Source organism: Carassius auratus, unplaced genomic scaffold, assembly GCF_003368295.1.
Source record: "Carassius auratus strain Wakin unplaced genomic scaffold, ASM336829v1 scaf_tig00011242, whole genome shotgun sequence".
NCBI classification, from domain to species: domain Eukaryota; kingdom Metazoa; phylum Chordata; class Actinopteri; order Cypriniformes; family Cyprinidae; genus Carassius; species Carassius auratus.
The window spans coordinates 2,784-138,192 of NW_020524184.1; the positions used below are offsets into that span (position 1 = coordinate 2,784).

General features: G+C 38.5%; 3 protein-coding genes and 2 long non-coding RNA genes across 7 annotated transcripts; 2 read left to right on the plus strand and 3 right to left on the minus strand.

Annotated features, from left to right (window-relative positions):
* Positions 1-576: 576 nt before the first annotated feature.
* Positions 577-111,942, minus strand: LOC113072999 (deleted in malignant brain tumors 1 protein-like; the record flags this gene model as incomplete). The annotated part of the gene is made up of 13 exons (XM_026245878.1): positions 111,845-111,942; positions 23,275-23,429; positions 22,802-23,116; positions 21,404-21,706; positions 20,973-21,287; positions 20,197-20,493; positions 19,198-19,515; positions 4,074-4,376; positions 3,633-3,935; positions 3,102-3,398; positions 2,514-2,825; positions 1,941-2,267; positions 577-794 (listed from the first exon to the last, which is right to left on the minus strand). Coding segments are annotated over exons 1-13 (3,474 nt in total), but the record flags the coding sequence as incomplete, so codon positions are not given.
* Positions 35,822-36,520, plus strand: LOC113073018 (uncharacterized). Its single transcript, XR_003280432.1, has 2 exons — positions 35,822-36,095; positions 36,184-36,520. It is a non-coding gene; the product is annotated as an uncharacterized LOC113073018 (long non-coding RNA).
* Positions 43,586-46,258, minus strand: LOC113073011 (uncharacterized). 3 transcript variants are annotated; one of them, XM_026245892.1, is made up of 8 exons: positions 45,869-46,258; positions 45,623-45,693; positions 45,373-45,552; positions 45,142-45,200; positions 44,981-45,055; positions 44,845-44,907; positions 44,615-44,762; positions 43,586-44,421 (listed from the first exon to the last, which is right to left on the minus strand). In XM_026245892.1, exons 1-7 carry the CDS (start codon positions 46,084-46,086, stop codon positions 44,658-44,660), a joined length of 771 nt encoding a protein of 256 aa, XP_026101677.1. In that variant the 5' UTR covers positions 46,087-46,258; the 3' UTR covers positions 43,586-44,421; positions 44,615-44,657. The 3 variants fall into 3 exon arrangements, with proteins under 3 accessions (XP_026101677.1, XP_026101678.1, XP_026101679.1); XM_026245893.1 differs by lacking the exon at positions 44,615-44,762 and having other exon boundaries at positions 43,587-44,421; XM_026245894.1 differs by lacking the exons at positions 43,586-44,421; positions 44,615-44,762 and having other exon boundaries at positions 44,769-44,907; positions 45,380-45,552.
* LOC113073004 (uncharacterized) lies at positions 46,882-48,644 on the plus strand. The gene is made up of 2 exons (XM_026245885.1): positions 46,882-47,448; positions 47,749-48,644. Exons 1-2 carry the CDS (start codon positions 47,324-47,326, stop codon positions 48,539-48,541), a joined length of 918 nt encoding a protein of 305 aa, XP_026101670.1. The 5' UTR covers positions 46,882-47,323; the 3' UTR covers positions 48,542-48,644.
* On the minus strand, positions 65,648-67,621 carry LOC113073019 (uncharacterized). The gene is made up of 3 exons (XR_003280433.1): positions 67,485-67,621; positions 66,082-66,144; positions 65,648-65,953 (listed from the first exon to the last, which is right to left on the minus strand). It is a non-coding gene; the product is annotated as an uncharacterized LOC113073019 (long non-coding RNA).
* Positions 111,943-135,409: the final 23,467 nt, after the last annotated feature.

Genomic DNA, 135,409 nt, shown 5'->3' on the forward strand with positions numbered 1-135,409 from the left:
TCACAAACAACTGAAGAATCTGCCCAGATGTTGTTCTTCTCACCGATGCAGGTGATTGACAGATGTTCTGTGGAGCTGCAGTTGAGAGTTTGTGGAGAGCTGCAGTTCCCCAGATGAGCTTCACTCCCAGAGCACTGGAAGCCCGTCACACACTCATGACTGTGTTCAGGACTGGATGAAGAGGAGCCGGAGAAGTTCAGCACAGAGCCACAGCCCAGCTGTCTGCAGACCACAGAGGATTCAGAGAGACTCCAGGAGTCCAGCAGAACTCTCCTCCAGACCTGATGGATGAAAACTTCCACCTCCCCCTCACACTGTCTCTCTCCAGACAACCGCACCAGACCCTCATGAAGAGCCAGAGAGGAATCTGAAGAGAGGATCTGATATTTTACCAAGATGTTGCTTTTTTGAAAATATGCTTTACATCAATAATAATTTGTACATAATAGATAAAGGTAGAAATAAATTAAAGGACTCACTAGAGCAGATGACTCCAACATCTCGTCTATGAGAACATTCAGCTCGACTCCATGAAGAGATCGAACATTCTGAGAGTTTTGTTTCATTCCCGTCACAATCAAACACATCAGCCCAGATTTCACCACTTCCCTCTCCAAACCAGTCTGATCCCACAACAGACACAGCAATCCCACAATTCAGCTGTCCACAGAGGACACTGGCGGCTCTCATATCCCAGCATGCATCGCACGCTGTGCCCCATTTACTGAGGAACTGAAGCTCTACTCTTCCAGAACAAGAGTCTGAACTGTTTACCAGCCTGAGATCTGTGTATCCTGGAGCAAAGAACACCGTCTTAATGAAACATAATAGAAGAGTTTATAGGAAAGATAACAATATGAGTAATTAATAATTAAAAATTCTTCAGTTAGTTCAGTTTAATAAAGTCAAAGCAGGGCTTCACATTATCTTTTTCATTTACCTGCCACTATAGGTAGTGCTTTTTCCAAAGTTATTAGTCACTCAGCATTTCACTGACTGGCCACAACTTTGTTGTTGGGAAATTTCATTTTATATTATTGACTTTGACTATGCTGTTCTAAAATTTACTTCAACTAGATTTACAACTACTTTAAATGTAAATGTCATGATTCTTTGCTGGATCATACACCATGTGACGAGCGCTCCCAGAGGAATCAGCGTCGCCCTGGCAACCAACAGAAAGCACCTGCACGTCCTTGGCACCGGCTGATCGGTCACAGCTGCTCCCCATCAGCCTACACGCTCTTAAGCAGCACAAGCTGCTCTCGAACCGAATGCAACGCTGGTCTAATCCCTGTCTCAGTCTTTAAACCATGTTTTTAAAAAGAGTCAAGTCAAAAGTATCAGATATGAATATAAAACATCTATCTTCCTGTCTTTATTGTGTAGATATTTTGAAGGCATATTAGGGAATTTTAGTCTGAAAAAAAAAAAAAGAGCAGAGAGGCTTTTTGAAAATGCTAATTCATTCTACCAGTAGGTTTTGGAGCAGCAAAATATAGTGGCTTCCATTCTACTTTATCAGGCATTTTAGTTCAGATGAAAGGAAAATGCCATCAAAACTTTTCTGAAGATGCAGCTTTCTTTAGAGAAACGCACACCTGCCATGATTTGACTTTTGAAGTGTGCAGCACTCATATTTATTCAAATCATGGCATTTTAAAGTTTAATCGTCACACTAATCCATAGCGATTCATGTCTTTCCCTTCCCAAGTTTTAGACCTCTTGAAGTGAAAATACATTTTTTTAAAATAATTTTAGACACTTTATATGAACTTACATTTGAAAAAACAAAATGTAAGAGATTTTAAGGACCGCTGAAACAAAGCCAATGAGTTTGTTACACACCACTACTGACATCAGGCGTTTGAACAATTGTTAATGTCAAGCCCGTTACAATTTTAATCTATTTAGCAATTGGATTTGTTTAAACATTTTACCAGAACATATCAGTCCCAAGTGATTGTCATGGGTACAATTTATATTATTTGAAGCTGATGATGGGCAGTTTTGAATGTGTGATTCATATCCTCTGCACTGAATCTCTTGTGTCCACATCTGAGTGTCTCCTTTGCCAAAAGCAGCTGCTCCCAGCACCTGTACAGGAGCCCCACAGTCCAGCGATTTACACACAACATCTGCATCCTGCTGGTCAAAGACAGCATCACACACTGACATCCACGTCTGATTATGAAGGATCTCTAACCTCCCAGAGCACAGGTGAGGTCCATCAGAAAGTCTTGTAAATCGTCCATAGTTTATGGTTCCTGATTACACAACACACAAGACCCTCTGTCACCATGATTATGATACAGACACAAAACAACGGCCTAAGTCCTTTAATTAATAAAAAAGTAAAGTTTAGAGTATAAAATATACTAACTATCAGTTGATTGTTTATGAATTTATTTGCAATCAAATCACACTCCAATTATTTTAAATAGCATAATGATGTTTATGAATGAAAGTCTGATCAGTGACGCATTAACAGGCGGATATATGGAGCAGCTCACCTGAGCAAATGACTCCAGCATCATATTGATGATTGCAGTAATGAACATCCCATCCACTTGATCTACAGTTTTTCAGTGTGGACTCTGATCCAATACAGGCCACTTGACTCAAGACTGGTCCTGAACCTTGTCCAAAACTAGCTCTATTCCAAGCCTCTAAAGGATCTCCACAGCCCATCTCTCTACACACCACTGCAGCATCAGCCATATCCCAGTTCCAACCACACACTGTTCCCCACTGACCATCATGATGAACCTCCACTCTTCCACTGCAGGGACTGTTACCTCCAACCAACCTAACGGTCTCAAAATCTGTACATGCAAGAGAGATAAAAGAATTTAACCACAGTTGCAGAACAGAAGTTGGTAACTACAAATATTTATATATTTTGAACTAAAATACAGCTGGACAAGATTACAAATAAATTACAAATAAAATGTTCATCATTAAATTCAAGAAAAAAAAAAGTATATTATTTTATTGCTGTTGTAGGTTTACTTTTTTTTCTCTTTTTTCTAAACTCTACACAAACAAAAAAGTTGACTAATAAGTCATTTTAAATTAAAGGTTAAACATAGACATTTTACCAGAACATATTAGTCCCACATTGTTTTCTTGAGAGCACTGTATGTCATGTGAAGTTGGACACAGTCGAATGAATGATTCATTTCCTCTGCACTGAATCTCTTGTGTCCACATCTGAGTGTCTCCTTTGCCAAAAGCAGCTGCTCCCAGCACCTGTACAGGAGCCCCACAGTCCAGCTCTCTACACACAACCTCAGCATCCTGCTGGTCAAAGACAGCGTCACACACTGACATCCACGTCTGATTATGAAGGATCTCTAACCTCCCAGAGCAGTGAGAACCTCCAACAAGTCTGACACCTGAACAAAAAAAGAAAACGCTCTGTTTACTAAAGTAACATCAGTTCCCTGAGATAAGATGTTTGCATCGCTGACGCATGTGGGGAAACTCCTGTTTACTTTGAACACTTTGTAATCATTAATTTATCCTCTTCATTTACATTAAATGCCCTATTTCAATAAGAGGTGTGGTTGTACGGCGTGACTGTTCAATGAATTTGTTCCAAAAATGTTTTGCAGATCAATCTCATTCACCTGAACAAATGACTCCAACATCTTTATTATGATCACAGCCATGTTTACCCCATCCTGATGACCCACAATTCTTCAGTGTAGACTCTGTTCCTGTACATAATAAAGTACTCATCCAGATTGGTCCTGATCCTCGTCCAAATTGAGCATCTACAGGTTCTCCACAGTCCAGCTCTCTACACACCACTGCAGCATCAGTCATATCCCAGCCATCATCACACACTGTTCCCCACTGACCTCTATGAAGAACCTCCACTCGACCAGCACAGCGACTGTGACCACCAACCAACCTCACATTCACACGGTCTATATAATGAACAGAGAAATGCAAGGCAGAGAGTAAGAAAAGTTGAGTTCCAAAAGGCTCACTGATCAAAAAAAAAAACATAAAAAAAAATATATATATATATATATATTTTACAAAAAAAAAAATTAAATCCCAACCTGTACATATAAGACCAACATCACTGTCATGTGAACAGTTGTTTTCATGTGATGGTGATGTTGGACAGAGGTGAATCTGAGACTCATTTCCTCTGCACTGAATCTCTTGTGTCCACATCTGAGCGTCTCCTTTGTCAAAAGCAGCTGCTCCCAGCACCTGTACAGGAGCCCCACAGTCCAGCTCTCTACACACAACCTCTGCATCCTGCTGGTCAAAGACAGCATCACACACTGACAACCACGTCTGATTATGAAGGATCTCTAACCTCCCAGAGCAGCGAGAACCTCCAACCAGCCGGACTCCTGAAAAAAAGGAAACATTGGTAACACATTATAATAAGGTTTAATTTGTTAAATTAATGTAATGCATTAGTTATCACAACTTAATAATGAAAAACATTATTATTATTATTATTATTATTATTATTATTATTATTATCTAATTAGGCCTAATGTTAATTCATAAGTATATTGTTCATTTCAGTTCATGCTTGTTCATCATAATAATTAATGCTAATTTATGCAAACTAATATGTTGAAATTGTAAATTTATAAAAACACTGACCTTGATTAATAAATGTTGTATACATTTTATAGTTTTATTTATTATTGGTTCATGAAACCTGATTGTATGTGTTATCAGATATTGAATATAAAGGCTGATGCTTATTTTAGACCTGGAAAAAGTTTGTTAAAAACAAATAATTAATACTTGTCATTGTTGATCAAACATTAAGCATTATTTATTAATATTAAAAGAAGAACAATGAAATATTTTTTTAAATAAACGGTTAATGGTTAAAAAAAAAATTTTGTTTTATGAGAGGTTGATTTAAGGCAGGTTGTTCATTACTGTAAGGTACAGTCTTCGTGAGGAGGCGGGGCTGACAGTCTATTGAAGACTGTGATTGTCTGGTTTTCTAGAAGTATCTTAAGGCAGAACACTAGGCATCTAGATGTGGTGAAGACGACTTGCTAAAGTTCAGACCGAGCATCAGAATGAGGAAGAAAGGGGATTTAAGTGATTTTTAACTAGGGGTGTAAGAAAATATCGATACACCTGAGTATTGCAATATTTTGTTATTTGGCAATACTGGATCGATTCTCAAAAACTGAATATTGATATAAAAAAAACCATACAAGATGCATGGCAGTTATTTCAGTTTGAGTTTACATCCCGACCGCTAGATGCCAGTCTTCATCTATGCACAACGTTGAGAGTAACAGGAAATACTTGCTATATATACACACTCCAGAGGTGTAAAGTAACGAATTACATTTACTCGCGTTACTGTAATTGAGTAACTTTTTTGTGTACCTCTACTCTTTAAAGTAATTTTTTTAATCTGTAATTTTACTTTTACTTAAGTATATTTTGTTTGAAGTATTGTACTTCGCTACATTTTAAAACACATTAATTACTCAGTAAAACAAAATGAATAAATCGCTCCCTGGAAACTATTGCAATAAATAAATAATGGGCAGGAGGGCAAACTGGCGCTAAAATCATAAGAAAGATGCAGACGAACAAAACAGGCGTTAGTGGTGTAGACACCACTGAAAACAAAACCCCGTCATATTCTGAAGTTGAACTCGAAGGAAATGAAGTGAACTCCTGGCCATATTTATGCTTTATTATGCAGTGTAAACTGTGCTTGTCATGATCCTGTCTCTTTCTCTGTCTCCCTCTGCTGGTCACTCACACACTCTATTCCCCTATCACTCTCGGTTCCCTTCTCGAGGCGGTTAACTCAACATTACGTCAGCTTAGATGCTGACAGGTCAGCGGGCAGTATAAAATGCATGGGCACGGAAATTACGTCAGAATCTTTCTTCACGCTAGAAGTCTTATCTAAGTCATCGTGGAAGTTAAAAATAGAGGACTACTCGCCCTGTTTTTCCTCTCTGCATCTGATGGCTGCTACTGCTAGACTTGGACCTTTACCAGTTCTGTGTGACCTGCCTGAGCCTCACACATACCACACGTGCGCCCACTGTGCTGAGCTGCCAGTGCGTGCCCTCAGAGCCAGAATTGCTCGGACAACAGCGGGAATGAGGCCCACCGCCGCCAGCGAGATGACATCGGCTTGGTGGACGATAGCTTCCGCCCCGCGAACTTCGTCCTCTTCGGAGCTGGCAAGGAAGACAACTCCATGTCGCTTTTGACATCAGAAAAGTGTTTGGGCTTCTCAATTGGACCGCTCCGACCAAGAGGCTCTGCAGACCTCCAGGAGGAGCTTGTCAGGGTCTTTGGCAAGACCGTAACGGAGCTGGGTCTCGCTTGCAACGCACCTGACGAGTCTGTTAAAAGTAACAGGACTCATGGCTCCTCCAGTCGAGCCACTGCCAGACGGCATTGAGGCATGCAAGAGCTCGTGGTGAAGTCATGGGCTGGACCCCAATCGGCGCGCAGCCACTCTGCCACGCAGGCCATGTTCACGGTTGAGGAGACTGTTACCACGCACCTGTGCCGGTCTCCCTCTGCATTGGGCCCATAGGCAGACGGCGGCATAGTAGGGCTGACGTCATCAGGGATCTGCATGCGGCAGCTGATCTTGCGCTGATGGCTACTGATGGCTCTGCTCAGCCGTTTCATGGGGCTCATGGTCGTCCTTACAGGCACCTATGGCACCCTCGCTGACCTGAAAGGCCCGGACCATAGGACGCTCCTAAACCTTCCAGTTACTCCCTCCGGCCTCCGCCATGGAGTCGGTCACGGAGCGTTCCTCCTAGACGCAGAAAGCGCGCCAAGGCGGTGAGCCATGTGATGCCCCGTCGCTCACTCCAGTCATTATCTGCGAGTTTCCACTCTTCTGCACCTTGTCAGGCTCTAAGACCGGATAGACAGCCTGCCGTGGCACCCCACTCCAAACCGGACGCTCGTTTCGGCCGAAACCAGCAGTGGTAAGAGCCTGGGAGGAATCATCTGGGTAAGTTGAAGACCCCGCATCGCGAGAGAGCTAGTGCACCATCCTTGGCCACTGAGCCGTCTGCTATGTGTGTTTAAATGCTGTTTGAGTTTCACAATAGAAGCATGTATACTATCAACAAAAGAGCTTTTCTTCCTCTTACACCCAACACTGTGTCACTCGCCCTTGATTATAATGGCCTCTCGAGGGCGCAAGAGTGCCACACCATACAATGGCCGCCATGAACTGCCCTCCCACCAGTGCTTCTAGCCTCGCAGGGGCAGGGGCGGGGCCCTGGTCAAAACAAGCCATCAGTTACCGTAGAGCTAACGCGTCCACTGTGTCATTTCATGGACGCTAGGAGGGCTATCCCAGGCGTTTCACCATGGATACTGGGAATAATTCACCACGGATATTCTCTCCAGTTCAAACGCAGACCTCCCCGCTTCAATGGCGTGGTCCCTTCACTGACTTTGCCCCAAAAACTTCCTGTTCTGCGACAGGAAGTTTTCAGTCTGCTCGAGAGGGAGCAATAGAGCGAAATCTCTCAAGAGATGTGCTAATCAGTCACGTGGAAACAATGCTTCGTCATTTGTATACGTTGGGACTGCGTGTGAATATGCAGAAGAGCGTGTTTTTACTGAGTCAGACTATAACATATTCAGGAATATGTTTGGACTCTCTCTAGAGCAATTCCATCGACTCTGCGCTGTTTCAAACCGGTCAGGTCGTTTTCCCTGAGGGAATTTCAGAGGCTTCTGGGACTGATGGCGGCGGCTTCTTCATTGTGCCATCTGGGTCTGCTGCATATGCGGCAGCTACATTTTGGCTGTAACTCAAGTTCTGCTGAGGGCGTGGTCTTTGGTCCACAAGAGAATTACGGTCATTCACAGTTGCTTCAGCACTCCGAAATCCTGGAGCAGCCCGGATATTTTCAGCCCAGGAGTTCTTTTCTTGACGAACACGTCTACTTTAGGCTGGGGAGCAGTGCGCCTGGGCCTACCTGCCTCAGGCCTGTGGTCGGAGTCACAGAGAAGGTGGCACATAAACCGTTTGGAATTGGAAGCGGTGTCCTTAGCCCTGCAAGCCTTTCAGACGAAATTGGAGTGGCAACATGTAATGATTCAAACCGACAACACGTCTGTGGTCCCGTCCATAAATCGCCAGGGCACCGTGCACTCCAGAGCTCTATTCAAACAGGCAGCGAGTCTCCTGTTGTGGGCGGACCGACAGTTTCTCTCCATAAGAGCGGCACACATCCCCGGTATTCTGAACCATGAAGTGAACATGCTTTCGAGGAACGGGATTCCTCAAGGAGATGGAGGCTTCACCCAGAATCAGATCAAATGAATTGGGATCGATTTGGGAGGGCGGAAGTGGATTTGTTTGCCTTGAGCTAGAACACGAACTGTAAGACGTTCTCCTCGCTATCTCACTCCCCGCAGTGCCGGGAGAGGCACTGACAGTGTGTTGGCCGGAAGCCAGGCTTTACGCGTTCCCTCCGGTGAAGATTCTGCCTATAGTGTTGTGCAAAATCAGGGAGGAGAGAGCATCAGTTATCCTTGTGCCCCCGAACTGGTCGAATCAGCCCTGGTTCGCAGACTTGAAAGAGTTAGTGATGGCTCCCCCAGGGTGATTCCCCCTCAGGAAGGACCTGCTGTCTCAGGCGAATGGCATGATATGGCACCACAGCCCGGAGCTGTGGAACCTTCATGTGTGGCCGCTGAAGGGAACCCTAATGAGCGGGACACTCTGCACTCACGAGTGCTGAACACACTTACGGAGACACGCACCTTCTACCATGCGTTGTTACACTCTGAAGTGTGGAGTTTTCACAAAATGGTGCGAAGACATTTATATTGACCCGGGACCTGTTCCGTGTTGGATGTTTAGTGCTTTCTACAGCACAGTATGAATCGCGGGAGTCTGCCATCCACGCTGAAGGTGTATGTGACAGCTATTGCCGCTTTTCGTTCCCCGGTTGATGGGCAAATGATCGATAAGCACGCTCTGGTAATCTGTTTTCTCAGAGGAGCAAGGAGATTGTGTCCTTCACGGCCACCATCTGTGCCGCCGTGGGATTTAGCTCTAGTTTGAGGGCTCTATCTCTACCACCGTTCGAGCCCTTAGCTTTGATTGCAGTTAAGGAGCTTCCCTGAAGACTGCCTTGCCTTCGCCTCGGGGAAGCACATTGGAGACTTTCATGAGTTTTTGGTGAACGATATAGCATCTGTTTCAGACCTGGCGACTGTAATGTCACTCACCGGCTGAGACCGGGTTACGTTCCGAAGTCACTCAATACACGGTTTGGAGCACAGGTTGTGTCCCTGCCTACCTTGTCTGCTGAGCCGTCAGGCTCGCGTGACGCTGATGCTCAGAGCGCCGGGACCCTGTTAGGGTTTTATGGATGTATATGGATTGCTCGGTCTCCTTTCGTCAGTCGGACCAGGTGTTAGTGTGCTTGGTGGATGTAATAAGGGACGTGCTGTTTCTAAACAGAGACCTTCTCACTGGATTGTGGATGCTATCGAATGCTAATAAATGCCAGGGGAAGGATTGTCCCCTCAACATCAGAGCTCATTCTGCAAGTATAATATAAATGCTTCCTCATGGGCCTGGTCTAGAGGTATGTCTATCCAGTATTTATGTTTTGCTGCTGGCTGGTCTTCCCAGAACACATTCGCCAGGTTTTACAAACTGGATGTTCCCTCTGTCGCGTCACATGTACTTTCGGGAGTTAAGTTTTATTCATGTGTTGTAAACTGTTAACCAGTAGTTGCCATGACTGCTAAGTCTGTGTTATGGTTTATATGATTTATCCAGTTGTCACCGCAAACACTGTCAACTCTGTGTTTAACTCTCATGCTTGAGTGTTTATTGCATTGTGTCTGCCCTGTTCAGTGCAGCCTTTGAGTTATTGCATGAAGATATGCCAATTTTGTTAGGGTCGGAGCAGATGTCTCATTGGTCTAGTTCCGCCTATCAGATGGGAGCACTCTTAGTGACATGGCCATTGGCTAGAACTGTCTTGCTTATGTGTGAGGGTGATTGATTCCATTCAGGGCTTATCTTCACTGCTCTCACGGTGGGATTTTATACAGTTCCCATATACGTCCTAGCTGATGTAATGTCAAGTAACCGCCTCGAGAAGGGAACGTTTCCGGTTACTATCATAACCTAGGTTCCCTGAGAGGCGGGAATGAGATATTACGTTAGCCGCCGTGGTGGCTGTTTGATCAGCTGTGCTAGCGTTCAGTCGTGATTTTGACGTAATTTTCGCGCCCATGCATTTTATACTGCCCGCTGGTCGCGTCAATTGGCCAGCTGTCCCCAGCTGGCGTTAGCCCATAAGATTTCAGCGAAAGTGGAGAAGGGAGGAGTTCCCTTCTCCTCGCCAGTCCTCTGGTCACCCCTGCCACAGGGGAGCTTTGTGTTCAAGTTTTATTACCCAGTCTACGGGTTTCTTCAGTTGGTAATTTTCTCTTATTTCTGTTTGGATTACCTGTGGTCAGACTTTGTAGCTATTAAAGAACTGTAATCGCCACACTCGCATTTGAGTCCTCTCTACTCCACCACAGTGCTTGCCTAGGGAGACCAAACTAGCAGCTTATAAAATCTCAACAAGACATCAACCCTTCGCAAGCATGTAGATGTAACCTAAATAATTGCATCGTTGCTTTGGTGGTTAAAATGAAGCTTTGACAAATTAGCCAATTTTAATGATGTGCGTGCGCATTTATAGTGCGTTCTTTCACTGTGTGATTCAGTCTTGTAAAATGCATTTAGAATGATCACAAAATTGAAGAAATGGGGGCAGAAAATTTACATATTTATATAATTTAATATAGTAAATCAAAACCACACAAAGAATGCCGTCTTTTCCTCCAAAAAATCACCATGATTAAATATATATTTAGCCTACAACAGGTCAGTAAACAAGTTAATTAGTTTTAGTTTTAGACACCATATTGCCTGATTTTACTGTATTTCTACAACAAAAAATAATAATTCCAAACAGCCACCAAAGCACAGTTTTGCTTCTCTGAGCAACATGACAGCAGGCACGTGCAGAGAGGGGGGCGTTGTGTGTTCGAGCACCTGCCCCTTTGCCCCTTGGTGCCCAAAGTCCCCTTTTGTCAAAGCAAATTTTCCTAATTTTTTTTTTTTTTGTAATAACATGCCCTTTTGTGAATGTCTGCCCATGCCCAATCTAAATATTAGTAAAATTTATTAATGATAATTTAGCCGTGAAAAAAATGACACACATGATGACCTTTCACCTAATGATGACGACCTCCTCCGAGCAAGACGATTCCTCTCAAGTTGCACGCGCATTTTTTAATTGCTAGAGGATATTATTAACACCGCGGCAGCTGGTAAGTGGCGTTTCATTCTCAGAGAAGTGATTTTGATGTTTATTTACTTATTATTATTTTACAAGAACGATGTGATGTGAGAACATGCAGATATGTTGTTTATATTCCTGTGTGTAGTCTGTAGAGTAACGTTAGCTTGCTGTTTGAGGGAGAAAAGTTTCACAGGCATCGAGGGGGTATGGTCTTTTTTATGTTATTTGACTAAACTAGTATTATATTACAGTATTTATTTATTATATTATAGATATTTATTATATATAGCTATTATTATAAAAAAAAATTTTTTTTTTTGACATCTGACACCTGACATCAAAGTGCAGTGTGAAGGATATGAATAACAAATGTAGCCTGTCATTTTTTACAGGGGCGTAGATTACACGGGGGACGCGTCCCTCTCACTTTTAGTATCACAGAAATTCGTCCCCCTAACTTTTCGGGCAAGTGTGTTCATATAGAGGCTTTCAAGAGCTGGTGTGAATAAATAAAGATTTACACAAAAAAAGACAGGATAGTCTGCGCATGACCTGATGTTTTTTTTCGGACCTAGAAGGCGAAATGAACATAACCGAGCGCTAAACTCTCGTGCAGTGTGTTTCATTCGTACTCGAAGCCGGAGGGCGCTCTCGCGCAGAAAATGTCATAACAGGAAATTCCTAATATGGGCAACAGCAACCAGCTATCTGTGTGTGAAAACAGTTGTTTTCGGTTTTGTTTTTTTTCCAAGTCCGAAAAAATCTCCACCAGGTGATAAATAAAGTATATGAACAATGCAGTGCTAATTGACATAGCATTTATTACAGTACAGAAACTATTCTGCCTTATTATGTGATAAAAAGTGTTCGTAGTATATAAATAAATCATTATTATTTGTTATTGTCCAGCAGTTATAGATTTCTAAGCCAAAAAAAGAAAAGAAAAGCTAGAAATTAGAGAACAAATTGTTGCCTTTAGTATCCACTACCAGTCAAAAGTTTTTTATATATATATATAAAGGACAAGATCCCGGATACAGGCGGCCGAAATTAGCTTTCTCCGTCGGGTGGCTGTGCGCTCCCTTAGAGATAGGGTGAGAAGCTCAGTCACTCGGGAGGAGCTCAGAGTAGAGCTGTTGCTCCTCCACATCGAGAGGAGCCAGCTGAGGTGGCTCGGGCATCTATTTCGGATAACTCCTGGACGCCTTCCCAGGGGTGTTCCAGGCACGTCTCACCGGGAGGAGGCCCCGGGGAAGACCTAGGACACACTGGAGGGACTATGTCTCCCGACTGGCCTGGGAACGCCTCGGGGTCCCCCCGGAAGAGCTGGAAGAAGTGGCTAGGGAGAGGGAAGTCTGGTCGGAAGATGATGGATGGATGGATGGATATATATTCACATATATATGAATATATAAACACTGATCTATGGATCCTTCTATTCATCAAAGAATGCTGAAGAAAATACTCATCTGTTTTAAATACTGATAATCAGCAAATCAGCATATTAAGAATGATTTCTAATTAATGTGACACTGAAGACTGGAGGAATGGTGCAGAAAATTCATCTTTGATCACAGGAATACATTTCATTTAAAATATACTAAGATAGAAACAGTTATTTTAAATAGTACAGTATAAATATTTTACAATATTACTGCTTTTGCTGAACTTTGGATCAAATAAAGGCAGACTTGGTTGAGCAGAAGAGACTTCTTTCAAAATATTAAAAATCTTACTGTTAAAAAACTGTTGACTATTAGGTTATATAGATTATAGAAATGTTATATTGTAATGAAATTACACACACACACACACACACAGACACATATATATATATATATATATATATATATATATATATATATATATATATATATATATATATATATATATATATATATGTGTGTGTGTGTGTGTGTGTGTGTGTGTCTGTGTGTGTGTGTGTGTGTGTGTGTTTGTGCAGGCCTCTCAAGTTTTGAACTGAGTTCAGAGTGAGATTTTGGCGGCGGCAGCGATGGCGGCAGGCGGTTGATGGGGACAGGTGTCTGATTTCATAAATGACACATATTCTTACAAATAAAATAATATTTAATTTAGCATTTGTGTGTGTGTGTGTGTGTGTGTGTGTGTGTGTGTGTGTGTGTGTGTGAGAGAGAGAGAGAAAATAATCTGTTGTTTATTGTAGGTGTTGGTACTTGGTAGCTGGTCTGGAGGCCAGGGGTTGGTGGCTCCCATTTGAAGCACTGTGGTTCCAGGCCAGCCATGTTTACTATCATGATGGATGACAAGGTTCCATCAACTGCTAAACTGTTCCTGGATTTGGTCTTGTTTAATCCCACCATGAAGAAAACCCTCTCAGCATAGGCATTTGAATGAGGGAGCACTAACACCAATGCAGCTTTTTAGAAATCCTCCCTGCTTATGTCCCTCACACCTTGATGGACACAGGAGTTCTCTTGTCTGCAGACTAAGCACCAGTAAAAAGAGCTAGTGGTTCCCTTTGTGATGAATGGCCATCGGGTTGACCACTCCTTCTTAAAGGAACACCTATAGGTGGCTGCTCTACTTAACCCTCTCTTTTTCCCTGTTTCCAGTGGGTTCTCCACTGTTTCCTCAGTCTCTTCCATGGACCCATCCTCTACTGGCACCCTAATTGCCTCCTCCACTGTCTTCTCCACAGTCTCCTCCTCTGACCTAGCCCCCTTTTTAGGGAGCTGATCTTAGAGCAAAGCATGAAAGAATGCTCCTTTGCCTCTTCCCTGACATCTTTGAAATAGACGAATGCAATAATCAATATTATACAATGGATAAAATATAATGAAATAGCTTAGGCAAAACGTTTTCAAAATGGGGACCAGGAAGTTGTGCAGTAAAAATAAAAGGAAAGAAAAAACTAAAAATAATTCAAACTACTGCCATACAAGTATTATGGATAGCCCTATTATAGAAGTCTCTTATATAAAACTGTCAGAGTAGCCCCGCATCCTCTTCAACGTATAAAAATAATAGTGGGCTAATAATAAGCGCAAAAGCTACGGCCGACCACGTACGATGGCCAAAATTGCGTGGGGGTTGGGGTCATAATAACCATCAGACCACATCAGGGTCACACATATATTCCCCAGCAATGGTGAGATGACTTACTGTACTCATAGGATGCTTACTGTCCTCTTCTGTAACCGTTACGTTACCTACTTCAGCGAGAGTCTGAATCTGTTTTGCGCACGAGCCTGTGAAAATCCTACCCAGATACAGTAATGCTATTTTCTGATTGGCTGATCAGTAGCTATATTTTTTTATTTGATTAGCTGGTGCGTGTAAGGGCCTTCGGGAAACTCACTTGATTCCTCTACCGGTTTCGCGGTTTAAAAAATAGCGCCGCAACTTGGTGGGCATTATTATCCTCGTAATGTCTCTGCGTGAGAAATACAAGGTGTGGCGTGTGAGCGTGTGAACGAGTTGAAATGCGTGGGTCTCATGACCAATGCGTGAGACTTGAGAGCCCTGTGTGTGTATGTGTGATTTCTGTCCCCCTCACTTCTGAAAAGATGGCTACGCCCCTGTTTGTTTACATTGCAAAGGTGTTCATTTTTAGACAAGAACAACTGCAACAGTAATAATAATATTAATCACTATATTCCAGTGTATCAGTTGTTTAATGTTTTGTATAAATTTTTTTTAGATGGACTTATTAATTAGGTGCAAGAGTAGACAGTAGTAATGGTTAAAATAATAGATTAATGCTGAAATAGTAAATTATGCCTTGTTTCTAAATGGACAGAGAGTTGAAAGTAATAGAGCTGGGGACCGTTTCACTAAGGAGGTTCAACCAACTCTGAGTTTAAACTTGAACTCTGAGTTGACTTACCATGAGATGGGAAACTCTGAGTTTTCGGTTACAGAACAGCTGAAATGAGTTGGTTTAATCAACTCTAAATTGACTGACTCTGAGTTAAGCGCGTGCACCACTACTATAAAAAGCCAGTATCAATGGAGCGCCGATATTACGATACACCATGGCAACAGCTCCCACCAAAAATCCATCTGCATACTTCAGACTCGATACAAATGTAACTCTTATCAGTGTTATAATAATCAAAGGTGAAAACTGGCAGAACATTAGATTAATGAATTAATAGCTAATCATTTTATTGTATCTCATGGGCAAAATAAAAGATAATCAAATTAATAATAATATTTTAAGTGTATTTTTTTATTTTACAAATGATCTGCCAATAGAGTAATAAAAATACGGCAGTGGCTATTTACACTAAGTGGAATTAACATACTTTATTAGCGATAGATCCTATTTACAGTAGGCTAAGTGTAAGTTGCTCTAGATGCTATTTACAGAAAAAAATGTACAGTGAAAATCGTGATATATTCTATTTACCATGTAAAAGTAGCAGTCCTTTGCAACAGGCTAAGTGTAAATAATAATTAGATGCTAGTTATACTTTATACTGGCAGATACATTTGCACCACAGTATTGTTATACATTAACAGGATGTATTTATTACAATTTTAAATAGTTGGATAATTATTAAATACTCGTTAGGCACTTTACTTCCACTTTTAGAAAATTTTGTTCATTTTTATTGAAAATAAATTCTAATATGACATGTGATGGGAAAAGTGAGAAGAATTAGCTCGGCAAAAGCCGGACTCTAACCAAATCAATCATGTTACAAGCTAGTTTCCGTGCCAAAAACATTACTGCCTAGTGGCTACATCACTGAAGCCGTTATTCACATGTCATATTTAACCTTGTGCGTCGATGGAGGGCGGAGCTACAGTAGATTTGCACTTAGTAATAGACACTCAGAACAAGGTTTACATTTTGCATTAAGATTATTTTTATTACCACACTGGCATATAATTTTGCGAATTTTTTATATATATTATTTTTTTTTTTGAGTAAAATGCACTTAATTTAGACCCCCCCCCCCCAGGAAACAAGACAAAATTTCTTATATAATTTTCTTATAAAGAAAATCAATCTTTATTTTTTTATTTTTCGTTAATATATTTGTACTTGGGCAAAAAAAAAAAAAAACTTAGTAAGAAGAGCATTTTTCCAGTGTGCATTAATGAAGTGTTTAAAAAGGGCGAGGAGACCGAAATAAACTCTGGGTTTATAGAAGAAAACCTGCTCCCAACCAGGTTATGTTCATAGTGTAAGTTACCATGGTAACTGACTCTGAGTATAAGTTACCTCTCTTTCAGAAATGGGCTTGACTTACCCTGCTTTCTCAGGTTTGACAAACCACATATTCTGAAACAGAAAACCTAGAGTTTACCTCATTTCAGGTTAAACAAACTCAGAGTTTTCACTTAACCTCCTTTGTGAAACGGGCCCCAGATGAGGAGATGGAGACAGAGGAAGAAAAAGAGGGAAATGTAGAGGCATGAGTGACAGAAAGGGAGCAGGGAACAGCAAGCCAGGAGACAGAGGCTGGTGAGAAAGAGGAAAATGTAGAGGCACAAGCGTTTTCTATAGTTTTTACTATAACAGCTGGTCTTAATTATTCTGTAGAACAGAGAAGAAAAAGCCATCAGGTTGGGACAACTTAAGACATTTCAGTTTTTGATCCCAGAGCTATTATTAGGTAAAGAAAAGATAAAAAAGAAAATATTTTTTTTAACTTTTAAACTTAAATTTGTCTTTTCTATTTTTTCTTTTTCAAAACTGCATCAGAGCATTTGCTGCCGTATCAATACATAATCATCAATATCGATACGCGAATCAGCAAGGAATGCATCACAATATATTGCTGTATTGATATTTTGAACAGTGCCATTTAAAGCCTTGTTCCATGTCCCCCTTTTATACTCTGAGCACCTGCCCCTCCAAAGGTCTCTGCATGGCCCTGCATGACAGTGTTTAGTTCCTGAATGAATCAACTGTTTAAATTATTTGGTTCAATCGCAATGACTCACTTATTAACAGTGACTTGCTGACTTACTATTAAGATATAGATATTTTAATTTCACATGTAAAGTATCTTTTTGTATATATCTTTTTTTATATAATTAATTTCTTATTTCAAATGAGTATTCAACATTTTATGTCTTGTATATCAAAATATTATTCATGCATTTGTAACTGCAGGTTAAATGCAGTCTTGTCCTGCACTAAACAGTGTGTATATACATCTAAATGCCACTTCCGATTAAGCTCCTGCATTTCGTCTACACTGAAAAGATTAGTTTGTTGATACTGATTTGCCTGGTAATAGCCCAAATGTCTTATTATTAATTTAATTGTTATTAATTAAAAACAACTAGTTTGAGATTAATAGACCTATCCCTGGGGTGTCAAACTCAGTTACTGGAGGGCCATAGCCCTGCAGAGTTTAGTTCTAACCCTGCTCCAGCACACATATCATGTAGTTTTCAAATAATCCTAAATGATTAAATTTGCTGGATAAGGTGTGTTTAATTAGGGTTATATCTAAACTGTGCAGGACTGTGGTCCTGCAGGAACTGAGTTCGACACCCTTGGCCTGTCCCATTTTTGCCTCCCTCCCACTGTTAAAGGGGGGGTGAAATGCTATTTCATCCATACTAAGTTTTTTACACTGTTAAAGAGTTGGATTCCCATGCTAAACATGGACAAAGTTTAAAAAATTAAGTTGTACATTTGAAGGAGTATTTTTGTTCCAAAAAAAACTCTTCCGGTTTGTCACAAGTTTCGGAAAGTTTTTTTTCGAGTATGGCTCTGTGTGACGTTAGATGGAGCGGAATTTCCTTATATGGGTCCTAAGTGCGTGCTCTTCTACCGGAAGAGCGCGCGCTCCAGTATAGCAGAGCACTGAGAGAGGCTGAGCACAGCCTGATCAGAGCGAGAGCATCGCGAAAAGTCACAAAAGAAGTGTGTTTTTGGTTGCCAGGGCAAGACAACCCTGCACAGATTACCAAAAGAGAAACCGCATTAAGGGACCAGTGGATGGAGTTTATTTTTACAGAGCATCAACGGAGTTGTGCAATTGTTTTTGTTTGTTCCCTGCATTTCGAATTGCACATCGTTTATTTCTTAAGGATAATGCAGTCCCAACGGAAAAGGGTCACGATTGTGTGTTGGAACCACATGCGGTGAGTAAAACTGCTTCAAATATCTCTGTGTTGTTAACTTAGCTATCAGCGCATAAGCACATCAAGTAAACAACATGCGATGTTGTCATCAAACTGCACTTTCCACATGTAACGTTACAGCTTAAAAAAAAAAAAAAAAGACGACATAAAGTGGAACTTAGTCATTTTCCAAAACCGCTAAGCAAATATATACAGTTTCAGTACATACCACATAGCATACCGCCTTTGCTGATGCTGCTCTTGTTAAATTTCAGCCTCTGGATCTGTGTCACAGCTTCCACATGCTCTCAACTCAAAAGCCTACTGGCGCTCGTGATTCTTTAGCTCTGCCCACACGTCACGCCTCTAGGCGCTCGTGTTTTTCCGGGAAAAATCGGTACAGACTATCTTTCTCTTATAAATATAATAAAAATAAAGACTTTTTGGAGTTATGAAGGATGCAGTACTACTCTATATGTACTCAAGATTAACAGGATATTGAGTGAAAACGAGCATTTCACCCCCCCTTTAAATATGATACAACTAAATGCGGAAACCAAGCGGCCCATGTGGCTAATGACGTCATACATGCCACTATAAAACTATCCGTTAATTAATAAAAATGGATTCAAGTAATAAAGTATAGACCATAAAATATATCAGTTATCAATTAATTGGTTATGAATGGCTTTGAAATCAAACCACATAAATTATTTTAAAATTGAATGTTCAAGTTTATGTATGAAAGTCTGATCAGACATGCATTAACAGGGTGATGTATGGAGCAGCTCACCTGAGCAAATGACTCCAGCATCACTGTGATGATAACAGCCGCCATGAACACCCCATCCTTTTGTTCTACAATCCTTCAGTGTAGACTCTGATCCACTACAGTCCACATAACTCATCCAGATTGGTCCTGATCCTGGTCCAAAATGAGCAGCAAACAGAGCATCTAGAGGTTCTCCACATCCCAGCTCTCTACACACCACTGCAGCATCAGTCTCATCCCAATCATTACCACACACTGTTCCCCACTGACCATGATGATGAACCTCCACTCTTCCACTGCAGGGACTGTTACCACCAACCAACCTTACAGTCTCAAAATCTGTATATGAAATAGAGAGAAATGGATTTAACAGTAGTATAACAGAAGTTGGTAACTACAAAATGTATACATTAAGGGAAGTCGTGGCCTAGTGGTTAGAGAGTTTGACTCCTAACCATAGGGTTGTGGGTTTGAGTCTCGGGCTGGCAATATCACGACTGAGGTGCCCTTGAGCAAGCCACTGAACCACAACTACTCCACGGGTACCGCAGCATAAATGTCTGCCCACTGCTCTGTGTGTGTGCGCACTTTGGATGGGTCAAATGCAGAGCACGAATTCTGAGTATGGGTCACGATACTTGGCTGTATGTCACTTTCACTCACTAATAATAAAAAATAAAAAAATCATTGTTGCTATAGTATTACAGTTTTTGACAGTTGTTTATGCATTTAAACTCTAAACTCTGCACACGAAACCCCAAAAGACAGACAAACAAACTTTCAAAACAGCACACATCTCCTACAATAACAAACCTTAATTTCCAAACTATTTTTAAATCTTCTCAACTGTTTTTGCATCATAACTATACAAAAAAAAAAAAAAAAAAAATCAAATGATTCGCTCTAACACACGGAAACTACACATGGATGTGAAAATTGGATGTGAATATCTTGTGATTTGAGTAATTAATGTTGAGTGATAAATTTATTTTAATTAAAGGTTAAACATTGACATTTTACCAGAACATATCAGTCCAAGGCTGTTTTCTTGAGAGCACTGTATGTCATGTATAGTTGGACACAATCGAATCTGAGATTCATTTCCTCTGCACTGAATCTCTTGTGTCCACATCTGAGCATCTCCTTTCTCAAAAGCAGCTGCTCCCAGCACCTGTACAGGAGCCCCACAGTCCAGCTCTCTACACACAACCTCTGCGTCCTGCTGGTCAAAGACAGCATCACACACTGACATCCACGTCTGATTATGAAGGATCTCTAACCTCCCAGAACAGCGAGAATCTCCAACCAGCCTGACACCTGAACAAAGAAAAAAAAAATTGGTAACATTGCTTTAAAAATTTTGTCTTTTGTATAAAGATCAGAAAGCAATAAGACTAGAACATAAGTAGGTTAAGGTTTCAAGTAATATTGACACAATACAGATGACAATCTGTCACTAGGATCATGATATAGACAAATTAACATCCAGTCAGTGTTAAAAAATTGTTACATTAACAAAAATAAAATTAGAAAAACTTTTATATGAACATTAATCTACCCTCTTCATTTAATTTACATGCCCTATTTAGATATAAAGGAGGTGTGTTTGTGTGAGAAAGAATGACAATCACCTGATTTAATTTCTCAAGAAAAAGTGCTTGACAATAAATGTCCCTATTTAAATTAGTTTTCGAATGGTCAGTAAATGAGACTGAGTTTTTTTGTACTGATAGCAAGTGTGGCATGACGGTTTAGTGAATTTGCTTTAAAATGTTTTGAAGATAAATCTTATTCACCTGAACAAATGACTCCAACATCTTCACTATGATCACAGTAATGTTTACCCCATCCTGATGACCCACAATTCTTCAGTGTAGACTCTGTTCCTGTACATAATAAAGTACTCATCCAGACTCGTCCTGATCCTGATCCAAAATGAGCAGCACTCAGAGCATCTACAGGTTCTCCACAGTCCAGCTCTCTACACACCACTGCAGCATCAGCCATATCCCAGCTATCATCACACACTGTTCCCCACTGACCTCTGTGAAGAACCTCCACTCGACCAGCACAGTGCCTGTGACCACCAATCAACCTCACATTCACACGCTCTATGAACAGAGAATTAAAGAAATATTGCGATTTCAGTTCCAAAAGGCTCAGTGACAAAAAATACTACATTTTAAAAATGTAACATTCACTCAATTAAAGGAAATTAAATTCCAACCTGCACACACCAGACCAACATCACTGTTATGAGAACAATTGTTTTCATGTGATGGAGATGTTGGACAGAGGTGAATCTGAGACTCATTTCCTCTGCACTGAATCTCTTGTGTCCACATCTGAGCGTCTCCTTTGTCAAAAGCAGCTGCTCCCAGCACCTGTACAGGAGCCCCACAGTCCAGCTCTCTACACACAACCTCTGCATCTTGCTGGTCAAAGACAGCATCACACACCGACATCCACGTCTGATTATGAAGGATCTCTAACCTCCCAGAACAGCGAGAACCTCCAACCAGCTTGACTCCTGAAAGAACACAAATCATTTTTAAATAGTTTTTGTTATTACAGTTTTAGTAGAGCGCAGTCTCGTGGCTACCCCCGGTCTGCGATGGGCGATGGGGGTATGCTGAGTGGGGCGGGGCCGAGAGCCATGGGATCAGGAGCAATGCCAGTGGAGTGATTGAAAATGAGCCACACCTGCTCGACCCACCGGTCTCGAGTCCCACGGAGGAGATGGAAGGATATAAAACTGGAGCGACGACAGTGAAGGACGAGAGAGGACCAGGCCTGGGTTTTAGTTGTGTTTGGCTTTTATTTGTGCGCGTCAGTCGTCCGTGAGGGGTTGACGCGCTGTTTTGTGTTTATTTTGTTATTAAAATATAATTTGATTGTCCGCCGGTTCCCGCCTCCTTCTTCCCAATGATTATGAAGTTTGTACGTTGTTACAATGTGTTAATGTTTTGAATAATAATTTGATTTTGTGTATTGTGTTAGTTTATTACTGTATTTTGAAAATTTGTTTTGGGGTTTAGTTTACAATGTGTGATTTTGAGCATGAAATTAACCGTTTTGCCAGTTGTGTGTTTTAGGTGAATTGGTGCGTTAAGAGTTTAGGAAACTCTTTAAATGTATTTGAAAAAACTGTCGATTATAAAAAAGACTGTAATAATAATAGCTGTAGCAGAGACACAGTAAAGAAAACTGTGAAAGGGGTGCATTAATGATTGTAAGTACTCATGGAAATGATGTGCTATTAGATCAGGGGTGTTAAACTCAATTCCTGGAGGGCTGGAGCCCTGGAGCCCTGCAGAGTTTTGTTTCAAACCTGCTCCAACACACATACCATTTAGTTTTCAAATAAGCCTGAAGGACTTGATTAGTTTGAGGACTAGGTGTGTTTAACTATGGTTGAATCTAAAGTCTGCAGGGCTCCGGCACTCCAGTAATTGAGTTTGACACCCCTGTATTAAATGTTTCTAAAACAGGGCTGGGTGTCCTTACTTCCAAGCCCTGTTGTAGAAGATATAGATTTTGTGTGTCCGTCTGTTTGTGTGTGTATTTAGTTTATGTTAGTGAAATGTGAAAAATGTTCAGTGATAAAATAATTTTGATGGCTCACCTGAGCAGATGACTCCAGCATCTTTATTGTGACCACAGTAATGTTTACCCCATCCTCCTGACCCACAGTTCTTCAGTTTAGATTCTGATCCAGTACACCTGACATAACTCATCCAGATTGGTCCTGATCCTGGTCCAAAATGAGCATCACCCAGAGCATCTACAGGTTCTCCACAGTCCAGCTCTCTACACACCACTGCAGCATCAGCCATATCCCAGAAATCATCACACACTGTTCCCCACTGACCTCTGTGAAGAACCTCCACTCGACCAGCACAGCGACTGTGACCATCAACCAACCTCATATTTACAAGATCTGTTAGTGCAACAGACAAGAGACCAAGAGAAAGAGAAGTGGAATCAAAAAGATAAATAACAGTTTTAATAAATAGATTACCGCATAACTGCAGCATATTACTATTACATATATATGTTTGATTTATTATTTTATTCTCAATTGAAACATAAACCTACCAGAGGTGATGAGTTGTCCCATATAGCACAGAAATATGAGCATCAGACAGCTCCCCATCATTTTCTGCTCTAAAATTTTCATCAGCTCAAAACACAGCACAAGTCTCTCCTCTGCTCCCTCAAACACACTGGAGAAACTGGCTCCTGTCAGCCCCCTAAAGAGAGAGAGAGACTCACAGCTGCCAATGACACTCACTGTTACCTTATTTGACACAACAGAGGAAATCATCAAACACAATCAGTGACAAATCAGAGGAGACATTTCTAAATCTCACCATATATATCAAAAGAACGTCAGCGCTGAACAGGACTCCTCCTCCTCCATACAGAGACTCTTCAGTGAAGATGTGCACACACACCTGCCAGAGGCAAAAATAGACACGCATCATACAGGAGACATTAAAGATTTCAGAGAGAGGAAGCACTCCGGGATATTTACAGCATCAACACCTGCTGAGATACAGAGACAGATAAAGGCTTACTTTAAACATATATTTCCCTCATACAATAAATAAATTAAAATTCCTTTAAAAAATGATATCCAGCAAATAACAATTTACAGAGTGGCAGAAAAACAAATAATCTTATTTAGTTTTCTCAATTTATAGTGTTACTTGCAATCATTAAGCTGAACCCTGTTAAACAAATAATAAAAAAGATGAATATACATCTTCAAAAATAACTACAACATATAACTCCCAAATTTAACAAATTTGCAACCCTGTTACCTATTCTGACATTATTATTATTATTATTATTATTATTATTATTATATTTTATAATATAAGAATTTTCATTCAAAAAATGGTCTAACTGTAAAAGAACTGCTTTCTTTCACTAGCCAGTATTAAAGTGCATGTACTTGTGCATTTAATGTAGCAATAATAGCCCCGTTTCTACTGGCGAGCTTAAACCGGGCGTGCTAGTGCGTGCCAGGGCCTGTTGCGTTTCCACTGTCACTTCCAGGGCTTGATCGTGCCTCGCTGGGGCTTCCTCGGGGCCAACGGCCAGGGTTTTTTGGCCCGACGAAATCCTTGGGCCAAAGCGGGCCAGCTGGGGCTAGAGGAGGGGTTATGAACAAAGGCGGAGTTTTTTCGAGTCTAGAGTCTGCTCTGCTGATCATTTCAGAGATAACAGCTTTAACACCGGTATTAAACGGGGGGTGAAATGCTCGTTTTCTATGGAGTGAGAATCATGCCAAAACCTCACACACACACACAAAATGCACAAACTCAGTGTGGTTTGCAAATACAAAACATCACTCACAAACTAATGCATTTTGTTCTGCAAATAAAAAACGTAGCTATCAAACAAATACAGTACGTTTTACATGAACAAAGAAACGTATGTCTTCAACGACAAAAATATCTTCCAAGTACAAACTAAAATCCTTCAAGTACAAAACAATTCTACAAGTACGAAAAACTGTCACGTGACTTTTGGCACAAATTTTCCGCCTTGCTGATCCACACGCAAATGCCTTTAAAGCCCACAAACAATAAGACAGTCAAGTCAAGATTATTTATAGTTCAAGGCAATTGTCTTTCCCTTTGTTGTGTTTTTGAAGTGCTATCATGCAAGAGAAGAAGAAACGCTAGCGTGAAGGACGTTTTGAACACGATGAGCGGCCAACAGGTGAGTTTCCAGTCATTGCTGGAAACGACTGTATAGAAATTAATATTTTACAGGCCTTGGTTTTGGGACCCAAATATAATATAGAAAAACTCTTCATCTGAGATGTTGGTGCAACCACTTTCCTGGATTCTGACTGATTTGACATGGAATAAAGCCTCTATATTCTATTAGACACTAGCAGGAGAAGACCAGGGTTGATTTGGAGGTCTAAACACACCTTTGCCATGAAAAAACAGACCGTTGATATGGACGCGGAACGGACTATTTTCTTTAGCGGAAGCAATACAATAGTTTTTAAAATCAATACATTTTGTCAAATTATTTATTTATTTTGTAGGTAGCAATGTAATAAGTGGGATCATGTATAGCGAGGCGGTTGTTATAGCGAATAACAACCCCTTCAGACTGATTTTTCACCAGCAATGACTGGAAACTCACCTGCTGGCCGCTCATCGTGTTCAAAACATCCCTCACGCTAGCGTTTCTTCTTCTCTCCTGTTTCCATGTCGGTGACGGCGCCAAGCAAGTCGCTAACAGCGCCACCTGCTGTTGTGGAGTTACATGACATGACATGACAGTGGCGAATTACATGACAGTTTACTAGCATGTGTGTGGATCTGAAGGCATTTGCGTGTAGATCAGCAAGGCGAAAAATTTGTATGGAACGCGCACGGGCCAATATTATGGAGTGAGAATCATGCCAAAACCTCACACACACACAAAATGTGTTTTACCCACACCCAACGATTCACAAACAAACTCAGTGTGGTTTGCAAATACAAAACATCACTCACAAACTAATGCATTTTGTTCTGCAAATAAAAAACGTAGCTATCAAACAAATACAGTACGTTTTGCATATACAAAGAAACGTATGTCTTCCATAGCTGTCAACTCTCCCGTTTTTTCCGGGTTTCTCACGTATTTTAGGTCTTTTCCCGCTGTCTTCCCGTTTTAGTATTTTCCCGTAAAATATCCCGTAATTTTACACTATGTGTTAACTCAGAACACGCATCTATCTGTGTCTGTGAAGTGGCTTGCACTTGGGTTGCTTGACCTCCAGTACAGCAGGTGGCAGTAGCTTAGGCTACCATCGAAGAAGAAGACAGTTGCAGCGGCGCCAGCAGGCGGGAGGAAGAGGGAAAAAGTAGCGGGAAGTGAACTTCGAGAGAGTAGATGAGTGTGATGTGCGATGATGGATTAGGACGCCGAATGCCAAAATCACTGAATTAATCACCAACCAAAATTATGCCGATATTTGAGTAAATGGGAGTCCACCTTCCACTACCTGACAAGTAGCCATGTAGGTCCAAATTATGCCTACTGCAAAATTTGTCGTTGTCAGGAAAAACGACGTTTCTCAGCACGAAATTATTATTAATATTAAATTATTATTAATATTACCTTGTTCATAAATAAATAACTTTTAACATATCAATTGGTCTGTCATTCTTTAATATATATTGTTTAGTTAAACTCTTTAGACTGTTAATGATTAGTGCTTTTTTTTTAAGTTTGTGGATAAGAATTGTGTAAAAAAAAAAAAAAAAATCCCTTATTTTGGGGATGGATTCCGGGAAATGTCCCTTATTTTCAATGTTCAATGTTGACAGCTATGATGTCTTCAATGACAAAAATATCTTCCAAGTACAAACTTAAATCTTTCAAATACAAAACAAAATCCTTCAAGTACAAAACAAAACCCTTCAAGTACAAAACAAAATTCTACAAGTACGAAAAACTTTCACGTGACTTTTGGCACAAATTTTCCGCCTTGCTGATCCACACGCAAATGCCTTCAGATCCACACACATGCTAGTAAACTGTCATGTAATTCGCACTCCACAACAGCAGGTGGCGCTGTTGGCGACATGCTCGGCGCCACCACCGACATGGAAACAGGAGAGAAGAAGAAACGCTAGCGTGAGGGACGTTTTCAACACGATGAGCGGCCAACAGGTGAGCTTCCAGAAGTCATTGCTGGTGAAAAATCAGCCTGAAGGGGTTGTTATTCGCTATAACAACCGCCTAGCTATACACGATCCCACTTATTACATTGCTACCTACAAAATAAATAAATAATTTGACAAAATTTATTGATTTTAAAAACGATTGTATTGCTTCCGCTAAAGAAAATAGTCCGTTCCGCGTCTGTCCAACGGTCTGTTTTTCATGGCAAGGGTGTGTTTAGACCTCCAAATCAACCCTGGTCTTCTCCTGCTAGTGTCTAATAGAATATAGAGGCTTTATTCCATGTCAAATCAGTCAGAATCCAGGAAAGTGGTTGCAGCAACATCTCAGATGAAGAGTTTTTTCTATATTATATTTGGGTCCCAAAACCAAGGCCTGTAAAAATATTCATATTTTTTGTCAGTCCTTGAGATTGTCATTTTTATAGCATCAAAAACACTATCAGAGAACCATGTTTGGGTATTAATATCTTAAAGTGTTATTCATAGCCTCACCAAACTTTGCAGGATGGAGGACAAACATGTTCTTAGAAGGGATGCACCGAAATGAAAATTCTTGGCCGAAAACGAAAAAGAGAAAACCAAGGCCGAAAACCGAAACCCCGAAAGAAATTATGACAATTATTAGTACCATTGCATTTATTGCTATGACCGTGTACTAACTTTACTAAAATTAAGACATTGCAATTGCATAAATTAATATTAAAGTTTCAAAGATAATTACAATTACATAACTTATTTAAAAAAAAAAAACATAAAAATACATAATTACAAATGATGCAAATATTTATTAAGCACATTGCAACAATGCACAGTATAAAATAAAATTCAAACTAAAAATTTATCCCACTCATGTGTATATTTAATAATAATGTACAGGCCTACTGGCCTGCAGAAAGGTTTTAAAATGAACAGTTCTCTCATAAAAACAAAGTGCATTTAGGTGAAGTGCATTTGAAATTTTTCTATGTAGGACTAGAAAGTGCATTACTTCTCCAGTAGGCAAGACTGTTATCACTTCTGGGGATGAGGACTTCAGACAGTTAACCATCTAGCTGTTGAGCAGTTGAGCTTGTCATCTGCCTGACATTTGAGAAATATTTGAGAGAGTGTATTTAAATAGGGCCAGGGCATAAATAAACATTTTTATCAAATTAAAGCAGAAATCTAGCAGAAAATCTAGCATAAATATAGCTACAATCTGATATTATGTATGTATATATGTTTGTGTGTGTGTATAAGAACAAAATAGCCAACATATTATTATCATTTGAGGCACTTTCTTGCAGAATTCCACTGAACATATCAGACAACGATGGTGCATGCCACTCATCTGGTGTAGAGACGAGTCTTTTTTTCTGCGCTCTGATCTGTCTCCTGCGCTTGGCGCTTCTCCGTCTCCACGCGGGTTCTCCGCATCCAGCGTATGGCTATGGGGTTAGAATTGTTGCATTATTCCAAATAAATAGATTATTATCCATAAATAAATGTAACGAGATTCACAAAAATATATCAAATTCACAAATAAATGTAAAGAGTTTCGCAAAAAAATATAAAACTCACAAATAAATAAAATGAGATTTGCAAATAAAAAAATATATATTTACAAATGTGTTTAATGTCACAAACACAACTCTACCTGGCATTTATTTGTGAACCGCTGTCTGTGCATTTGTAAATTACTGCACGCATTTGTGGATCGCTTCCTGTGCATTTGTGGATTTGAAACACTTCTAGCGTCGACGTGCAGATAAATCCACAAATAAGTGGACTCCACCCACCGTCTACTTAACCCAATCAGACAACGCCCATGTTGCACTGACCAATCGCAGCACGCTCTCTCTCCAACCAATCACGTTTTGCCTAACAACCAGGGCGGGATCAGACACATGAACGCGAGTCACTCGCTACAGTCTCTTCAACATGGCCGATCGAGAGGAGTAAAGACAGGTGAGTGATGCTAACACAGTAATTAACTGAAGTTTTACCAGGTTCTTGATATGTCATCATTTGTCATAACTAGTGAGGTAGTTTGACAATTTACACCATGATTTAATAAGTTATTATTTGCTCTCAAGCACCATTTCGAAGACTGTCGCATTTGTCTGCCACATACATCAAGGGTGTCTTAATTCTAAAATGGACCATTATTCATTGTGAGGTGTAAATTGTTGTAATTTCTTTACTTTTGAATTTCTTTACTTGTGGCCTACAAAATGCAACCTCCTTGAGAAAGCAGCCATCGAAACAGTCAGCGGATTTATTTTACATTTAGAATTACTGAATTAGTTTATTAGATTAAATAAACTATTACTTAATATTGAGTGCAAGATGAAGAATATGTGAAGCTGCGGGTAGATTCGATGTGCGCCTGTAGTAAGGTTGCCAACTGCCCCAATTATACAGATATACGTTTGGGGTAAGATCTTCCACTGCATATTACATGAGACTCGGTTTTATTCCCCCTTGTCACCCCCCGCAGTGGCATCGTCTCAGATACTACGAGTATGTGTGAACTGAGGGTCATAAGCTGTTGTTACGTTACCTGTAATGCATGACATGTTAATTGAAATTAACTGTCGAAAAGAACCAGTTTTCGAAAAAAGAACCTGACTTCCCATCACTAGTGAAAAGTTGGCTTTCCTCATTATTATGTTCCCTTGTATATAACTGGTGTGGAAGATTTTATTAGTAAGATTTTGATCAATCAAGAATAATCAATGTGAATCTAGCCATTTTTGTTGCTAGTTGTTTTTCCATTATAATCCAATAGGAAATGGATAGAAAGGAATATGCTTACGTGCAGGAATGTACAGGGCTAATGAATAACATATGGTTAGACATACATTAAGGACCTCCCCTCCCTAGGGACTTAGGTAAAGTGTAATCTAAAGGAAAAGTTTTACCATGTGGAACCGCCCCATATAGGGTATATAATGAGATGCAACCTAGCATTTCGACAGAACTTCTTGCAACAAGCTCTCGACTTTGTTTTGCTTAAAATAAAGTCTTTTCTTCTGAGAGAAAAATCCCTGACTGAGTTTGATCCTTGGGAGAACCGGCAAAATACACCACAGATTTGGCACCCCAGATGGGACTGGAAAGGAGCAGAGTGGACGACTGCTTTTGAGCTGACTGATGAGCAACACACACACAGTGGTGGCCACCATAGAATAAGGTAAGCATTTTTGCTTATATAATTAGTGTGTGTTGTTGACTGGTCAGCTCTGAGTGGTAAGGACACTTAAAATCTGCTCTTCCAAATTTAGAAAAATAATATGATATCTAAATTGAAAAAGGGGTTTTACTCCAGAAGAAATAACTGCATGCACATATTTGGGTTATTAATGGGAAGGCCTTGAAAGGCAACCTCGATTTAAGACAAATATGGTGTAGGCAGAAAGACATGGCATGCTGTGGTCTGTGTTTATTGGATAGCTGTGCTAGGTAGGACAGTGATAAACGGATAAGCAGATTAAGGAATCGCGAGGAAAAGTCCCACGGATACCGCTTTGAGAATGTATAAGTGAAATTTTCGAAGGTCAGAATAGGTGGGCCCTTAAGGAGCTCTAGGTGAGCTGTGTTTTGTTGTGTGGATGTCTCTGTGTCCGGACGAATGAATGTGTAAACAAATAAATTCTGTGTTGGGTGGGTAAAAGTTGCGCACCATTTTTGGACTGTCACTTCAGGGTGGCTGGGTGGAGTTGGACGCAACTAGTATCCACTTGAGAGGGATGAATGTATTATGAGCCTTGATAATAAAAGGACAATTAATGTGTGATTATCCCTTAAATAAAGGGAAAAAGTATGCAAGAATAAGCACTCTGGCTCAATAAAGAGTGCAGAAAGTGTGAATGAGGTTAGGAAATTAGCATCAATAAAGTTTGAACCAAGATCTATAATAGATTTTTGCATTTAGGATGTCTGGGTGAAAGGGGAGAAAATTTTCTGAGCCCAGTGTAGTGGGAGTGAGAACAAAGGAGGACGTTTCCACAGTAAAGTTGTATTACATGGGGGGAGCAAGAGGTGCTCTCCCCTCCTGGACCATCACTTGGGAGTGATCAGGTTACAGAGACTGGTGTTGAGAAAGGAATGCAGGAGCCCTAAAACAATAAAGTCAACTGTATGAAGGTTGTTTTAGAGAAAAATAAATACAAATGTTCCAAGAAATGGACTAATATAGAAATGGCAGATATGGTGGAATATAGAAATAATAATAAATTAATTAAAATAAGATATGCATTTATTATTGAATAACTTTTATTAATAGATGAATTTAAAAGATGCACGTGCTTAAAACTTTATATCTAATATGTGAAGACATCTAAAATTTGTTTCTTGTTATCCCTGGGACAGTATGAAAGTTAATCCATTACAGAGTTTCAGAGATTGGGCTTGTTTAAATGTAAAAATAAAAGAAATAACTTGTGCAATGTGGAATGAAAGCAAGATTGGGTGACCAAGTTAATAGACATTTTGATTCAAAAGCTATAGGCATTTTACAATAGGAAGGGAACTAGTTGCTTAGAGAATTAGATTTAATTATTTTATTTACAATAATAGGAATTATTTTATGTTGGTTAGGAAACATTAATTCACAAATACCAGATTATTCTGAATCATGTATGCAAATTTAGAAGAAAAATGATGATTGAAGTTCTTATTTTACCATATGCATGTCATGCTGTTATAAAAAAAGGTTTATTTTATTTTATTGCAGAATATTTAGATAATAAAGGTAGCTGATTTCTGCATTTTGCAAAGAAGAAAAATGCTTGCTATTTTCCTGCAATGAAGAACTTGCTTAACTAACAAAGAATAAGAGAACTGCTGTTTTCAACCAGATGATTTAGTTTTTATTAAGGGACCACTGAAAGAAGAGGTTGAAAAGTGAAAATTAGAAAAAGAGCTGACTGCTCAGAAACAATTTGGTCAGAAGTTACATAGGTACATTTGATTAATGCAGTCTCTGAGTGTTCAACTTTCAGATGATTTCTGGAACAGTGCCTTGACAAAGGAAAGCAATGAAATGGAGTCTGTCGAGGAATGGCAAAGCAGCAAACACAGCTGCAGAGAGAAGAAGAGGGAGGGGCTGATGGATGTTCCCCTCCCCTCTTGAAAGAGAAGAACACACTTCAGCAAGGAGAAGACTGAATCAAAGCAGGAAAAGGTGAATCTTTCACTTGAGACTTTTCCTGAGGTTGAAAAGAACATTATGAAATGCAAAACTCTGGCAGAAAGCAACCAGAAGCCAGACTGAGAAGAAGCAGAAAAACAACGGAGACTGTACGCCACGACATCAGGTCTTTGAGTGCCATCACAGACTGACGACCCAGTACAACAGCCCAGGCTGATGATCTGACCAGATGAACTTCCATCCCTTCAGTGCACAGGTCCTGCAGATTCAATGAACACACAGAGACTGCTTCAAATTTAAATTATTTTATTTCATTATTTTATTTACTATGTTTTAATCTTGATTATTCACTGGTCTCACAGCACTTCCTTAAATTCTGTGTTTTAACTAACTTTCTCAATCTGCTTTTCAATAGGTACCAGTCCAGCCTCATGTCTTAAAGAAAAAATAATTTTGACAGACAGAAGTGAGTACTTGACTCACCAATCAGATAAACATGGAGCTGGATTTGGCATAGTAAGACAGTTTCATTAAACAACTAGGGGGAAATGCACAACTGAATACTTGACAACAATGCTGAGTGCTTTGGGAAAGAAGAGAATAAATAAATAAATAAAAAAGGGTATCCTGATGAACAATAGGAAAAATATATATGGTTGAAAAAATAGAAATATTGGTCACTCCATTTTGTTTTAAGGTAATTTTCTAAGATAAAACTGAATAAAATAATATTGAATAAAAAATTATTCCAGAGATCCAAAATCATGAAATCACATATACGGTCATCACTGGGGATAACAAGATGGAAATGTAGATGGTCATGGATCCAAGATTTACAGAGATCTCCAATCCTCTTCTCAGAGTCGCTCATGAGCAATAACAAAAAAGTATTTGACTAAACTTTAAATTAGACAAACACATGACATTTGAGAAATGATAATTGGCTCTCTCAAATGCCCAATGCCTAGGCCTAATATTCTAAACAAATTAATCTAGGAGATTTTGGAAAAAGGAAGGAAAGAAAGAAAAGAAAAGTTTTGGCAAAAAAAAAAAAAAAAAAAAAAAAAAAAAAAGGGGGAGTCAAAGTGTGTGAAAAAGTATGAATGATGGTGTTGTATGGCATGAAAGAGAGTGTCTGACGAGACACTGAGGCAATTCAATCAATTTGCCCAAACAGCTGTATACAAATTTGAATGTGGGCCCACAGGGCAAACTTATGCCCAGAAAAATAATGACCATGGATGTATTTGGTTAAGTTTCCTGGTCAGTACCTAGGTCTTTGTTGTGGCAGAAAGAAAAACAGTGCCACACATGCGCAGCGTATAACATGGGAAGGCAGAGCGAAGCAAGCTTGCTCTGTCCACCCCACATCTAACTTCCTTTTCAGCATATCATGATGGAGCTGATTGTGTCAAAAGGATGAAATATTATCTTTCTGACTGTTAAAATAAATACAGTGGGTTGAGTGTTTTCCAGGTCAAAAGGCCTATGCTACTGAGCAACATAGACCTAGATAAATTATCCAGTGATATAGTGAAACTCAGTTTTCAAAACAAAGAGATAACTGAATAAGCAAATTGTTGAGAATAAAATTGAAAGGAATTAAAAAATAGTAAAGACAGCACTGGAATTGTGAAAACTCAAAAAGGGGCCAAGACAGCCCTCAACCCACATTACATTTCCACAGGTCACACCAAGAAGGACGACTGGCAAAATGAACAAATTAGCATGCTTGATAACACTAACAAAAAATTCTTAAGTTTTCCATTTACAGGTGACAGCAGTTCCAGTAAGACCAAGGAATGCTTCGCTCCATCAAAGAGAACCAGTGAGGGTGCAGTTATGATCTCAAGAGAGCCTTGCATGAATCAGCAAAACAGTTACAGAGTGACACCTGAGTTCACATCTCTAACCTTAAAATACGCCAACCAGCTTCAACAACTCCACACAGCATGAAGTGAGGGATGAAGGGCGTGCTAGTAACGACCCACCCTTGCCAACGAGGGAAAGACAATTGCAACGACTCGCAAAGTCTCCCTGGTGAAGATAGAATGAGAGAGTGATGGGACTGCTAATGAGATCAAAATACTTGGGTGCAGATATGAGCCAACAAATAGAAAAGAAAAAATGGAAAGAGAATCTTAAGTAATGGTAGATGAAGAATTTGAAGGTTATGAGAAGGGAAATATGGATGTAGGAAGATTTGAAGGGAAAATAGAGCAATTGGATGCAACAAATAGAATGAAAAGAGCAAAATAGAAAAGCTCAAGATTTGTGAATTGAAGAAGGAAAAGTATGTGTTATGTTTGGGAAAAATGCTGTATTTATAGAAGGGAACATTTAATGAAGAACTGATCAAATTGAAAAGGCTAAGAATGATAGATAAAGAAAATGTTGGAAAAGATAATAAAATGTAAGACTGGTTTGATTTACAGTTAGGAGCATGTGGAGCATAGTTTATAATTAAATAGGGAAAGTTTTTAGGAATGGCATTAATGACAGGATATTTACTATTTTACTGTATACTTCCTATATTGAGGTCACTAGTCAAAGCCACAGCTAAGCAAATTAAATTCAAAGATGTCAAGATAATGGGAAATTGATACATAAGGTATCTAAGCTGAAGATCAACTCTTATAATCTTGTGATATTCAATGTGTGATGTGATTTGTATTTGTATGTGTATGTATTTTTATGCCTTTTATACAAAACTGTGAGAACCAGGCATATGCTGAACCAATTGCATATTCATGCTTTTAACAATGTCTACTATTAAAGAGGGGTTAGGGAGACTGGATCTTTTACTCACTCCATGTCAAATTAGGAGAGAGATGTTTGGTCCAGTAATCCCTCAGAGTGGAATTTCATAATCTAGTCACTGGGGATAATACAATGTGACTTATTTAGTCACTAGGTAGTGTAAATAATATGACTGGATTATGGAGTAGCACTCTGGATAAAAATAATCAAATGTGAGACTTATTAAGTCTCAAAGGGGAGAATATGTGGAAGATTTTTATTAGTAAGATTTTGATCAATCAAGAATAATCAATGTGAATCTAGCCATTTTTGTTGCTAGTTGTTTTTCCATTATAATCCAATAGGAAATGGATAGAAAGGAATATGCTTACGTGCAGGAATGTACAGGGCTAATGAATAACATATGGTTAGACATACATTAAGGACCTCCCCTCCCTAGGGACTTAGGTAAAGTGTAATCTAAAGGAAAAGTTTTACCATGTGGAACCGCCCCATATAGGGTATATAATGAGATGCAACCTAGCATTTCGACAGAACTTCTTGCAACAAGCTCTCGACTTTGTTTTGCTTAAAATAAAGTCTTTTCTTCTGAGAGAAAAATCCCTGACTGAGTTTGATCCTTGGGAGAACCGGCAAAATACACCACACTGGAACGGTTACTCCATGCACCTTTACACTACAGTCTGTTCAGTTAAATATTTGGCTGCAGTTTGTGTTTACTTACTGTTTGTTCAGGGCCTTTCTGCACAAGGTGAAAGTGCTGCTCGGGCATTAGTGCAGATCATCGCCAGGGATCTGACACCAGGGCCAAGCCGCTCCACTAATTACTATTATATATAATTCTCATTACTGTAGTAACATCCAAAATAAAACTATAACGTTATTTGTAATTTAACTAGTGTTTCCCAGTTTTCTACCTCTCTGGTGTTTTCTGAACCCATCCGTCCGTCTGTGTTATTAAATTTTTTTTTTAAGGTAATTAAATGACCACTTGGTCATGTAGCATGTTACATTTAAAAATATTGTTGGAATATTGGCTATCTGCTAAAAATAAAAAAATCTAAAGTACTGTGCTGTATTTACCAATTAGACTAATATTTCATTATGAACAAGGTTTATTTCATTGATCAAAATGTTCTGTGTTTGTTATTATGCATTTTAGGACAGTGAGGCAGCAAATGACAGACTAATCCACTTTCAGAAGCTTGGATTACCCCAGGAAAACATCAGTAACATTTTAGGTGTCACTCATACAACTATCGTTCGTCGGATGAGAGAATGTGTTTGGCCAGAGAGAGAATCCAATAATTAACCCTGAGGTAATTATTTCTTCTTACAATGCTTTATTGGTTTTGCTCTGTTAGATTAACCCCCCATATTTAAAATGATTTATTTGTTTACCTTTAGATGGAATATTCAGACTCAATGGCAGTTGAACAAGATGGTGGAGATGCTGACCATGTTCACTTTGCAGTCAACGTGCCTGTAATTCACAGGCCACAACTCACAAATGAGCAAATTGACCCACTGCAAGTGTCTGATTCATTTGGAGTAGATGTATACCTCAAGACTCTCACATATGTACAGACTTTGATTGAATAAAGGGATATTTGAAGGTTTATTTCTGCTGCTCTAATTTTGACAGCAAGGTTGTAAATGTGTATATATAGTTGTATCTTAAGTAAAACTTGTGGAAACAACCTTTTAAGACATGTAAAATAATTAAATTTATTTTAAAATGTTATTGAAGTACTTTATTTATTATTATTACTTGTACATAGAAAAAACAATTACAATGAACCAGTGTCCAGAATTAAATGAGTCCAAACCCAGTGGAGGATGTGTTAGCACAAGCTTGCAATGTAGATGCAAAGTTATCCATTGTGGTTATTTCAGCTGGTATCATCAGGGTCCTGCTGCAGGTAGAAGCCTTGAAGTATCTTCCATTCCAAACATTTACCTGGAGATTCTTGGATGGGACTTCCCATCCAGTCCAAAATGATGTAAGCTTTTGTAGCTGGTCTGTAGTAACTGTGTGGAAAAATAATCAGAAGATGCATACAAACAACTCTTAACATTTTATGGAAGGTTGTATGCATTAAAACTGTCAAACTGCAATGAGTCTTAGAATGAGAAGTTTGAAAAATACTTTTTACAGGATTTATATTGTAATTAAGCCATTTATAATACATATTGAAACAATAAATATCGCTAATTTGATTTGCAAAGTATTAATAAAAAATATAATCTTAAGAACATCTAAGTGTACTCAACTGTGCTCTTTTGAGACACCATAAACTAAAATGTGCTTTTAATATACTACCTCTATTTAAAACAATATGTATTTAGTTACCACTTGTAGTACAAGAAGTTCAGTTGGACTATAAGTGGTAACTAAATACATGTTATTAATACTTCCAATCATAGTAACCTGAACGACATACCAATTTTTCCTCAAATGTGCTTTATAATAAATTACAATAAATCTATGAACAGGCTGTGGTCATGTCATGCATTACAGGTAACGTAACAACAGCTTATGACCCTCAGTTCACACATACTCGTAGTATCTGAGACGATGCCACTGCGGGGGGTGACAAGGGGGAATAAAACCGAGTCTCATGTAATATGCAGTGGAAGATCTTACCCCAAACGTATATCTGTATAATTAGGGCAGTTGGCAACCTTACTACAGGCGCACATCGAATCTACCCGCAGCTTCACATATTCTTCATCTTGCACTCAATATTAAGTAATAGTTTATTTAATCTAATAAACTAATTCAGTAATTCTAAATGTAAAATAAATCCGCTGACTGTTTCGATGGCTGCTTTCTCAAGGAGGTTGCATTTTGTAGGCCACAAGTAAAGAAATTCAAAAGTAAAGAAATTACAACAATTTACACCTCACAATGAATAATGGTCCATTTTAGAATTAAGACACCCTTGATGTATGTGGCAGACAAATGCGACAGTCTTCGAAATGGTGCTTGAGAGCAAATAATAACTTATTAAATCATGGTGTAAATTGTCAAACTACCTCACTAGTTATGACAAATGATGACATATCAAGAACCTGGTAAAACTTCAGTTAATTACTGTGTTAGCATCACTCACCTGTCTTTACTCCTCTTGATCGGCCATGTTGAAGAGACTGTAGCGAGTGACTCGCGTTCATGTGTCTGATCCCGCCCTGGTTGTTAGGCAAAACGTGATTGGTTGGAGAGAGAGCGTGCTGCGATTGGTCAGTGCAACATGGGCGTTGTCTGATTGGGTTAAGTAGACGGTGGGTGGAGTCCACTTATTTGTGGATTTATCTGCACGTCGACGCTAGAAGTGTTTCAAATCCACAAATGCACAGGAAGCGATCCACAAATGCGTGCAGTAATTTACAAATGCACAGACAGCGGTTCACAAATAAATGCCAGGTAGAGTTGTGTTTGTGACATTAAACACATTTGTAAATATATTTTTTTTTATTTGCAAATCTCACTTTATTTATTTGTGAGTTTTATATTTTTTTGCGAAACTCTTTACATTTATTTGTGAATTTGATATATTTTTGTGAATCTCGTTACATTTATTTATGGATAATAATCTATTTATTTGGAATAATGCAACAATTCTAACCCCATATGTAATGGGGTGCACCTCGATCAGAGTGGAGCCTGATAACTGGAACTGGCTGCAACAATAAATTATTGTAAATCTATGATCTGTTTTAGGCCACAATAGTTTATACAATATTAGGCCAAAAGAAAAAAAAAAAGGATTTTAAAATGTACTAAGATTTTTAAAGTGATGAGACAATCTTATCAGAGATAATCTATTCAGAATGGCTAATGTAATAAATTCAGTTCACCATTTCAATCAATCTTCACTAAAAGTTAATATGGGATCTTTTATACTTAGAACCTGCTAGACAGACAATTTGAAAGCTATAGCTAGAGGGTTTAGACAGAAGACAAATAGTTTAGAATTACTTACCTTGTTGTCCATGCTGCCTTTGCTTTTGTACCTCTGCTATATATTCATTGAGATCTTGGAGTAACTCGTCTGCTTCTGGTGCAGTGATCAGCCTTCCTCTCACCCATTCAATGCTTCTCTACATTGTTTCTAGCCTTAAAAAAAAAGAAAGCCACTTATAAGTACTGAATTTTCAGGATGCAAAATGTTCAGCAATATAATAAAAGAGATAATTAAGAATAGAATAAGAACATTCAACTTAGTGCTAAAGACAGCACACAAATCCAAGGTTCAGAAACAGGGGTGTCTTAACTCAGTCGTAGAAGATCACTGTCCTGCAGAGTTTAGCTCAACTTGCAATACACCGGACTAGAAGTTTCCAGTATGCTGTTGAGGGCTTGATTAGCTGAATCAGGTGTGTTTAATTGCGGTTGGAGAAAAATGGTTGCAGGACAGCGACCATGTTTTATTTAATCTGAAACAAAGCAATCCTTACCTCACTAAAGTTGATTGTAGTACACCAGAATCTTCTGTCAGCTGTCGAGTGCAATTGTTCAGCTTCTGCTGACAACGCAAAATAAAGATTCTCCTGGCCATCTTCATATCAACCAACCAACCAATCGAGTGATTAAAATAACAATCGAACTCGGATGTAAACTAGTCTGGTCTGAGTCAGGTCATCATTGATTGGATGAGAACAGTTCATTATTACTGGCTGTGGAAATCAGCGGGCGTGGCTCATTATACTACAAGGAAAACGCCGTAAATAACGCGCGCGTTTGTGCATTCAGAACGGCGTTTTTTACGACGTCCTGTGGCAAGCCGACGGCGTTAAAAGCGGCGCTTTTTACAAACACTAAAACGCCGTTTTTTGCGGCGTTTTTTACGGTTTACGCGCGTTTTTTACGGCGTCTGCTATAAGGACGGCGTATTTGACGGCGCTAATATGGAAAGCCAAATGGGTCAGAATACGCGTGCTTTTCAACGCCGTATTCATTTTAAAACGCCGTTTTCATAACGCCGCCAGGCGTTAAATAAGCGCCGTTACGTGATAAGTTAACGCCAATAAGCGCCGTTACGTGATAAGTTAACGCCAGACGCCACCAGGCGTTAAAATAACGGCTGTGTCCAAATTCAGGGTCTACATCCTTCGGAGGACGCATTTGAAGGATGTTACGTCACAGCGCCGCGACGAAGGCTGTCCAAATTCGTAGGATCCTTCAAATGCGGCCCACAAATGCGTCCTCCTTTTCCCCGAATTGGAAGGATGGGTGTGGTGGATCCTTTCGCGTCCTACCTATCCCATAATTCTTTTCGGCAGGACGAAGCGAGCTGTAGCGGAGTGGGGGAGGAGTATTATTTTCGATGTTTTTTTTAAAACTGGCTTTTCAAAAATATATATTTTCAGTGGTTTTCTAGTTAGACATTTTGTTTTAGCGTTAAGCATTTTTTTTTTTACATTTGTACGTGTATATGTAAAAAAAAAAAAAAAAAACAGCGCCTTCCTTACTGCCTGTGTGAATATCCCCTTACACACAGCTTATTTGTTAGTGATTGAAGCTGTTTTTAACGCTTCTAAGGACGAAAGAGCAGACAGAAGTGTTTATAAAGCTCCGGGGAGAGAACGATGAGGACCCATCCTCCTTCAACTGGGTAGGAAGGATCCTAAGGAGGATGCAGACCCTGAATTTGGACACAGCCAACGCCACACGCCGACCGACGTTAAGTTAACGCGACACGCCACTTAAGATGCAAATTTATTCGCTCATCTACATGGACACACCTCTCATGGCTACGAGGACTCTACGGCAAGTCAGAGCATTAGTGATGGGATTTATGGCTCTTTGAGGGGATCCGGATCTTCGCGATCCGTTCCTTTCAAAGAGCCGTTCAAAAGAATGGCTCTTTTGGCTCTTTTTAAATATTTAGTCAGTTTTAAGAAGCCAGCTTGGGGGCATCTCAGTTTATCCTGGAAATAATCACTGGGAGGTATTATGAGGTGAGATTTGTAGTCAAATAATTAAAGTGCAGATATCACACACCAATATCTGAGTTTGAATTATTCTGAAATATTGATTATTACCTCATTTCTCATGTGTGGACTATATTCCATAGGGTTGCACAAATCCCTCTGCTTAGACAGTGACATCATTATTTTGATTTACCTTTAGTACAAAGTGTGTGTGTGTGTGTGTGTGTGTGTGTGTGTGTGTGTGTGTGTGTGTGTGTGTGTGTGTGCGTGCGTGCGTGCGTGTGTGTGTGTGTGTGTGTAAAACTATGCTGACTTATGTTATTCATACAATACCTACTCACAAATAAACATAAAAAACAAAGCTGGCTGCAATGAATCTCTGTGCAAAACAGCTTTTACTACAGACACTTCCACACAAGAACATTGTTATCACACAAGAACATTTTGATAGAAAACTATTTTTTTTAAAGTAGATAAAATTAGAATAAATCAAATGGAAATGTCTACATACTACATACTATTACTACTGTAAACTTTGCAAATAGGACATCAGCCCCTTCAAGTCAATGAACAATAACAAAGTGGGCTGCAATGAATGTCTGTGGAAAACAGCTTTTAGTGAAAAATTTCTATACAAGTACAGTATCACAAAAGAACATTTTTAATGATTTTAAAATACGTTTTAAATGAACACAAAATGCAATGTAAATGCATGCACAACTAATAACTAATATCATCACGCTATAAAGGGTTGGCCTGCGCTGGCCGCGCCCCTCCCCCTATTCTGTTCTGTCTCCTGGAGGAGCTCATTTGTATGAATCTGTGTGAAACACGCATAGGAAAAAAGAACGATAGAAAGAACGGCTCCTCTCCAGTCGCGACTCGGCTCCCATCGTTCATGTTTATGAGCCGTTCAAAAGAATCGGTTCGTTCGCGAACGTCACAACTCTACAGAGCATCCAGTTTGCAAGAGCGCGAAGATGGCAAGAAGAGCGTTTGTTTTGCAGTGTAAACACACTGTTAATGACTGCACTCGCCTTTTACTGTCTGATAATCCCGGGCCTGCTGTTTTTCAGTCATCATTAAACAGGTAAAGATTGTGTTTATGTTCTCCAAAATAATTTAGTTAGAGTTGTAACGGTCACGTTTTGATAGACACGATTACATGAGCTGTTGAGTTAACTTGCTAATTTTAATGGCACAATATTTTTTTTAACACAATTTACTAACTTTTATGCCCCAGAACTATGTTAAGTCATCTTAATACATTTTATGCAGTTGTTTGGAAGCAAACAAGATGCATTACAGTGTTTCTCCACCCTGGACCTGGGCACCCCCCAACACTGCACATTTTGTATGTCTTCCTTATCTGACACTGCCTTTTCAGTCCCCTGAGTTTCTTTTAATGAGCTAATGAGTTAAATCAGGTGTGTTTGATTAGGTAGACACACAAAATGTGCATTGCTGGAAATGCCAGAATGAACTGTCTCATATAGTTATTACAGGAATCACAAATAATTCCAACTTTGAAAATGATCAGTCGTTTGAACGAATGGACTGAATGATTTTTAAACATTTACTGACACCTACTAGCAGTGAGTATCTTTTTTAGTTTATGTTTAAAATATATTGGCTATATAGTTTCTCAAAAATTGAAATTCTTTTATTAACATCTACCCACCCCAATGTTGTTTCAAACCTAAATGTCTATATTTCTTTTGGGGAACATATATTTTGAAGAATGCTGGTAACCAAGCTGTTTTAGTCATTAAATGTATGTAAATAATGATTCAGATGCAGCTTCAATAAATAAATAAATAAATAAAAAAAAATTGACAGTGTAGCCTAAATGTAAATTGAATATTTCTTTCTAAAGCAACATTTTAGAACAACATTTTTTAGACTTTAAAATAACTTTTGAGGTTATTTTTCTTTCTTTTTAAAAAAACATAGCATGATATACTATTTAAAACAAAGCAAAAAATTATGTATTGTTATTAATTTATTTAATATAAAAATAATAATAATAAAAAAAAACATTTACTTTTTAGACTTCAAACCATGCTGAGGAGCCTGGAATGGGCAAAGGGGACTCTTTTACATACTCAGGCAGCAGATGAGATCATCCATGAAGTATCAGATTTTATTCAGGAGATTCAAACTTCTGAACCAAGAGCACAGGGGGGTATTCCAAAAAGCAGGTTATGTGACATACCTGGGTATGTATAAGGGTAAGTTCGTGGATAACCTCAACGTTCGGTTCCAAAAACAGAGGTCACTTTCTGGGTATGTATGTAACCATAGCAACTGACTCTCTGAAGATAACCTGCTCGAGAGCAGGTTATGTTTCAGTGTAACTTCGTTTCAGAAGGTTGGTGAGCATGGCGTGCCCTTTTGACGAGGATCCTGTGGACGTTGAAGCACAAATTATACGAGGTTTTTTTCATCGGGAGAGGGTTATAAGACCGCGTATTGATGTGTTTGCTTACCCTAATGAATATTTAAAAGCGTTATCGTTTTTCAAAAGATTCATTAGTTTATTTAACACGTCTTTTAAAACCGCATATCGCAAATGTGACAAACCGCGGCTCTGCGCTTAGCACAGAAAACATTCTGTGCATAGCACTTAGGTTTTTTGCGTCTGGCCATTTTTTGTACAGTGTGGGCGATTCAGAGCATGTGGGAAAGGCAACTGTGTGTAGAGCCGTTCGTACAGTGTGTCTGGCACTTAAACAGTTGTTACCCACGTTTGTACAGTTCCCTGGCCATAAACCTCTGCTTGTTATTAAAGACGAATTCCACAGAGTGGCAGGTTTGTCCTTTGTAGTAAAATATGACGCATATTTAATATTTAGTCATATTATTAATATCTATACATGTATTCCTTATGCACACACTTCATACTTCCAAAACTTTCTGTTTCAGGGTTTCCAAATGTAATTGGGTGCATTGATGGCACTCACATTCCTATTAAAGCTCCATCAATAAATGAGGGAGACTATGTTAATAGGAAATCTATTCATAGTATCAATGTGCAGGTAACAACTTAATTTTTTCCCCTTCTTAAAATCATCAAAGTCATTACTTTTTCCACTAACTATAGGTAATATGTGAGGCAACCCAAATCATCACCAATGTCGAGGCAAAATGGCCAGGATCTGTGCATGATGCCAGAATTTTCCGCGAGTCATCATTATGCCAGACATTTCAGCAGGGTATGATTTGCTTTATACAATTTTTGTTTTTTCGTTTTTACTATATTTGTGTTGTACACTTCAATCATTACAGGACAGTACAATGGTTACTTGCTGGGGGACAGAGGATACCCTTGTCTGCCCTATTTAATGACACCCTACCCTGAACCTGAGCCTGGACCACAGACACGGTTTAACCTGGCTCACAGCCGAACACGGGCCAAGGTGGAGATGACTATAGGGATCCTCAAATCTCGGTTTCAGTGTCTGCGTGGGCTCCGGGTTAGTCCAGAGAGGGCATGCGACATTATTGTGGCTTGTGTTGTGCTTCACAATATTGCCACTATAAGAGGAGAGAGCCACCCTCCTTGTATTGAGGAAGATGGCCCAGAGGAACACCGACAGATTTTAGAGGCCAACAGAGACGGAAGACTTTTGAGAGACAGGATTTGTCAAAATTACTTTTATTAGTTTTTTTTGCACTGGTCTGCCAGGCAGTTTATTTCTTCATTTCCTGAAAAACAATAAAAGTAAAATTCATTAAAATGTTTTTTTTTTTTATATTGCTTTACACATACATACATACATACAGATAGATAGATAGATAGATAGATAGATAGATAGATAGATAGATAGATAGATAGATAGATAGAGACAGACAGACCACTTTTAACATGCAACAGATTAATATTCAGACAAGTTCTCACCTTAAGGCGATTCTCAAGTAATTCTATTTCAAGTGCTGCTTTTTTAATGAGGAGCCTTTTCTCTTCCATTTGAAGCTGTATAAGGTCCATCTCCACTTTTTCTTATTTGTTTTTGAAGATGGACCTTATACAGCTCCTTTGCTGGCAACTAAGGTGGAAAAATGTAATAAATGAGATTGTTTGGTCAGACAATAAAATTAAAATATGGACACATGGACACAAATTCTTACCCTGCTTAGATTGTGTGCTGAGGCTGAAGGACCCTCATCTGTGGGCAAATCCCTAGGTATGTACTATGAAAGGACAATGACAGTTTGTTACTCTAATGCAAAAAGGGGCCATACATCATAATGGTATGCATCATACCTCAGTGGATCTACCAGCATTGTCCACTTCTGTCACAGCAGATGTGGTCTCTTCATCGTCATCATCATCTTCATCCTACAAGACAAATATTCAAGTATACATTATTTGGCAAAAAAAAAAAAAAAAAAAACCCTAAAAGTACCTGACAACAAATCACTTACAACTGTGACAGACTGTGTTCTTTCTGGAGAGTCCAATAATACAATCCGTCCATCAGTATCTATAAGAACACACAACCCGTTAAATTCTCAATATTATCAAAGAAAATAATACATCATATGCAGTTAAATAAAATAAGCCTACTTAAATTAATCTTGTTCAAAAAGCCTTTAAGTGACAGAGATTAATTTATCAGGATAAAAAATGAAAACAAATCATAGAGGTAAACTTACATTTCACCCTTTTTTCACCATCACTTGTGGTGCATAGTATGTGTGATGAACTGCCCCCTGGAATGCCAGCAACCACTGGTCGCCCTTTATTAAGGGACAGAGCCAGCTCCTCAGATGGGGTGAGGGGAGGTGGTGGTGGCCCCCCGCCAGTTAGACGGGCTTCAGTCTTTTTTCTGTTAGCTGCATGACAGAATGAATATACTAAATCCTGTTATAATAATAGTTCAGTAATTGTGTAATCAAATATTACCTTTTTGCAGAATGTTTTTGTGTTTCATTTTGACTTGGCTTAAAGTTCTTGTGGCTCCAGAAGGATTACACCTTATTAAATAAGAAATATACATTATTATTTCAAGCTAAAGAAATAAAATGGCAGGAAAAGTAAATGCTTTCATAGTGATTTAACATATTCAAAAGTATGTATAAGTCATACTTCATTATTTTGCATTTTAATAAAACGGGAGCCAATACCAAATTTGTAATTTAATACACTCACGCATTTACTCTGTCCGTTATTTTTTGCCAAGCCAACTCTCTTGCTTTAGCCGATGCAGCTGTATTGCTTCTTTTTAATATTATTGGCTTAAACTCCTCATAAGCATGCATTAAAACTTCCAACTCCGCCTCTGTGAAATACGCGGCTCTCTTTTTTTCGCTTTGAGTTTCCATGGTGACTCGTGAAATCGGCGATCCATTGAAAATGTCTTTATACATGCACCGTGCACGCGCATTAACTCTGGGTAACCAGTCAGAGGTTGATTAAGCTAACTCTTCTCAGGTGTTTTGGAACCGACATACTCATGGTATGCCTGTTTGGGGTAAATCAACCCAGAGGTTATAGTTTATCAAATGGTAAGTTAACCAAGCTTTCTGGAATACCCCCCAGGATGGTAAATGCAATCAAACAATCTTAATTACTCACAGTAAACTCCAGTTAGATTGTCTGATTTTGATGGCCAGTAACTTGACATCTACAGTAATATATTTTGAATAATTTTGCTAAACATAACATATCACACAGACATACAAACTATTGGAAAAATTAAGAAGTCTGTTTATAATTGTTTATAAAAGCAATATATTATAATTATTCTACAGACAGCACTGTATATCGACCTCCACTGATTCGTAGTGGATCCAGAGGTGCACCATCTTATGTCATTACACAGGATCAGCTGTCATTTTTGTTGTCTTGTGGCTTCACTGTAAAACAGATTGCACAAATTCTACACACCTCCATATCTACAGTCAAGCGACGTTTAAGGTAAGTTATATAATATAATAACTAATATCCATTGACTACACACATTATACCCTGTTCACAGGTGTATTTGTCATGCAAAACTAATAAAATGATGGAAACATTTTATTTTATCCCAGTTACATATGTTACATGTAGTGTGCATAATTACATGATACTGACCATAAACTAAACCCTAATCCTATTCCTAACCACAACCCTATAGTAAGTTCATCTAGATTATTATTATTATTATTATTTAGTACTTAAATGTGTAATTACACTGTGTAACCCGATTAATAAAGTGAATTTTATTTATATTTACATTTAGTCAGTTAGTGGACACTTTTATCCAAAGCATTTTATAACAATAGAAACATATTTGGGAATTTGCTCCACCTAGATTAAAATGTCATATGTTTAGGCTGACTGGAGTACTCATCTCATTAGATCATAATGAGTTGGGAAAAATGCTGAGTGCAACTTTTGATTTATTTTAGCGCTCCTATTAAATGTTAAAATGCTTGGATATATATTTCCAGGTGCTTCAATCTGTTGCAGTCTTCCTCATACTCAGATATATCTGATGCAGATTTAGATGAAAAAATTAGGGATATAGTGGCTGGAAATGACCAACTTGGACCAGAGGCAGTTCGAGCACAACTGAGGACAGAGGGAATTCGGGTTCAGAGGTGCAGAGTGCGGAGCAGTATGCATCGTGTCAACCCAAGGGCTGCAGCTCTCAGAGCAATGTCTCAGAGACTACGTAGAAGGTCCTACCGTGTCGCAGGACCTAATTCTTTATGGCATCTTGATGGAAATCACAAACTAATAAGGTAATTTTCTTTTTAAATGCAATCTTAAACATTGCATTATGCCTTAACCACTTTATTCTTCTGTTGCTTTAACAAAATGCCATTAAGTCACTAAATTTAAAATTTGTTTTTAAAAGTCTAAATTTCAGAATTAAGCAGTTGATTAACAGAAATCAGTATGGCTGCATAAAAAGGGTTGTTGAAATGGATGTAACAGTGCTCTTGTAGAACATCTAAAGCACACCCTTCATTGGATATTTTGTTGTTGTCTAATGCAGGTTTTATGCTCAACTAAGTAATTATGTATTTGTGTTAATTTAGATGGAGGATAGTAATTCATGGTGCCATTGATGGCTACAGTCGGCTTGTCACCTTTCTCCAAGCATCTAACAACAATCGCAGCAGCACTGTCATGAACTGCTTCTTGGATGCCATTTCCAAATATGGAGTCCCTTCCAGAGTAAGGACTGACCATGGGGGAGAGAACAATGCAGTGTGCTTGTTCATGAACCTGTTCAGAGGCACTGAACGAGGGAGTGCTCTTAGAGGAAGAAGTACACACAATCAGAGGATTGAAAGACTTTGGGTCGATCTGTGGCGTGGGGTGTCAAATGTGTACTATGACCTTTTCCACTTTCTTGAGAGTGAGGGCATTGTGGATGTAGATAATGAAATGCACATGTGGGCTCTGCAATATGTCTACATCCCAAGAATTAACAAAGACTTGACAAATTTTACACACCAGTGGAACAATCATGGTTTACGAACCGAGAGACACCAGTCACCTCTACAAATCTTTGTCCGGGATTGCCTGGCACAACAGAGTCTGCCAAGTACTGCAATGCAGGAGATATTTGCAAGACCCTCAGACTCCACTGGAGGAGAGACTAATTCAGCAGAGCTTGTTGGTGGTGACAGTCATTCTGTATCTGGAGCGGTATCTCATGTGCATTGGCTTGAACGAGTTACCGTACCTCCAAACCAGTTCACTGTGACTGATGATGAGATGAAACAACTCACAGAACAAATTGATCCACTTGAAGGTCCCCGGGAAAATCTTGGAGTAAATGTACTTAAAGATGTCCTTTCTTTTGTGGAAAACCTTAGAATGTAAATTGACATTTAACAGTGTCACTGTTACTTGTTTGAAGTGTTTTACATGGCATGTGTCATATTCTGATCGGTATCTCCCCTTTACTTTCCTGACTCATTTATAGTTTATGTAAGGGCTAGTCATATCCCTGAGATAAAAATATAAAAAAAAACACTAAATCACATTAATAAACAACTTTTTATTGTAATTGTGATGTAAATTTCATTAATTTGTAGTATAATCTGAATACTTTCAGATGTGGATTCTTATCAGATATCCCAAGACAGAGCAGAACTGGAGAAAGGGACAAAACTTAGCAACCCCTACAAACATCAAAAAGCTGTAGTAGAACTGTATGATGAAATGTCCATTGTATAACTTTAGATAATCGAAGTGCACACATCCAACAGGCTGAAGGGCTTAATGTGAGTGCTCAACCACGTAAATACCTAAAACTAAGAAGAAATTTGGCACACCACAGCTCCAAAAGTATTATGTTCTCATCAAAGGTGACATTCCGAGCCTACAAGCCAAGCTCTTCATTAGACAATGAACACATACATAGTTCAGGTTTTATATATAGCACAAACCTGAATGACATGATCACCCACATGATCCAAAAAAGGGCAATCAGGAAATCACCTCACATAAAGGCAATAAACAAACCTAAAAGTGAATACAACCACTAACTACAAATTCTGAACCTAAGCCTATATTAAAAAAAATAGCTGTAAAGTATACATAAATTATAGAATCAAATTTACATTTGATTCTATCTTGATATTGATTGTTTTCTTAACATCAGGCATTTTATTTAATGATTTTTGTAAGAGATAAAGTATTGTTCTTTTATGTATATTTTGCAAGTATTTTTTTTTTTAATATGTTGAGGTTCAGCATTTGTAGTTAATGGTTGTTTTCACTTTTATGTTTATTGCCTTTATCTGATTGCCATTCGGTTTGGGGGGCGGGGGGTCATGTGGGTGATCATGTCACTCTAGTTTGATGTATGTGATCATTGTCTGATGAAGAGCTTGTAGGCTTGAAATGTCACTTGTGGTGAGAATATAAATATTTTTCTACTCTTAGAGCAGTGGTGTGCCAATTTAGCTCTTCATGTTTCATAATAAAACTTTAAAACATGAAAATATTTAAAACTATTACATCAGTAACAGCCAACACTAGCCTCGGAATAGCAGTAGATCCTGACACAAATCCAAGAATCTTGTCTAAGGTGAGGGGATATGCAGTTCCTTCTAGTAAAAATGAACAGGGAAAAAAAAAGTTAATGACCATTTTGCAGATACAGAATACCAGTAAAGTAGTTGTCACAGTTTATTGTACTTCATGTTCTTCCAAACCCATATAAGTATCCTCATCCCAGATAACAATAAAGTATAGTTGAATGTACTAAAAATACTTAAAAACAAGCAAGTACTTTTGTAGTAAATTCATTTTTTTGTGCTAAATAAGATTATATTTTATATAGACACTAATTAAAGGTGTATTTCTACTTGCACTTGAAAAAGTATATTAAGTAGCACTAATACTCAAATTCATTTTTAGTGCATTGAAATAAAGTATCCTATCACAAAAATATACAGAGGACTTTTATTTGTGTACTTCTTAAGTTTGATTTCATTACATTAAAAATTAGTTCAATCTTAGTAGATTTTTATATAGTAATCCTAAATTAAACTTTTAATAAATATAAGTACATTTTCCCAACTGTACCACATAAGTACACTTAATATAAATTGATTTTAAGTGTAGTCAGATAAAGTAAACCAAATATACAAGTGTTTTATAAGTGTATTAGTTAAAGGTGTGCTATGGTTCAGTATATATTTAAAAGTGTATGAAAGATTTGTTCAAGTGGCAACTAAATACATTTTAATACAGGGATAATATGTTAAAAGCACACATGAGCTATGGGATTTCATCAAACATATATACATTTTTATTTAATTTATCTTAAAAAAATATGATAGATAGATAGATAGACAGACAGACAGACAGACAGATAGATAGATAGATAGACAGACAGACAGAGAGAGAGAGAGAGAGAGAGAGATCCAACATAGCTTCAGTTTGATCTCATACCTCCCACTTCTATGAGCCAGTCCCTCCAGAAACAGATTGTTCTACTCTCCACTACTCTCCTGTTGCTGCCAACTGGAGAAAGTTCTGCTTTAAACAAAGCAGATATGTCTTCGGCCAAAAGTGTCTTCTCCTCATACATAAATACTTCTTTAAAGAGCTGAGGATGCTTTTGCATCAAATGCAAAAGCCCAAGACACTCCAGCCCCTTTTTAAATCTAGATAAACAAAACATGTACCCAATGTGAAACAATGACAAAATATTACTGGTAATTTGTCAGGTGAAAATATCTGTACATTCTTATACTCACTGTTCCAAGGAATCCCTCAACCTGTTCTCGATGAAAAACTTGGTAGCTGATTCCACTAAGTTGTCTCTGTCTTCTAGCGTCTGGATGTGCCATAGAGACCCCAGCATACTTAATTGGTCAGACGCCTCCATTATAGCGTCGCTGTCCGATGAAAACCACGTATGTCCATTTTGCCGATTTTGAGATTTTTTGACGGATTGAATGTCCAGGTTCATTTCCGTATACAGTATGCTTCACATATCTAAATGGCCAATGAAAAGTTGTGAAATCATGTCATCTGATTTTCACGTATATCCATTTGGTGTCAAAGCTGTCAATCACGCCGCGTATCTCCCGCCCTGTGGAAGCATCTCGCCGGTCTCGTAAAGTTTCATCGAAGCTCAGCACTGGATAGCCGAATAACACCGTGAGGTAAAGTAAATAAACATAGCCTGGTGAGACAATGACTTTCCTTCATCGAGGTAAACGTTTCCCCCCTGACGCCAGACGTACGTCTAGGAGTGACAAAATTACGGTAGGACTGTGCAAACAAAGTATCTGTCTAGCATTACCATGTCAGTGTATTGATTCATTGTCACTTCATAGTTTGCAAGAGACATTTAATAAATTTATAATTAATATTAAAAAAACTAATCGTATTTAATAAACTAAGACGTAGGCTATTTAATAAACTGAGCGTATTCATCTGTCAATATGAAACGTGACTTGGCCATTCTAATTAATGATCGGAAGAACGCGTATCGACCACCATTACTGTAAAATATGCACGTATGTTCATTTAAACTCAATTTTGGTCAAATGTGGATTATATCATTACACTGGCAAGAATATGGTTACATGTAAAGATGCCGTACCAAGTATGACAACGCTACATTCAACTGCTTTTGAAATACAGTGTTTTTTTCACTTCCTGAAAAGTAACCGTTTTGGACATACGTGAGTTTCATCGGGCAGCGACGATAGCACACTGTGCTTCATTTACATTCTGTGCCAACTGGATCTAAATTGACAATGAATTTAACACAAAATTAGCCATTAAATACAAGAAACAAAATACTTATATAAAAAATTTAAATATTTAATGCACACACAAACCCTTAAGTAAGAGCTTTTTAAGGTTAAGGTTAAGAATTTAAACATTCTAAGATATTACCACTATCGCCAAATTACAGTTACTAACAAAGCAACAGCTGGCATAAATGAAAATGTGCAATATATAAACTAACCTTGGTCATCTTTGCTCTGAAGTCATAGTCAGCAATCTCTTGAAGGTCTGGTACTGGGGGCTGAAGGTTGCACACCATACAGAACAGTCTTTCTGAAAAAAAATTTGGCTCCACACCACCATGTATCAGGCACACAGCTATCATCCGTCCAACTATTTTGTACATTCCATTGTACAGTGCTGTAACACATGGGAAAAGCGTTATTATGTCTATAAACAATGCTTAGAAAATGTGTGGTGCTTCTTGACAAATTAATCACTTTTTTCATAGGGGACTATGTTTTAACTTTAATAATTAAAGATGATTTTTATAAAGACCTAATGACATTCAATGTGAAAGTGTGCAGAATTACAGAAAATTATAAAGGAGGCAAACTATTTTTCCAAAATGCTTAATGTAAACACACACACACACACACACACACACACAAATTAGGCAGGAGGTTACCTTTGGAATTGCAGGCAAGTGTTTTTTTCCAGTCCTCTCCATCAAATATTTCACATGAGTGGATTTCCCTCATCAGCAAAGTTAAAAATTCTCTCGTTGGTCCACCCTCATCAGCGGCTCCCTCACCAATCCCATCAGCATCTCTGAACACAACATCTAGTTTTGCCTCAGGGTTAAAACGTTGGCGTCGGAAGGCTCTGATGCCACTGTCTAGGATGTTGCATCGTGTTACATTGATTTGGTTGGAAATGGGTGCAGCTGTAAAATCCACTTTGTTTGACATTGTATTTAATAATGATTTCAGGTCAACACTGAAAAAAAGAAATAAAAGAGAATGTTACTCCGTCTTTTGATCCAACTACAGTATAAATACATGTCTAACAACATCAATTGACTTACTCATACTCATCTTCATCTGAGATATAAATATCTGTGTCTGGACTGAGTAAAGAAAATGCCACTGAAACTTCTGGAGAGGAGGCCACGGCTGGAGCTGGAGCAGCAGAGGAGGCCACGGCTGGAGCTGAGAAGGAGGCCACGGCTGGAGCTGAGAAGGAGGCCACGGCTGGAGCTGGAGCTGGAGCTGAGAAGGAGGCCACGGCTGGAGCTGAGAAGGAGGCCACGGCTGGAGCTGAGAAGGAGGCCACGGCTGGAGATGAGAAGGAGGCCACGGCTGGAGCTGGAGCTGGAGCTGGAGCTGGAGAGGAGGCCACGGCTGGAGCTGGAGAGGAGGCCACGGCTGGAGCTGGAGCTGAGAAGGAGGCCACGGCTGGAGCTGGAGCTGGAGAGGAGGCCACGGCTGGAGCTGGAGCTGAGAAGGAGGCCACGGCTGGAGCTGAGAAGGAGGCCACGGCTGGAGCTGGAGCTGGAGCTGGAGCTGGAGCTGGAGAGGAGGCCACGGCTGGAACTGGAGAGGAGTTCACTTGTGCAAGTGCATAAGTACTCTGTAAAATTGAACAACTGTGATCTTTCATTTGAATGTACTATTGCACTATTTGTAGCACTTTTGTTTATACATAATATAAAGGAAGCAATAAAATATTAGGCTGTCCAAAAAACGAAGACTGATATGAAATAGATCAAACAATAGGAACACAGTTTCTACATAATACTGCAGACACAAAGAGGCCTTTTGAATATTAGATTAGATTACCTTCTCTAGTACATAAAGTGCCGATCTTCCTAGCTGCCCACTAGCAATTATGGCTGCTGGGGTTTTTGACTCCAGACTCAAACGTGAAACTTGCCTCTGTGCATCAACCCTGCATAATTCAAACTCTCTCCCTTGAAGCTGTGGAAACGTGCTTCTGAGAATTTCTGCAAACTGTGTCTCACTCTGCTCTCTCTGTACAACAAGTCTCTGACTGGCAATGGCATCTATTGGTCAACAATGTGAAATGCTGTTAGTTTAATTTGTTTACAATCAACATGACAATTTCATGAATAGCATTATAAGCAAAGGACTTACCTCTCAAAGAAGATAACCGATCAATACCAGTGCGGAGAAGAGTTACTTTAAATGTACATGTCACATTTCTCCTCCGCGTCCTTCTGGGACGAGCAGGACCATGCAACGGCTGTTCGTTGCGGAACATCTCAAACCTTTCAGAGAACATTTAAACATAACTCTACTACGAAATTTAAACATATTTGCTATAACCTAATTAATGATCTGAGATAAAGTAAGTTTGATACTTATTGTTTGTTATTATAATGTCATGATTTAAGTTGTCGAATTAAATCATCCAATTAATTTATAGGGCTAATAAATAGATTTTATTTAAAGATTTTACAGATAGATAGATAGATAGATAGATAGATAGATAGATAGATAGATAGATAGATAGATAGATAGATAGATAGATAGATAGATAGACATTCCCTAGCTGTCTACAAGACTTTGTTCTCCAAGCTCTGCTGGTGATGCTTCAAGTAAACTGTCAAGTTGGGCATTTATGCGATCCCTAATCCCACTGAGACGTCTTCTAAAATTATTAGGTACACCAGACATCTTTGTTGTTCTCTGTTAAAGAGATTAATAATGACCTAACAATCTAAAAAAACGCGCCAGACACTACATCCGGTTCTGTCTTAAAATCATAAATGAATCAGACGTTTGAACGAATCGATTTAATAAATGATTCAGTGACATGCTGCCACCTACTGGCGGTTTCAGTTTCATTTTATAAATTGAGTCATTTAAATTGTTTAATATTTCTATATTCAAAACTTCATATTTTAAACATTAATCTCATAACATCGTTATTATGCATGAAGTCTGTAAATATTCCTTAATGCAACAAAAAAAAGTTAAGTGCATGGCAAAGATGAAATGTTGATGCTAAGTTAAAATCTAAATGTTTTGGCTCTAAAATAAGGAATACATTTAATAAAGTTTGAAAAAGGGATAATAAAGGTTAAAAAACTAATCTTTAAGGAGTCAAATATCGCCCTATAATGTATATATATATATATATATATATATATATATATATATATATATATATATATATATACATATATATATATGTATATATATATGTATATATATATATATATAGTACAGACCAAAGGTTTGGACACACCTTCTCATTCAAAGAGTTTTCTTTATTTTCATGACTATGAAAATTGTAGATTCACACTGAAGGCATCAAAACTATGAATTAACACATGTGGAATTATATATGGAATTATATACATAACAAAAAAGTGTGAAACAACTGAAAATATGTCATGTTCTAGGTTCTTCAAAGTAGCCCCCTTTTGCTCTGATTACTGCTTTGCACACTCTTGGCATTCTCTTGATGAGCTTCAAGAGGTAGTCACCTGAAATGCTCTTCCACAGTCTTGAAGGAGTTCCCAGAGAGATGCTTAGCACTTGTTGGTTCTTTTGCCTTCTGTTTGCGGTCCAGCTCACCCCTAAACCATCTCGATTGGGTTCAGGTCCGGTGACTGTGGAGGCCAGGTCATCTGGCACAGCACCCCATCACTCTCCTTCTTGCTCAAATAGCCCTTGATGCCTTCAGTCTGACTCTACAGTTTACATAGTCATGAAAATAAAGAAAACTCTTTGAATATATATATATATATATATATATATATATATATATATATATATATATATATATATATATATATATATATAAAGAAATGTAAGCATAGACGCCTTAAGACCTTAATGTTACCTTTTAAAAACTAATTGCAAACGTTTACGCAAAGTGTATTAAATATAATCTACAAATCATGCAATACTGTACAACTAATTAAGAAAGGTTTTGAGAGATAGGCTAATCAGTCCAATGAGAGACAATTACTAATCATTCTAATTGTTTATTAAATAATTCTTTCTTTTCACTAATTAATGTTTATGTTTTTATTAAACACATTAATAATGCTTATATTTTAGCATGTGCAATTTCACAAAGTATTTATAATGTGGCCAAAATTGCTTAATATTCAAGAAGGACATATAGAAATATGAAATAAATGTAATGTTATTATAGATTACAAAGAGATTTATAATGAAATACATCCAAAAGGTCATTATATATATATATATTCCAACACAGATTATAAATATATTTTGGAATATATTACAAGACTTACCATGAAATGTATTATTTAACTGTTGTAATAATTTTCAAATTGACACTCATTTGTGTCATGTAATAACAATATTCATTATATGTATATATGTATATATATATATATATATATATATATATATATATGTGTGTGTGTGTGTGTGTGTGTATTTGTTTTTCTATTCTGGTGGGGACTTAAACCTGAATACACACAGACTCATGGGGACTCGTGTCACGGAGGGGACCTAAATTGAGGTCCCCACGGGTAAACAAGCTAATAAATTACACAGAATGAAGTTTCTTGAAAATCTAAAAATGCAGAAAGTTTCCTGTGAGGGTTAGGTTTAGGGGTAGGGTTGGTGTAGGGCAATAGAAAATACGGTCTGTACAGTATAAAAACTATTACGCCTATGGAGAGTCCCCACAAGGATAGCTGACCAGACATGTGTGTGTGTGTGTGTGTGTGTAAGTGCTTTATTGTAAAAATTCAGGTATCTACTTTTGAGTATGATTTCAGTTTATCATATGTTATTATGTTTTAAAAAGGAAGAAAAAGTACCCTCAAAAGATATTTTATCATATAGCCAAATTGTGTTAAATGAGAAAAGCAAAGAATGAGAAAACAGAATCAAAATGTAGCTTTAAAAATGTATATTTAATTTAGGATTACACATGCTATGCTTTGTTTCAGAAGTTGCATCTGAATCAACATATATTTACAGACTAAAACAGTTTGGTTATCAGCATTCTTCAAAATATCTTCCTATGTTCCTCAAACGCAATAAAGACATAAGGTTTGAAACAACATTGGGTTGAGTAAATGTAAATAAACAGAATTTCTATTTTTGTAAAACTATGGCCAACTATTTATTAAATTGAAATGATATCCTACTCAAAATATAATATAATAATAAAATAATAATATTACTTCCTTATTAATTTAACTGTTGAATAAAATCATTTCCACATTTTCACTCATTTGTGCCTGGGGTGATAACTTCATGAGACAAAAGCTTATTCAGGGGCATTTATCCCCTATATGTACAATTGTAAGGGCTCTCCTTGCCATCTTCGCGCTCTTGCAAACTGGATGCTCTGACTTGCCGTAGAGTCCTTGTAGCCATGAGAGGTGTGTCCATGTAGATGAGCGAATAAATTTGCATCTTAAGTGGCGTGTCGCGTTAACTTAACGTCGGTCGGCGTGTGGCGCTTATTTAACGCCTGGCGGCGTTATGAAAACGGCGTTTTAAAATGAATACGGCGTTGAAAAGCACGCGTATTCTGACCCATTTGGCTTTCCATACGCTAATACCGTTTTAAACGCCGTAAAAAACGGCGTTTTGTATGCAAACGCGTTTAATCTAGGCGTAATTCTGACCCTTTTGGCTTGCCATATGGAAAGCCAAGTGGACCATAAAACGCGTGCTTTTCAATACCATATTAATTTTAAAACACCATTTTCATAAGGCCGCCAGTATGGAGTGAGTTTTGGTTCTTTATTACATGCGAGAAAATAAAAGATCTGAGAGAAAAAAAAAAGTTTGAGAGAAAAAGTTATCACACTGATAGCAAAAAAACATTTCATGAGAGAAAAAAGAATATTTGAGAGAAAAAGTTTTCATGCCAATAGCAAAAAATAATAATATTCGAGACTAAAAAAAGTTTTGAGAGAAAGTATTTTCTCATAGAACATAAAAAAATATACATTTGAAATTTTTAAAATTATTTCTGAGAAAAAAAATCTCTCTCAAAATACTTTGAAAAAAACTCTCAAATATATATGTTTTGCTATCAGTGTGAAAATATTTTCTCTAAAAAAAAAAAGTGTTTCTCTCGAAACGCTTTTCTTTGCTCTTGATGCAATTTCTTGCTCTCGTGTCAGGATTTTGCTTTCACTGTGAGAATTGTGTCATGGGCGGGGCCACGTTCCTATTGGCCAGTCGGGTGAGCATCGTCTTGTCTTGGGAGTCGAACTGAATCATTACACCATTGTTCGGTTCACCTGCATAGATGCCGCCTCTGCCTTATGGATAGTTAAGTTGAGCAGTGAGCACGGACACTCCAATGTTTGGGTAAGATGATGACACACAGCTGGCTGAGCAAGTTCAGTATCACTGAAGATTAAACATTAAAAAATAGCACTCATATTCATGAATGAACGTGTATTATATTATTTGCTTGCTAATCGCTAGTAAAGCTAACCAGCCATCATGCTAGGTAAACTTGCAAACTCACCTGTTTTATACTATGTTTAAATCAAATGCCAAATTAATGTTTTGATTTAGATTTCACGCCTTATTTAGTGAGTAGTGAGCTAGTTTCTACCTTTGCACTTGCTAGCCTCAAAGCACCTGAAGAGTAACTGCTTGTTCTTACAACCTCCCGCACAACTTTCAACTAATGTTAGTATGCATGGAAGGTGGCAACCCTACAACTAGCTAACGTTAGACAGTGATTGACATACCGTTTGAAAGATTTAAAAGAAAAAATAATTACCATGACAGTACAGGCACAAACATATTTGTGGGTTGCTAATGTAAGAGTTAGTCCTAGACCTGCAATTTACCTTGTCAGCTCTAGACCTCAGCTAGATGGTAAAAAATATTTAGAATAAGCCCCGTGTAGCTGAGTTTGCGAGCTATACATGCAGTGTAGCTAAACATGTGCAACAACCATACAAAGACTATTTTAAACAAAACTAGGTGGGACACTTTCAAACGGTATATCAATCACTGCTCACTACTCACTAAATAAGGCGTGAAACTATCTAAATCAAAACATTAATTTGGCATTTGATTTAAACATAGTATAAACCAGGTGAGTTTGCAAGTTTACCTAGCATGATGGCTGGTTAGCTTTACTAGCAATTAGCAAGCAAATAATATAATACACATTCATTAATATGAGTGCTATTTTTTAATGTTTAATCTTCAGTGATACTGAACTTGCTCAGCCAGCTGTGTGTCATCATCTTACCCAAACATTGGAGTGTCTGTGCTCAACTTAACTAGCCATAAGGCAGAGGCGGCATCTATGCAGGTGAACCGAACAATGGTGTTATGAATCAGTTCGACTCCCAAGACAAGACGATGCTCACCCGACTGGCCAATAGAAACGTGGCCCCGCCCATGACACAATTCTCACAGTGAAAGCAAAATCCTGACACGAGAGCAAGAAATTGCATCAAGAGCAAAGAAAAGCGTTTCGAGAGAAACACTTTTTTTTTTTTTGAGAAAATATTTTCACACTGATAGCAAAAAATATATATTTGAGAGTTTTTTTGAGAGAGATTTTTTTTCTCAGAAATAATTTTAAAAATTTCAAATGTATATTTTTTTATGTTCTATGAGAAAATACTTTCTCTCAAAACTTTTTTTAGTCTCAAATATTATTATTTTTTGCTATTGGCATGAAAACTTTTTCTCTCAAATATTCTTTTTTCTCTCATGAAATGTTTTTTTGCTATCAGTGTGATAACTTTTTCTCTCAAACTTTTTTTTTTTCTCTCAGATCTTTTATTTTCTCGCATGTAATAAAGACACATTTCTAACTCCATACGCCAGGCTTTAAATAAGTGCCGTTACGTGATAATTTAACGCCAGACGCCACCACGCATTAAAATAACGCCACACACCGACAGACGTTAAGTTAACACGACACACCACTTAAGATCCAGATTTATTTACTCATCTACATGGACACAACTCTCATGGCTACAAGGACTCTACGGCAAGTCAGAGCATCCAGTTTGCAAGAGCACGAAGATGGCAAGGATAGCCCTTACAATTATGCATATAGCTTTTGTCTCATAAAGTTATCACCCCAGGCACGAATGAGTGCAAATTTGGAAATGATTTTAACAGTTAAATTAATAAGAAAGTAATATTATTTTTGTATTATTATATTATATTTTGAGTGGGCTATCATTTCAATTTAATAAATAGTTTTCAATCCTCAATTACAAGGATTTCTGTTTAAAACATGGATTTGCATGTCATCCTAAAAAGTTTTACAGTGTTGTAAATGCCATACCAAAAAACATGGTATTATTAGTAAAAGGGATTCTTTCACATTACTCTGTAACATTCTCTCTCCCATCTCCTTGTCTGGGTGAATTCTTTATTAGAGATCATAAATGTAATAACAAATATATTAGAAATGTCTTCATTAATAAACGATATTATGTTTTCAAAGAATTTAACCCTAAAGAGGTGAAGGAAATGAGAATGAATTATCTTACCTTTCCAAGTCTCCCTAAAGTGAAAGAGCTTCATTTTAAAATAATAAATAATAATATATAACTTCTCAAATCAAAATTTGATATTGGAGAAAACTCTTGTCAATTCTGTGATAGTGATATTGAAACCACTGAACATATATTTTTAATTGTAATTACTCAAAGTTGTTTTGGGCTCAATTGTGCAGTAAAATGTCACGTGTAATTACATGGGGTAAATCCCCTTGAATACAAACAAATTAAGTTTGGTGTGCTTAAGAAAGATTATTCACAAAATTACTTGATTAACAATCTTTTTGATGTTGCTAAATGCTTCATTCAAAAATGCAGATTTCTGAAAACTCCTCCATCCTTTCCTCACTTTTCTAAAGAACTTAAACTTTTTGCTGCTTCTCTTGATGCTCTCTCAAATGAAAAAGCTACTGCAGTTGCCAGCTTCTTCAGTGAACTAAGTGCCCAATAACTACTTGCTACCCCTTGTAAGAAATTAGCTATCTATAATTGCTCTTTTATTTTTATTTAATTGTAATGTGTTTTTTTTATTGTTATTTATTTATTTTTATTTATTCCTTTTTGCTATTCGTGATTGTGCATTTAATGTATTACATCACTATTACATATTGTATTTGCAACTATGTCTGCCTCGAAGAATTGTTAATATTGTTTATTCAGTACCTATTTTGTATGTACATTTGTTTACTAATAAAAAAAAAAACGCCACTTGCCACAAATGGTCCACTTGGCTTTCCATACTGGACTCACACCAGAACCAGTGTTGCCAGATTGGTTCCTGCCCAATTGGGCTCCTTTTGGTCACGTCCGACTGGAAAAAAATGCATTGGGCGGGTCTTTAAAATTTGGGCTGGTTTTTGATACAACAGGCGGGTTTTTATTTTTGACTATAAACAGTATTCTTAATTTTTTTTTTATGAAAACTAACTATAAAATAAACAGTGTTGGGTATAGTTACTTTGGAAAGTAGTTAGTTAAGTTACAACGTTACCATCAATTAAAAGTAATCAGTTATGATACAGCGTTACCTGTTCATAAAAGTAACGCGTTAGAGTACTCATGCGTTACCAAAAATTAAAAGCCGTTTGCAGCGGCTCACACATGACAGACACAGCCCCCGGCCCCTTTAAATGCACCTAGAAGTCGTGACTCCCGACAATGAATAACGTCAGTCATCCGACTAAATTAACACTGCAGGATAACAATAACAGGAAAGACAGTCAGCAATCGGCTATTCCACATGGCGTTTTATTTATTTATTATCACAGAACATATTATTAATCAAAATTCGCACTTACCCAGCCCGGGTAGCCTAGGCTACTGTATATTATGAGCACCACAAGAAAACTCCTGATTTTTCTTTAACTATAATGCAGTTATCAAAGTACAAGTATGCTTACTTGTAAACACAACCTTAAACAGGCTTGCAGATTTAAATCCATTTAGAAATGATGAACAACCAGCCAGCCAACGATCTAACAGAAATTAACAGCTGCCTGTCAAACAAAAATGATAACAAACCGAATTAAATCCTTCACTGCCACACAGGCAAATGACAAATCGCTCAATAGCCGAACTAATTATTATTAAAGTGTCACTCACAGTCACAAGCCTAAATTCGCTGTAACACAGTCCTCTTACATTTACTCTTCAAAGTAGTGATTAAAACGTAGCAGAGGCAGATTTTCGAAACGTTTGTCCGACAGTCGATTTCTTTTTCGTTGACAAATTGAAAATAATGTGCGTACTTGTACTTCCATAAACCAAACGCTGTCCTCTCTGCCATCTAGCCGGGAGTTCGAACCAGACGCATCACAGCCATTGACTTTACGATCACAGAGCATCGGCTCCGCTGATACATCCGCAGGTGGCACAGTAGACCTAGGCATACTGTCTGACAAAAAGCAGGCTGCAGTCGGGATTTTCCTTTCCTTAAAATAACGGATTACTTTAAAAAAAAAAAAACGAAGTTACTGATTACTTACGCACGAAACTAACGCGTTAAGTTACACATTCCAGGAAAAAAGTAATTAGAGTACTCTAACGCGTTACTTTGTAACGCGTTACCCACAACACTGAAAATAAATTATGTAGCTAATGTAGGATGATGTTTAAATTAGGTATGGTTCAGGTTAGCCAATAAGGTTCAGGGGAATCCTGTCCAATCAGACTTCAAGCTTGATTGGCGGGTTGTTGTAGGCTAATTCGTTATATCAGAGCACAGTTAAATGATTTGAAAGAGCATGCTTTTTGGCACAAGTGTTTCCAGGAATTGGCACAAGGTGCCATAAGACTTCTTGTTCTGCCTGTTTCCAATGGCCATGTTGAGCGGGCATTTTCCCTCGTCTCGCTTTTAAAAGATGACACTAGGAATCGCATGGGACTACCTTTACTCTCCAGCATCATGGATGTGCGCACTGGCCTGGTCAGAAATGGGTTTACCTCGGCAACATTCAAACCTCCCAGGCAGTTGCTGGAAAGATTTGGCTCAACGATCTATTAATCAAACTGGTTGTGACTGTACGAAGTTGGTCCTATCTTTAAATAGTTCTAGAATTGTTCTATAATAAAGACGTTTTCATCAGTTCTGCGGGGATTATCTACGTTAACTTCATATTAAAAGGTAAGCGTGTTTATGCTATTAGCCTACAGTTTTATTTTGATGTACAATTCTGATGTTTGATCATTTCTGAAACGTAATAGCTGATGACGATTCAGTGTATCATTCAGTCATTATTTTATTTAAAATTAAAAGAAGGAAAACGAGAATTCATGTTGATTCGCCCAGTGGTCTATAAATTAAATAATAATAATCATTTTAATAATGATAATATAAAAAAAAAAATTAGTTGGTAATTAAGCACAAATTTGTAAGCCTACTAATACAAAAAGAAAAGTATAATGAAATGATTTGAGAATTGGCCTATTAGAAAAGAACTGTAGTTCTGACAATAGTAGCACAAGAACAATAAAAATGATGTCCCCTTCTGAGGTTTCCGATGTAGACCTTGTGTTTTATTAAAATTATCATTTATATATATAAAAAAAAAGAAAAAGAAAAAAAAAAAGATGCACTGGATACTTGGGGCGAGCCTCGTGCTCTCCAATATGCAATTTGTTAGTCTGGTTGTTTAATAATAAAAAAAAAATGGTGTGTTTTATAACAGTTTTAATAACAGTATGTATTTTGGGCTGGTATTTTTTTTTTATGGGCGGGTTTGGTTTTAAGCTGTAGTTGGGCTGAAAATCTTTAATCCAATCTGGCAACACTGACCAGAACGTGCTGAACACCACGCGTTAGTGTGCTCATTAGAGGTGCTTAGGGATATAGAGAGAAAGCGCTTAACGTCATATTTGCATATTCATATTTTTCTCTTTTAATTGTCGATGGGTATGTCATTAAACGCCATTGTTCAGGACACTGAAAAGTTAGAATATTTAGCGTTAACCGCAGCTGTTGACTGTTGACTCAGTATTCAAGACGTAAGTAGTCAAATCAGGATCTGAGCCATTGAGCGACCGATTGTGCGGCCTACCAGTCTGCGTTTTGTTAAATGGGGGAATCGAATATGTTGCCCTCACAAAAATGCCGTTTATTCTGATTAGTAATGCCTTGCGACATCCGTACGTCATTATGAAGTGAAGTGACATTCAGCCAAGTATGGTGACCCATACTCAGAATTTGTGCTCTGCATTTAACCCATCCGAAATGCACACACACACAGAGCAGTGAACACACAGACACACACACTGTGAGCACACACCCGGAGTAGTGGGCAGCCATTTATGCTGCGGCGCCCGGGGAGCAGTTGGGGGTTCGATGCCTTGCTCAAGGGCACCTAAGTCGTGGTTTTGAAGGTGGAGAGAGAGCTGTTCATGCACTCCCCCCACCCACAATTCCGTCCGGCCCAAGACTAGAACTCACAACCCTTCGATTGGGAGTCCAACCCTCTAACCATTAGGCCACGACTTCCCAAATTGTGCATCTTAACTGCAGAAACATCGGTTTTGTCCACAAACTAGTGTAAGCAGATGTTAAGTTAACGTGAGACATGACACATTTAAAACAAAATGCTAAAAGTAAAGGTCCAATTAGAGAAAAATACTTTAATAACAAATAACGCCAAAAGGAAAAGAAGATGGGTTCCGGAGAACAATGTTTTTCATGGTGGTTTAAAAGAAGGTGAGTAAATGTGTATTCGATGTAGAAGATTCACACTGAATAAACTAATTTGACATAAGGGGCAATTAAAGACGTCTGAAATGAGGGGACAAAAAACTAGTGTAAAACACATATGCCTAGTTCTTAGATATACATTCTTTGCATTAATGTTGGTTGCGTACATTTTTGAAACTTTTATCATATCCTTGAAAAAAAAGTTGAATCCTAGTCTTCTTTTGCATATTTTACAATATTGTATTCAACCAGTATATACAATAAATAGTTCATAGTGTGCATAAAAAGGACTAAACTTGAAATGTATTCTCTTTGAATCTCATCTCGCTCATTCTTTCTCAGGCCAGGGGTTTGCTTTCAAAACCTAGCAAATTTATCAGTATGATGCAATTGTTGTACAGATTTATATTCCCTAATGAATCTCCTGTCATTAAGGACCCATTATGTCATGTAAACATACAGTTTAATCATCCTGTACATTCTTTAGTAAATGATTAATGGATGTTTTATTATGCGTGTCTGTGTAGGAATTCCTGAAAGACAAAGCTCAGCGAGAAGAGGCTCTGAAGAAATACAAGGAGAAGAAAACGGCAACATATCAGTTGTTGAAACGAAAAACCAAAAAGGGTCAGCCCAACCTTAACCTGCATATGGAGCGGTTGCTGCAAAGATTGAAGCTCAGCGGAAATAATTCAGTATCATCCACAAAATCAGACTGTAATCACACAATAAACTCTGCATTTTGGGTGAGTTTTTTTTTTTTTTTTTACCTCAAGGATGTGCGTACATTTGCATATTATCTTTTTCTTTCCCAGTAATATTTCTTGTAAATAAAATATTAAATTATACTCTTCCTAAGTTAATTCAAGATGACAGTATAGGACTAATGCTATGACCGTAAGCTTATGGAAAAACATGAAGCTTTATAATATCTATTATGTGGTAAATCTATTTTCATCATTATATTTAGGTAAATAATGCTGACAGCAGCCTAAAAGTGGCTAAAAACACTTTATTAACCATTTATAGAATAACTTTCTTCTTTTCTCTAACCACAAGTATTTTTGTGACGTTGGAATGATATCTTTTGTTTAGGTGAAAAGCATATAAAAATAGTAATAAAAGACCAAATGCTAAAATACAAATATTGACATTTTCATACAAAAATATTGAAAAATAACATAAAAACATAAGGCACTGATGCATTAGTAGCAATATGAGAAGCTCCCAGCATCTCCAGTAACTGTAATATGATTTCATGAACAGAGGCAGAGGGTGTGGCCATTGAGTCATATAGCCCCTCCTTCTTTGTGTGACTCCTCTCCCACATCATCATAGTCTGTTTTTAAAAACAAGCAAATTCACGTTCATTTTTTATAAATGCATCACGATTTAGTTTAAATAGGGTTTAAATGAGCGGCATAATGATTAGTAGTAGATTATGGGAAAAAGATGACAAAATCATACCTAACAAGTTTCTCTAAACTTCATTGCTGTTCTTCACATCATCATACTCCTCCTGATATCCCTCTGATACACATGAGAAATAGAACCTCACATTGTAATGTGTAACACAACTAGTGTCATTCATCTCATTCTCCTCATGACTGTCTGAGACTATTAGATTAAACCTGATAAAGCCATGTTGATTCATTAATGGTAGAAAGTAGGGCTGTCACTTTTAGTTCGAAAATCGATTGCACAATCGATCGGACCAACCAAAAAAAGTTTAGAAAATGAAAATAGGGAATCGATTTTAACCAAATATGTACACTATTCATTTTAAAAGAATTAAACAATTAAAAAATATAGATGTAACAAAACTCACAAACAAGCAGAAAAAGAAAATAAAGAAATCCGAAAGTGCAGTATACGTTGCGAAAGCTGGGTATATAATACCAACAATTTTACGTGCCTACAAGACCCAGTGACGTCGAAAGCGACCATGCTGCGTTCACACCAAACGTGAATAGAGCGTCTAGCGTGAATGATTTCAATGTTAAGTCAATGTAAAGACGCGTTTACGCGCGTCTGGAGGTCTCACGGCGCGGTAGACGCGAATTCGCCTCATTCGCGCATCTAGTTACAGGAGATTCAGAGTTATGAAAAGGACCATTGTAAGCTGACAGCGACCGGTAATACTCCCACCTTGCGCAGCTGTACCTGAGTGTCCCTGGGACATCAGTGCGGTCGGAGCACGTCTTCTCAACAGCTGGACATACAGTGAATAAAAAACGCTCTGCTCTGGACCCCGAAATGTTGATTGACTTTTTTTCCTGTCCAATAATTTGTAATGGTCCTAGCCTTTAGGTGCATTTCCTTGAGCCGGCCTAGTGCCGTCTAGCCTAAGTGTCGGTTACATTCAATAAAAAACACACATGGCCTGTTCTCAAGTCCATTTGAAGTTTCATTTTTTTCTGAAGTTTCTGAACAGTTGTTTGAAATGGATTGAAACATTATTTAAAATAATCTTGGAGATTTTTTTAATTGCCTAAATCATAAATGCAACTGGGTTGAAGCCTGCAGTGATGTTTTTCTTTTGTTATGGCAGCCGTCCCCTCTGCATATACATTTTTTAGAGAGTGTTGCACTCCTGTTGCTGTTCTGCACAAAACTTCATGCCAATATATAAGAAATATTGCTGACTTGTGCGTTTCCAGTGCTCTCTTTGCATTCGTCCGTTATTTGATGTTGAAAAAGGAAAAGTTTTTTTTTTAGACATGGAAAATTTATTTTACAATCGATTCAATGAAAACTTATGTCTTAAATGATTTTTTCACAAAAGTGACAGCCTTAGTATAAAGGAATGTTCAATATATCAGAAAAAAACATATAAGAGTGATATTAAATTGCAGTTCAGTGTGACTCACTCGTTACACCTTGAAAGTTCTGTCCAATAATGATGACATCATCATAATGATCTAGGGTGTCCACTACACATGAAGACACAAACAGAACAAATGTCACATCACCATATCAGCACTAAGAGAGAGAAAAATATTTTATATCAAAGGTAGAAAATATACTTTATAGTTGCTATACTGTAATAAATGTCAATTAGCACTGCATCATTCATAAATTGTTTGTGTTTTTTTTTTAGTTTCATCAGTTCATTCTGCTTTTATTCAGTTTAGCTGCAGATATAGCCTGGCACGTCTATGAGAGCGAGATCACTTCTCTTTCAGTGTGAAAATGTCTTCATCTCTATTTAACTTTTCCTCTCCATCAGCGAATGATTCTGAGAGAAAACGCGCCAGATGTCTGTTTGTTAATGAAACAAACGCTACTTCCATGCATCTGATTATCAGATAAATCTCACGCTCTTATTTCAAGGTCGTTGTTAATGCTGTGGTTAATTTTAAAAGTTTCCTTCGTATATTCGGTTCATCCGCATTGTTTAAAAACATTTATCATTCAATGGATCTGTGCGTATGATTTAGACACTTACATTTCTGCTCCGTCCATGCAATAAATACAGCTGTCAACGGCTCCGGTAACTCCGTCGGAAAGATGCAGAGAACCATTGACAAACTACAGAAAAGTAAAAGTACTTCACGTTAGCATTACTGGCCACGAGTCCTATAGATCACACATCAGCTGCGTCGGAGACGAACGGAGTGCGAGCGCAATCCTGTGACAGTCTCAGGCGGTAAACGTGGCCTAATGGTTAGAGGGTTGGACTCCCAATCGAAGGGTTGTGAGTTCTAGTCTTGGGCCGGACGGAATTGTGGGTGGGGATAGTGCACGAACAGCTCTCTCTCCACCTTCAATACCATGACTTAGGTGCCCTTGAGCAAGGCATCGAACCCCCAACTGCTCCCTGGGCGCTGCAGCATAAATGGCTGCCCACTGCTCCGGGTGTGTGCTCACAGTGTGTGTGTGTGTGTTCACTGCTCTGTGTGTGTGCATTTCGGATGGGTTAAATGCAGAGCACAAATTCTGAGTATGGGTCACCATACTTGGCTGAATGTCACTTCACTTTTCACTTCACTTCACTTTAAACAGTGGAGCGCGTGAAGGACAGATAAGAGGCACGAATCAAGAACACTCTTCAAGGTCTCCATTAATTCGTGCTTGTAGTAATTTAATGTGTATACATTTTGAAAGCATTGAATCGCTATAGAAATTGAGATTAATTCGATTCTTAGCATTTTGAATCGATTACTGTCCAAGATCGGCGATTCACGATTCAAAAATCATGTTTCAAGATCGATGCATATGAATCGACAGGGTTTGTAATCGATGCATCGAGAAAATGAGTGAATCGTTACATCCCTATGGAACACACATCCTAGTGAGGACTAGGGATGGGTATCGTTTAAGGTTTTAACAGTATTACTACTCTTATCGATACTGTTTAATGGTCCGGTACTTTAACGGTAAACTTAGCATTTCTCTGTCTGCACATAATGCACTTTTGAAAGATGCTTTGACAGATTGCTTGTGTTTCCGCCCTTACATGCAAAAATGTGCACTTATGACAACCAGCGTTCTCTGCATCAAATTTAGTCAAGTTTAACCACACTTTGGAATGTTTTGCTGTCTCCGCCATCGTCAATCTTTGTATAAAGCAGGAGCTTTCGTACTGTAAGGGGCCGTTCACATATTCATCTAAAAATGCGTGGAAAACGTTTTTTCCCCCAAAGCCTTCGGGCACTTGCGCTCCTTAGGAGTCTGCCATTGCTAAGCAACCATGACCTGCTCTCTCCATGACGACACGGAAATTTCAGCAATGGATAAATAGATTTGCAGCACTAAAAACTACTTGCAGTACCTCTGCTACTAAATTAATTTAAAAATCCACATACAGCTATCAGCTGTTCCTTCATCTTGGCTGAGCTTTAAACGTTGCTACAGAAAAAGGGAGGAAGTTAAATGACCTGCGGTGCGCTTGCGGCATTCTGAAAAGTTGAGATGTATTTAACTCGATGCGGTGCAGACCCGTCTGGAAAAAACTAGCTTGTCGCACCGCGTGCGCATCGCTTCTATTATAAGCGTGCATACCACGCGCCTACATTTGAAATAACAAGCTTGAGCACGCAAAACACGCGATATGTGAACGGCCCCTTATGCATGTGCGTGTGCCGCCAATCTTGCCAGACGTACGATAATTATTGTATTTGTACGATATTTTTTACATCTGTACGATTTTCAATCAATAATGAAAAAAATCCTGTAATGTACGATAATTTCAGATTTTTATGAAGATTTAATTGAAGTCATAGGGTTTCTTTACTCATACACGAAATCGGCTCATACAGACACTCTTAATGCGTTCATGTGCACTTCAGAAGAGGTTGCCCTGCTTTAAAGCCAACAAGCACTAGTTGTGGTCCATGACAGCAAGAACCCCTTCAACATCTGGCAACATGCAGTCTTCCAATGACAACGGCTCAGATGTGGAGTTAACTACACCACGCCACAAAAGCTAAATTCCGCCTACACTGGACGCAACAGAGCAAGTGTTAAAAATAATTTTAATATGTTTTAATATGCGCCGCGAAGCAGACAGTCACTGAAAATAATGGAATAGTATTTTGTTGCACTGCTTCCGTCCAACCATACGCCTGGTTATCTATTGTGGAAATTTGCATGTCATGTTGTTTTAGAATAGATAAATAACTTTGACTCATGTACGATAATTTTCTTCCAAATATTATAATTTACTATGTAAAGTACTATGTATATATATATTATGTCCACTAGGTGGTAATGTTGAGTCTTAATTTGGCCAAACTTTCTCTGTTTCAGCCGAGCGGCAACCTCCCGCTCTCTCGTGAAGCCAGCAAGAAACTGACTAAAACTGCAATTCATCGACTGGCTCCTTGAGGCTGGCTGCAAAAGGGAGTTAATCCCATATACTCCCCACGTTAAAATGCCCAACTTTACAGCAGAAAAAAAAAAACAAGTTTACAGCCTGGTGCAAAAAAAAGATTTTGGTCTATATACCTAATTTGGCCCTTCATGGGGGGTGATTTTTTTTTTTTATAACTCACCTGTTTAAATTATATTAAGCCTTAAATATCTGTATAATTAACCCTCTGGGGACGGATTGGGCGGTACCGCCCAAAATGGCATACTTTTACAAATGTGTATTTATCTCAAAAACTATTAATGCTAGAGAGATGCGGTTTTTTTTGCCGTCTTCCTCAGATTCCGCTGAAAACAGCGGTGTATATTAAACACTTCCCTTATTGCGCAATACCACTGCGTAAACAGGCCAATGAAAACGATTGTGTTAGGCAGATTCAACACGCAACAGCCAATGGAAAAATTGCCGCTGGGAGGAGTCTTTTTTCTAACCCAATCAGAGGAAGGTTATGTCTTCTAGCCTTTCAGAGGACTGTGTAGCTCTACTGTAGCCTTGTAAAAGCTGACTGGACTATAGTAAAAGACATGTAATCAATAAGCGTTCAGAGAATCAGCATCAGGGTGGAGAAAGCAGAAAGCGAACGGAGTGTTACAGAGAGCGATCGGAGTATTAGCGAGCACAAAGAGCTAAATTCGAGCGATCGGAGAATCCGCATCACGTGGAGAAAGCAGAAAGCAATCGGAGTGTTAGTGAGCACAAAGAGATAAATTCGAGAGAGATACAGCATTATTACAGAATTGTTTTATCAAAATGGCAAGCAGTAAAAGATTTACGGCAGAACAAGCTCTGGAACAATTACTGGAAAGGCCTAGGCCTTTCTTTGCTCACTGGCATGCCTAGGACTGTTTTTAAAAAAAGTTAATTATTTAATTGTTCTTTACACATTTGATTAAACAATAACACATTTCTGTAAAGCAAAGAGTTTGAAAAAATATCTTTTCTTTGTTCAAAAACTGTTCTATATTGTGTGTTTTTCAGTAATAAATGACAAAAATATAATTTTCGTTTTTGAAATTCTCTAGTTTATTGTAAAATTTTTCACTCATACTTCCTTTATATAAACATATTGCATGCATGCTTATGGTAGCTTAGGGTCTTCTGAATCCATAGATACCAAACACAGGGTGTTCCATCTCCTTTACATATGATTTATAAGCCCAAATATAAAAATAGAGAAAACAGACCAAAAAGGGATTAGTTCCAAAAATAAAAAAAAACGCCTAGGACTGTTTGTAAATAAAGTTAATTATTTAATTGTTCTTTACACATTTGATTGAACATTAACCCATTGCTGTCAAGCAAAGAGTTTGAAAAATATATTTTTGGGTCAAAAACTTTTAACTATTGTTGTGTGAGGTAGGATTTTCAGTAATAAATGACAAAAATCTAATTTTCGTCTTTGAAATTCTCTAGTTTATTGTACAATTATTCACTCATACTTCCTTTATAGACATATTGCAAGCATGCTTATGGTGGCTTAGGGTCTTCTGAATCCATTGATACCAAATACATGGTGGTCCATCCTCATTACATATGGTTTATAAGGCGAAATGTAAAAATAGAGAAAACGGACCAAAAAGGGCTTAGTCCCCTAAGGGTTAAGGGTGTGGCCACTTGAGTGACAGGTGGATTGCTGCTGCTGACACTGACGTCGCACTAGGGGTGCGTGGCTTCATCAACCAGCTCCTGCCTTTTTGCCCATTTTCGATTGTCCGGGAGAGTTGAGCGGTGACGTACAAGTGAAGTCAATTAGAAGCAGTCACTTCCTGGGGCCGGGCATACTGCACAGACTCAAACTGAACTTGATGACAAAGATTTCACGTGAGCAACCTGTAAGTCTTCTAATCGCTCTGCCAAAGGAAATCTGAATCACCCACCGAATCTTCCAGAGAAGGCGAGCGTGAACAGGAGCACATTTTGGTAAGTATTCTGATTAATTATCTCCCTTGACTTTATGCCTCCATGTCCCCCCGATATCCTCATAGACAATAAAAGATTGCTTGCGAGCTTCTCTTCCTGTCCATACGGTAATTTCTCTACTGTGCGACAGAGAGTTGCTGGTTATGACGCAATTGTTAGCCTATTTTTTAATAACTGCTTCTACAGGCCCATAATGTAAGATACAAGGCAATGGAGCCTTTTATACATTTTCGTGTTTCTTCCGAAATAATTAATGGACAAATGGAGTATTTTAACGCGTCAGATGTAAATTTATTCGCTGTCAAAGTGACGCTAAAATGAATGGGAGTCAATGGAATGCTAACAGCAGGTAGGGGTCCGCTAGCCAATGGCGGCGCCCAGGGGTGCTTCAAAAAAATATGAAACCCTGCCCCCCTGCTCTGATAAACCATACACTGTGGGCAAATTCACTACACTTTCATTATGTTAGTTGATGAAAACATCTACCAAATTAAACTGCTGTAAAAATGTAATAGATAATTATTATTATTTTTTTTAAGTCTTATTTATTTTACATTAATCAACCTTAGTCTTGATCAAAACTACTAAATGTTAAAAAAAAATCCAAGAAAATTGTCACTGATTTGGGGATAAAACAAACAAAATGACTTGTTTTCGATATAAAAATTGATTGTGGATTGGATATTTATCTTTTATCACAGTCTTTGATGCATTGTTAGTTTTAGTGCAGCAAATGTATCTCTCATTTACGGTTTGTGGCTGTTTTTGCCCCATTGACTTCCATTATAACGAAATTTTTTTGATTGCAAAGCCATAGCCATATTAGTTTCTGGCTTGTATATGGAGTATAACAGTATATTACAGTGTCTGTGGGGGAGAGAGAGAATGTGAGAGAGACCTTTGTGCATTTTCTGAGAAAATCAAAATATGCACCTCAGCTCTCAGAACTACATGGAGTAAACAAAAACAAAGTAAGTGTATTTATACACCTGCTACCTTTTGATTGTGGTGAGAAGTACAGACCAAACAAAAACAAGGTAAGTGGATTTAAACCCTTGCATGCCATCCTGCTGGTCATTTGACGGTGAGAAGGGCGGCTAGCAACACAAGAAAGGGCTTGACTTGTACCGAAGTTTTAGAAATGATTTTGCAGCCTGACCCCTCCATGGAAAGGTAAAGTTGCATTGCTGGGAGACTCTTGCCGTTGTTCCGACGGGAGCACACGCATCGATCAAGTAAGCCTTGCTGACCGTAGATATGGAAAGGTAAGATTGTCTAGCCGGGAGACTCTTGCTGATGTCCGACGGGAGCTTTGTACTCACGACATTGAACGGGTAAGCCTCTCCAGATGTAAGACAGAAAGGTAAAGTTGTGTGGACAGGAGGCTCTCACCAGCATCCAACAGGAACTTCATGTTCGCTGTATTGGCTGGGTAAGCTTTGCAGGCCGTAGAATGTAAAGGTTGTCTGGCCAGGAAGATAAAGGTTGTCTGGCCAGGAGGCTCTCTCTGGCATCCAATGGGAGCACACGCGTTGAATGGGTAAGCCTCGCTGGCCAAAGGATGGAAAAGGTAAGGTTCTCTAGCCGGGAGGCTCTTGCCGACATCCGATGGGAGCTCCCTACTCCTGGCATCGAATGGGTAACCGTCTCCAGGTGTAAAACTTGAAGGTAAAGTTGTGTGGCAGGGAGGCATCAAATGGGTAAGTCTCGCCGACCGAAAGTTAAGGTTGTTTAGCTGGGAGGCTCTCACCATCGAACATCGAACAAGTAAGCCTTGCTGGCCGTCAAATTGAAAAGTTAAGGTTGTAGAGCTGGGAGGCTCTCGCCAGCATCTGGTGGGAGCTTAATACTCGCGGCACCAAATGGGTAAGTCTCGCCGACTGTTAAAGGGGAAAGTTAAGGTTGTTTAGCTGGGAGACTCTTGCCGAGATAAGCAACACCGTTGGTTAAAGGGGGGGTGAAATGCTATTTCATGCATACTGAGTTTTTTACACTGTTAAAGAGTTGGATTCCCATGCTAAACATGGACAAAGTTTCAAAAATCAAGTTGTACGTTTGAAGGAGTATTTCTGTTCCAAAAATACTCCTTCCGGTTTGTCACAAGTTTTGGAAAGTTTTTTTCGAGTATGGCTCTGTGTGACGTTAGATGGAGCGGAATTTCCTTATATGGGTCCTAAGGGCACTTCTGCCCGGAAGAGCGCGCGCTCCCGTATAGCAGAGCACTGAGAGCACAACAGACATTCACTGATCAGAGTGAGAGCGTCGCGAAATGTCACAAAAGATGTGTGTTTTTGGTTGCCAGGGCAAGACAATCCTGCACAGATTACCAAAAACAGCATTAAGGGACCAGTGGATGGAGTTTATTTTTACAGAGCATCAACGGAGTTGTGCAAGTGTTTGTTTCCTGCATTTCGAAGATGCTTGTTTTACAAACAAGGCCAAGTTTGATGCCGGATTCGCACATCGTTAATTTATTAAGGATAATGCAGTCCCAACGAAAAAGGGTCACGATCGTGTGTTGGAACCGCATGCGGTGAGTAAAACTGCTTCAAATATCTCTGTGTTGTTAACTTAGCTATCGGCGCGTAAGCACATCAAGTAAACAAAATGCAATGTTGTCATCAAACTGCACTTTCCACATGTACAGCTTAAAAAAAAAAAAAAGACGACAAAGTGGAACTTAGTCATTTTCCAAAACCGTTAAGCAAATATATACAGTTTCAGTACATACCACATAGAGACGTCGTTATATATATATATATATATATATATATATCCAGTCCACAATCACTTTTTATATTGAAAAGTAATTTTGTGTGTTTTTTTTCCCCCCAAATCAGTGACATCATTTATGAATTTGGCGATTAAAGAGTAAAAATCTTGGATTTTTTTTTTCTTCCAAAATTAGTAGTTTTGATCAGGACTGAGGTTAATTGATAATTTTTTTTTTTTTTTTTTTGCATAAATCTAAGTTATCTGATACATTTTTACAGCAGTTCAATCTAGTGGATGTTTTTATCCCAAGCATAATGAAAGGGTAGTAAATTTGAACAACCTACATGGGAGATAGATATATATATATATATATATATATATATATATATATATATATATATAGCATAATGTAAGGAAATTGAACAAGCTCAGTGTCGATTTTCATTTTCAGATAATTTTTCGTGAATTGGATTCGTGTGCAAAGGATTGTAGGCAACTGAGGGACACAAATGATCCACCTGAGTAGCATTAGCTAGAAACTTTCAGAGAAGTGTATTGGAGCTAGATGAAGCTAAACTCTTGGCCCTCAAAGAGCTGGACTGGAAACTCCTGCTTTATTTATTTAAAATATGTAATCTAATAACAGAGTGATACCTGTCTCACGATCTGGTTTCAGTCCATCAGTGATGGCATCATCATAATATCCTGGTGTTATTTGCTTCACCTCTTCTGCATCAAAACACATCTATTTAGCCATATTGGGATACTTTTTTTCAGAAACAAAATGTAATATATTCTCTTGCGACCCGCCATTGTTGATCATCATAATATACAGTTTTGAACACTATTTTTAATAAAATAAAGTATTATGAACTAAAATAAGTTTTAGTATTATGAACAGTTGAGTCATTGGTGACATATTTCATTTACTGGAATGAATATATTTCAGCTCTCTAACCTGAGAGAAGCTCATCAGCATTTTCATACCCAGAATGCAGTTCTTCAGAGATGAGACTCCCTATTAAAGGAGAGCACAACAGTCAGAAATGTTCTAAATCCTCATTGATCCACTCTGGATCATAAAAGCATTGTGTTAGTGACAACACAACAAAAAGTAAATTACTTGCATTTTAAAAACATTAGAGACAATGTTTTTGCTGTGCCAGTTAGCAAATACACACACACACACATGTATCCTCACATGAACCCATTCATCAATGCCTTCTAGAAATACACTCAGGAAGAGATGCAGTCTGACATGCACACACACACACACACACGTATCCTCACATGAACCCATTCATCAATGCCTTCCAGAAATACACTCAGGAAGAGACGCAGTCTGACACACACACACATGAACATGCACCTGCACCTGCAGCTCTGTGGTTTTCTGTCAGGAATTCTGTGGTTTGAAGCAGGAGGTTTAACAGGACTAATAATAGATGAACATCAACTGTCTGACAGACTCTTATTAATGATATTAAATGAGATTGATGGCTCATGTCTCACCCCTCTGAGTGAAGTGATTGTGTCTGTGCTGAATCTCCTCATAAACGGTCTCAGACATCGTCCTGTGTCTCCTCTTAGAGAGAGCTGTGAGTGTAGACAGACAAACCTGCATCAGTTCACAACACATGACTGATCACACACTGAATAAGATACAATATGACAGTCTCTGGATCTCTCCTACCTCTCCTCATCACTCTGTTCTGCTGAATCAGTATAAGCAGTGGCACTAAGAGCAGTAAGAGCACAACTCCCAGAACAATCACAAGCACTGGGAGAGACACTGGTGGAGGAGTTTGTGGAGGAGAGACTGATGTTGAGCGCACTGAAGGAGAAACTGGAGGAGAAGCTGACGATGTTGTGGCAGGAGTAGTGGACACTGACACATCTGACAAAAAAGACACAAACACATAAAAAATCATGAATACATAAAATAATCTAAAATTAACATTATTGCTCAGTGTTTTCTGTGACCTGCACAGTTGAGTCTAACAAGCTTTCTTGCGGGAGCAGTCGGTGTGGTTATTCATGGAGAGAGGACAGTCCCACAGGTGAATCTCATTCCCTCTGCACTCGACTTTGTTCATCCACACAACACCTTCACCAACACCAAAGACTGAATTTCCATCAGCCCTCAGTGCTGCTCCACAACCCAGCTGCCTGCAGACCACCTGAGCATCGCTGATGTCCCACTGATCATCACAGACTGAGCCCCACACAGCGTTATGATACACCTCCAGCCTCCCAGAGCACCGGCCGTCCCCTCCACTCAGTCTGAGAGGAACATGATCTAAAACGCACACATCAGCACTGACCAGCTTCAGCACAACATTTACAACAAAACACACACTTATAATGAAGCTAGATGAAGGGAAATAATTCCTATTTTAAAAAAGCACAAATTAACAATTTAACAGTAATTTGCTAAGAAAATATAGGCTTACATTAACAAACATTCAATAGATTTGTTGTGATTAAACTTACTTGCACACTGTCTCTGGTAAGGAGACGGTGAGGTAGAACATGTCAGACGACTCTGAGGCAACTCATGAGTTTCCTCTGAGATTATAACATGATAAAAATAAAAAAAAGAATATTAGGATGATACATCTGACATCTTTCACATTTTACCCTCACAAATAATTTCACTCTTCCAATCAGCTCACTTTAGTTTTTAGAAACATTTAAGTTTACTTGCCCCGTTAGACATAAAAATGTATGTACAGAAGAGTGATTCTACAAATGCAGGTGAAACAAAAAATAATTACTATGGACACCAAATGTACCTGCAATTATAGAATCGCCCAGAAGGATTATTACTGAGATCATATTAAATTATTTAAATAATCATCCAACCTGTGCAGGTGATTTTGGCAACTTCATCTTCACCACAGTCATTCTGTCCCCAGGGTGAAGATTGACACTGCCATAAAGTGAAATCATGTGGTCGACATGTAACTTTATCCAGCCAGTTAGGAGCTGATTTCACTCTTGCTGTAGAATCAGACAAAACACCAGATCTTCCACAGTTCAGCTCTTGACAGATCAGACTCGCTGTGTCTCCTTCCATCTGGTTCCAGCAAACATTACCCCAGGATCCATTGTAGAAAACCTCCAGATTCCCTTCACATCCCTCAGTTAACCTGATCTCTTTAAACTCTGGAGAGAAAAGGATGTGCATTTAAAAATTCAGGTTGTGATAAGGATAAGATGTGTACCAAAACAGTGATTTAACTGTATAGACAGTATATATTTAAAATTATAAAGTAATTTACTCTAAAATCAATATTTGGTGTTGAAGTATTTGTTGAGTAGTCATGAATTGTAAAGTCAGACATTCATTAACTCAAAACAACCCTCTTCAGACCCCTTTCGTTCCTGACCACCATTGAGTTAAATGATTACATGGCATATTTTCTAAAAAACAACTTTATCTTTGGTAAACATTTCCTCTAGTGTACTGTTTACCTGAGCACATGACTCCTACATCCTCCTTGTGTTGACAGTCATGTTTTCCCCAGCCTGGAGAAGAGCAGCTCCACAGAGACGTCTCATTCCCCTCACACTCCACCTCATCCAGCCATATGTGTCCAGAACCAGGACCAAACCAGGCTGGTACCTGCTGGTTACTGAGGGCCACTCCACACTGCAGCTGTCTGCACACCACATGAGCATCTTTAATATCCCAGGAGTCATCACACACTGTCCCCCATGAGCCGTTGTGAAAAACCTCCAGCCTCCCTGCACAGTCTCCCCCAGAACCCACCAGCCTGATGGACCCCTGATCTGATATTCAGAGACAGAAAAACACATTATTGATCACAAACAATTGAAGAATCTGTCCAGATGATGTTGTTCTCACCAAGGCAGGCGATCGACAGCTGTTGTGTGGAGCTGCAGTTGAGAGTTTGTGGAGAGCTGCAGTTCCCCAGATGAGCTTCACTCCCAGAGCACTGGAAGCCCGTCACACACTCATGACTGTGTTCAGGACTGGATGAAGAGGAGCTGGAGAAGTTCAGCACAGAGCCACAGCCCAGCTGTCTGCAGACCACAGAGGATTCAGAGAGACTCCAGGAGTCCAGCAGAACTCTCCTCCAGACCTGATGGATGAAAACTTCCACCTCCCCCTCACACTGTCTCTCTCCAGACAACCGCACCAGACCGTCATGAAGAGCCAGAGAGGAATCTGAAGAGAGTATTTATTCATCATTCATTATATATCTAAAATATACTTAGAAGTAGTTTAAGTCTGGAACCCATGACTTCATCACAGCATGAATGGACTCACTAGAGCAGATGACTCCAACATCTCGTCTATGAGAACATTCAGCTCGACTCCATGAAGAGATGGAACATTCTGAGAGTTTAGTTTCATTCCCGTCACAATCAAACACATCAGCCCAGATTTCATCACTTCCTTCTCCAAACCAGTCTGATCCCACAACAGACACAGCAATCCCACAATTCAGTTGTCTACAGAGGACACTGGCAGCTCTCATATCCCAGCATGCATCACACACTGTGCCCCATTTACTGAAGTACTGACGTTCAACTCGACCAGAACAGATGTCAGGACCATTTAACAGTCTGAGATCAGTGTAACCTGGACAAAGAACAGAGAGTTTAGTTTAACATTATGAAAAAAAGCAAGAAATGTGTTTAATAAAACTAGTTTGTGATTCTCTCAATAAGTAACTACTGCTTTATTACCAGAACATAACAGTCCAATAGCATTCTCATGAGTGCAGTTTTGTTTGAGAAAAGATGAAGTTGGACACAACGATATATAGGATTCATTTCCTCTGCACTGAATCTCTTGTGTCCACATCTGAGCGTCTCCTTTGTCAAAAGCAGCTGCTCCCAGCACCTGTACAGGAGCCCCACAGTCCAGCTCTCTACACACAACCTCTGCATCCTTCTGGTCAAAGGCAGCGTCACACACTGAAACCCACGTCCAATCATGAGGCACTTCTACTCTGCCAGAACAATGAGATCCTTCAACCAGCCTGACTCCTTAAATTAAAAATTCACAAATATTATATTTGATTATATGATTATATTTTCTAATTTTTGTCCTAGTATTACTTTATAAAGCTAAACCAGACTCCTTTCATCAATTGTCAGCAGGTTTTTGTGTGTGTGTGTGTGTGTGTGTGTGTGTAAAATTCACATAAAATTCTTGCAATTTTTTTGCACATAAGAGTGAATATGTTATTGTGAACAAAATGCACCCAGCATATCATTAAAATGCATTTTGTCTGTGAAATGATCAATCTTTGAACAAGATACTATGTATTTGTGATTCGCAAAAGGAATCGTCTGAAACAAAAAATCCATGTTGTCCAAAAAAATGCTTTTTGTGTGTTCGACATCATCATTCAGCATGTCACATAATACTTATAATACATAATACTTCACTCCTCACAGGTACCTGACATAGCAATGAATGTGGAGCAAAAATCTCTATATCCATTCTGGAATTCTGTGGGAGAAAAGATTAGTAATTATGAAATAAGTCTAGATGATCTTACCAGAGCAGATGACTCCAGCATCTTCAGTATGATTAGCTTCTATTCCCCATCCATTGAATCTACAGTTTGTCAATGTAAACTCTGATCCAGTACACTGTAAATTAGAAACCCAGACTCTTTCTGATCCTTCACCAAAGTGAGCACCCTTTGGTGCAGTTAAAGCCTCTCCACAGCCAAGTTCTTTACACACCACTGCAGCATCAGGCAAATCCCAGCCAAGATCATGCACTGTTCCCCACTGACCATCATGATGAACCTCCACTCGACCAGCACAGCGACTGTGACCACCTACTAATCTCACTCTTTCTGGAGGAAAAAGAACACAAGAAAGATAAATTTGTTTAAATTTGTTTGAGTAATACAATATTACTCAAAAATTTTGTTAATACTCATAGTTCATATGTTGTTTACCTACCAGCACATACAATGCTCACATCATTCTCATCGGAACAAATTTGTGAAGTTGATGCAATAAACTTACTTGCACACTGTCTCTGGTAAGGAGATGGTGAGGTAAAACACGTCAGACGACTATGAGGCAACTCATGAGTTTCCTCCTCTGAGATTATAACATGATAAAAAAATAAAAGTTAACAGAATATAAGGGTGATACATCTGACATCTCTCAGTGAAAACCAATTGTCAGTGTGAAAACGGCTAAATATTTTACCCTCACAAATAATTTTACTCTTCCAATAAGCTCACTTTAATTCTCAGAAACATTTAAGTTGACTTACCCTTAGATATAATAATGTATGTACAGAAGGGTGATTTTATAAGTGCAGGTGAAACAAAAAATAATGACTATGGACACCAAATGTACCTGCAAAATTATTATTGAGACCATACTAAATGATTTAAATATCATCCAACCTGAGCAGGTGATTTTGGCCACTTCATCTTCACCACAGTCATTCTGTCCCCAGGGTGAAGATGGACACTGCCACAGATATGAATCATGTGGTCGACATGTAACTTTATCCAGCCAGTTAGGAGCTGATTCCACTCTTGCTGTAGAATCAGACAAAACACCAGATCTTCCACAGTTCAGCTCTTGACAGATCAGACTCGCTGTGTCTCTGTCCATCTGGTTCCAGCACACATTACCCCAGGATCCATTGTAGAAAACCTCCAGATTCCCTTCACAGCCCTCAGTTAACCTGATCTCTTTAAACTCTGGAGAGAAAAGTATGTGCATTTAAACAATTAAAATGTTGTTATTGAAAAGTAATAAAACTAAAATATGTACCAAAACAGTTATTTAAATATGAAGCTTATGCATGCTGCAAGCACTGACTGCATAAAAACATATAACCAAAACATGTAAAAAAAATTGCTTCATGATTTGTTATTAAAATACAGAGAAATTCTATATTAATAATACAGTAATATCATTGCAACCATATGACTCTTTTATATTCTGGAGTGAACAATTTACTTCTTATGAAGATAGTATATATTTAAAATGATAAAGTAATTTACTCTCAAATCAATATTTTATATAATATAAATAATATATAATATAATATAATATAATATAATATAATATAATATAATATAATATAATATAAATCAAAACCCCTTCAGACCCCTTTCGTTCCTGATCAGCATGGAGTTTGATGATTACATGTTATATTTAAAAAAAAAACAAAAAAAACAACTATATACAACTACATCCAAAGTGCGCATACACACAGTAGTGAACACACACCCGAAGCATGTGGGCAGCCATTTATGCTGCGGCACCCAGGGATTAGTTGGGGGTTCAGTGCCTTGCTCAAGGGCACCTAAGCCGTGGTATTGCCAGCCCGAGACTCGAACCCACAACCCTAGGGTTAGGAGTCAAACTTAGGCCACAACTTCCCACTTCCCACATTTCCTCTAGTGTACTGTTTACCTGAGCACATGACTCCTACATCCTCCAAGTGTTGACAGTCATGTTTTCCCCAGCTTGGAGAAGAGCAGCTCCACAGGGACGTCTCATTCCCCTCACACTCCACCTCATCCAGCCATATGTGTCCAGAACCAGGACCAAACCAGGCTGGTACCTGCTGATTACTGAGGGCCACTCCACACTGCAGCTGTCTGCACACCACATGAGCATCTTTAATATCCCAGGAGTCATCACACACTGTCCCCCATGAGCCGTTGTGAAAAACCTCCAGCCTCCCCGCACAGTCTCCCCCAGAACCCACCAGCCTGATGGACCCCCGACCTGATATTCAGAGAAAGAAAAACACATTATTGATCACAAACAACTGAAGAATCTGTCCAGATGTTATTCTTCTCACCGATGCAGGTGATTGACAGCTGTTGTGTGGAGCTGCAGTTGAGAGTTTGTGGAGAGCTGCAGTTCCCCAGATGAGCTTCACTCCCAGAGCACTGGAAGCCCGTCACACACTCATGACTGTGTTCAGGACTGGATGAAGAGGAGCCGGAGAAGTTCAGCACAGAGCCACAGCCCAGCTGTCTGCAGACCACAGAGGATTCAGAGAGACTCCAGGAGTCCAGCAGAACTCTCCTCCAGACCTGATGGATGAAAACTTCCACCTCCCCCTCACACTGTCTCTCTCCAGACAACCGCACCAGACCGTCATGAAGAGCCAGAGAGGAATCTGAGTGAAAGATCTGACATTTTACTAAAATACTGCAAATGTGTTAAAGACCACAGGAGAACATTTATATAATACATTTGTTTTATATCAATATTACATTTATATAAGTAAATTCAAAACTTAAATGACACAAGCATTAATCTTAAATCTGAAATTTATAGGGAAGATATACAGCATTTTGTATAAGATTAAGTCTTCCAGTAGCATAATATCAGTAAATGCTACAGTAATAGACTCACTAGAGCAGATGACTCCAACATCTCGTCTATGAGAACATTCAGCTCGACTCCATGAAGAGATGGAACATTCTGAGAGTTTTGTTTCATTCCCATTACAATCAATCACATCAGCCCAGATTTCACCACTTCCCTCTCCAAACCAGTCTGATCCCACAACAGACACAGCAATCCCACAATTCAGCTGTCTACAGAGAACGCTGGCATCTCTCATATCCCAGCATGCATCACACACTGTGCCCCATTTACTGAAGTACTGACGTTCAACTCGACCAGAACAAGATTCTGAGCCGTTTACCAGCCTGAGATCTGTGTAACCTGGAGAAACAACACAGAGTTTACTGAGATTCTAAGAGAACAGAGATAATCTCAGTAATTTTTATGTTCTTAGTTCTATTTATTACAGTCACTCAGAGTTTATAATGATGGTACTACTCAAAAAATTAAATTTCAGTAAATGCAACAATTGGATTTGTTAAATAAATAGGTTAAACATTTTACCAGAACATATCAGTCTGACATAATTTATTGTAAAAGCTCAAATAATTTATAAAATGTAATTCTTAATTAATTAGTGTTACCAGATCTTATTTTCTAGATATTACACAGGCCTCTATTCACTTACAAGTGATTTGAGTCCCTCATAGATAAACGGCTCATTTAAACACAAATTTAAATTAAACTCTTTACTGTCTATTTGTGTACTCACCAGATGTGGTTAGAGTGATTATAGTGAAGAGTAATACAAGTTTCAGATATCCCTCCATCATTTTCTGCTCGTCACAAGTCTGTTTGACTGTCAGCACAAGTTTCTCCTCTGCTCCCTCAAACACACTGAAGAAACTGGCTCCTGTCAGCCCCCTAAAGAGAGAGAGAGACTCACAGCTGCCAATGACACTCACTGTTACCTTATTAGACACAACAGAGGAAATCATCAAACACAATCAGTGACAAATCAGAAAGCAGCAATTTTTTTTCTCCATATATATCAATAAAGTGTGAGCGCTGATGAGTGGGACTCCTCCTCCAGCGTGAAGAGACACTTCACTGAGGACAGACTCGTGTCAGTCAGAAGTCAGTGTGGAGATAAAGTCACACTAAACTTAAAGCAGATTGATACAGAAACACTGCAGCTTATATTCAGCATCAAAACCTGAACCTGAAACACAGCAGACACAAGCACTGATGACTGACTGCTTACTTACTGAAACCTTATTTTAAAACGATTTTTGCTATAAATTTATAAAATAGAATAAACTGCACATTTTAAAGTTATTTTTATCAGCAAAAGTGCATAATATTAGGTGGATTTTACTTCACCATTATGATGTTCTAATCAGGAATAAAATAAACAGTATGTTAATATATTATCAAATGAACTTGACTGATTGTGTACAACAGCAGAAGACTATTCAGACAAGATCTGTAAATAAGTATTGTTTTCTCTTCTAAAGAAGATTAATTTGGCATCATATTAAACTTAAGAAAATTGTATGTGCTTATCACTGTAATGTGTAATTCTTCCAGAAGATGGCAGCAAAACACTTCTTATTGTACCGCATGAGGGAGCGTCTCACTTTTTTTCCAGACAGACTATATACATATAAATGACAAACATTATACATGATGTAAACATTATACACTAAATAAACTATTTCACACTAGAGGGGCTTTATACAAATACACATTTATATAAAAATATTAAAGCGTTTTCAAACTTTCAAGCTTTTTTAACAGAAAATCGAATAGTATCAATAAAGGGTTTGTTTTGTTTTTGGATGAGAACTTACATTTATGAATATGAAATTTTGCCTTTAAAAGAAATAAGATTTATCATGTAAATGTGACGGTTGTTTTTTTTTTACTGTTCTCCAGTATACCAATAATACATATTTCCACGACAAAACAAAATGATTATCAATATTTTGCACAATAAATCACATACATTTCGCCAAAATAGTTTTACAAAAGGGCAATGCCAAAACAAATGTATCACAGTCTCAGGGCAACTGACACAAAAGGAGCAACTAAAATCAATATCGGATTTAAATTTTACCGAATAATATTATAATATTGTTAAATCCTGTGTATGATTTTGAATGATACTTCCTTAACCTTGTTTGTAATTTAAACCTTTTTCCAAACAATATTGTCTTTTAGTTTATCCAATATGAATAAAGATAAGGCAAATGCACAATATATATCATTGAAATAAAGCTCTTATGGAACTGTTGTGTGATTTAAGAGAAAACAGATGTTATATAAGTACTTATTATACAAGGCAAAGACCACTGTTGGATGTTAATTCTTGTCTGATGTCTAAATAACATACAAACCTCAGGAGAATTGGCACCAAAAAACTTTAGCATAGTCCCTGCATGGTGTAACAGGATTTTTATAATGTGCACAAACCGCTGCACATTCATGTAATTTCTGAATTCCACAGACACAAGTTGACAGACATTTGGTTGTGGATAGTAAAATACATTTATTAAGTTAATGAATAATTGTGCATGCATTTACGGAAGTCCTAAGCGGTCATGCATTATATTTTTTTTCCTTCTAGTTTTCTCGTTAACGACTTAATTTTCTCTAAGAAGTTACAAAACTGCGCCAGCAGGTGGCACTATAGACCTGAATATAACTGATGGGGTGTTGAATGGCATAAGGGACTTGAAGGGCTCGACTAGTCCTTCCCAGACCTGGCGGACATCGAGGAATCTCCCTGCTGGACCCATACTTGCTGGTTGCATTCTGTCACGGCGCGGTAGAGATGGCGCCGTGGAAGAAACAGGGTCTGGTTTCAAATGCAGGGAAACATCACTTTATTATAAACGAGAACAAAAAGACCAACACGTCAAAAACAAAACAGAAACAAATAACGCTGACAAGCAAAAACACAAGTATCAGGAACCACATCATATACAAATGACGATTAATGCAACCAGGCAGAGTGGTGTGCGAGACAAAACTATATACTCGTGAACAAATGGGAAACAGCTGTGTGAGTGAGTATGTGAATAGGCGTACAGAGTGAACCGGGTGTGTAGAGTGAATGTGTGAGTGGGTGAAGGTGATGAGTCCGGAGAATGGAAGTGGTGCCCTCTGGTGGTGAGAGGGAGGACCACCGGGTCCGGACTCATGACAAATCTGATGTATATGTAAAGTGCATAGGCTAATTTAATTCAGTTTTGTTCTATAATGTTGTAATCGTTTTTTTTTCTGCACACACACACATACACTGCACATGAACGCTCTTTTCAAACAGAAGCTTGTAACGCACATGATATATCTGTCACAGCATATAATGACTACTAAAAAATACAAATTATAAAAGTTTAATACAATTATTAAGGTGAGTTTAATTTTCCATGTATTATGATTAATAAGCCTGTCACATTTAAAAAAAAAAGAGCATCAAAGCAGCTTTACAGTATTAAATAGGAAAACAGTGTGTAATAATGCAAAGGGACAACAGTAAACACTCAGTTTTCAGTTAAAGTCAGTTCATCATTGATTCAGTGATGTATCATCCAGCTGTGCAATCAAGTTGATGATATAGCTTGATATTAAGGATTCCCCAACTAAGCAAGCCAGAGGCGACAGCGGCAAGGAACCAAAACTCCATCGGTGACAGAATGAAGAAAAAACCTTGTGAGAATCCAGTCTCAGTCGGGGTGTCAGTTCTCCTCTGACCAGACAAAACCAGCAGTTTAATTCCAGGCTGCAGCAAAGTCAGAATGTGCAGAAGAATCATCTGTTTCCTGTGGTCGTCTGAGATGAGGTCTTTACAGGGGATCAGTATCTGGGGCTCTAGTTGTCCTGGTCTCAGCTGCCTCTCAGGGCTGTAGAGGTCCTTTCTAGGTGCTGATCCACCATCTGGTCTGGATACGTACTCGATCCGAGTGACTGCAGTGACCCTCTGATCTGGATACGTACTGGATCAGGGTTGCTACAATGACCTGGGAATAAGAGAGAAACAGACTAATTAGTGTAGATCTATCATGAGAACAAGTACATGGGGTGTTATTAATTACCATGTCTGTTTTTTCACTGTGTTGCACATGTAACTTGTCAAAATTCAAATGGAATCACAATTACTTTAGCATCTGAATTTCCAATGTCTCACATGGAAACCTGTCAATCGGTGTCAGGGGTGGGACCATACTATGGGGTGTGTTTGTATTGGGAGGTGACTTCACTCAAAGACAATTGTGCCAAACGCTTTGAGCAATAGAGGTAAAGGCATTACTAATGGCAGCTGCCACTCTGAGAGATGCGTGTTAAAGAACTGACAGTGAAACCTGGGTCTCCCTATATTCTTGGCACCTTAAACAATAAATAATTCTGTTATTTTTACCCCAAATGCAGGTACAATATTCACCATTAACCAAATGCTTTTCTCCTGAGGAATAAAATATAGGGTAAGATGCAAGAGCATAACTGAAATGATGTTTTGCTGACGTGCATTAGTGAGTGCAAACAGTGAGAGATTTGGGGTAAAAAGTAAAAAATACTTCCCAATACAAACAAGCCCTAGGTATAGTCCCACCCCGACACAAACTGACAGATTTCCATGTAAGGCATCTGAAATTCAAATGCTTTTCAATTGCAATTCCTTTTGAAAATTGTCCAGAATATCCTTACCTGTCCATTGATTATGATCAATGCCTGAGAGATCTGTTGGTATTTTTTAATCGCCATGAAATTGGATGGGATTTTTGGACTCTGCTCGATTAAGGAATTCCAGGTTTGTTCCAACCTATAAAATAAAGTAAACAAAATACAGATTGTTTTAATAACAGTGATTCAGTTCAAATAACTGTGTGAAGTTCATCATGAAATTGAGTTAATCATAATTATGAGTTAAATTCACTTATGACTAGGTCTACAGAAGCAGAATATGATATAGTGAGATTGGTTGAATGGTGTGCGTTCAAACTGAGAAATCAATGGGATGTTCCAGTCAGTATAATCACAGTTTTATATTAATATGCTGTCACTAGTATTGGCACATATATTTGTGCAGATCACACTGCATATGCACACACAGACATTTCTATGACAAGTCACGCAGGTACTGGGCAACTCTGCAGCTTTAAAACAGTCCATATATGAACACTTACAGGTGAACCAAAGTGATTAAGGACAATGATTTATTCGCTCATTATAAATTCTGCACATTCTGAACACAAAGTTTCAAAGTCCAGCTTTAACTATGTACAGACAATCAATTATGTATGTAAAATCTGTAAAATGTATAATAAACAGAGGAACATGAACTTACCGTTAAACGTCTCGATAAGACTACACTCGACGAGTTTATCTCCCACAAATGTATCCATGTGCTTTTCTGACAAGAAAAAGATACATTTTGAATTATGACTGTCTAAAAACATTTATTTGCGTATGTAAAAATACTTAATATATCACACAAGCAGCCCTACGTCACTCACTGTGCTTGAACACTTTGAAATGTATCGAAGCCCTGAAACGGTTTATTTGAACCTGATCATCGGTTCTTTTATATGGCCTGTATTTTGTGACAGATCGAAGGCTGAGAAGGAGAAGGAGCAGTTCCGTCGCTGTCATGAAGCGGTGTGAAGAGAAGCGCGCACTCACGTGAAAATGGAGTCAGTAGAGCGCCAAACAGTGAACAGCAGCATCAGCAGACAAATATTGCTCAAAGAATGCAATAACAAATAAACCCATAATACAATAAAAATGATTTTAGTGGGAAAAATGTGTTACATTCAAACTGTATATATCTCGTTACACTATATTGGATCAGATGGAAGGATTACTCCTCTCTCTTTTGCTAACTGTTATGATTTATAAGGCTACTGATTCACAAAAGTTTGCAACCTTTGATGTCTGACGTCTGTGCATCATTATTGTGAATAGTGTTTCTTACTTCTTAAAGACTTTTCAGTTAATCGTGTTTAAATGTGTGTTCATGTGTTAGTTAAAGCCCATTATGCTATATCAGATGGATTTGTTAAAGCAGGAGGCATCACATGAAAGGGCTTGAGAAGTCACACTGCCTGCATTTAAACCCTGGCAAACACACACTGCACAGACAAACACTGTCAACTCACTTTCTGCAGAGTTTATAGCCTTTCAGCCCTGAACTATACAATTTCATCTGGACACTTAAAAATTATGAATTTCATTGTATTAGATACAAACAAACCAAAAGGCATCTTCAAAAAACAAAACTGAAGCTTTTTATCCATTTAGTTACTTTTAATCAATTCACTTGTATGTTCCACAGAGAAATATTATACAACAGTTCCTCCTAGTGGCCATTATACCTTACTGCATTTTTTCTTTGCTCGTTTTGATTTAATAAAGAACAATTTTTTAACAGTACCTTATGCCTTTATTTTGTGCATATATATACATTTATAATTTTGTATACATTCAACCAACCAAAAAAAACAAAAAACATTTAAATTGTGGTGTGCAGGCATTGACTATAGTGTGCGGACCATTGAATTGAGTTTTGCATTAATACAATTATTATCGTCTTGTCTGATTTCTTTATTTTTGTTCCACAGTCTGTACTCTTATCCTTTTAAGCATCTCTGAAAAGCTTGTCGTCTAGAGTAATCTATGGCATAACCAAAACATAATCTCACTTGTGACTGATGATAAACATCCATAATGAATAAAAAACAATGTCACTGTGCCCTGCAGGTATCGCAGCATTACCAAGCAGTAAGGCAGATGGTGTGGTGGTCATCTATGACATCATAATGGAGGACAGTTTCAGACCAGTCCGCCTCTGGCTGATCAGCATACAGGAGGGCGTAGGCGACCCTATAGCTCCTTGGCAACAAATCGGACAAGGAGAATGAGAAAGAAGTGCAGACAAAGGAGGCTGATATGATTTTTTCCCCCCCGTTCATAAAACACTTTGAAATGCAATTATTTATTAAATGTTTTATATCAATATCCTTGCCAAGCCTATACTTAATTTGCTAACTCCTTTTTTGACACAGTTGGCAGTAACTATGGCTGCTGTTTGGTAATTGTTGAGAATGTTCATTTGAAGTATGATGAAGACACAAATTAATAAGTTCATAAAGTGTTAAAGTATACATTTACTTTACCTAGTGCTTGCAGTGTATAAACTGTGGGTTACACCAGTTTGTATAGGTCAGTGTGTTGTAAACTGCAAAAAAGAAAAGTTATATGAGCAATGGGGTGCAGGCTTCTCGCTTTGAGTTCATGTTAGTTATTAAATCAAATGTAGGCTACATTTTTAAAGAATCAAAAGTATTATTCAAAAGTATATTTTAGCAATGCTTGTCAAGAACACATTAGTTTACATATATTAATGTATATAATATTGTAATGAAGTGACGTGGTAAAGATGCATTGTTATGATTGCGTGTGGGCGGGAGGGATTTGAGGGAAGATGGGGTTGAGTAAATAATTGTTGCACCTGACCATTGATTAGCGTGAAGGAGAGAGAACAATAAATTGAGAGGCATAGCGAAGCATGAGAGGTTCTGGGAAGCAGTGTTTTTGCTAAACGCCGAGCTGCACTCAAGGTTGGGGGGTGGGTGCCGTTCGCATGCTGTTTAGGGCTGCCGGCGGTGAAGATAGTTAGCGGGCTAACCTGTAGATAAGGACGGGTATAGGAGTGCGTTAGGCGACGCGGCTTCTCAGAAAAGGGGGGCTCCGTTTTTGACATGTTTGGTAACTGCATGAATTATATAAAATAAAGATTACTGTTTCTACCCCTGTGGTGTTGCTTGGTCTGTAGAGTAGATTTCTCTAGCCACAACATAAAGTGTCCTGTCTAGGTGTACTACATTGGTGGCAGCGGTGGGACCTTGGTTTTTTGTTGTTGTTGTGAACCTTAAAACCTAGACACTGTTGTAAAAATGCTACAGGGGGATGATAATGTTGGGCCTGAAGGTGGGGGCCATGTAAGGGAGATGGGAACATTAAGAGCTAACGCACGGCCAGAATTTATGCCTGAAACTTTCACTGGTGTAGGCCGGGAGTGGTCTAATTGGTCCGAACAACTTGATTTGGCGGCTGATGTAAATAATTGGGATGAACCCTTAAAACTTAAATTTATGTCTCTTCTACTCTCTGGGCGTGCAAGAGATATTTATAGTGGTTTGTCCGCTGAGGCTAAAGGAAATTATGGGCTGCTAAAAGCTGCTATGGCTAGATGTTTTGAGCCTTGTGATAGTAGCGATTGGAGTAGGGCTACATTTACAGCCCGCCGGATCTGGTGCTGGCAGATCTTCAGTGGAAGACCTGTCTGGTGTACTTGGATGATATTATTATATTTGGACGGACCTTTCAGGAACATTTGGGCCGTCTGGATGAAGTTTTGATAAAACTACGCCAGGCTAACCTCAAAGTCAAGCCCACGAAGTGTAACTTGTTTGCCACTCACACTTAGGACACATCATCTCCTCAAAGGGGGTGAAAGCAGATCCTGCCAAAGTGGAGGCTGTGCGTCAGTGGCCGGTGCCCAAAAATCAAACAGAGGTCAGGAGTTTTGTGGGTTTAGCCTCGTACTATCGGAGGTTTGTGAAGGGGTTTGCTGAGATCGCCCGCCCGCTGCACCAGCTCACTGAGAAAGGCAGGCGTTTTAAATGGACGGAGGCATGTCAAACAGCTTTTGAACAGCTCAAAGTGAGTTTAATGTCAGCTCCTGTTCTTGTATACCCTGATCCCTCTAAAACATTCATTTTGGATACGGATGCTAGCGATGCTGGTATTGGGGCTGTATTGTCACAAGAAGAAGGGGGGTTTGAACATGTTATAGCATATGCCAGCAGAGCCCTTACTAAGCAGGAAAGAAAATATGCCACAACTAAGAAAGAGCTGTTAAGCATGGTCACGTTCATCAAGCATTTTAAACATTATCTTTTAGGTAAGGAATTTGTTCTGCGAACTGACCATAATTCCTTGAGGTGGCTGCATAATTTCCAGGGCTTAGAGGGACAGTTAGCCAGATGGGTGGAGCAGTTAGCAAGTTTCCAGGATAAAATTGTTCATCGCCCTGGACGAGGGCATGCTAATGCTGATGCCCTTTCCAGGCTGCCTGCTTACCTGTCAACTCCAGTGCCCTTGGAGCCAGCACCACTGACAGGAGGGGTGCCTGTAATAGCTGCAGTACAAAATTTGCCTCCTAATGTAACCCCAGAGGGAGAAGGGGATGAGCTGGCTCGGGCGCAATGGGAAGATACAGAGTTAAAAAAGATCATTGTTAAAAAAAAAAAAAGAGGAATGGACTGGGTTGCAACCGCCGGATGATCTACAAAGGTATGCACCAGTATGGTCCCAGTTACAAATGCAGGGCTCCCGGTTGGTGAGGTTTCCTCCATTGAATTCTGATGCCGCAAACCAGGTCCAGGTGGTTATTCCCACTGTAATGGTGTCAGACATCTTAAGACAGTTGCATAATGATGTCATGGGTGGACACTTGGGAATACAGAAATTACAAGCAAAGGTGAAAGATCGGTTCTATTGGCTGGGCTGGTTTGGGGATGTGAAGCGATGGTGTAGGGAGTGTGTGGATTGTGGGTCCAGGAAAGCTGTAGGGAAACAATGGCGGGCCCCACTCTAATCGGTGGTAACCTCGAGGCCCTATGAGCAGGTGGCGGTAGATATTTTGGGACCTCTTCCCGAAACCCCCAAAGAAAACAAATATATTGTAGTTATTGGTGATTTACTTTTCTAAATGGACGGAGGCGTTCCCTCTTCCTAATCAGGAAGCAGAGACTGTGGCTAAATTGCTGGTTGAACAGTGTGCCGCTTTGGAGCCCCCAGGATAATCCATACTGATCAGGGCCGAAATTTTGAATCCAGGTTATTTAAAGAAGTGTGCCAGTTGCTGAACATTTATAAGACCAGGACGTCACCGTATCATCCTCAATCAGATGGAATGGTTGAAAGGTTTAACAGAACACTGGCCTCTATGTTGTCTCTGTTTGTAGATGATAACCAAGCTAACTGGGACATCCTGTTGCCATATGTAATGATGGCCTATAGAAGCAGCGTTCACTCTAGTACGGGGTATACACCCTACAAAGTGGTTTTTGGGAGAGAGTTCATCCTTCCTGTCGATGTTATGCTTAATGTGGGTGGGGGGGGGGGATATTCTCTTCCACGTCAGAGTATGTGGCTAGACTGTTGGAGACATTGTCTACAGTGGTAGAGGCGGTAAAGGGCCATCAGTTAAGAGCAGCGGTGAAGCAGAAGAGAGACTATGACTTCAGAGCACATTTCCAATATTATTCTGAAGGAGAATTGGTCTGGGTTCAGGGGAAAGCAAGGAAAAGCGGGCTCTGTCCAAAATTACAACGAAGGTTTAAGGGGCCTTATAAAGTCAAGGAGAGGATAACTGAAGTTCTGTACAGACTTGTACCAGTTGAGGGGGGAACAGAAATAGTTGTGCACTTCAACCGACTTAAACCGTGTCTTGCTTCTGCTGTAGGTTACCAGCCAAGAGGGTCTCGAGAGCCCACGGATGGCTGGTGTCCCACCTAAGGAGACCTGGCTGCAGACTTCAGATTGTACAGCGGGTCGAGAGAGCGAGGTGGCAGTGCCAGGGGCCAGGTCTGAGGTGCCTTCAGTCACACCTACGAGTGGAGCAAGTGGTGTGCCAGGAAGCAGTGCTGCCTCAGTGGGATCACAAGGGCAAAGGGACCGGCTGGCTTTGACCACACAGGACCAGGGTGGTTAAGGATCTTCACACATGGGGCATATGCAACAATCCATGACCAGCCAAGTTCCAATGACTGAGGAGGTCCAACAAGGTGCAACGGTATCCAAGGACTTGCATCTAGGACGAGCAAGAAGGGCACCGGTGTGGTCCCGGGACTATGAGATGTTTTGAATTTGACTCGAGGACGAGTCTGCTTTATGGGTGGGGGGAGTGTAATGAAGTGACGTGGTAAAGATGCATTGTTATGATTGCGTGTGGGCGGGAGGGATTTGAGGGAAGATGGGGTTGAGTAAATAATTGTTGCACCTGACCATTGATTAGCGTGAAGGAGAGAGAACAATAAATAGAGAGGCATAGCGAAGCGTGAGAGGTTCTGGGAAGCAGTGTTTTTGCTAAACGCCGAGCTGCACTCAAGGTTGGGGGGTGGGTGCCGTTCGCATGCTGTTTAGGGCTGCCGGTGGTGAAGATAGTTAGCGGGCTAACCTGTAGATAAGGACGGGTATAGGAGTGCGTTAGGCGACGCGGCTTCTCAGAAAAGGGGGGCTCCGTTTTCGCTACAGTTGGAGGCCTCGCGAGCGCCGGACTGGTGTTTGCTTTTTCCCCTCTACCAACCAGCGCAAAGCCTAGACCCCGGGGGAGGGTCTCGCATCCCGGGAGAGTTAAGTTTTTAACTCTTTGTGTGTGTGCGTGTGTGTGTGTGTAATTTTAAATCTAGCAGTATAGCCATTTAATGATTGGGTGGGAGGGTTATGATGAACTAAATTCTTATGTGGCAGCCTGATGGCGTCTTTTGTGTGACGGTGATGTGTTGTGTGAACGTGTGCGTGTCCTGCGGGGGTGATATGTGTTTCATAGCTTTTGCCTATTTATTGCATGTGCGCTAGGTTTTTTATGGCCTATTTATTGCGGTTCTCTGTTTAGCAGCTTCCATGGTGGTGTTGTTCACCCAGATTTGTTTAACATTAGTGCTTGGGACTTTCAGAACCTGACCCCATCTGACATGTTTGGTAACTGCATGAATTATATAAAATAAAGATTACTGTTTCTACCCCTGTGGTGTTGTTTGGTCTGTAGAGTAGATTCCTCTAGCCACAACATAAAGTGTCCTGTCTAGGTTTACTACAGTATATTAGTAGAGCATTAAAAAAGACAAAATATATAAACAGTTCATCATACAGCAAAAGTTTGCAGCTGCACTTGTATGTGTTTATACTGAAATACCGATCTAGTCCTTTGGTGACAGTAAAGGACTGAGATTGTAAACTTGATGACCGCTTAATTGTTAAATGAATAATAGAACTGAATCAATGTAGTTCACTCAGCAAAACTGTAACAAGATATTAACATCAAAATAAAATAAGAGAAAAAAAAAGAGCATTCGATGAAGAGGATACTACTACAAACAACCGAAACGAACCTGCAGCTCCACACTATCTCTGTCAGCAGTGAGAAGATGTAATGTTGTGTGCAGCTTTGTATGACTCGGTACTGCAGGGAAGGACAATCTCCGACCAAACGAATATTAAAAGAATCATAAATTAGCAGGACATAACCATGTTTTCATGAATGACTGAAGCATTTGTGTAGATTAAATTACTGTGACGTCAGACGACAGTCAACTGTACTTGTTTTATATTGATGGAAAAAACATGATCTGCACTGGGTTCTAATGTTCTATTTATCATTAAAGGGGGGGTGAAATGCTATTTCATACATACTATGAAGAGTTTTTTACACTGTTAAGTTGGATTCCCATGCTAAACATGGACAAAGTTTCAAAAATTAAGTTCTGTTCCCAAAATACTCCTTCCGGTTTGTCACAAGTTTCGGAAAGTTTTTTTTCGAGTATGGCTCTGTGTGACGTTAGATGGACCAGAATTTCCTTATATGGGTCCTGAGGGCACGTCTGCGGAAGAGCGCACACTCCCGTATAGCACACATAGACAGTAAAAGAAATGGACACAGCGACCCCATTGGAACTCAATTGAGACAAGTGAAGCCCATTTTTAGCGTTTTTTAGCACTTCCGTTTCTGACGCGCAGACTCAAACTAAGTTTGACGAGGTCAGCAACCTGTCTGACAGATGTAAATCTTCTAATTGGCTGTGCGTGCAAACTGCCATCGTTAATCTTGCAGAGACAGCGAGCTTGAGCGGGGAGTTCTTTGTCGTGAGTGAGCAGGAGTAAGTATTCTGATTAATTATTTTGTAAAGTTTTTTAAAATGTAACGCCAGTACGCCATATTAAGTTAATTGCCTGCGAGCTTCTCCTCCTGTCTGTACGGTAATGCGACAGAGAGACGAGTGGTTATGACGCAATCGTTAGCCCATTTTTTACAAAAACTGTTTATACGGGGCCATAATGTAACATAGAAGGTAATGGAGCCCTTTACACATTGTCGTGTATCTTTAGAAATAAATAATGGACAAACGGAGTCTTTAAACACCTCAGATGTAAAGTTATTCGCTGTCAAAGTGACGCCAAAATGAATGGGAGTCAATGGGAATGCTAACGCAAGTGAAGTTCTGCTAAAAGATGGCAGCCCCCACCCGACTTCAACTTCCGGTCGAGTTCCTTGCCCCCGATAGCACAGCACTGAGAGCACAACAGACTTTACTGATCAGAGCGAGAGCGTCGCGAAATGTCACAAAAAACGTGTGTTTTTGGCTGCCAGGGCAAGACAACCCAGCACAGATTACCAAAAGAGAAACAGCATTAAGGGACCAGTGGATGGAGTTTATTTTTACAGAGCATCAAAGGAGTTGTGCAAGTGTTTGTGTTCGTTCCCCTGCATTTCGAAGATGCTTTGACGCCGGGTTTGCACATCGTTTATTTCTTAAGGATAATGCAGTCCCAACGAAAAAGTTGTGTTGGAACCGCATGCGGTGAGTAAAACTGCTTCAAATATCTATGTGTTATTAACTTAGCTATTGGCTTGTAAGCTCATCAAGTAAACAACATGCGATGTTGTCATCAAACTGCAGGAGCAAAACTGCTTCAAATATCTCCGTGTTGTTAACTTAGCTATCGGCGCGTAAGCACATCAAGTAAACAACATGCGATGTTGTCATCAAACTGCACTTTCCACATGTAACGATACAGCTTAAAAAAAAAAAAAAAGAGACAAAGTGGAACTTAGTCATTTTCCAAAACCGCTAAGCAAATATATACAGTTTCAGTACATACCACATAGAGACATTGTTGCTGATGCTGCTCTTGTTAAATGTCAGCCTCTGGATCAGATTCTGGATCATAAATATACGCTGAATCTGACTGTTAGCCATGGTTTGTTTTGGTTGGTTTTGTCCTCACGGTGTCACAGCTTCCAGACGCGCTCAACTGCAAAAGCCTACTGGCGCTCGTGATTCTTTAGCTCCGCCCACACGTCACACAGGATATGAGTGATGAGTGAAAACGAGCATTTCACCCCCCCTTTAAGTCATATGTTGTAAAAGTTATTATAAAGTGATTCATATGGATTATAGTGAAGATGTATTTTAAACGTCTTACAGGTTGTTGAACTACACAGAACTCAACACTTATACAGTCTGATAAATGATGCATATAAAAGTAAAATGCAGACAAGCAATATGCATATTTATTTAATGGTTAAAAACACACTTTGTAACATGTTAATAATAATAACTATTATTTTAATAATTATTTTATAAGTTAGACTATTTATTTATTCAGTACTTATCCAGTTACAAATCTCTAGTGTTTGCTGCAGCGATGTTGAAGACTGTTAACTGTATCACTGTGGTTGTGCTTTATAAGGTAAGATCTTAAGTTTGATTTCAGGGTTTGTGTAATGTCTTATTGAAAAAAGTCTGAACATTTTTCTTTTTATTGATATCAACAAGGCCAAAAAAAATACTGTAATATATACAAATCTCCATATTCATCGGGAAGGAGGAGGCGGGAACCGGCGCACAATCAAAATGAAACTTTAATTACAAAAATAAACACAAAACAGCGCGTCAGCCCCTCACGGCGACTGACGCGCACAAATAAAAGCCAAACACATAAAATAATGTCCCAGGCCTGGTCCTCTCTCGTCCTTCACGGTCGTCACTCCAGTTTTATATCCTTCCATCTCCTACGTGGGACTCAAGACCGGCGGTGGGGCGCAGGTGTAGCTCATCTCCAATCACTACACCTGGCCTCACTCCTCGTTCCCACGCCTCTCGGCCCCGCCCCACTCGCCACATACCCCCATCGCCCCTCGCAGGCCGGGGGGTACCCTCAAGACTGCGCTCTACTGCCCCCCCCCCCTCCCTCGGGGGGGACCGCTCATGGGGACCTGCAGGAACCTGGGGGTAGGACAGACGAGGCGAGAGAAAAGGAGATGGAAGGAGGAGCGACAAGGACGAGAGAGGGGAGAGAGGAAAAAAAAAATCCGGTTCCCAGACGCACTGCTGCTCGGCCCTCCACCAGCTGGGTGATCTCCTCCGCGGTGCCTGGACCGCCCTCGGCGGACGGCGCGACACTCCTCCGCCGCCCGATGGACGGCGACGGCTCCTCCGGTTTTGGGCAGCCGGCAGGAGTCCCCCGTTCCCTGCCCCTCCGGATTCCTTCGCGGAGGCAGCAGGCTCCGGCCCCCTGGCGAACGGCGCCGACTCCTCCGCTCCCTCACGGACGGCAGCCGCCCCTCCATATCGTGGGCGGCCAGCAGCGAGCTCGCCCGTCCCCGGCAACTCGCTCCAGCCCACCGCCTCGAGCGTCCCTGGCGGCACATACCTCGCCAGCTCGAGGGCACCGCGGATTCACCACAGCGGCGAGGGATCTTCAGCAGCGCGTCCCTCCTTCTCCCGGGCTTCGGCACCACTGTAATATATACAAATCTCCATATTCATCGGGAAGAAGGAGGCGGGAACCGGAGCACAATCAAAATGAAACTTTAATTACAAAAATAAACACAAAACAGTGCGTCAGCCCCTCACGGCGACTGACGCGCACAAATAAAAGCCAAACACATAAAATAATGTCCCAGGCCTGGTCCTCTCTCGTCCTTCACGGCCGTCACTCCAGTTTTATATCCTTCCATCTCCTACGTGGGACTCAAGACCGGCGGTGGGGCGCAAGTGTAGCTCATCTCCAATCACTACACCTGGCCTCACTCCTCGTTCCCACGCCTCTCGGCCCCGCCCCACTCGCCACAAATACAAAACTCTCTAAGGTTTAAAAGTTTTAATACAAAAATGGATGGGGGGGGGGTATAAAAACCGGAGTTTAACATAATAACAATATCACTCTGACTTTGTTCAGATTTGTTGAACCGAGGGAGTGGATGATCACTGAGCCGAATGCCCCACGTCTTTGTTCGACTCCTCCTCCACATCATCATAATCTGTTATTAAGTACAAATCAGGTCAAATTTTGTTATTGGATGCATATTTTAAAAGGCTTAACTGGAAAATATTAACTAAATTAAAATAATATGTAATGTTAATATAATGAGAACAAAAGGGTTATAATAACTTGCCCAACAGGTTTCTCACATCTTCACTGACACTCATCACATTATCATACTCCTCCTGAACTCTCTCTGATCAAGAATGACAGAAAAACATTTCATATCAGTTTATAAATTACTTTATCATTTGAAGGATCCATTTTCCCTTGAGTGACTTTTAAACATTAACCACAATAAACTGGTATTTTTATAAACAGGAGTTTTTCCTCATGAAAATGCCAAAACACAGTCAAGAGATTAGAAAAAGTTGCCAAACCATCAGGTGGCTATATAACCCTGACAATAAAGCCCTGTTGACCAATTAGAAGCCACGACAACACTGCAATCAGAGTTTCTGAAAATCTTCACCCTGGCAGGAGTTTTTAAAAAGGTTCGTGTTCAGTGACCTGAAACTGTGTTTGTGTGTTTCCGAACGACCAAACCACACAGAAACAGCTGCAGTTTTGAAAATACCCATGTTCCTGTGGACAGGGCCTGATAACTTACATGTTTCCTGTGTGTTTTCTGTCCTTGTCTGTTGTGTGCCTTGTTTGTCTTTATTGTTAATCTCATTAGTTGCCATAGCCACTCATTTGACCACACCCATCTGCTTGTTTTTTGCTATAGTAGTTCTCCAGTATATGCACCTTATTTTTCTTGTGTGCTTTTGTAAATGTTATGTGTCAGGCTTCTGTTCTCATCTGCTTCTAGCTATTTTTAGCAGTACAAAACAGCTTGTTTGCTGCTTGATATTGCAAACTAGAGTGTCTTACCTTATTATTAATGTATTTAATAATGTATAATCTTAATTATTAACACACTGGTTTAGTGCATTACATTTTACGGGTTACTGCTTATTGTTATTTTTCTCGTTATTTCCCTACAGCAGCTAATGAACCAGAACTCTCACATTCACAGAAAACGACTTCTGTGTTGAAAAATAAGATAAAAATGGATATATGGTCCTTGTGTTTTGTCAGCTGTTGAATGTATTGCTGCTTGTTTTGCCTGTTTGTCTTCCGTGTGTTTATTCTATTATCTATTAAACTGCAGTTAGATCTGATCTCTGCCAGCTTTCTCCAGCACATCACAATACTCATGTAAATATGTGAAGGTTGATTAAAAATGTAGTTCTGTGCATCTCACCTGTTAAACCTTGAGAGCTCAGTCTATTAATGATGACATCATCATAATTCTCTGGTGTGTTCACTTCAAATGGAAATATGAGTCAATTTAAGTGTAAACCAAAAACACATTAAGTAGTTAAATAAATTAAGTAATTTAAAATATTATCTGTAATGATCTTGATTGTACAGATATATATATATATATATATATATATATATATATATATATATATATATATATATATATATATATTTTATTTATTTTTTTTTTTTTTTTGATGATCAAGTAAAACAGTTGTGTTCGCTCGTCATGACATCATCATAGCTCTCAGGTGTGTCTTCTACAAATTCACACATTCATTACATTCAGAACAAATTTGAAATATCTGTTTTAAATAAATTGTAATATTTTGATTTAAAAGTATATTTATGCTGTTGTAGAATAAGGGAGTGACACCTGTCTCACGATCTGGTTTCAGTCCATCAGTGATGACATCATCATAGTATCCCGGTGTGATTTCCTTCATCATCTCATCTGCTTCAACACACAATATGTTTGGATACAAAAGCCAAAATATGTTGTTGCTGCATATCATAAAACTGAAAATGTATTATACGTCATCTGGTAATGAATCATGTGATCAATTTAAAAGGTCACTGACCTTTTAGGCCACTGCCATTGGTGACATCATCGTAATATGCAGTATTGAACTCTTTTGCTAAAAAAGGAGAGCAGAGGTTAATATACAAGTAAACAGCAGGATTTGAATAGTATTGAGTCATTTACCAAATATATTATAGAATTACTAGTTACAGTTGTTCATTATAAAATTATTGTTATTATTATTTTTTTTTAAAATGTGGAATGATTATGTGGTTCAGCTCTCTAACCTGAGAGAAGCTCATCAGCATCTTCATACCCAGAATGCAGTTCTTCAGAGATGAGACTCCCTGTTAAAGAAGAGCAGAACACAAACATGTTATTTATTACAAACAGACTGAATCCTCATTTCCTTTCGATTATAAAACACTGTGTTAGTGACAACACAACAAATGACTTTATTATTTAACGTAATAAAGAAATACATCCCATGGTGTTTAGGCCTATAAGCAAACATATTGAAGCCATTTCTTTCTTCCAGAAATATACACAGGAAGAGACAAACACAGACACACACCTGCATCTACTGTACATGTACAAACATATAAGTCCCTGCTTATGACCCTCTAAAAATATACACAGGAAGAGACGCTGACTGACACACACACACAAACACACACTCCCTCCCTCTCTCTCTGTCTCTCTCTCTGTCTATCACACACACACACACACACACACACAGACACACACACAAACATGCACCTGTAGCTCTGTGGTTTTCTGTCAGGAATTCTGTGTTTTGAAGCAGGAGGTTTAACAGGACTAATAATAGATGAACATCTACTGCCTGACAGACTCTTATTAATGATATTAAATGAGATTGATGGCTCATGTCTCACCCCTCTGAGTGAAGTGATTGTGTCTGTGCTGAATCTCCTCATAAACGGTCTCAGACATCGTCCTGTGTCTCCTATTAGAGAGAGCTGTGAGTGTAGACAGACAAACCTGCATCAGTTCACAACACATGACTGATCACACACTGAATAAGACACAATATGACAGTCTCTGGATCTCTCCTACCTCTCCTCATCACTCTGTTCTGCTGAATCAGTATAAGCAGTGGCACTAAGAGCAGTAAGAGCACAACTCCCAGAACAATCACAAGCACCGGGAGAGACACTGGTGGAGGAGTTTGTGGAGGAGAGGCTGATGAGGTTGTGGCTGGAGTAGTGGACACTGACACATCTGGTAAAACAGACACAAATAGATTAAAATTATGAATACATAAAATTATCTAAAATTGAACATTATTCCTCAGTGTTTGTTGTGACCTGCACAGGTGAGTCCAGCGTGCTCTTTGCGGAAGCAGTCAGTGTGGTTATTCAGGGAGAGAGGACAGTCCCACAGGTGAATCTCATTCCCTCTGCACTCGACTCTATTCAGCCACACAACACCTTCACCAGCACCAAATACTGAATACCCATCAGCCCTCAGTGCTGCTCCACAACCCAGGTGCATGCAGACCACCTGAGCATCGCTGATGTCCCAGTGATCATCACAGACTGAGCCCCACACAGCGTTATGATACACCTCCAGCCTCCCAGAGCACCGGCCCTCCCCTCCAATCAGTCTGAGAGGAACATGATCTAAAACACACACATCAGCACTGACCAGCTTCAGCACAACATTTACAACAAAGTTTAAAGTGGTTATAATAATAATACAATTATAATAAACTTACTTGAACACTGTCTCTTGTATGGAGATGGTGAGGTAGAACATGTCAGAAAACTCTGAGGTGACTCACTAATCTGATCCTCTGAGATTAAAACATAAAATTTTAATAAATCACTAAATAGAATAAAATAATTAAAAGACAAAAAATAATTATATTTAAACAAACAAAACATGACAATTTCAAACCAACTTAAAGCAGTTAAATATCATCTCACTTGAGCAGGTAATTTTGGCCACTTCATCCTTACTATTACAGTCATTCTGTCCCCAGGGTGAAGATGGACACTGCCACAGATGTGAATCATGTGGTCGACACTTCACTTTATCCAACCAGTTAGGAGCTGATTTCACTCTTGCTCCAGATTCAGACAAAACACCAGATCTTCCACAGTTCAGCTCTTGACAGATCAGACTCGCTGTGTCTCTGTCCATCTGGTTCCAGCACACATTACCCCAGGATCCATTGTAGAAAACCTCCAGATTCCCTTCACAGCCCTCAGTTAACCTGATCTCTTTAAACTCTAGATGATAAGGGATGTGCATTAAAATAACTAAAATTCAGGTAGTGCTTATTTTGAAATAAAAAAACAAAATAACTGGTTAATTCAAGGCTTATTCATGCACTGGCAGCATCTACAATATTATGGTATCCTAATGTTAATGACATGGTATGCTATCAGCATTTGCAACATGCATTAGCCTTTTTGGTGGGAAAAACAAAAAAAATACATTAATGGAGAACATTTCCTCTTAGTTATCGTAATACTGTTACTGACATTTAACACTGGCAATGTATGTTATCAACATTTGCAACATGCATTAGGCTTTTGTTGGGGGGGAAATTACATTTCTGGAGAGCATTTCCTCTAGTGTACTGTTTACCTGAGCACACGACTCCTACATCTTTCTTGTGTTGACAGTCATGTTTTCCCCAGCCTGGAGAAGAGCAGCTCCACAGGGACGTCTCATTCCCCTCACACTCCACCTCATCCAGCCATATGGGTCCAGAACCAGGACCAAACCAGGCTGGTACCTGCTGGTTACTGAGGGCCACTCCACACTGCAGCTGTCTGCACACCACATGAGCATCTTTAATATCCCAGGAGTCATCACACACTGTCCCCCATGAGCCGCTGTGAAAAACCTCCAGCCTCCCTGCACAGTCTCCCCCAGAACCCACCAGCCTGATGGACCCCCGACCTTATATTCAGAAAAAGAAAAACACATTATTGATCACGAACAACTGAAGAATCTGTCCAGATGTTTTTCTTCTCACCGATGCAGGTGATTGACAGCTGTTGTGTGGAGCTGCAGTTGAGAGTTTGTGGAGAGCTGCAGTTCCCCAGATGAGCTTCACTCCCAGAGCACTGGAAGCCCGTCACACACTCATGACTGTGTTCAGGACTGGATGAAGAGGAGCTGGAGAAGTTCAGCACAGAGCCACAGCCCAGCTGTCTGCAGACCACAGAGGATTCAGTGAGACTCCAGGAGTCCAGCAGAACTCTCCTCCAGACCTGATGGATGAAAACTTCCACCTCCCCCTCACACTGTCTCTCTCCAGACAACCGCACCAGACCGTCATGAAGAGCCAGAGAGGAATCTGAGTGAAAGATCTGACATTTTACTAAAATACTGCAAATGTGTTAAAGACTACAGAGGAACAATTGGAAAATAAATATGCTTTATATCAATGTAACATTTATATAAGTAAATTCAAAATTTAAATAACACAATCATTAATCTTCAGTCAGAAATGTATAGGGAATAAATGTTGTATTTTGTATAAGATTAAGTCTTCCAATAGCGTAATGTTAGTAAATGTTACAGTGATATAGACTCACCAGAGCAGATGACTCCAACATCTCGTCTGTGAGAACATTCAGCTCGACTCCATGAAGAGATGGAACATTTTGAAAGTTTTCTTTCATTCCCGTCACAATCAAACACATCAGCCCAGATTTCACCACTTCCCTCTCCAAACCAGTCTGATCCCACAACAGACACAGCAATCCCACAATTCAACTGTCTACAGAGGACACTGGCAGCTCTCATATCCCAGCATGCATCACACACTGTGCCCCACTCATTGAGGAACTGAAGCTCCACTCTTCCAGAACAAGAGTCTGAACCGTTTACCAGCCTGAGATCTGTGTAACCTGGAGCAAAAACACATTTTTTACTGAAACCAAATATAATAAAAACTATAAAATAAATAAATAAATGAATAAACCAAAACAACAACAACAAAAACAGAGACATTCTGAGTAATTTTCTGTTTAATATGGTCAAAGATCTCAAAGTGTGGTATTGATCAAACAAATTAATTGTAGCATTTAACAGTTGGAACTGTATAAAGTGGTTATTGTTTTTACCAGAGCATATCAGTCCTATGTCATTATTATGTGTACAATTTATATCTGAAGCTGACAACGAACAGTGTCGAATGTGTGATTCATTTCCTCTGCACTGAATCTCTTGTTTCCACATCTGAGCGTCTCCTTTGTCAAAAGCAGCTGCTCCCAGCACCTGTACAGGAGCCCCACAGTCCAGCTCTCTACACACAACCTCTGCATCCTGCTGGTCAAAGACAGCGTCACACACTCTGTACCACATGTTCCCCTGAAGTATCTCTAATCTCCCGGAGCTCAGGTGGAATCCATTGACGAGTCTGGGGTGGCGACCTGTGTTTATTTTACATAAGTAAATATCAATGTAACAAAATGTCTGATGTGCTAATTATTTCACTATTGAGATAAACATCAGTTCCTTTAAATATTTTTTTATAATAAAACATTTAAAGCAATTATACTGGCTTACCTACGCATTTGACTCCAGCATCTTCACTATGATCACAGTTACTAACACCCCATCCTCCTGATCTACAGTTCTTCAGTGTTGACTCTGATCCACTACAGGCCACATCATCCATCCAGATTGGTCCTGATCCTGGTCCAAAACTAGCACTATCCAGAGCCTCTAAAGCCTCTCCACATCCCAGCTCTCTACACACCACTGCAGCATCAGTCATATCCCACTCATCATCACACACTGTTCCCCACTGACCATTATGAAGAACCTCCACTCTTCCACTGCAGGGACTGTTACCACCAACCAACCTAACAGTCTCCAAATCTGTACATGAAAGAAAGAAAGGGATTTAACCACCTACAAGAAGAATATTGCAATGTTGAGAAACATAAGATATAAAAAAGTTAGTAAATACAAATATCTATGTACTTCAAGATGGACGAGAGAATATTACAAATAATCCTCTATTTAAATTGTTAGCCTGTAAAAGCTCAAAATTAATCGACAGTTAATGAACTGTTTATCTTAAGATAAAATTTGTAGATTATACTTAGACATCTATTCAGTTTTAAGAGATATAAGGCCAACATAGATAAACTTCTCATTTAAACAAGTATAATTTCACCTCTTGCTGTCTATTTTGTACTCACCAGATGTGGTTAGAGTGATTATATTGAAGAGTAATACAAGTTTCAGACATCCCTCCATCATCTTCTGCTCGTCACACGTCTGTTTGACTGTCAGCACAAGTTTCTCCTCTGCTCCCTCAAACACACTGAAGAAACTGGCTCCTGTCAGCCCCCTAAAGAGAGAGAGAGACTCACAGCTGCCAATGACACTCACTGTTACCTTATTAGACACAACAGAGGAAATCATCAAACACAATCAGGGACAAATCAGAAAGCAGCATTTTTATTTTCTCCATATATATCAATAAAGTGTGAGCGCTGATGAGCGGGACTCCTCCTCCAGCGTGAAGAGACACTTCACTGAGGACAGACTCGTGTCATTCAGAAGTCAGTGTGGAGATAAAGTCACACTAAACTTAAAGCAGATTGATACAGAAACACTGCAGCTTATATTCAGCATCAAAACCTGAACACAGCAGACACAAGCACTGATGACTGACTGCTCACTTACTGAAACTTTATTTTAAAATTATTTTTCTATAAATGTATAAATTAGAATAAACTGCACATTTTAATGATTTTTAATAAATAAATGTGCACAATATTAGGTGGATTTTACTTCACCATTATGATGTTCTAATCTAAAGCACAATAAACAGTATGTTAATATATTATCAAATGACTGATAAAGACTGATTGTGTACAAGAGCAGAAAGCTATTCAGAAAGGATCTGTAAATAAACATTATTTTCTGTTCTAAAGATATTAATTTGGCATCATGTAAAACTTAAGTCATTTTATGTTTAACACTACATTGTGCAATACATCCAGCAGATGGCAGCATAACACTTATTATTGTAAAGAGCAGCAGACAAGAGTCTTGTCCTTGTGTCACCACAAGAGGGAGCTCCTCACTTTTTTCCAGACAGAATATGTTCTTTTTTTTATTCACAGCTACATTACTGTGGAGGGCCAGATTACTCAAAATTAAACAATTACTATGTACATATACATGCTGAAATATATAAATAAATTGTGGAAAACATAATGAAATAATTAAATACATAAATTAATGCAGAGATGCAGAAATAAATGAATATTTATTCATTCATAAATAATCTTCATTTATTTATGTATGTATTGATTTATTAATTTCTTTATCTATTTATGTTTAATTATGTATTTATTTATTCAGCCATTCACTTATTTCCTCCCTCCACATTTCTTTTCTTTCTTTTTTTTTTTTTTTTTTTTGACATTTAGGAATTACAACTGCAGTCAGGGGGTAAAAAAAGTAAAGCAAATAAACAGACATAAAAATACATATACAAATTCAGAAAAAATTTAAAGGCTAAAGATGTGAAAATGCTTACAGATTGAAACGCATTTTGCAGCTTTCTTGTTTTTCAGTCCCACTATTGTATTTAGGTATTGCAAAATTTTTGCAAAAATAAAGGCTTATTTCCTCCAAATTTACATTTATGAATACTAAATTTAGCTAATAGAAGAACCAGATTAATTAAATAATATTCCTTATGGTAAGATTTGTCATAAGAGAAAAAACAAATAATAAATTTTTGAAGCACAGTTGAAAGCTGGACATGATATGAGCCTTAATAAAGGAACAGAAATCTGACCAAAAACAAACTGAATGAGGACAACTCCAAAATAAATGATAAAATGTTTCATCATGTAGATCACAAAATGTACACAATGTATCAATTTCACAATTAAATCTGTTCACAAGGAAATAATTACATGGGTACATTTTATAAATAAGTTTAAGCAAGATTTCTTTGATTTTATTAGTAATTAAGTATTTATGTGGGAGTTTCCAGATTTTAAACCATAACAAATTATCGGCATATCCATTCCAGAATGACATAATAGCAGGTCTGGAGACAATATCCCTTTGAAACAAAGCCCGTATACAACGGTTATTATTGTTAATACAGGGATTAGAGAAACAGATCCGTCCTATTTCAGTATTAGCAGGATCCAACGAGCATGGAGAGAGCAGAGGACAGGTATTTTTAAGAAGAATTTTAAGACCAGAGGGGATAGCATCCATAACCACAGCAAAATCCTTAGGAGTAACTAGAATATTATATTTAGAAAGAAATTCAGAGTAGGTCAACATAAGACCATCATGGTTATAAAGTTGCCTGACAAAAATTATATCATTACAAAACCAATTCAAAAGAAATAAAGATTTAGATTTATATAGAATGTGCTTATTATTCCAAATAAAACACCTGTTAGGAGAGAAGTTGTGTTTATAGATTAAATTCCAGGAAAGAAGCATCTGTTTGTGAAAATTAGACAGTTTTAAAGGAAGTTTGGTAATACTGTAGTCACAAAGTAAAAGGAATTGAAGTCCACCAACTTGTGAAAAGATAAATTGAGGAATAATATTCTAGATAGATGTTGGTTTTTTAAGGAATTGCTTAATCCAGTTAACTTTGAAGGTGTGATTAAGGGTGGTAAAATCTAAGAAATTCTGGAGTTCATAACCACAGATTTTTTTATATAGTGGGTTTTATTTTTCCATAAGAAGTTAAATAACATTTTATCAATAATTTTACAAGTATTATCGTTAACTGCTAGGGATAGCGCTGCATACGTAAGTCTCGATATGCCCTCTGCCTTTGTGATCAGTACTCTCCCCCTCAAGGATAGGTCTCTTAGTAACCACTGATTTAACTTTTTCTTTGTTTTGTCAATGACTGGTGAAAAATTAAGTTTACATCGTTCCTCTTCATTCTTACGATCTTAATACCTAAGTATGTGATTTCATCTTTAATGGGAATATTACATATTGACAGAAGATTACTGTTTTTAAGAGACATTAATTCACACTTATTTAAATTCAAGTAAAGCCCTGAAGCTTTAGAGAACGTGTGGATAATATTAAGGGCTAAAGGTATTTCCCCTGCATCTTTTAAAAAAAGGGTAGTGTCGTCTGCTAATTGGCTTATGATAATTTCTCTGCCAACTGCAGTGATTCCTCTTAAAGGGCTCTGTTTAACATGGTCTGCAAGAAGTTGTGAACAAAGTAAAAATAAATAAGGAGAAATAGGGCATCCCTGTCTGATACCACGACTGAGATTAAATCTGGGTGAGGTGCCATTACGCAGCTTGATTGAACAATTTGCATCATAATATAAAGTTTTAATGGAGTTAATAAAGATATCACCAAAACCAAATTTGTTTAGGGACGAATATATGAAATGATGTTCAATAGTATCGAAGGCCTTATGGAAGTCTAAAAAAAGAATGAAACTCTCATCTGGATATAGATGTGGGTAATCAATGAGGTCCAGTACCAAGCGAAAGTTATTTGAAATGTGTCTATTACGCATAAAACCTGACTGTGTGTCATCGACAATGGAATCCAGGGTTGTCTTAATTCTAGAAGCTAATATAGAGGCTAAAATTTTATAATCATTATTAAGGAAATTGGTCTCCAATTGTCTAACATTAAAGTGTCTTTTTTTGGTTTGGGAATTAAGATAATTAGGCCTTGTGTCAGGGTAGGCGGGAGCTTACCATACTCAATAGATTGTAAGAAGAGTTTTAAAAGGAAAGGAGCAAGTTCTTCTGAGAAGGTTTTATAGAATTCAGAGTTTAAACCATCTATACCAGGGGATTTATTCAGCTTGAGTTCTGTAATAGCTTGAAGGACTTCATTTAAACATATAGGACTATCACAATGTTCTTTTTGAGCTTCACTTATAGTTTTCGAATTAGTAAGACTATCTATAAAAACAAAGGAATTATCCTCATTAAATCTTGAATTGTAGAGGGTGCTAAAAAAGGTTGAACAGTAATCTGCAACGTCCTTTGAATCACTTGTTATTGTAGCATTAATATTCAGTTGCACAATTGTATTTGTTTTTGCATGGATTTTTTCTAAATTAAAGAAAAATGTTGAATTATGTTCACTTTTTTCCAACCATCTCTGTCTAGATCTAATGAAGGCACCCTCTGCCCTCCTTTTATAAATATCATCTAATTGGCTTTGAAGTGTGAATAATTCAAGATATCCATTATCCGACAAGTTTGGTGATTTATGAGTAAAAGACATAATTTTATAAATTATCATCTCCTCTTCCAACTTTCTAGCTTTAGACAATAAATTACCAAATTTTCTAAGAAATTTACAATCTTCAAATTTTAAACAACTCCCAATTAGTGCAATAGTTATTACTAATCTGAGCTATATTCCAATATTGTGCAATCAAACTACGAATGGTCATCTTAACAAATTCATGTTCCAATAATGACTTATTGAGCTTCCAATAAGAATTATGGTAGTTAGAGGGAAGAGAAGAAAGTAACGAAATGTTAACAGATACTGCCTTATGGTCTGTTAATGGCGTGGGAAGAATATTAACAGAAATATCTTCTTTGTGTAAATTGCACGGTGTTAACCAGTAGTCAATACGAGACATAACGGTACAGGACTTATTATTCCATGTAAAAGAGCGAATACCAGGGAATTTCTCTCTCCAAATGTCTATTACACTAAATTTCTGCATAAAAGTCTTTAAAATGGAGTTATGATAATTTACACTGCGAGGTGGCCATCGGTCAAGGGACAGATGAAGAACAGATGAATTTGGGAATTTAGATAAAAAATGTGTAATACGACTCTCTAAAGTTTTGAATAAAGCATCGGTTTCAATTTTAGAATTGTACCCATAAAAATTAACAATAATCATAGTCACCAGATCTATTTTAATAACTAAAATAATGAAATGACCAAGGGGATCACCCTCTGAAAATAAAATTTCCCCCGAAAATTTGTTTTTTAAAATTGCAACGCCAGCTGTACGCTCAGACCCATGAGCAAACCAAACATCATTACCCCATTGAGCTTTCCAGAATTTTACATCTTTGGGTGTAGAATGAACTTCTTGAAAGAAACAAAAGTCAGATTTCTGCTGTTTAGCAAATAAGAACAATGCTTTACGTTTAACATTAAACCTTAAACCCCTGACATTAAGTGAATATGACATGAATAACGACATGAATATAAGATGAACAAAAGAAACAAGAACAGTTTTAGAAAAACTTCCAGCCCCTTTTAATTCAAATAAAGAATTAACCCGGTTATGGGACTATAAATGCTAAGGCTAACATTAACCCACAATTTACTTGGAGTAGGTGTAATAAGCATTAGCACACACTTACAAGTTGGCTTAACAGATCGGTTAGAAAATTGTTCATATGTAAGATGAAAATCACTCAATTTCAGGTGGGTAACTGCACCTCTTTCCCATCAATGAATACGCGCACACCGACAAAGAACGCTCGTTTTCCTTCCTTCCTTGCAGCTTCAATCAACGGCCACCTCCTCATCCTCAGCAGGGGCGGACTTTACCATTAGGCAAAGGTCGGCAATTGCCTTGGGCCCCGAGCTACCTAGGGGCCCCCAAAATGCCCCATTAACTTGCTTAAAGATTTTTTATTTTTTTTACTTCGTGCAAAATATATATTTCTAAAACTCCATTTGCAAAAAATGGCATCAAATCATTAGTGTCGCAGACAGGAGGGCCCCCCCCCCCCACCTCACTACATTGGACTATTCCATTATTTCACTTACTGCGCATCTGCGAAAGTGACAAGGCTGTAATGCGCCAAAAAACTGACAAAGAAGAAGTGATTGACAGTGATAGACATTGTGTACAGAGAGAGAGTGTTGACAGTAAAAATGAAGCGAAGCTACCCAAGCGGTGCTGAAAAAAGGAAGAAACAGGAGGAAAGCAAAAAGTTTTTAGCAAAATTGATGAGTAATGAGTAGGCTACTAGCAGTCACTAGCCGCATTTCCACTGTCGGCCCGGTGCGAGCCAGGGCTTAAAAGAGGCCGTTTGTTTGCATGCTTTGTTATATATTCAAATTCAAAATCATCGATGTTTTAACTATAGAATTGATTTAATTTATCAGGACTCAAAATTAATCACACATAAATACACTTACTTCTATTTTATTTATTTTTAACGCTTATGAAAATAGCCTGCTTATTCAGTCGAGTCTGCTTCTGTTTATTAGCCACAGTATAGCCGTCACATTTAGAATGAATGATAATATCTCTATTTTTATAAAAGCTTCCGAACAAAAAACATTATTAGGCTATATTCTTTTATGATAGGCAACGTGAGATAAACTCTCGAGACGAGGCTTGTGAAAGATAATATAAGTTACTTAATACACGATTGTGATAGAGAAAAAGAAGCTGACGTCTGATTCCTTCAAGCGGTCATATTTTACCATGTTTACTATATGTTTAGCGTGCATATCTTTTTCATCGCTTATAAATATTTCTGCCTTGTATGGTGATTATCCACATTGGATCAAGTTATTTCAAACACTCGCTGCTGACTGAAAGAGAGTTTTGAGCTCAACTTATTTAAAAAAAAAAAGTGTTTAATGCTGGTGTTAAAGCTGTTATCTTTCTGAAATGATCCTCGGCGCAGACTCGCTATTTTTATAAAAGCTCCCGAACAAAAATCATTATTATATTTTGATGATATGCAACGTGGAGCTAAACTCTTGAAACGAGATGACAGATAAAATGTTACTTAATAAATACACAATTGTGATAGAGAATAAGAAGCTGACGTCTGATTTCTCCAAGCGGTCATATTTAACATGTTTACTGTGTAACGTTAATGTTTAGCGTGCATAGTCTTTTACATCGCTTATAAATATTTATGCCTTGTTTAGTGATTATAATCCAAATCGGATCAAGCAAACACTTGCTGCGAACTAAGAGTGAGTTTTGAGCTCAACTTATTTTAAAACGTCGTTAATGCTGCTGTTAAAGCTGTTATCTTTCTGAAATTATCCGCGCTGACGCTCTCTAGACACGGAGAAACTCCGCCTTTGTTCATAACCCCTCCTCTAGCCCCAGCTGGCCCGCTTTGGCCCAAGGTTTTCGTCGGGCCAAAAAACCCTGGCCGTTGGCCCCGAAGAAGCCCCGGAAGTGACAGTGGAAACGCGACTGGCCCTGCCACGCACTAGCACGCCGGTCTTAGCTCGGTAGTGGAAACACGGCTATTCTGACCAATGTGTTACACTTGAACTTGAAGATGACCAAGCACTCTGGCCAAAACATCTCACTGACAAAGAACGCTGCTTAATAGTGCAGAGGCCCAGTTCAGAGCAAGGATAGAATTTATCCTTTTTATTTTTCTTCTTTTTTTCTTACAGATACAACTCCAGATGTCTATACATCATTGCTGTGTGAAGACTGCTGAAGAGAAGTAACAAGTAGGGCTTTTTTTTAAAAAATAAGGATTGACAAAAGGAGGGAAACAAGAGATGTAGAGGGCCCCATGTCTGTGTTTGCCTTGGGCCCCAAAATGTCTAAATCCGCCCCTGATCCTCAGCAATTTGTCTGCTTGAGATAAATCTTTGGTGAATCGCAGCTTGTGACGCTGCAGATATTCAGATTGCTTGGCCTGTCGCCAGATCAAGTCCCGTGTAGATCTCCTCACGAAGCGAATGATCACTGGTCTCGGTCTATTGGTCTGCTCATTCAGCTTTCCCAGTCGATGCACTACATCTATGTCATCTTTGAAAGAAATGTTTGAGTCGGGAACAACTGAGACACACACGCCGATGACTTTTTGCTTGATGTTTTCCTCATGATGTTCAGGAATACCGTATAAACGGAGGTTCCATCTCCGCTGATAGCGTTCGGCATCGTTCAGTCTCTGCTCAAGTTCGTGGATTTTGGTGCTGTTTGAGTTGGCGGTAGTTTTGCAACTTTTCAAATCTGTCTTCAATGCGTTTACTTCTTCAAACACAAAGTCAATTGATTTCTTAAGACCCTCAATGCTCACCGTGTTGCTGGTAATCATTTTGCCAAGGTCGTTTGCACTTTCTTTAATCCTGGATGTCAATGCCTCAATGACGTTATCTTGCAATTCCGTCAGAGAAATTTCACCTCGAGATTTCTTTAGCTGAGGTTTCACAGGCGTATCTACGTCAGAGTCATGGACAATCTCGAGACTTGGGCTCTCAGACCGGGTGACAGCGGGACTTTTTTTGCCGTATTGATGATCTATCTCGATTTGTGCAGCAGACCCAACAACATCGACAGGAACATCTAATTCCATTTCTTCTGTAAGCAACTTGGAAGTAGAATTCTTATTTTTTCCTTTGCGTTTCATCATATTATCCTTGGTTTCCATGTGCGTTTGATATCAGTTAACGATCGCCAACTAAATTAAATTAAACTTACTTAAATAACAAGTTACTTAGGTTAAACAAAACAGAAAAAGTGCCCTATTGCATATTCGAACGTTTTGATGCGTCCGGGTTTAAATAGCGTTCAAATGTAGGGGATGGAAAGTAAAATTGAATCAGCTGCATAAAACTTCGACCGCACCGGCTGCCATCTTGGCCTCTCCTCCCTCCTCCACATTTCATTTATGGGTAAACGGCTGTGGGCACGTCACTCAGTGCCAGTGGGCGTTGTCACCTTTCAAACTCGATTTCTTTGGTCTTTGTAATTAAGTCGCATCATATTTTTGTATCATGAGTATGGGTGAGGATGGTACAGTAAAAGATCTGTTGTTTACTCTTGCAGATGAAGTTGTCAATCAAAACGTTGACACATCATTTTAAGGTAGGTAACGACGCCCATAAATAGCGCTGGGTCTAATTAATTTCTAGTAGTTGTTTGTGTGTGGGTTTGTGAAATGCTAAAAACTGCGAAAAGTAAGTTATTAAATCTAAATGAATCAAATAGGATTGACTCAGAAAAGACGCCAACAAATGCACATCTTCTTTGTTGTTGTTTATTTATTTTTTTGTTCCCATACTACATAATTTTACTCATTTGCATTTAGCAACGTTTATAATTTTATTACTTAGAGTTAAAGTTACTCAAGTGTTCAATTAAACATTCAGTTATTAGCTTTACAGTTCTCACTTAAAGCTGAAGTGAGCCTGAGGTTCAATCAAAAATGAAGTAAGCGTGAAGTTTAAGCTCAAGTCACACACACACACAGTAATCTGCATTTCACTTCTCAAAGTATTAACATTCCTAAAGACGCATGTGCTTTTTCTTGCACTTCCAGCTGGGACTCACAACAAAGATTCTGGGACTCACAGCAGAGATTCAGTACAAGACAACAATGCATCTAGCTTTACAGTCCATCTCGTTTGTGCTGTCATGTCTCTCTCTTGCATTTCTTCCCGACCTGAGTAAGCGTCAAAGTAAGCTGTACTAGAATCATGTTAGAGAGTGAACATGTTAGATCAACACGTGTCATCAACAGAAGCTCAGACCAGGATGAGAAGCAGCCGCAGCCAAGGAAAAGTGTGAATCAGGAGGTGGGGACACACTGCTGTGTTGGACAAAATAAAGGACTTTTTCCAGATCTGTGACAGTGAAGGAAAGGGCTTCATCACACACACGTATATGAGGGTAAAGCAGGGGTCCTTAAAGGAGACATTTTTCACCACTTTTTTCACCACAATTTTAATGTATTCACTTCACATCATTCATTGCTTTATATAAGGAAACAGCAAATGCTGTTTTTGTGTTTAGCCATTCTATTTTTGTTTTTGGTTCTAAATATTTAGGGTGCATTTTTTAGTCTTTCAAATGATTTTTTTTGTTTTTGTTTTTTGATACAATGATCATAATAGGCTAGTAGAATATCTAGATACCAGAAAATTGTGTTGATGTATGTTTTCCATCTATTTCTCCTTAAAAGCTACACAAAGAATTGTCACTTGTTACCACTGAGGAACTGGAGAGCATCTTTGACTGACTAGATCTAGACGAAAATGGATTCCCTACACTGGGAGAGTTTTCCTTTGGATTTAGTATGTTTATCATCTCTTTCCAGAAAGGGGAGCTCTTCAAAAATGATTTGTTATTTGATACAATATTTTTAGCACAGCAAATGAATCTTTTCTGTGTTTATTGTACCCAGGTAACTTTCTTCATAGACGGAGAATCTCCATGACGGAGGAACTAATTACTGCACCCTCTGAAAAACCTCCTGAAGCTCTTGATCAGAGTTCAGGAGATAAAAAGTTGTCAGAAAAATGAGGATGATGAAGAGAGACATTTCAGCATGTTGATGGAGAGCTTGGGTGTTAGCGATGTGTTTGAGGAGTCTTTACTGATGTTTTACACTTTGCACTGTACATTGCTTTGCAAAAAATGCTTTACCATGTTTAAATGTGTGTCCGTGTGTTAGTTAAAGCCCACTATGCTATATCAGATTGATTTGTTAAAGCAGGAGGCATCACATGAAAGGGCTTGAGAAGTCACACTGCCTGCAATTAAACCCTGGCAAACACTGACTGCACAGCAGATTATCAAACACCATCAATTCAAAAGAACAATCTCCGACCAAACGAATATTAAAAGAATCATAAATTAGCAGGACATAACCATTTTTTTCATGAATGACTGAAGCATTTGTGTAGATGAAATTGCTGTGACGTCAAACACACTTTATAACATATATACAATGTAAATAACAATAACTATTAATTTAATAATTATTTTATTAGTTAGACTATTTTTTTGTTCAGCATTTATCCACTTACAAATCTCTAGTGCTAACTGCAGCGATGCTGAAGACTGTTAAATCACTCACGCTCATTTGGTCATATGTTTAAAGATGTCTTCAGCTATCACTGTGTGTGAACGTAAGATCGTAACGTAAGATGTTGTGCTTTAAAGTAAGATCTTAAGCTTGATTCCAGGGATTTTTGTAATGTCTCATTGAAATACACAAAAAAAGTCTGAAAATGTTTCTTTTTATTGATATCAACAAGGCCAAAAAAAATACAAAACTCTCAAAGGCTTAAGGGGGGGGGGGGGGTATAAAATGCAGAGTTTTAACATATACATATCAATATCACTCAAACTTTGCTCAGATTTGTTGAACCGAGGCAGTGGATGATCACTGAGCCGAATGCCCCACTTCTTTGTTTGACTCCTCCTCCACATCATCATAATCTGTTATTAAGTACAAAATATTAAATCAGGTCAAATGTTGTTATTGGATGAATATTTAAAAGTCTTAACATGAAAACATTGGGTTATAATAACTTACCCAACAGGTTTCTCACATCTTCACTGACACTCATCACATCATCATATTCCTCCTGAACTCTCTCTGATCAAGAATAGAAGAAAAACATGTCACATCAGTTTATAAAACACGTCATCTCATTTAAAGGATAATTTTTCCCTTCAGTGACTTTATGACACAGAACACACATCTGAGGCCTAGTCTACAATACACTGGTTGTAGCAAAGAGCTATCTGAATTACTAAGGCTAGCAAGGTATAGTAGTGAACCAGGTGTGTCGGTCAGAACACACAGAGCAGAGTATTAGTTTCAATACGTTTAATAATCATAAAGTATGATGATTAACATTGGTGAGGGAAGACAGCCTTTACATAAACTGCAGTGGTTAAATGTCAGGATACTGTAATATGAGCTTGTTCACGATGAGAGGTTTGGGTATTTTGTTCAGTCGATGGGATGCTTTATAAACTCAGATTAGATGAATATTCTTAGCTCTGTTCAATCTCTGTAATTGCAGCAACAGAGAACATCGAGATGATGAAGCTGAATCAAGTGCAAATTATATCCATCCAGAAGGGAATCAAATGTACAGGCTATCCACTGTGTGATCTTTACTGCAGTTGGTTTGACTCACGACAGGCTGGATGATTATCAAAGGATGAGAACTTGATGTATTGTAGATATGTGCAGGACATATGCATACAGGTTTGTGGATGTGTGGTTTATTACTACAAACACAAAGAACACGAATCTAACATCAGTAATTAACGTAATAAACTAACATATTGACATACATTCTAGGCTGCTCCCCTCAGGCTGTAATACAATAGTAGAAACACTGAATATAACAACACATTCACTGATATCTATGTGATCGATAATATGGGTATTAACATTGTAACTTTAACTGCGATCATAAATACCTCAGATGCAGCACATCTCGTGCAATAACTGCGTCACAACTAACAAACAACTATAAACCAAACAACAGTGTAAACGATCGTTACTCAATTCTAAGGGAGCACACAGCACAAAAACAGTCAAGCTGAGGCTGACAAATGAAAATGAACGTCTCTGGCACTCGTTATGCGGAGAGACCGATCGCTAAATGTCACAGACACAGACTGTCGATTGGTTCATACTGACGTCGGCACGTATGCGCGCACATGTACATATTTCAAAATCAAAGTCCTCAATGCACAGATTCAATGCAGCAGCACTCTGTAGCTCTCTTTATCGCCTTTTGCACACTGGTATTTTTAGAAACAAAAAAAAAACTTTTGAAAATGCAAATACACACTATGAATGAAGTGCTGTCAAGAGCATGTGGAAGTTGCCAAACCATCAAGTGCCGATATAAAAGACAATAAAGCCTTGCTGTCTAATCCAAAGCCTGAAAAAAGTGTGCACTGCAACATCACAGGCTAAAAGTTGCTACACAGTAACACTGCAATCAGAGTTTCTGAAAATATTCACTCTGGAGGGAATTTTTAAAAAGGTTCGTGTTCAGTGACCTGAAACTCTGTGTGTTTACGAACGACCAAACCACACAGAAACAGCTACAGTTTTGAAAATACTCATGTTCCTGTGGACAGGGCCTGATACTTGTTACGTTTCCTGTGTGTTTTCTGTCCTTGTCTGTTGTGTGCCTTGTTTGTCTTTATTGTTAACCTCATTAGTTGCCATAGCCACTCATTTGACCACACCCATCTGCTTGTTGCTATAGTAACTCATTAGTCTCTTGCTCTCCAGTGTATCCTCCTTATTTTTTCTGTGTTCTTTTGTAAATTTTATGTGTCTGGCTTCTGGTCTCATCTGCTTCCAGCTATTATTAGCTGTACAAAACAGCTCTTTTTGCTGCTTGATATTACAAACTGGAGTGTCTTACCTTATCATTAATGTATTTAATGTATAATCTTAATTATTAATACACTGGATTGTAATGCATAAAATGTTACTGTTTACTGCACAATGTTATTTTTCTCATTATTTCCCTAAAGCAGCTAATGAACCAGAAGTCTCACATTAACAGAAAATGACTTACTTCTGTGTTGAACAATAAGGTGGATAAATGTCCCTTGTGTTTCCCTTGGTGCTTGTTTTGCCTGTGTTTCGCATCTGTGTGTTTTTTGTTTCCCAGTTTCCCATTTTTTTTCTCTCGTTTACTTCTATTAAACTGCAGTTAGATCTGATCTCAGCCAGCTTTCTCCAGCACATCACAATACTCATGTAAATATGTGCAGGGTGATTAAAAATGTAGTTCTGTGCATCTCACCTGTTAAACCTCGAGAGCTCGGTCTATTAATGATGACATCATCATAATTCTCTGGGGTGTTCACTACACATGCAAATATGAGTCAATTTAAGTGTAAACCAAAAACTCAAATTAAGGCAGGAATGAAAAATATTATCTTTAATATTATATTATGAGTGATATTAATAAAAAATATATATATTTATATACCTTTTTTGATATCAGAGTTGTGTCCGCTCGTCATGACATCATCATAACTCTCAGGTGTGTCTTTTACAAATTTACACATTCATTACATTCAGAACAAATTTGAAATATCTATCTTACATAAATTATAATATTTTGATTTAAAAGTATATTATATGCTGCTGTAGAATAAGAGAGTGACACCTGTCTCACGATCTGGTTTCAGTCCATCAGTGATGACATCATCATAGTATCCCGGTGTGATTTCCTTCATCATCTTTTCTGCATCAACACACAATATATTTGGATACAAAAGCCAAAATATGTTGTTGCTGCAGATCATAAGACTGAAAATGTATTATATGTCATCTGATAATGAATCATGTGATCTATTTAAAAGGTCACTGACCTTTTAGGCCACTGCCATTGGTGACATCATCATAATATGCAGTATTGAACTCTTTTGCTAAAAAAGGATAGCAGACTGTTAATATACAAGTAAACAGCAGGATTTGAATACTATTGAGTAATTTATCAAATATAATATGGAATTACTAGTTACAGTTGTTCATTATAAAATTATAATTATTTTTTTTTTGTTGTAAAATTTAGAATGATTATGCGCTTCAGCTCTCTAACCTGAGAGAAGCTCATCAGCATCTTCATACCCAGAATGCAGTTCTTCAGAGATGAGACTCCCTGTTAAAGAAGAGCAGAACAGTCAGAAACATGTTCATCATTACAAACAGACTGAATCCTCTTTCCTTCGATTATAAAACACTGTGTTAGTGACAACACAACAAATGACTTTATTATTTAACGTAATAAAGAAATAAATCCCATGGTGTTTAGGCCCATTAGCAAACATATGAACCCATTTCTTACTTCCAGAAATATACACAGGAAGAGACAAACACACACACACACACCTGCATCTACTGTACATGAACAAACATATAAGTCCCTGTTTATGACCCTCTAAAAATACACACAGGAAGAGAAGCTGACTGACACAAACACACACACACACACACACACACACACAAAACCCCTCTCTCTCTCTCCCTCTCTCTCTCTCTCTCTCTCTCTCTGTCTATCACACACACACACACAAACATGCACCTGCAGCTCTGTGGTTTTCTGTCAGGAATTCTGTGGTTTGAAGCAGGAGGTTTAACAGGACTAATAATAGATGAACATCAACTGTCTGACAGACTCTTATTAATGATATTAAATGAGATTGATGGCTCATGTCTCACCCCTCTGAGTGAAGTGATTGTGTCTGTGCTGAATCTCCTCATAAACGGTCTCAGACATCGTCCTGTGTCTCCTCTTAGAGAGAGCTGTGAGTGTAGACAGACAAACCTGCTGTCAGTTCACAACACATGACTGATCACACACTGAATAAGACACAATATGACAGTCTCTGGATCTCTCCTACCTCTCCTCATCACTCTGTTCTGCTGAATCAGTATAAGCAGTAGCACTAAGAGCAGTAAGAGCACAACTCCCAGAACAATCACAAGCACTGGGAGAAACACTGGTGGAGGAGTTTGTGAAGGAGAGACTGATGTTGGGCGCACTGGAGGAGAAACTGGAGGAGAAGCTGATGCTGTTGTGGCAGGAGTAGTGGACACTGACACATCTGACAAAAACACAATAATAATCATGCAAATGTCTGATTAAATACTCAACTATTATTAGCACTAATAATATCAAACAATCTTGCTGTGACCTTCACAGTTGAGTGTAACAATCTTCTTGTGGGAGCAGTCAGTGTGGTTATTCTGGGAGAGAGGGCAGTCCCAAAGATGAATCTCATTCCCACTGCACTCATCTTTGTTCATCCACACAGCATTTTCACCAGCACCAAAGACTGAATTCCCATCAGCCCTCAGTGCTGCTCCACAACCCAGCTGCCTGCAGACCACCGGAGCATTGCTGATCATGTCCCACTGATCATCACAGACTGAGCCCCACACAGCGTTATGATACACCTCCAGCCTCCCAGAGCACCGGCCGTCCCCTCCACTCAGTCTGAGAGGAACATGATCTAAAACACACACACATCAACCAGAACAGCTTCAGCACAACATTTACAACAAAGTTGTTAAAAGTGGTTAAAATAATAATACAATTATAATAAACTTACTTGAACACTGTCTCTTGTATGGAGATGGTGAGGTAGAACATGTCAGAAAACTCTGAGGTGACTCACTAATCTGATCCTCTGAGAACAAAATAATTGAAAGGCAAAAATTATCATATTTAAACAAACAAAAAACGACAATTTCAAACCAACTTAAAGCAGTTAAATATCATCTTACTTGAGCAGGTGATTTTGGCCACTTCATTATCACAGTCATTCTGTCCCCAGGCTGAAGATGGACACTGCCATAAAGTGGAGTCATGTCGTCGACATTTAAGATTATCAAGCCAGTTACGAGGCTTCAGTCCCTCTGAATAACTGGGTTCACTGCCAGATCTTCCACAGTTCAGCTCTTGACAGATCAGACTCGCTGTATCTCTGTTCATCTGGTTCCAGCACACATTACCCCAGGATCCATTGTAGAAAATCTCCAGATTCCCTTCACAGCCCTCAGTTAACCTGATCTCTTTAAACTCTAGATGGAAAGGTATGTGCATTAAAATAACTGCAATTCAGGTAGTGCTTATTTTGAAATAAATAACCAAAATAACTGGTTAATTCAAGGTGTGGTGAGTGGGGCGGGGCCGAGAGGCGTGGGAACCAGGAGTGAGGCCAGGTGTAGTGATTGGAGATGAGCTACACCTGCGCCCCACCGCCAGTCTCGAGTCCCACGTAGGAGATGGAAGGATATAAAACTGGAGCGACGACCGTGAAGGACGAGAGAGGACCAGGCCTGGGACATTATTTTATGTTTGCTTTTTATTTTGAGCGCACAAGTCATCCGTGAGGGGCTGGTGTGCTGTTTTGTGTTTATTTTTCAATTATTAAAATGTTTTGATTGTGCGCCGGTTCCCGCCTCCTTCTTCCCGATGAATAGGAAGTTTTTATCGTTACAACTGGTTAATTCAAGGCTGATTCATGCTGATTCATCTAAAATATTATGGTATCCTAATGTTAATGACACGATATGCTATCAGCATTTGCAACATGCATTAGCCTTAAAAATACATTAACGGAGAACATTTCCTCTTAGTTATCGTAATACTGTTACTGACATTTAACCCTCGCAACGTATGTTATCAGCATTTGCAACATGCATTAGCCTTTTGTTGGGGGGAAAATTACATTTCTGGAGAGCATTTCCTCTAGTGTGCTGTTTACCTGAGCACACGACTCCTACATCTTTCTTGTGTTGACAGTCATGTTTTACCCAGCCTGGAGAAGAGCAGCTCCACAGGGACGTCTCATTCCCCTCACACTCCACCTCATCCAGCCATATGTGTCCAGAACCAGGACCAAACCAGGCTGGTACCTGCTGGTTCCTGAGGGCCACTCCACACTGCAGCTGTCTGCACACCACATGAGCATCTTTAATATCCCAGGAGTCATCACACACTGTCCCCCATGAGCCGTTGTGAAAAACCTCCAGCCTCCCTGCACAGTCTCCCCCAGAACCCACCAGCCTGATGGACCCCTGATCTGATATTCAGAGACAGAAAAACACATTATTTATCACAAACAACTGAAGAATCTGCCCAGATGTTGTTCTTCTCACCGATGCAGGTGATTGACAGCTGTTGTGTGGAGCTGCAGCGTAGAGTTCGTGGAGATCTGCAGTTCCCCAGATGAGCTTCACTCCCAGAGCACTGGAAGCCCGTCACACACTCATGACTGTGTTCAGGACTGGATGAAGAGGAGCCGGAGAAGTTCAGCACAGAGCCACAGCCCAGCTGTCTGCAGACCACAGAGGATTCAGAGAGACTCCAGGAGTCCAGCAGAACTCTCCTCCAGACCTGATGGATGAAAACTTCCACCTCCCCCTCACACTGTCTCTCTCCAGACAACCGCACCAGACCGTCATGAAGAGCCAGAGAGGAATCTGAGTGAAAGATCTGACATTTCACTAAAATACTGCAAATGTGTTAAAGACCACAGAGGAACACTTATATAATAAATTTGTTTTATATCAATATTACATTTATATAAGTAAATTCAAAACTTAAATGACACAAGCATTAATCTTCAATCTGAAATGTTAGACAGCATTTTGTATAAGATTAAGTCTCTCAGAAGCATAATGTCAGTAAATGCTACAGTAATATGGACTCACTAGAGCAGATGACTCCAACATCTCGTCTATGAGAACATTCAGCTCGACTCCATGAAGAGATGGAACATTCTGAGAGTTTTGTTTCATTCCCGTCACAATCAAACACATCAGCCCAGATTTCATCATTTCCTTCTCCAAACCAGTCTGATCCCACAACAGACACAGCAATCCCACAATTCAGCTGTCTACAGAGGACACTGGCAGCTCTTATATCCCAGCATGCATCACACACTGTGCCCCATTTACTGAAGTACTGACGTTCAACTCGACCAGAACAGATGTCAGGACCATTGACCAGTCTGAGATCAGTGTAACCTGCAGGAAATTAAAACATATTTAAACAAGACATAACAGGATAGTTTAGAGTGCAGAACTAACTGTTTATTTTTATTGCTGTTGTTGTATTAACATTCATAATGCATAACATGCTCATTAGAAATGTTAATAAAACAATTGGATCTAATATATTTAGCGATTAAAGTGTTGTATTTGATTTATTTACTGACAGGAGGATAAACAGTGACATGTTACCAGAACATATCAGTCCCACATTGTTGTCTTGAGAGCACTTTATGTCATTTGAAGTTGGACACAATCGAATGGTTGATTCATTTCCTCTGCACTGAATCTCTTGTGTCCACATCTGAGCATCTCCTTTGCCAAAAGCAGCTGCTCCCAGCACCTGTACAGGAGCCCCACAGTCCAGCTCTCTACACACAACCTCTGCATCCTGCTGGTCAAAGACAGCGTCACACACTGCGTACCATGTGTTCCCATAAAGCACCTCTAACCTCCCGGAGCACAGGTGAGGTCCATCAGCAAGTCTTGTAAATCGTCCATAGTTTATGGTTTCTACATATTTGCATAATACATAAAACCAATTAAATTAGAGTCATGGTGAGTGAAGCTGTCTTACTGTGAATGTTACAAACAAACAACAACTGTGAGTGATTAAGTCTATCCTTCAGTTGAATATTGTAAACAAAAACCTGGGTCATTTCAGCATCACAGCTTCACAATTAACCCTAACCCTAAATTCATTGTTTATAACTAGCTCAGAAACAAACTGTATAAAATTATTGTATATTGCATATGTTGTGTTAAGAGAAGAAAAGTTGATAAGTGATTAAACAATGAGCTGCATGAAATCACTTACCTGAGCATTTGACTCCAGCATCATACTCGTGATCGGCACAGAAGCTATAATGTTCACCCCATCCACTTGATCCACAGTCCTTCAGTGTAGACTCTGATCCATTACACTGCACTTCATCCATCCAGATTTTTCCTGATCCAGGTCCAAAGGAAGAATATCCTGTTGCTTCTGAAGCCTCTCCACAGCTCATCTCTCTACACACCACTGCAGCATCAGTCAGATCCCAGGAATTATGACACACTGTTCCCCACTGACCATCATGAAGAACCTCCACTCGACCAGCACAGCGACTTTCACCATTCACCAGCCTCACATTTACTCTGTCTGTACATGAGGGATACGTCATAAAATAAGCATACAACAACAAAATATTCACCATATAGAAGTTATAAGAATAACATGTAATTGCATAATCACATGTAAATCAATACAATAAAGAATGTTTGAAAATATAAACTGAATTTCATCTGTCGCTGAGTGTACTTACTAGCAGTGATGAACCAGTGAAGACAGTAAAATAAGTGTCAGAAAGCTTTCCATCACTTTGTATGCATACCCCCCCCCCCCACACACACACACACAAAGACCACAAATATGCTTAAAAATTTATTAAAAGAATTTAGAAAATAGATGTTGTATCTTATCTTTTCTTTTTTTCCTTTATCTATCTCTTAATTCTGAGTGTATACTTACCGGCTGTAATGAGTGACACAAATGAAGATACAAAAATATATGCCAGATAGCTCTCCATTTCACTATACTCTCAGACAGTTCAGAACACAGCACAAGTTTCTCCTCTGCTCCCTCAAACACACTGAAGAAACTGGCTCCTGTCAGCCCCCTAAAGAGAGAGAGAGACTCACAGCTGCCAATGACACTCACTGTTACCTTATTAGACACAACAGAGGAAATCATCAAACACAATCAGGGACAAATCAGAAAGCAGCATTTTTATTTTCTCCATATATATCAATAAAGTGTGAGCGCTGATGAGCGGGACTCCTCCTCCAGCGTGAAGAGACACTTCACTGAGGACAGACTCGTGTCAGTCAGAAGTCAGTGTGGAGATAAAGTCACACTAAACTTAAAGCAGATTGATACAGAAACACTGCAGCTTATATTCAGCATCAAAACCTGAACCTGAACACAGCAGACACAAGCACTGATGACTGACTTCTGTAAGTCTGAATACTTCAAACACTTACACAAACTTACTAGAACCAATTTCTCATGGCTAATTTTAATGAATGTACCATTTTAATAACATTTTAAAAGTTTCTGGATAAATAATGCGTAATATTATTGTAAGTGGTTTTTACAAATTTTGTTATTTTATTATAAAATATGATTACACCATAGTGTAAACTATATTTTGCTAAAGATATTCTGAGGTGTTTTAAATAAATGAAATATCTACTTTCATTAAGTAGGTTATAACTTTGAGAATAATAAAATAAAAGCAGTAATCGTGTGCGTTTAATGCTGTAATGAAGTATATTCAATTTATTCAGCCCAATGCTACTAAGTTTATCTCAGTATCTTCACTATAATCAGACACTTTCAGCTGTTGAATAAATTGGATATGAGATTACTGCACAACCAAAACATATTTAGTTATATATATATATATATATATATATATATATATATATATATATATATATATATATATATATATATATATATAAAGTATTTATTATTATTATTATCATCATCATTAAGTGTTTTAATGAACATTGATATGTAAATACAACTTGTTTATTTTTTTATTTTATTGTTGTTGTTTTATTTATTTTAATTCATGCTTTAAGGGTCCTGAGGGAGCAGTAAGACAGAGTATGGGTAAATACTAAAGAGATTAATTTGACTTCATATCAAATACATTTGTATATGTGTCCAGCAGATGGCAGCAAAGCACTTATTATAAAGAGCAGCAGACAAGAGTCTTGTCCTTGTGTCGCCACAAGAGAAAAAATGTTCATTTATTTAATTCACACATTTTGGCTACAAATTTAATTTAAATCAGTGGGTTACACAAGTTTGTATAATTCAATGTTGTAAACTTATTGCATGCAAGAAAGAAAAGTGATAGGCCTATGAGCATTGAGGGACATGTGCTCTATTAGAGCTTTATATCCAGTAGCGCCTCTTATGTTATTGTTACCGTTACCACCTTAAGGCTCAGACGAGGTTTCTGTCCTGCACATAGTGCCTCTCTCAGGTTTGGGGTGGATATCAAAATCAGAGAAAAATAGGTGTGGGTTGGCGGATGGATAATTTATTTCATGCAGTGACTTTCAGGTGATGTTTGAGCATCTCTACTCACAACTCTTCACAGTCATTTAGGACTCTTCTAACTCATTTAAAATTATGTTTATGAGGTCACTCATCAAAATGATCATAAAGGAAACTGATTGGGACAGGAAACTTTCCAGTTCATTTACAAAAACAAAGCTCAGCAATTGCAGATATAGAAATACTAGTGCAGATTACAAATTACTTCATGCTTTGAGTTCATGTTAGTTATATTTTAGCAATGCTTGTCAAGAACACATTAGTTTACATATATTAATGCATATAGTATATTAGTAGGGTATTAAAAAAGACAAAATATATAAAAAGTTCATCATACAGAAAACGTTTGCAGCTGCACTTGTATGTGTTTATACTGCAATACTGATCTATTCCTTTGGTGACAGTAAAGGACTGAGATGGTAAACTTGATGACCACTTAATTGTTAAATGAATAATAGAACTGAATCAATGGAGTTCACTTAGCAAAACTGTAACGAGATATTAACATCAAAATAAAATAAGAGAAAAAGAGCGCTCGATGAAGAGGATACTTACCTACAACAGGGGCGGTTCTAGGATTTTTTCAACTGGGGGGGCACAAGAGGGGCCACGATTAATACAGAGGGGCCAATCTTGTGTTGTTTGAACTGTATATCCAAATCATTTCAAGAGTTCAGTAACCTTTAAAATCAGTAATAAACAGTGATACCCTATTATATTTTAATAGCAGTTATTCACTGCTCTAAATAATAATAATAAAAAATACAATTTGAAAAACTGTAATAAATAAAATAATCCAATGTATGAATAGTGTACAACTCACAAATAATAATAATATTATTTATTTATAATAGCCTTATATAATATATATATAATAGCCTTATTTATATAAATGCAGAATAACATTAATAATTCATAGAAAAAAATACACAATTAATTAATATAACTAATATAAATTTAATATAATTTCATAATATGTTTTTGTTTATTATCCACATCCCATTCAATTTGCATAGCAGCAGTTGCAGTAAATTTGCATTGATGAATAAACAAAATCCACTTATGTCAAGGCTAATTAATCTTGAGCATATTGATTTAAAAATATCATATATCCATACTTTGTTAGAAAGCTACTTGTTCAAAAAGGTAGCTTTAGTTTAACATGTAAAATATGTGGATCCTATAAAACAGTTTAGAATAGCTTAATTAGTCCAGTGTTATTTTAGTATTAATTATTTATTTTGCTATTTAATCATGCATTAAATAATTATGTATGATTTTTTTGAGAATGTTTCTGGGTGTCATCAAATGACGTTTTGTCAATAACTTCTGTGAAGGGAGGGAGAGAGAGCTAGAGAGAGAGCTTTCCAGTGTGCAGACTGCAATCGCGGAGCACCATAGTGATTTAGAACACCAACTGAATTTTTTAGGAATCTACAGACGCAAATAGACTAAAGGTGTAGAAAAATAAAGACCTATATGTGTATTTTGGACTTTTTTTTCACCACAAGTCTGAAAGAAGACATGTTACTGAAGACAAACAGCCCCAAATCTCAAAATTGACCAGTAATAAAAAACAATGTTTTTGCATGTGTCTCACCCATATAGACTTAAAAAAAAGTCTCGAGTGTGGAGCGTTAGATAAACATTCAAGATTTGTTTCGTCACCTCACTTGAGTGAAAAAAGTCGCTAATCGACTGCATGATTCAATAATGACTTTATTAGAATTGTTATTATAGTTTTTTTAAACCATTGCTTTAAATTGCGTTGTTGCCTATATCGGCTTGTTCGGCTGAAAAATAAGTAAATCGTAACGCAGTAAACCCCTTTTACATTCAGCATCAGAGGAGCATAGTAAATATAATGATTAGCATCTTGGTCTGCTCTAGGAGATAACATCGTCATCGAACCTGGTCTGTCTAACACCGAAAGACGTTAACGTTAGTACCAAACACTTCTTGCACTGCAACAACTCGGTAATCGAAAAACATAAGCTATTTAAAATAGGTGCTTTTTTCGTTGGAAAACAGCAGCTCGCTATTCCTGGTCCTCGTTGAGAAGCATCGCGACTCACTCAATCATGAGTTATTTACTAACCTGAAAGATTATAATTTGAATTTGTGAGTGACAGACAAGTAGAAATGTGGGGGCACACTGGGGGGCCAATCAGTTTCAGTGGTGTCAAAAGTACTGGCATTCATTACTCAAGTAGAAGTATAGATACTAGGGTTTAAAAAGACTTTTTTAGAAGTTGAAGTATCAACTCAAGCTTTTTACTCAAGTAAAAGTGTAAAAGTACTGGTTTAAAAAACTACTTAAAGTATAAAAGTAAAAGTAATGTAAGGGAACAAATGCCATTAAGAACAAAAGCTTAGGCCGCACCACAGGGGCCTATTGTGCACTACCCCACCTCCTCAAAAACATTTTTCTAAAGGCCATAGGCCATAATGACTATAATGTTATATTAAAATGTTAATGTTGAAAAATTTGGGATGCACTAGGATTCCTGTTTCAGCCGCATATATGAAAATACAAAAATGGTGTGCACATCCCAAACATCCAATTAGGACGCAGGTGCAAGACAACTAAATGATATAGACAAATAAAGAAGTGAAGTCTGAACACTGAAAACTACTGCTCCAGAGGAATTTAATCAAGCAACGTTTCGACCTTCAGGTCTTCCTCAGCCGCATATATGCCCATTTAAAATGAACGCACTTTAGTACAATGCAAATACATTAAAGGACTAGAGATATGATGACTAGTTGCCAAGAAGTATTGTTATAGTGCAAAAAGTCAAACTTCAGAGGCTTGTCATCAATAACTTTTAATGGAATGTACATCCAAGATTAGCTACAGGAATCTGCGAGGGCAATGGACAAGAACATTGGTGCAGGCTTAGTAACAATTACACTTGTATGGTTGTCTATTTACAGTAAACATTATAGTGCTGTCAAAATGAATGATTAATCCAAGTGATTAATCAAAAACTAAAACTGAAAAAGAAATCATAATCCTGATACTTTCTTGATTGATAGCTTCTTGTATTTGGTACATACGTCTGCTATGTTCAGTGTTCGGGGGGTAACGAGTTACAAAGTTGGTATAGCCTACTTATCACAACATTGTCAATCGCATCGTCAATCGAAAACGCTAATTTGTTAAAACGTCTCGCTACCGAACTACGTACAGTAGCTTAATTTGTGGAGGACGAAGAAAAAGCACTCATTTGGTAAATGAGCCAGTGAGAAATAATAACTTTTAAGTAGGGTCCAGTGCCTTTTCAATACTTTTAAAACGGTACCGGCTCCTAAACGGTGCCTGAACCGATACTTTAAAAAAAAGAACCACAAAAAAACTATGGATAACTTTAAAGAACATTACAAATATTTAAAATAAATCCATAGCTTGTTGTGCAAGTTGTGCTTCTCTTAATCTAAGGCTAATAAATGTATTTCACAGTCTGGGTCATTATTTAATACAAAACCACACATAATGTTTCTGCTGTATCTCTGTCACTCACTCTGATATTTAGTTAACATGAGTGCTGTCTGTCACTGTCTTTTATCAGTTCTGTGAATTACTGTATGGTCATTAATGAATTCTTTATAAAGTAGCAACAATGTCGTTTTTAAAATACAGTACTGTGCAAAAGTCTTATGGAAAAAATAGTATTTTCTCCCCAAAAAGGGTTTTAAGCCAGTTATTTATATCTGTAGTGTGTCAGTAGGAAATATCAGTTTGCCATTAATTTTAATAATAATCTAGTGCGATTTTGAATGCACAAGCAGTCTGACAACGGCAAAATGAATGTTTGGAAATGTAAACTGATATTTTATACTGACACACTACAGCAAAATATATAAATAACTGTCCGAACACCATTCTTTTAAGTGAAAATACTAACGTGTCTAAGACTTTTGCACAGTAGTGTATATGTATAAAGTACGTATGATTAAATTAAGTATATTTAAATAAGTTTAATTAAAGTATGTGTTCGTTCATATGTGTTAAGGGCTAGATTTTCGCTGGAGGAAACGGCTGTGGTTTGATGAGCGAAAACTTTAGATGAGAAACCGACTGCTACCTCGTGACCTTTTGTAAACTGTATTTATGACAAAGAACTGCACAGATATGGATATTCTAACAATCTAAACACATACCTTGTGTCCTCTGTTTGTTTAAGTGCGCATGCGCTGCTCCGTTCGCGGTCTGCGCCTCTGCGGATTGAAGAGCGCGCTGAAAGACGGGAGGAGACCGGTCTGACGCTGGTTTCATGTGAAATTTAAGCGGACTGACTCTGAGGCGATCGGATACCGGAATGGTATATGTTTATACTTATCATCTAACCACAATCAAATTCACTCCATCCGGATGGCGCGATTTATCTGGATAGGTTTTTTTTTTTTTTTTTTTTAATGATGACAAGCCGGAATGAAAACAAGCCGAAATGAAATAGCAGTAACGAAGGTATTTTTAAAATGTAAGGAGTAGAAAGTACAGATACTTGCCTGAAAATGTAAGGAGTAGAAGTAAAAAGTCGGCTGAAAAATAATCACTCAAGTAAAGTATAGATACCCCAAATTTCTACTTAAGTACAGTAACGAAGTATTTGTACTTCGTTACTTGACACCTCTGATCAGTTTTCATGGCCCCTCCCCTGGCTACGCCAGTGACCTACAATCAACCGAAACGAACCTGCAGCTCCACACTATCTCTGTCAGCAGTGAGAAGATGTAATGTTGTGTGCAGCTTTGTATGACTCGGTACTGCAGGGAAGGACAATCCGACCTAACGAATATTAAAAGAATCATAAATTAGCAGGACATAACCATGTTTTCATGAATGACTGAAGCATTTGTGTAGATCAGTGGTTCCCAACCTTTTTCAACTCGCGGCCCACACAACCAAACACATATGTTTGCGCGGCCCACTTCAAAAAAAAATAACTGACCCCGCTATTGTTGGGTTAATAACTTAGTACTCAGAAGCTAGATTTTAAACTATATTTATTGAATAAACTAGGGCTGTGCGATATGGACAAAAAAAACTATCGCGATTTTTTTGATCAATTTTGCTATTGTGCTTTTACAGTCATAAATGCATTCAGGATTAATTTGAAACATATTTCCAAAAGAAAACCAATCAGAGCTTTATCAAAAAGTTGTAACATCTCTAGAACAGACATAAGTCAAAAGTATCACTATAGTGAAGATGTAAAAAAATGTATAGACTTGTGGCAAAAAAATAAATAAATTAAAAAAAAATCCTGTATACAGGGACTTTTTTTTCTTTTTTGCCGTGCATTGTTCATAGAGCTCATTAATTGTAGCGGTGCCTCAGGTGTTTGCAGTGTGTATACAGTATGTATGCGGTCAGCAGTGAGAGCGCATAAATATAACGCGAAAGCACATTAAAATAATGCACAAGTGCGAATCTCTCTGTTAGCAGCAGATTGCCTTTGCTCTGTCACAAAACCGGTCGTGCTTGCTCAGATACACGCTGCTTTGCGAGGAGAGAGTGTGCACACTTAAAACGCGTCTCCTCTCACTTAAACTGCATCCTGTTCACTAACAAATTCACTCTATGCTCATGTGTTAGACATGAATTATCGCACGTTTTTATTTCTAGCCTTTTACCGCAGTGAGAACGCTCTGATCCGTCAACATTGGCTCAGAAAAAGGCGCATCACAGACAGTGTGTGAACCTGGAGTTAGGCATATGCGCACGCTCAAATCGTGATTTTAGGACGTTTTCTTTTAATCGCACAGCCCTAGAATGGACTGGAAATGAACAGAAAATAATTGGCGGCCCACCTGCAATACCACCGCGGACCACAGGTTGAAAACCACTGGTGTAGATGAAATTACTGTGACGTCACACAACAGGCAGCTGTAGGCCTACTTGTTTTATATTGATGGAGAAAACATGAGCCGCATTGGGTTCTAATGTTCTGTTAAGCATTAAGTCATAATATGTTGTACAAGTTATTATGAAGTGATTCATATGGATTACAGTGAAGATGTGTTTTGTATGTGTATGTAACGTCTTAGGTTGTTGAACTACACATAAATCAACACTTATACAGTCTGATAAATGATGCATATAAAAGTAAAATGCCCAGCAGACAAGCAATATGCATATTTATTTACTGGTTAAAAACACACTTTATAACATATTAACAATGTTAATAACAATAACTATTAATTTAATTACTATTTTAACTAAGTTAGACTATTTTTTTTTGTTCAGGATTTATCTACTTTCAAATCTCTAGTGCTTACTGTTGTGATGCTGAAGAATGTTAAATCACTCATGCTCATTTGGTCATATGTTTAAGGTGTCTTCAACTATCACTGTGGTTGTTGTGCTTTATAAGGTAGGATCTCAAGCTTGATTTCATAGTTTGTGTAATGTCTTATTATAATATTCATTAGAAGTCTAAAAAGTTTTCTTTTTATTGATATCAACAAGGCCAAAAAAAAAAAAAAAATATATATATATATATATATATATATATATATATATATATATATATATATATATATATATATATATATATATATATATATATATATATATATATATATATATATATATATATATATATATATATACACACACACACAAAACTCTCAAAGGCTTAAAAGTTTTAATACAAAAAGGGATGGGGTGAGGAGGGGGGTATAAAAACCAGAGTTTTAACATATCAATAACAATATCACTCAAACTTTGTTCAGATTTGTTGAACCGAGGCAGTGGATGATCACTGAGTCGAATGCCCCACTTCTTTGTTTGACTCCTCCTCCACATCATCATAATCTGTTATTAAATACTAAATATTAAATCAGGTCAAATGTTGTTATTGGATGAATATTTTAAAAGTCTTAGTTTGAAAATATTAACTAAATTAAAATAAAGATGTTAATATAATGAGAAAAAAAGGGTTATAATAACTTACCCATCAGGTTTCTCACATCTTCACTGACACTCATCACATCATCATACTCCTCCTGAACTCTCTCTGATCAAGAATGACAGAAAAATATGTCACATCAGTTTATAAAACAATTCTCATTTGAAGGATTATTTTTCCCTTGAGTGACTTTATTACACAGAACACACATCTCAGGCCCTAGTCCACAATACACTGGTATTTTTATAAACAGGAGATTTCCTCCATTTAAAAAAACTTGTCCACATGAAAATGTAATTTAAATTATGCATTTAGCAGACTTACATTGCATTCAGGCTAACAATTTTCCCCTTACATGTGTTCCCTGGGATTTAAACCCCCCGACCTTGCGCTTGCTAATGCAATGCTCTACCACTTGAGCTACAGGAACACATGATGCAAATACACACTATGAATGAAGTGCTGTCAAGAGCATGTGAAAGTTGCCAAACCATCAAGTGGTGATATAAAAGGCAATAAAGCCTTGTTGGCCAATCAGAAGCCTGATAAAAGTGTCCACTGTGACATCACAAGCTAAAAGTTTCTACACAACAACACTGCAGTCAGAGTTTCTGAAAATTTTCACCCTGGAAGGAGTTTTTAAAAAGGTTCACTTTCAGTGACCTCATACTGTGTGTGTGTGTACGAACGACCAAACCA

Bases quoted from the DNA above. Each gene is read 5' to 3' on its own strand.
- LOC113073004 (XM_026245885.1), top strand. From the start codon at position 47,324: ATGCATCGTGTCAACCCAAGGGCTGCAGCTCTCAGAGCAATGTCTCAG. The intron at 47,449-47,748 runs GTAATTTTCTTT...GTGTTAATTTAG, and splicing joins GGAAATCACAAACTAATAAG to ATGGAGGATAGTAATTCATG.
- LOC113073011 (XM_026245892.1), bottom strand. From the start codon at position 46,086: ATGTATAAAGACATTTTCAATGGATCGCCGATTTCACGAGTCACCATG. The intron at 45,694-45,868 runs GTGAGTGTATTA...TTATTTAATAAG, and splicing joins ATAACGGACAGAGTAAATGC to GTGTAATCCTTCTGGAGCCA. The intron at 44,908-44,980 runs GTATGATGCATA...GTCCTTTCATAG, and splicing joins ATGCTGGTAGATCCACTGAG to TACATACCTAGGGATTTGCC.